General features: G+C 61.7%; 4 protein-coding genes across 14 annotated transcripts; 3 read left to right on the forward strand and 1 right to left on the reverse strand.

The window, feature by feature from the left end:
* Positions 1 to 7,430: 7,430 nt before the first annotated feature.
* On the forward strand, positions 7,431 to 59,665 carry PKN1 (protein kinase N1). Of its 3 annotated transcripts, none has more exons than XM_075902233.1 (22): positions 7,431 to 8,071; positions 34,373 to 34,670; positions 39,468 to 39,613; positions 42,459 to 42,588; positions 45,260 to 45,405; positions 46,096 to 46,309; positions 47,126 to 47,326; positions 47,988 to 48,097; positions 48,738 to 48,881; positions 49,168 to 49,243; positions 49,532 to 49,691; positions 50,034 to 50,136; positions 50,366 to 50,439; positions 51,777 to 51,843; positions 52,087 to 52,178; positions 52,461 to 52,637; positions 53,209 to 53,271; positions 53,525 to 53,601; positions 55,216 to 55,358; positions 55,648 to 55,755; positions 56,141 to 56,221; positions 57,427 to 59,665. In XM_075902233.1, the coding sequence occupies exons 1-22, from the start codon at positions 8,051 to 8,053 to the stop codon at positions 57,628 to 57,630; spliced, it is 2,835 nt and encodes a 944-aa protein (XP_075758348.1). In that variant the 5' UTR covers positions 7,431 to 8,050; the 3' UTR covers positions 57,631 to 59,665. The 3 variants fall into 3 exon arrangements, with proteins under 3 accessions (XP_075758348.1, XP_075758347.1, XP_075758346.1); XM_075902232.1 differs by lacking the exon at positions 7,431 to 8,071 and adding an exon at positions 23,349 to 23,527; XM_075902231.1 differs by lacking the exon at positions 7,431 to 8,071 and adding an exon at positions 32,710 to 32,865.
* A 136-nt stretch (positions 59,666 to 59,801) lies between these two features.
* On the forward strand, positions 59,802 to 67,417 carry C19H19orf67 (chromosome 19 C19orf67 homolog). Of its 7 annotated transcripts, none has more exons than XM_075902239.1 (7): positions 59,802 to 61,754; positions 63,371 to 63,676; positions 64,416 to 64,560; positions 65,052 to 65,152; positions 65,500 to 65,694; positions 66,080 to 66,202; positions 66,599 to 67,417. In XM_075902239.1, exons 2-7 carry the CDS (start codon positions 63,393 to 63,395, stop codon positions 66,783 to 66,785), a joined length of 1,035 nt encoding a protein of 344 aa, XP_075758354.1. In that variant the 5' UTR covers positions 59,802 to 61,754; positions 63,371 to 63,392; the 3' UTR covers positions 66,786 to 67,417. The 7 variants fall into 7 exon arrangements, with proteins under 7 accessions (XP_075758354.1, XP_075758355.1, XP_075758352.1 ...); XM_075902240.1 differs by lacking the exon at positions 59,802 to 61,754 and adding an exon at positions 62,131 to 62,248; XM_075902237.1 differs by lacking the exon at positions 59,802 to 61,754 and adding an exon at positions 62,317 to 62,590.
* Positions 67,418 to 74,094: 6,677 nt separating this feature from the next.
* LOC102462213 (transitional endoplasmic reticulum ATPase-like) lies at positions 74,095 to 93,007 on the forward strand. Its single transcript, XM_075902242.1, has 18 exons — positions 74,095 to 74,142; positions 75,090 to 75,201; positions 76,270 to 76,442; positions 81,834 to 81,976; positions 82,179 to 82,309; positions 83,835 to 83,966; positions 84,379 to 84,481; positions 84,967 to 85,100; positions 85,492 to 85,627; positions 85,969 to 86,081; positions 86,402 to 86,566; positions 86,640 to 86,762; positions 87,490 to 87,702; positions 88,270 to 88,448; positions 89,108 to 89,237; positions 91,202 to 91,360; positions 91,613 to 91,764; positions 92,131 to 93,007. Exons 1-18 carry the CDS (start codon positions 74,123 to 74,125, stop codon positions 92,249 to 92,251), a joined length of 2,439 nt encoding a protein of 812 aa, XP_075758357.1. The 5' UTR covers positions 74,095 to 74,122; the 3' UTR covers positions 92,252 to 93,007.
* A 422-nt stretch (positions 93,008 to 93,429) lies between these two features.
* On the reverse strand, positions 93,430 to 119,113 carry PTGER1 (prostaglandin E receptor 1). 3 transcript variants are annotated; one of them, XM_075902245.1, is made up of 3 exons: positions 118,984 to 119,113; positions 97,154 to 98,054; positions 93,430 to 94,901 (listed from the first exon to the last, which is right to left on the reverse strand). In XM_075902245.1, the coding sequence occupies exons 2-3, from the start codon at positions 98,015 to 98,017 to the stop codon at positions 94,650 to 94,652; spliced, it is 1,116 nt and encodes a 371-aa protein (XP_075758360.1). In that variant the 5' UTR covers positions 98,018 to 98,054; positions 118,984 to 119,113; the 3' UTR covers positions 93,430 to 94,649. The 3 variants fall into 3 exon arrangements, with proteins under 3 accessions (XP_075758360.1, XP_075758359.1, XP_075758358.1); XM_075902244.1 differs by lacking the exon at positions 118,984 to 119,113 and adding an exon at positions 99,389 to 99,512; XM_075902243.1 differs by lacking the exon at positions 118,984 to 119,113 and adding an exon at positions 98,620 to 99,357.
* Between the last annotated feature and the right edge of the window lie 12,301 nt (positions 119,114 to 131,414).

Genomic DNA, 131,414 nt, shown 5'->3' on the forward strand with positions numbered 1-131,414 from the left:
CCCTGCTCCCATGCAGCCCCCTCTTTGAATAATCACCGGCATGGAGCCAACACAGGCCCCATGGATTTTCCCTCTCCCTTTGTTACATGAGCAGTGTAGATCTCATGTGGCCTGCGTTGGTTTGATGGTTCTTTGCTGCAGCCTCATGGGTGGGAGCCCATCTGGCGACTCTCTGTGCCAGAATCCCATATGCTCCCCCCTACGCAGGAATGTTGGGCATATGGTACAATGATGGGCAACGTGTAAACAGGGGGGATCCTTATCAAACGAAGCAGACAATGTGGATGTGGGTTGGGGAGGGAACTAACTCTATCATCAGGCTTTAAATATGTCTGCAGAGAAGGGATGTTGGTAGGGGGCTCTGTGCTGCAGGGAGCAGGATGGAGAACAGCAGGGGGCGCTAAGGGGCAGAGAGCAGGGCAGAGGCTCAGCAGGGGCCACTGTGCAACAGGGAGCCAGGTGGGAGACCCAGCAGGGGGTGCTGTGCTGCAGGAGGCAAGGCGGGGCTCAGCAGGGGGCGCTATCCCTGGAACCCAATGGCCCAGTTCAGTGCCTGTGGGCTCTGTGCTGCAGAGTGCGGGGGTCTCTCCCCTGGCTGTCAGTGCTGCCCCAGTACCCCACATGGTGGTGTGGGCAGCTGGGCGCTGTGACCTCACCCTCCCCAACTCTCTAATCTCCTGGGGCCAATGCAGCTACATCCCCCTGCACCCAACAATCTATACCCACCAAAATGGCACAGGTCCACCCATAGGTGGGCCACTTCTGGGAGGTGTTTCTGCCCAGTGTCACGGCAGGGGGCATCATATATTGCCCTGAAACTACCAAATAAACCAGGAAACCGGGTGGGTTAAAGAAAAAGACATAAATGGTGGGGCCCGCAGTAGAGGGGACTGGCCAGCAGAGGGTGCGGCTGCGCTAGAAAAGACTACAGCTGGGCAATGGGCGGGAATGCTCTGAACAAGGAAACTTGTATTTTGATGCTAGGGCATAGAGACCAGGAGAGGGAGAGGGGGGTGGGGGGGGGTGCGGGGGTGGAGGAGATAGATAGATAGATAGATAGATAGATAGATTTAAAACAAACAAAAGGAAGTATTTCTGCACACAATGCACAGTCAACCTGTGGAACTCCTTGCCACAGGGTGTTGTGAAGGCCAGGACTTGAACAAGGTTCAAACAGAGATACATTCATTGAGGTTAGGTCCATCAATGGCTATTAGCTAGGATGGCTAGGAATGGTGTCCCTAGCTTCTGTTTGTCAGAAGCTGGGAATTGGTGACTGAGGATGAATCACTTGATTATCTGTTCTGTTCATTCCTGGAAGTGGCTGGCATGTCCATGCGGCCCCTGAGAGAGGCAGAGCAGGGGGTCTCCACATGCTGTCCTTGGGGCACCTGGCATTGGCTACTGTCAGAAGACAGGATACGGGGCTAGATGGACCTTTGTTTTGACCCAGTATGGCAGTTCATATGTTTAGATCTATAGATTGATTGATAGGCTGTATAGGGATGCCTGGATAGATAGATAGATAGATAGATAGATAGATAGATAGATAGATAGATAGATAGATAGATAGATAGATAGATAGATAGATAGATAGATAGATAGATAGGCAGGCAGGCAGGCAGGCAGGCAGGCAGGCAGGTGGGGTGCATGGGGATGGGTAACAGATGAGGATCACAGATGGATCAGAGGAGAGAGGTGCAGGGGGATGAACAGATAGATACTATGGGGAGGGAGGGAGCGAGCACACATGGGGTGGTAGGTGGTGGGTGATCCCTGAATGCTCTAAGTCAATGGTCACCAACCAGTAGATTGGGATCTACCAGTAGATCTTGGAGACTCTGACAGGTGATCCTGACTGGTTTGGCCAGGAAGCTGTCAAGGGCTGGTTCTTCATTTGCCCCTCCCCCTCCCCCTCCCCCTCCCCCACTGTCATGCTGCTCCTGCCCTCTGCCTTGGAACTGCCCCCCCCCCCCCCCCGGAGCCTCCTGTTTGCTGTACAGAGTGTGGGAGGGAGTAGAGAGGGGGCACTGATGTCAGGGTGTCCCCGCCACCCCTACTTCTGTACCCTGTCTTCGCACAGAGTGACGGGGAAGGAGGGAGTTTGGCAATGCAAATCTCTCTCACTCACTGTGTGTATCTGTCATTCTCACAAACACACACGTTGTCCCCTCTCATCTCCAGACCCAACACGCACGTGGGGGATTGTTGTTACTTCTCGTTCTGCATGCAAAGTGGGTTAGTTTGGGTTTTGACTGCTCTGTGCATTTCAGAACTTTCATTTCTCTCTTACGCTGAAATGTAATTCTTTGAGTAGTGAGCTCTAACATGGCAAACCTGTCATGGCTGGAGTAGTTATCCCTGTGGTAGTTGCTGCTCCTGGAAGTGGCTGGCATGTCGGTGTGGCCCCTAAGAAAGGCAGAGCAGGGGGGCTCCACATGCCGTCCTTGCCTGCAGACACCACTCCTGCCGCTCCCATTGATCAGTAACGGGGAGCCGTGGCCAGTAGACGCTGTGGGCTCAGTGCCTGTAGATGAGGGGCAGCGCCTGGCGCCATGGAGCCATCGCTGTACGTGCCGGCTGCTTTCAGGAGTGGCGCAGGGCCAGGGCCAGGCAGGAGTGAGCTGCCTTAACCCCACTGCTCCATTACCCAGAAGCCATCTCAGTTAAATGGTGTCCAGCCAGAGCCTGCTTCCTGGACTCCTGTCCCAGCTCTGAACCTCCTCCTGCACCCAACCTCCTGCCCGAGACGTGAGTCTCCCTGCACCCAACCTCCTTCCCACAGCTTGCGCCCTGAACCCCCTCCTGGATCCCAATCCCCCACCCTGGGCTAAGCCCAGAGCCCCTCTCACACTCCAAACCCCTTGGCCCAAGAGCAGAGCCTGCACCCCAAACCCCTCCCCCAGCCTGGTGTAAGTGAGTGAGAATGGGGGCGGGAGGAGGATGGAGTGAGCAGAGTGAGGCCTCAGAGAAGGGGTGGAGCAGGGGCGGGGCCTCAAAGAAGGGGCGGGAAGGAAGTGGAGCAAAGGTATTTGCGTTTGGGGTGGATCTTACATTGCACTTCAATCGAAGCAGTGACCTGGTGGTTAAAAGGCTTGCGGAGCGCTGCTCTAAGTCCATCACTGGCCGCAGTCACACAAACACGTCACAGAGGGAGGAAAGGCTCAGAGGTGAGGAGGAAGCAAAGGGGAGAGCCGGAGAGGAGTGAGGTGCCGGGCTCGGGGCTGGGCAGGGCGATAACACACCCTAGGCTGTCGCTGTAACACCTGTGCATGGAGGCGCTAAGCCCCTCCCCTTGGCATAGTGCCCTGTGATGGCTCCAACAGCTCTGAAACCTGGGAGGGGGTAGCGGGACCCTTTGAAGAGAAATCCCCGCGGGTGGGCTCCACCACTGTCCTTCCCTGAGCAGGGTTGGGCGGGATCGGCGGGTCTGTGTACTGACCCCTGCTGGGCTGCTCCCTGCTGGGGTGCTCCCTGGGCCCAGCATGCGCATAGGAAACATAACCAGACAATAAAACTGCGTCAGATGGTTTATAACATGTCACTGGAAGTGCCGCTGCCCCCGGTGCTGGGTGCTGCACAGACCCCAGCTGTGGCCCACGGTTCTGGCCTTGCCCGGGGAAGCTACGGGTTTAACTCCCTGCTTTGCTTCAGTGTCAGCCTGCCCCGCATGGCCCAGCTCTTGCCACAACCTGCAGGACTGCAAAGCCAGGCGGCCTGGCTCCTTCGCCGTACACAGGTGCCCCTTTGCTTTGATCTCACACATGGCAGGGCAAGGAGTGGGGGCTCAGACCCCCCCCCCCCAGCTCTCCTCACATCACAATCACGGAGCTATTGTGATGTGAGGAGAGCTGGGGTGGGAAAGACTTCAGCACCACTTCCCTGCAAAGGGCACCTGGAGGGTGGGAAGCTCAGGGCTAAGGCAGTCCTGGATGGGGTGGGGGGTGCCCCTAGCCAGCCCCTTTCACTTGCGTGATGATTCTGTCTCTTTTCTGAATGGTTTTAGGAGAGGCAATCCCATTCCAGGCACATCCCATTGTCCTGGAACAACCAAACTTTAAGTTATGAGAAGAGCAGGCTGTATGATGAATGTGGTGGTCCTAGCTCTTACCGTGTAGGAAGAGTTCTTGAACAGACAGACAGACACACAGACAGACAGACTCTCTCAAATATAGTAGATTAGGCAGTTGGAGCCATGGGTGATGGATTCATCCTAAAAAGGGGGAGATGTGAAGTCTCACCCCTCTGTAGCCCCACTCCTGCCTCTCTTCTTCCCTTGAGGCTGCCTCCTCCAGTCAGTCAGCAGGCTGGAGATGGGAAGGGGTCCCTGCCCCCCCCCCACTTGCTGGGGTGGTACTGGGGCTGTGAACAGCCCCCAGCTTGTGTCTCTGTCCCCTGGAAAGCCCATCCAGGGGGTGGAGAGACATTGCTTCCAACAGACGCCTGGGCCACTTTTCACCAACCTGGGCTCCTCCAACTTGTGGTCTTGCCAGAGAGCAGGGCCTTGGGGGGGAAGAGGAGAGGCAGGGAGCCAGACCATGGCTGGTCTTGTTTCCGGGGGCATCCCACTGGCTAGTAGATGATGCACTGGACTGGGATTCCAAAGAGCTGGATGCTGGGGCTCTGCTACCAGGTCACCATGGCCAAGTCCCATCACCCAATGTTCCCTCTTAGTTTTTCCATTCCTTGTGCAGAATAAATTTTGTAATGTGCACAAGGCATGTGCAGATGTGCACCACCAATAAAAACATGCTGCCCGTGGTGGGTGCTCTGCTAATCACCTGGGCAGTATTTGAATCTCTCCTGGGTGGCCACCCAAGTGCTCAGCTTACATGGAACACTGCTGTCATCCCTCTGTGCCTCAGTTTCCCCATGCGTAAAACAGGGATGATGATACTGACCTGGTAAAGTGCCTCCTGATATACTGATATTATTCTGACATGGGTAAGGACACTCATGCTGCCAGGATCAGGCCCACGGCCCATTTGTTCTGTTCTCTCTCATCCATTTCACTCACTGAATCATAGAAATGTTGGGCTGGAAGGCACTTTGTGGGGTCGCTCGTTCATCCCCCTGCTGAGACAGGACCCAGTAACCGCAGCCCAGCCCTGACCGGGGTACGTCCAACCTGTGTGCTAGGTCACTTGGCTCTGTGCTGACCCCTCCTGACAGTGGGGATGTTTTTCCTGTATCTAACCTATATTTCCTCTGCTGCAGACAAAGCCTGTTTGCGCCTTGTCCTAATTCAGCTCCCACAGCGCACAGCTGGTCATCGCCTCTTTGTAACAACTTTGGACACATTTGTAGATTGTCATCAGCCCCTCCCCACCCCCTTTCTGCTCCTGCTTAAACACACCAAGGTCTTTCAACCCCTCCTCACAGGCCAGGTTTTCTAAACCTTTGATCACGTTTGTTGCTTTTCTCTGGACAAAGTGGCAAGACCAGATCTTTCCCACAATGTGATGCCCAGAACTGGATTCAGCATCCCAGCTGAGGACTCCCCAGTGCCAAGGAGAGCAGAACACCACATCCATTTGCCGTGCCCCCACAGCTGGGATACAGTCTGCCCTGCAGTTCTAGGGACTCTCTCCACAAAGATCTGGCAGAATAGGGGAAGATATTCAAACTAATAAAAGAAAGTTCTTCTTCACACAGCGTGTAGTCAACCTGTGGAACTCCTTGCCAGAGGAGGCTGTGAAGGCTAGGACTATAACAGAGTTTAAAGAGAAGCTAGATAATTTCCTGGAGGTTAGGTCCATAAAAGGCTATTAGCCAGGGGATAGAATTGGTGTCCCTGGCCTCTGTTTGTCAGAGGCTGGAGAGGGATGGCAGGAGACAAATCGCTTGATCATTGTCTTCGGTCCACCCTCTCTGGGGCACCTGGTGCTGGCCACTGGCGGCAGACAGGATACTGGGCTAGATGGACCTTTGGTCTGACCTAGTACGGCCGTTCTTATGTTCTTATGATACAGAGACAGGCCACAAAACAGGGGGTGGGACACAGCTTCCCTACAAGGAGAGAGTCCAACCACTAGGACTGCTCAGCTGGGAGAAGAGAGGCTGGAGGGGGCGTATGAGAAAATCCTGGCTGGGGTGGAGAAAGTGACTAGGGCGGTGTTACTGATCCCTTCACACAACACAGGAACCAGGGTCACCCAGTGAAATTAATGAACAGCTGATTTAAAACAAACCCCAGGGCGCTTTGCGACACACACCACAGCCGCCAGCCTGGGGAGCTCCTTGCCAGGGGACATTGCCAGAGGGAGAAGTGGGTTCAAAGACTGGGCTAGTCCCTGGAGCACAGGTCCAGCAGTGGCTGTCAGCCAAGACGGTCAGGGACACAGCCCCATGCTCTGGGCATCCCCTAAACCTCCTCCCGCTGCCAGAAGCTGGGAGTAGAGCACTAGAGATTATGCTGTTCTATCAAGGTACATAGCCTACAGTGTGGTATTGACACGCACCCCCCCAGGCAGGGTTCTCCAGGCCCCAGTCTGAACAATGTTTAATCCACCCCCCATCAATTAACTGTGAGACTTGGCTCTGACTGCAGTGTAGACAAGAAGACACTGGTCTGACCCGGTGTGCCTGTTCTTATGTAACACCCCCCCCCCCTTTCCATGTTAATCCGCCCTCTCTGCTGTCGTGAAGTGGAGTGGGTCAGTTTCACTTTCTCTTTCTCGTCAATTTCCTTTTTCTTCCCCCTGCCTCTGCCCAGCCCAATGGGGCGCACACAAAGCTCCTTTCATTCAGACGCAGCCCTGGATTCCCACTGCTGTTTCCACTGGGTTAAATCCTCCTCCCTGTTTTTTTTTGACCTAAATTTCAAGGACTCGCATTCACTTGGCAGCAGCGCTTGCTCTGGAATAGACCCAGCCGCTGGATTGGAGTGTGAACACTTGCTGAGTTGTTAGCCTGGCTTCTCCTGTGGGAATTGCAAACTTTTGTCCTTGATTTCAAGTGCAACTAACCAGCTCAGGGGCTCTCAGCTTTCACGAGCTTGGACAGCCTGTGGGGGGGGGGGGCGGGGGGGAGTCGAGAGTACATAAAGGGGAAGGGGGGGTCCTGGTTAGATCCTGGCTAGCCTGGAGGCGGTTCGAGGGTGGCAGTTCGCGTATGGAAAGAAGCGGGGAGAACCGGAGGCCACTGGGTCAAGGGTCAGGGATGCCCTCTATGGGGTGGAATCGGATCTGCGCACCATGTGTCAGGCCGGTCACGCAGGGCTCTGAGGAGGGGGCTGGGCAGAGCAAAGGAAGCCGATCGGGCCAGTGCAGCATCACGCTCTGGCAGGAGCAGCTGCGGTGGGGGAGGGCCGATGCACTACCCCGACCCCTGACACCGAGAGCCCCTCCCCCATCTCATAAAGACATGCAACTACAACATCCCCCAGTGCAACCCCTTGGCGCGCGGCGGACAGACTCCTGCAGCAGCCCGGGCGATGCCGCCACAGCGGGGGGTGGCTCAGCTCTCCCCGCCCTGGGCCGCTAATCCCTTAATCTGGAGTGAAAGGGAAGGGACCCCGGGCGGCAGCTGCAGCCCCCGCAGTCTCCGGCCTTGGGATCCCGCCCACATTAGCCGCCTGCTGCAGCCCAGCGGCAGCCTCCTCCCAGTTCCCCCTCCCTGCACTCCGGTCACGTGACCAGCCCGGCAAGTTAGGGACCAAGGAGGAGGGACAGAGTGGGGCGCTGGGGGCGCGGCGGCAGCGCGAGCCGCTCCGGATAGAACGTTCCCCGGGAGCTGCAGCGGCGCGAGCCGCCGGGGATAGAACGTTCCCCGGGAGCTGCAGCGGCGCGAGCCCGCCCCAGCAGCAACAGCAGCAGCTCCGCTCCTCGCTCTTCCTTGGTCCCTGCCTGTCCCGCCGGCAGGGGCTGGAGGCTTGCAGCTAGGGCTCCGCGCTCGGTGCACGCCCCGCAGCCCGGAGGGCGAGGAAGATGGAGGGTCGGTTGTGAAGAGGGGCCCCTTGGAGAGCTGCAGCAGCCTTCCCTCGAGGAGGGGAGTGGAAGAGGAGCGGGAGGAAGCAGCAGCGGCGGCCTGTGCGAGGCGAGGGGCAGAGATGGCCAACGACTCGGTTCAGGTGAGAGCGGCGGGGCGGGCAGTTGGTCCCCGGCCGCCAGGGGGCAGCCCCGAGCGCAGCTGGGACATCCCGGGGGCGGGGACTGAACCACTGCAGAATGGGGTGGGAGTGGCTGGACCCTCTTCCTGCCCCCATTTGGGGGGAGGTGGAACATGACCAGGGGGTCGGGCAGGGCACCCCGACCACACTAATTGTTCCAAGCCTACCGCAGAGAGTCAGGAGCCACTGCACATCTGGAGCCTGTGGGGGAGGGGTTGAACCTCCTATCTCTCTGGCACATCTGGAACATGCAAGAGGGTGGGGCCTGTTCCTGTGGGGCCCTCCCAGCACATCTGGGATATGCAACCCCTGCACCCATTGAGGAAGCAGGCAGCCCCTTCCTCCTGCACCACTGCCCCCTCCTGATGGAGTGAGGGGAGTGTGGGGCAACCCCTGGCACAGGTGGGACATGGAGGCCCCCAGCTGGGCTGGGCCAAGTTCTGCTCTTGCCAGCTGTGTAAAGCTGTTGTTGGCCTCTGGCCCGGGGGGGGGCGGGAGAGATGGGGGGTGGGAGGCAGCTACAGGCTTTTCCTGGCCAGCTGGGCTTTGTCTCTCGCACACACACTCTGCTTACAAGTTCAGCTTCATCAGCCTGGGTATCTCTGTGCAGTCCTTGTGCCTGCCTTGCCCATCCACACACAGGAACCTCTGCCTCTCTTCCCATCCCTCGCCCCAATTCTGGCCTGCCTCACTTTGGAGGATCCAGACCCACAAGCTGACTGGATGACCCCTCCCCCCAGCAGATTTAGCCACCCTGGCTCTTGCACCCCACCCATCCCACAGACAGGTGCACAAGTTACAGTGGGGAGGTCTAGGTTGGACATTAGGAAAAACTATTTCCCTAGGAGGGTGGGGAAGCGCTGGGCTGGGTTCCCTAGGGAGGGGGTGGAATCTCCATCCCTAGAGGTGTTTAAGTCTCGGCTTGACAGGGCCCTGGCTGGGTTGATTTAGTTGGGATTGGTCCTGGCTTGGGCAGGGGGCTGGACTTGATGACCTCCTGAGGTCTCTTCCAGCTCTAGGATTCTATGATTCTAGGTGACGCAGCTGAACCGTGGGTGCTAGGAGACCTGACCCTAGAGAGCATTGGGTGCTAGGATCTTCCCCGGAACTAGATGGGAGCCACTTTTATCCCTCCTCCCCAGAATTTCCAGCTGCCTCCTCTCCCTGTCGCCAAACCCACTTGCCACAGTTCAAGAGCTCACTTTCCCTAAGGGCACCAACCTGCAGCTGTAAATCTAGTCGGGTGGGCCCTGGCTCAGACCCTGCGGTGGGGCCCCAGCCAGCCCCGCTGCAAGTGAGAGCAGAATCCTGTCCTCCACACTGCTTGTAGGTGTCTACGTGAGGGATGGAAGCCGGGGAGAAATCCCCGCGGGCGGCCTGGATCCTGCACTAGCTGTGGAGGATGTGGAGGTCAGATGCACCTTCCCCATGGGGAGCCTGCTGGGGGAATGGGTTAGTTACGCAGTGCCCTATAGGTTCCTCTGATCCCATACTAGCTGATGGAGGGGGCATGTGCTCCCTTCCCTGGTTCTGTGCTAGCTGGGTGGCGAACAGGTCAGATGCTGCATCGCCCTGCAGGGTTACCCTCCCTCATAAGAGCACTGCACTGGTCCTGCCCGGATGGAGGAATGGGGCTGACGCTCTTACCGTCACTTCCCCAGCGGTTGCTCTGTGGCGTGATAAGCGCTGGCCGTGTCCCCTGGGAGCATCCCAGGTTGTTGTGGTTTTGTTGTTTTCCCGTTTGAGCCCGCAGGGCCCAGCTGAGGGAGAACGCGACCGTTCTGGGGGATGCCGCAGCGAGATTTTCCAGTAGCAGGAAGCGTTTGCGGCCCTAGCTAGGAACCGGCTTTGGGGAGGAGGCGAGGGCCCAGCCCATAGCTGTGTTTGCATGTACCTTTGTAAACCCCACTGGCAATGGGGTGTGTTACAGGGGACACTTGTCTGCCCCAGCCCCTAGCCAGGGCACCCTGGCTTTCTAGCACAGGCTGTTGCTTTGAGCTTGGGAAGCTCTGGTTGCTCCTCGAACCCCTGGTGTCTTGGCCATGCTGCCTCTGGCCCTTGCCTGGCCATGGTCATGTTGGCTGCTTGTTTAAAGGATCGCTGTCAGGTTAAAAATCGATAAGCTAAAAAAACCTTCCTTCTCTGTTAGCAACCCGTCAATTATTAAAGCCGCCGTATTGATCCAGAACTGGCAGTCCCTTCCCTTGCCCAGCTGCCAGGATGGCAAGAATTGCTCTGGCCCGGTTTTGCTCTTGTTTGCATTTTGCTAAATGACTGAATAAGAAATCCATTACCTAGCTCTTATCTAGACTGTGTTTTCCCCCGGCTTTACTGGTGGGGAAACTGAGGCACAGTGCTCCGTGTTCCCTCTAATTATTTCCAGACATGGGCAGAATACATTTCGTTCTGTGCACTGAGGCATGTGCAGATGTGCACCACCTGTAGAAACACATCACACTGTGACCATCTGTGGGTGCTCTGCTAATCAGCTTGGCGGCACCTGAATCTTTCCTGGGTGGCCACCCAAGCACTCAGCTTGCAGGCAACCCTGATGGTGACTGTTCCCAGAGCTGGGAAGAGAACCCAGGAATCCTTCCTCCCAGTGGAATCTCCTGCCCATTCACCTCCATGACTTCGGCTAGTTAGTTTCACTTTTGAATCCATAATACCTGGCTCTCCCACTGTTGTGTTTGGGAAGCAAAAGCCTGGATCTGGATGATGGGATCTTGAGCTGAAAAGTAATCCAGATAGAAAGTGTTTCTCTGAGCAGCTTCTGCAATGTTTACCCTGAACTTCTCCTTAAAGGGAAGCTAGCTGTTCCAGCCTGGCCCCAAACCACATTCATGCAGACAAACTCCTGGGCCTTCAGAGAGCCCCAAGGGAATAAATCCTCATGGGGCTCTCGGCTTGCAGCTCTGCAGCAGGCAGGGTGTCAGGTTTTGTAACAAAACCCAGGGGCAGTGGAGAGTTCTCCCTCCTCACATAAAGTCCGGTTGCGCTGTTTGCCCCTAGGGAGAACCTGCAAATGAAATTGACCATGAGCAGAACGGAAAGGGACCTCATTGATTTTTTGTTTTTTAACAGTCCGGGCAGAGAGAAGCAGGAAGCAAAGAACCAGCCTCTAGAGCAGCGAGAAAATATCCCTGGGAGAGCTTTGTAAAATATCCCCGGGCTTCTAATGTGCCAGGTTTGTTAATGGCACCGTTGGCTGTGCTGCGTGAGTAACTTGACCCAGGACGCTATTGTCTCATTGTTTCCTAGTGCTCACCCGTCTGCTCGTATCTGCTGTCTCTTGTCCTTGTTGTCAGAGCTGAGCTTTGTTGTGGGACGACTAAGGGCCCCGTTGTGCTAGGTGCTGTACGTTACTATTGAGCGAAGTTACGGTTCCGCCTTGGAGCGTTGGCAAGATCTGGGGCCTTCTCCAGAAGCTGCAGATCGACGAGGAACCGTGGTCTGGGGGTTGATGTGCAGGGCAATTCAGACTAGGAAATGAGATGCTACATCTCCGCAGGCCACGCCGTGACGGTCCTGGCACCAGGGTCCCCCAGTCTGACCTACTGTGGGGCCCAGGCTGTTAAATTCCCCTGTGACCCCTGGACTAGCGATGTAATAGTCAATTAACTGATTAACCAATAAGCAAAAGCTTATCGGTTAATGCTATAGACTACGCGTATTTCCCACTCCCCCAATCGGTACATTTTTTAGCAGGCTGGCCAGCAGCCTGGCTCAGTCCTGGCTTGCACCGGGTGCAGGATCTACCCCTGCTGTGGTTCTGCATTGAAAGTGTATTAGGAGCCGGGCGAGCAGGCAGCCCGGCTCAGTTTTGGCTTACGCCCCCACCCCAGACAAGGGCTGGTGCCACCCCACGCTGCTCCTCTGTATCAGCCGGTCTGCGAGGGGAGCTGGATTTTAATCCGGTTCCCCTCGCGGACCAGCTCCCACCTGGCACCCAGTGCTGCTGCCCCTGATAGAGAGGCAGCCGTGCGGAGTGGCAGGGGGCTCTTTGGGAGTGAGGCTGGAGCGCAGGGACTATAGAATATTCCAGTAGCCAATAAGAATTCATGAAGCTAATCGACTATTCTGTTAACCGAGATTTAACATCCCTGCCCTGGACTGAGGCAAGTGACTTTCCAGCCGCTGGGTTCTAATTGCCCCAGCCCCATGCTGCGGGGGAAGGTGACTCTCGCCCCACCCTCCCCCAGGGGCCCAGCCCGAGTGAGCTGGGAGAGCTGAGCTGTCAGGCCAGGCTGGGTAGGATTCTCCACCATTCGGCTGAGGCAGGACGTCGCCCCAAGAGGTCCACGTGGTGTTTGGCCCTGAGTGGCTGGGCCCAGCGCCGAGGCTGAGGGAGAACAGCTCTGCAGATAGGGCTGGGGAAAGTCAGTGGCCTGTGTGCTGTATTCTGGAACGAGCTGCAGGGCCCCTGCCCATCTCGGGGTGGTGCGGGGCGTAGGGCAGGCCCGGCACAGGCCGGCCTCACAGAGCTCCGGGTCTAAACTAGGGATGTAAAACAGCATTTCAATATTAAGTGGTTAAACTATGTGTTTAACTGGTTACCGGCCACCGCGGGTGGGGCCTGCTTTGGCCCGGCCAGGCTGGCATTGCCCTGCCCACGGCACGGTGGGCCCGTCTGGGCAGGCACTAGTTAACCATTTACACCCCTTGTCTAAACAGAAACCAGCAGAATTTGTCTTGGCGAGGGGCAGCCTGGGCTAGCAAGTGGCTCAGCCGGCCGCAGATTGTCACAGCCAAGTGCGTCTCCTGGGCCAGGGCAGTTTTGCTCACTAGGATGTGTGGGCGGGGCTGACTGAACGGTAGCAGCGCTTTGATTGGACGCAGCGGGAGCACCCGGCTCTCACAGCCAGCCCACCGCCCTGGCTTTCCGTGCGTGTCACTTTAGCAACGTTGGTTGTTAAAAACCGACACGGATGGAAACCAGCGTGTGGGCAACAGTAAACAAATGAGTAGAACCCCGAGGGGCCGCGTGCGACTCGCGGGCCGTAGGCTGCCCACCCGATTTATCTCGTCCCCATTTTACAGCATGAGGGAAACTGAGTCACACAGTGATTGAGTGAGTCACATGGGGAGTCCGTGTCAGGAATTGAATGCAGATCTCCTGGTCCTCTCCCACCCCCATCTCTGTGCTGTGCAGGGGAGGGTCTCAGACCTCACTTCTGGCCTTGAAACCAACAAACTCTTTCTTGGTCCAGGTCTGATGATTGTTTTGAAGCTGCCCCCCTTCCCCTCCGCCTCGTGCTGCGTTTGTTCCCAGCTGTGCCAGGCAGCCACGGCGCTGGGCACGGCGCGAGGCCCTGCCGAGAGCGGTGGGTGTCTGTGTGCGGTGGCCCTGGCTGGCTGGCCCCTGCTTGGGGAGGCCCTGGGTGATGGGTTTCCCTGGGGCGGCGATCGCGAGGCTGGCTCTGCGAGGGGGGGCTCCTGTTTGGCGCTGGGGCGCAGCCGGTGCAAGCGGCGGCTGCCTCTGGTTAATGCAGGCGGGCGGGCGGGAATCGCGGTGTCTTTGTCTGCCCATGAATAATTGACAGGCTGAGTTAATGCAGCCCATCCAAGGCTCCTGTCTGCGGCTCGGCTGGGGGAGGGGGCTGGCGGTTACATTCCCCCTGACTTCACTTGGCGCAGAGTCCCTGAACCCCACCCCAGGGTGCCAGGGATCCCCCCTCCTGAGATCTCACTCCCTGCCCCTTCTTCTCTGGCGTGTGGTGGGGAGAGGGGCTGTGCTGGCCATGGGATGCACAGCTGCTCTTGGGATCTCCCCCTCCTCCCCCAACACCCACCTCTTGGAGCTGGCACACGCTGGGTTGTGGGATTCCCTCCCCTGGCCTCCGGGGCTCTCTGCAGCTGGCCAGCCCGGCCACGGGCACTGCATTGTCCCTGCTTCGCCTGCCAAGGGGGCCTCGTCTGCCCTTGTGGGTGCTGTCCCTTTAACCCCCCCCCCCGCATCTTCTAGCCCCAGCCAGGCCGAGCTGCAGCAGGTGCAAAGCTGCACTCCCCAGGGTATAGCACCCGGTCACCTGGGGGCCCCTCAGGGCTCCTGGGCCCAGATGGCTCTGGCAGCAGGAATGCCACAAGGCCACGCCCTGCCCATGGCGCAGAGCTGGGCACGGTGACCGGGGAGGCCATGGTGACAGCAGCTGATGCCCGATGTAGCTGCCATTGTTATCGCTTGCGGAGCTGGCTCCATGCGTATGGGCAGGGCCAGTTTCAGGCTGCAGGCCTGATATCGGATCCCCTCCCTCCCGGGGGCCGGTCACAGCCTGCTCCACTCCACCAGTTCCAGAGGGGTGGGACGAGCGTAGGAGCCTGTGGAACTGCCCGCCACTATGGGAGAGGCGTACCGAGGCAATGGCACCCCTGGCTACTCACAGGCTGGGGACTTCCTGCCTCGGTCACCAAGGGTTCCTGCAAACCCACAGCTCCACGATCAGACTTCCCTCCTCCTGGAGATGAGCAAAATCGAAACCCCCTTGTTCACGCCTCCAGCTCGTTCTCTGACCGGCTGTGAAATGGGATTGGGGGGGCATGTTTTTACTTATAAATACACTAGACGATTTACTTGGTGTTGCTCGGGTCCAAGGCAGGGAGCTTTGGGAGGGGGGGTGCAGGGGTCGGGGCAGGGCTTGGGGTGCAGTTGTCAGGGCAGGGGGTTGGGAGGTACAGAGGAGTTGGGGCATGGGGTGAGGGGTGAGGGGCAGAGGGTGGGAGCAGCAACTAGGTTCTCCCCACAGCTGGTCCAGGAAGGCAGGGGCTGCACTGCCCAGCCACTAGCTGCTCCGCAACTCTCTGGGGCGAGCAGGCTCTGCAGGGGGGTGCTTGCTTGCTGTCCCCTGTGGCCATTCTGGAGTATAACAGCCTCCCCTTTCTGTCTGATGAGAAACAATCCCATTCCAGGCACATCCCATTGTCCTGGCACAACCAAACCCTGCCCTTGCCTACAGAATTCGGTGGTCCTAGCTCTTCCTGTTTAGGAGGAGGTCTTGAAGAAAGGGACTTGCAAATGGATGGAGGGACATATGGATAGAAATGGAGGCAGGAGAGGGATCACGTGAGGATTACCTATTCTGTTCCCTCCCGCTGGGGCATCTGGTATTGGCCACATCGGCAGACAGGATACTGGGCTAGATCTGACCCAGTATGGCCCTTCTTATGTTCTTATAAAATCTCTCAAATATATAGCAGATTGGAGGTCATCCTAGAATCCCTCAGTAATGGGGCGGGGGTATTTACTTGGAGAGATGTTGCTAACTGGTGGGGTTATGTGCACACTTAGATCCAGAGCAGCATGGGGAAGATATTCTGGTCTCAACAGAGCAAGGGCAGGAGAGGAAACAGAGGCATGCAGGATGAAGTGACTTGTCCAAGGTTACTCAGCAGGGCAGTGGCAGAGCCAGGAATGGAACCCAGGCATCTTGCATCACAGCCCATTGGAGTGTGAAAAAACCTGACTGTCCTGTTCTGACTCAGGAGTGTGTGTGTGTGTGTGTGTGGTGGTGCGGGGGGGGGGGCGGGGAGTTAACATTCTAACCCAGGGGGGTTGTGCTAAAGGGGGCACTAGCTGGGCTGGGAGAGGAGGGGGCCAAGATGGCTCTTGCCACGGGGATGCAGTGCAGGGGGTGCTAAAGATGGGGTTGCTTCCCCAAACGAGGGGCAATGTCTCTGCCAGTCCCTCCAATGGCCCCCTGCAGACCCTCAGCTTCATCCACCTTGCTGAGCCTCCTCCCCTGCCTCTTCGGGCTGCCAGGGTAGGGCCTGGCATGATTGTGTTTCACACCAAAATGTAACTGGCCCCATGAGCCTCCAGGAAATTGGGCCAGGAGCTCACCACCAGGATCTGGTCATGTCAGTCTTTGCCTCTTTCTCCTCTGGACACTTTTTCTCCTTGGTCTGCTCGTGGGGGAAACTGAGGTAGGGCTGGGGCAGCCGGACACCGGGAGCACCTGGAGACCAATGTCCCCTCTAATCTTTTCCATCCGTGTGGGGAATACATTTTGTTCTGTGCACCGAGGCACGTGCGAAGGGGCATCATCCGTGGAAACACGAAACTTATCTGTGGGTGCTCTGCTGATCAGCTGGGCAATTGAATCTCTCCTGAGCAGCCGGACAAGTGTCACCCACCCACCTTCTGGGAGGGCTGCACTGCCCCATCTAGTGGCACTGACACTACGTACAGGAAGAGGAAACGAGTCTGCTCTCGGGATGTTACATTTCGAGTAATTGACTAGTCGAATAGTCGATGCAAAGGCGAAAGCGCTGTGGGGAGCATGGGGCCAGAGGGGCAGATCCCCGCTGGCCCTGTGCTCCCCACGGCGTTTCAAGGTGTCAGTGCTGCATGGAGCCCGGGGTCAGCTGGGGACTACACACGGTGCTGCCGCCTTGAAACGCCGCATGGAGCCAGGGGACACACCGGCTGAGTGCGGTGTTTCAAAGCGGCAGTACCGCATGGAGCCCAGGGTCTGGCCCCAGGCTCCACACAGCGCTGCCACTTTGAAGTACCCCCTCCACTTCCCCCCCTTGCTGCCTCTTTCTGATAGAGGCACAGGGGCGGGGGGAGCAACTAGTCGACTAGTCGTTCGCATCCCTAGTCTGCTCTGGGGCCTTAGCTCATGGTCTCAGGTTCGATTCTGCCCATCAGCGCTGCCCAAGCGCATGGCTTGCAGGGAGCACAGGTGGAGATGCTTAGCAGCTCCAAAGTGAAGCCAGGCCCAGACCCCAGCACGGGTGGGGCTGGGGCATCCCTATCAGATCCCCCCAGTTGGCGTCTCTACTTTCCTGGCACTGGGTTGAGTCTCACCAGAGCCTGCTCGGCAGTTCTGGGCCCCTCCAAGGGGGAGTCCTTGTCACTTCCTGCATCTCTAGCTTGGAGCTCCTGGGTCAATCCTCAGAAGCCCCCCCCCCCCCCACTACCCCACATCCCTCGCCGACCAGGGCAGCCACTTCCTCTACCCCCACCCCCGCTTATGAGCGCTTCATGCCTTATGGGGATGGGGCTGTCAAGGCAGGGTGCAGGCTAGTTCCATAGCCTCCTCCCAACACCTCACCCCAGACCGGGGTGCCCCAGTCTCTTGCATAACGGGGGGGGAGGGTACAGTCTGTCGAGGCCCAACTCTGGTATGTGTGTGGGAGGGGGGCCATGTTACATGGTTGTATTGGGCCCAAAAAACTTATGCTTGGGCCCTGCCCTCCTCCCCTTGGTGCTGGGACAGTTTGTGTAATGGAGGTGCTGGGGGCAGGAGATATGGATTTGGGTTAGTACCGCTTTAAGCCAGGGGTGCAGCAGGACCCCGACTTCTGTGGTGCCAAGTACAGCTCTAGCCTAATGAGTGTGGCCACTCACTTCCAGGCCACAATCTGTTGAGTCACAGCGGTTCCCAGACGCCGGTCTGCAGACCGGCAGCGGGCCGCGAACCCCTGCCTGCCGGGCTGTGGCACATTGCCTGGCCACGCCCCCAGCTTTTGATTAGCCCCACCCACTAGGGTTCCCTATAAGGGAATTCCCTTCCACCCACTTCACCGTGCAGCAGCAGGGCAAGTGGGGCGGCGGGCAGGGCTGGAGCCGGGGCCGCAGTGAAGTTGTCCCAGTTCCAGCTCTGACAGCTGCTGCACAGCCCAGCTGGCGGGGCCACGTGGAGCGTCTATCGAGGCCCAGAGGCCCAACTGTGGTATGTGTGTGGGAGGGGGGCCATGCGGTGCTGGGGAGGGGTGAGAGGCCATGGCCGCATGATGAGCGTCCGGGACCTGTTCAGGCGGCTGGGGGTGGGGCCCGAGCTGCAGCTGTGTGGTGGGTGACGGGGTTCAGCTCCCGTGGGGGGGGGCTGGGGCCTGCCGCAGCTGTGTGGGAGGGGAGGCCGAGGCCTGCGGGCGGTGAGGAGGGGGCCAGGACCTGCTGCAGGGCAGGGGGCTGGGATCTGCTCCATCCGGTGGGCGGCTGCTCTAGCCATCGGGGCTAAATAAAATAATATGGGGGGGGCACAGGAGTCAGGGTTGGAGCGTATGGGGCCGGCAGGGATACATCATTTGGCAAATAGGAAATACTATATATTTGCATATTTGTTATTTGCATAATGAATATGCAAATGTGCAAATATTACCAGACTGACGCACGTTTGCGAACGGGTTTGCCAGTGCCCGGTCTGTAAAAGGCTGGGACCCACGGCACTAGGGCCGTCAGCGGGGGCAGAGCCCCTCCCGTGCGGTCCCAGCGGGTGCCCCACAGCCCTGGTTACTCCCCCATTGCTGTCCCGCCACCCTCGCTCCCAAGGCCTTGTCCTTTAACAGACTTTGCTCCAGCCCCCCGAATAGACCTGCCTGGGAGCCCCTCCCCCAGCCCGGGCCCCCGGCTCTCAGGGTTTGGACCTTGGCTAGGGGAGCCGAGCAGGCTGCTGGCAGGAGGCCTGGGTGTTCCCATCTCTCCTGGCTGCAGCCAGCCCCCACCCCAGCTTTGCTGGGGCCCTTCAACCCTGAGTCACAGCCCTGGCCTGTGTGGCCTGGTCTGCCCCCTTCCACTCCAGCTGGGGCGCAGTGGGGGCAGTTTGCTCTGCTGGGGGTAGGCCCAGGCATTGCCCCACAGCAGCCATCCCTGAGGCTGGGCCGTGGGGCCGTGCCATCTGGGAGGAGCCAGGCTCGCTGCCTTGTGCAGACTCGTGAGGTCCCCTCAGCACCTCCCAGCACATCCAAGAGGCGCCAGCTCTGCCCTATGCGCCTGCTGCTCTGGGTGTGCCGGGGGAGCCCCATGACTGGCTGCCCAGAGCCATGGCAGCATCTTGCCTGCCCCGAGCGGTCAGCCTGCAAGTCACCCCCAGGCAGCTCCTGTTGCCCCCCCCTCCTGTGACACTGGGCACACAGGCCCATGGAGGGGATCCCCAGGGGTTGCTCTCTGCCTCTCGTGCCTCATGGGGCGTGGCCCAGGGGGAGCAGGGCCTGGAGCCAGAATCCCAACGGGGAGGAGGCTCAAACAGCCCCCACCACACACACTTTGGACTAGGGGAGCTGCTGGCCCCCCCTCAGTTCCCAACTCTGGCCTGCTCCTAGGAGGGCCCAGCCGGGTGCTATTTGGGGTGGGGCAGGCCAAGTGCCCCCAGCCTGCTCCCCAACCCCCAGGGCAGCAGCCCATTGAGTGGCTGGCAGAGGCCACGGGGCTGTCTGTGGTCAGCTGGACCCGGCACTCACTATGTGCCATGGGGCACCAAGCCCATCTCCCCCAAGAGACCAGGGCTCTCCCCCTTCGTCGGGCTGCCCCGTGCTTCCTGGGTCTGGCTGAATGGGGCCTGGAAGCTGCTGCCTTTCCATGGGGTGGGGGGTTTCTCCAGACTTCTCCCTCTCTGGGATCAAAGTCGACTAGCCGGGGGGACCCCGCTGGGATGTCCCCACCCCACCCCGTCTGGGCCTGGGGGATTATGGGATTATGGCTCCAGATTTGCCTGTTTTCCAAGCGTTTTTTCAACTCTGGGTTTACCAAGTCTCCCTGCCTGTGGCTTTAACCGTTTAGCCCCCCCCCTTCCACCTGCAGCTTTGACCCCGTGTTCCCCCAAATCCGCCCCCTCCCGCCTGTGGCTTTAATCCCTCGTCCCCCAGGGCAGCGCTGGCCAGGAGCAAAGAATCACACCTTTGGAGGCAGATCAGCCAGGCAACCTCTGCCCCCGCCTGTAGGAGCCCAGTCCTCCATAGGGGCAGCGCCTCGCTGGTGCCCGCCAGGGGCTGGGCACTGAAGAAACTGAGGCACGGAGAGGGGAAGTGGCGGAGGTGAGAATAGGAGCTGGAATTCTTCCCACCCAGAGTCCTGGGTCCCATCCCTCGCTCCAGCCACTCTGCAGGGCCTGGCCTGGATACAAAGTGCTGTCCCTCTCTGGGCTGCCGGCTCCTAGAGCTGCTGCCTCCTTTCCTGCCAGGAACTTTCTGCTGCTGCTGCTTTATCCAGGCAGCAAAGGGTTAAGGGAGCCGTTCCTGGGATTTCCCAGTCAGCTGGAACCTGCTGGGGAGGAGGGGGCGGTGGCTTGGCAGGAGCGTGGGGGTCAGGCGCCTCGGGCCCAGCATCAAAGCTAGGGGCACAGCCCTAGTCCTGAGCGGTGCCACACTGCCTGCCCTGCCCCCCGCCCGGAGCTGTGTGCGTGGGGCCTGCAGCCAGCCCTGGAGCACGGGGGCAGGAGAGCTGGCAGGCAGGGCCACTCCAGCTGGCTGCCTTCTGGACCGTGGCTGTGGGGGGGTTACCAGGGCTGTCCTGCCCTGCCTGCCTTCCAGGATCATTCCTTTCACCCCGCCCCCACCCCATTCCTTTTCCTGCTCCTGGCCTGCAGCTGCCCCACCCCAGAAGTGGCTGCGTTCCAGGAGCAGGTGCAACCCCAGTGCCTGGGGGGAGGCTCTTCCTGCCTGGGGCAGGAGGGAGCAGGGTGGCCAAAGCCTGTGGGGCTGGGGGCCCTCAGCAGTGCAGAGCTCCCCTCCGCTGGGATATTTGTGGCCGTGGGGGTGCCCCTCCCCGCCAACAAGCCCTTTCCTCGCTGCGGAAGGCAACAGCGGTGAGCAGTTCTCCAGAGACAGGGCACTAAGGGGGCCCAGAGGCTGGGGGCGGGTCTGAGTTGGGAGGTGCAGCTTCATCTCCAGCAGGCATTGCCAGAGATGCTGAGAGGCAGAGACCATGTGCACTTGTGTGGGGGGGTCCCCCTACCTGCAAGCTTCCATGGAGCAAAGGGAGTCCCACTCCAGCAGGGGGAGGCCGCAAGCCCCAGAGCTGGGGTAACTGCCCCCCACCCCCGCACAGTTTCTGGGGAGCTGGGTGGGGCTCCCTATCTCAAAAAGGTATTCGGGCCTGTCTCAGACACTGCCTGATTCCCAGCATTTGGGGGCTTTCCTGACTGCGATGTGTTTGTCTTCACCCCCACCATGAGGGGCGAAGTGCTGATGGGGGAAACTGAGGCACAGAGCAGCTGGCTCACTCAAGGAGTTGTGGCAGAGCAGGGACTCGAACTCGGCCATTTTTGCGCCAAAACTTGCTGCCTGTCCACGCTGGCCGTGAGTTCTTGCACAAGAACAGTGACGTTCTAATGTGTGAACTCAGGGCTTCTTGTGCCAGAACTCTGATACTCCCGCTCAGGAACTGCTCTTGCGCAAGAGGCCAGTGTAGACAGGCAACATGAATTACTTGCGCAAGAAAGCCCGATGGTTACAATGGCCGTCAGAGCTTTCTTGCGCAAGAGAGTGTCTACACTGGCACGGATGCTCTTGTGCAAAGGCACATGCCAGTGTAGACACGATCTTCCGCAAACGAGTTCTTGCGCAAAATCACGCCAGTGTCGACGTAGCCCTCCAGGCTAGTCCTGAATCATTAGAGATGTGGCCCGTTGGAGGGCAGCTTGGCCCTGATCCGTCCTAAACCAAATTGTTCCCCCCACCCCATGGCAATGGGCTGAGCCTGGTTACCCCTTGCGTCGAGGGCATCTCACTGTGGTGATGGGGAGGAGTTTGGTCTGTGCAGCACCCGGTGCAATGGAGCCAATCTCAGTTGTGGGGGGGGGGGGGTATCTGCGGCGACTGGTCTCTGTGTGGGGGAGCAAGGGTCTGTCAAGGGAAGGGGTTTGTGTAGCACCCAGCACAAGGGGGCCCCGGTCTCTCTCAGGGTCTCCATGTGCTGCCGTAATACACCTAATAGCACTAGGCTGCTAGGGGGAAATTCTTTAAGTCGGAGCACCTGTTCAGTGGCACTGAAGAGGTCTGGTGGAGAGCATTGGCCTGGGACCTAAGGTCTGCCTGGGTCTCCCTGGAGCTGCCCCTGCCTTAGAACTCTGCCCCCCACCCAGAACCGCTCCCCACTCTAACCACTAGACCCCATTGCTTGCCTGTGCTTGAGCAGAGGCCTGTTCACACCAGCCTACATTCCCTATGCTCCCCCCATGCAGGGCCCATACGATGCTCTATAGCCCAGGGATCCCAGAACTCTGGAGCTGCTGGACAGCTGGGAGGGAGGAGTAGGGCCATGTGATCCCCCCCTCCCCCCTCGTCCCCAAGGTGCTGGGTCAGAGGGGTGAGCAGGCAGGGAGTTCCCACAGCCTGGCAGGGAGGTTGCCCTGCTCCTCTGAATGACCAACGTGGGAATCGACCTTGGGGCCTGGCCAGCGCCTGCTGGGGCCTGGCACTTGGGCGGAGCTGCAGTGCTGAGCCAGCAGCCCTGCTGGAGCCACTTAACCCCTTCCCCTCCGCTCCATGCGGCCCTGGCTCTCTGTGTGGGGAGGTGGGGGTGAGTCTCTGCCTGTGTGAGATGGGGAAACTGAGTCACGGAACGGCAGGGACAGGGCCTGCCTAGGATGGGATAGGAACTGGGAGCCTTGTGCCCATCTCTGGGCCACGGCCCGTGCCCTGGGATACAGCCAGGCCTGCATGGACTGAGCCCTGCCATGGAGTCAGGGTCATGGCAGCAGACTCTGTCTTTCTGCATCTCCCCCTCACACCTGCTCTGGGAGGGGCAGAGGTGGCTGGGCCCGCTCCTCTTCCCTCTTTTTCACCCTCCCTCTCTGCTCCGGGCCTCTTCCCCGCCCCGTGTAAGATGAGGTGGCTGGGTCTCAGCCCAGTGGTTCCCGGAGGGCTAGGCCCGTTACCATGGCAATAGGTGCTAGCCTGCCCAGGGCTGAATGGGTCACAGGGAGTGAGGGGTCCCTGCAAGGCTGAGCCGTGCTGGCAGCATGTGGGGCTCTCTCTGCTTCGGCTGCCACTGCTCAGCGGGCTGGGAGCCAGGCCCCCTGGGTTCTCTTCCTGGCTCTGGCACAATTGGCAGGTGACTCCTGTTTCTGTGCCTCAGTCTCCCCATCTGTGGAAGGGGGGTTGGGAAGCCTGGCCCCTGGGCGTGCTCTTCGCAGTGCACTTTGCCCCCTCGTGCCATGCACGTGCCCAGGGCCGGCACTTGGCTGCCCCGTGGGTGGGGCAGTGGGTGCCCTGGCCTCATTAGCAATTGGGGAGGCCACTTGGGTCCTTGCAATGTGACAGGGCTCCTCGAATCCGCAGCCCGGGCTGCAGTCTGCTCCCTGATGCTCTGTTGGGCCTCTGACTCGCTCTGGGCTTTTTGCAGGACCTACATAAACCAGAGGCTGGTGCCGTGGGCCTGTGGGGCATTGCCTTTGGGTGGGAGCTGGGGAGGCTGAGCTTTGGGCCTAGGTGAGGTGCTCTCTGCTAAACCCCCCCTCTCTCCCCGCAGAAGGGTGCTCCCTAGAGCCGTCTGGGGGCGCTGGGGCCCACCCTGACAAAGGGGAGCTTGTCCCCAACTGAGCTCGGCTCCCTGCTGCACAGCGCCCCCTAGGGCCGCACTGAGTGCTGTCCTGGTCCCTGTCTCTCCAGTGTGATCCTGCCCGTAGGCTCTCGTGCTGATTCGATTCCTATCTTGGCAGCAGCCCCTTAATGAAAAGGGCCTTGAGAAACGATCAGGTTAGTCCAGGCTGCCGTTGGGGGGGGGGAGGGGGAGGTGCCAGGGCTGCAGCTCTCAGGACTGGCTCATGCTGGGTCTCTGGCTGGGGAGAGGGCTCTGGGGAGAGGGCACTGGAGCCAGGCACCGGCTGGCTGAGCATCACTGGAGCAGCGGGGAGCGGGAGTGTGGTGGGTTCTAGGCTGGGGAGAGGGTCTCTCAGCCCTGCAAGCTCCAGTACCTTGTGGATCTTGGGGGGGGAGGTACAACCCCCCCCAGCCCCCCGCTCTCTCTGCCTGTCGGATGAGAGAGAACTCCCTCTCCTTTCCCCATTCATGCTGCCGCTTTGGCCTTTATGCTGCCACCAAGATGCTACAGAGATCGCCCCGCCCTGGGCGCTGCAGGGCCCCTGCCTCAAAGAGCTTCCAGCCCTGGTAGACAAAGGCTGGCTTGTCTGCTCCTGTTCTTGCGTCTCTTGTCCCCGGCACAGTGAGGCTGGGAGAGCCAGGGACTGAACCCTGATCCCCAGACTTGACCCACCAGCCCTTCCTTCCTCGAGTGGCGCCAGCCTGCTCCCAGTCACCTTGTGTTCTGAACAGCTGTTGCCTTGTCACATGATGGCTCCAGCGCCTCACTCTGCAAGGAGCAAACCCCCCCCCCCCCCAGCCTTTGGCTCCAGAATCCAGCCCGGCAGCTCCAGCTCTGGCTGGATCCCCCTTAGCTGGGCCTGGGGGTCGAGCACCCACAGCCACCCTGGCCTTCAAATGGAGCTGGGGCTGGCAAAGGAGCCAGGGCCCTGGGCTTGCAGCTGTCATCCAGCTGCCCCCTGCTGACTGCTCATGCTCCAGATCCCCCCCCCCCCCACAACTCCTGACCAGCCCCAGACCCCTGCAGGGGGGTTTCCATGGTGCCCCAGGAGGGAGCGTCACAGGAACAGGCTTGTGCATTGCACTAGCAGATCACCAGCTCGGTCCTGCCGTGAGTGCACGGGGCTGGACTTGATGCCCTCTCGAGGTCCTTTCCATACTGTGATCAGTCTCTCTCTCTCTCTCTCTCTCTCTCTCTCTCTGCTGCCTGCAGGCGGTGCATTTGCACCAGTGCACGGTGGCAATAATAATACAAAGACTCGCGAGCTCTTCTCGCCCATGGAGCTCAGAGCACTTGCCAAAGGATCATTTTTCAGATGGGGAAACCGAGGTAGGGGGGCAACTTGCCCAAGGTCATCCAGTAGCCAGGCTGGGGCAGCGATCTAACCACTAGGCCACTCAGTGTCTTGTGAATTCCCGTTGCACTGCTGCAAACTCTCTGTGTTTTGTCGAGGGGCCTTCTGCACACGCCCCAACACCATGAGACTCTGCACCCCCTTGCGCAACGGGCCCCTTAAATCATGTACTGACTTAAAAACCTCAACTCCTGCAGCCCCCCCCCCCATCTGTCCCCTTTCCCAGTGCCTGGGAAGGAAGCTCTGTGCGGGGGCAGCCAGTGTGCAGAGAAGGGTGGTGGGTGCCCTGCGGGGAGCTGATCAGAGGGGAGGACAGAGCCGGCAGAGACACCCGGGACGGGACAAGCCAAGGACAGATCTGGGCTGGAGATGGGGAGGCTCCTGCCTGCAAAGGAAGAAGGGTCCGGAGCTGCCTGTGGAGCAGCGGGGCAGGGGAGTGAAGCCGGAGCTGCTGGGGTTTCTGCCAGGTGGCCTGGGGCGCAGGGCTGAGCGCCAGGTTCCAGGAGGCCCCTGGAAGGGGGGAACTGCAGGGATGTCTCCCAAGGCTTGGCTAGGTGCCTGAAAGGGTTAAGTCCCAGTGCGCAGGCGGCCGGGGGCTGCTGGATGCAGGCAGACCCTGGAACTTCCTTGGGCCCTCCAGCCTCCCGACCCCAGCCCAACCCTTGTGGGCTCTGCAGAGCCACGGTCGCACCAGGCTAGCCCCTGCCCAGGGCATCCCTGCTCTGGTCTGCAGTGGTGGCAGGCGGTGCAATGAGGCGCAACCCAGTCGAATGGGGCTGCAGCTGCCATTGGTAGGATCCGTTTCCTGCCCCCCAGAGGCACCTAGAGGGGAGCCGGGGAGGGGGGAGGATGCTGGAACCTCGTCATGTGAGGCCGTGATGGGGCCCGGATCCCTTGCAAAGCCCTGAGCGGGGGCATGTTGCAGACCCCCCAGGTCAGGCCAGGATACCGCTGAGCTCGGGCAGGGCCCCATGGGCGGTGCAGCTGGGAGTCATTCGGGCCTTGCTGCCCCTGTGGAGCAGGAAGTGGGGCAGCTCAGAGCCTGTGGATGGGGGGAGGTTGCACCTGTCAGTCTTAAGCGAGAGCAAGCCAGGTCTGCTGGGCGCTGTGCAGAGCCTGGCAGGGATCAGGGCCCCTGGTTTGGGGCAGGTTCCCTGCAGTGCTCAGGGCGACGGGGCCCGGACCAGGCTGTGGGTGGGGGATGGGTCCGTGCAGAGCTCAGGGAGACGGGGCCTGGATCAATCTAGGGGGTTCCGTGCAGCGCTCCACATGCCAGGTCTGCGCAGCGCCCAGAGCGACTCTAGTTGCGATGAATTTCCCCTCCAAGCTTTGCCAAGTGCTCTCAGCTCCAGGAGCTGCCTTGTGCCCCCCCCCACACACACACACACTCTGCCAGGGCAGCACCCCCCCCCCCCCCCCATGCACCCGCGCCATCGGGGCTCTGGCACTGAGCCCCGCGGTGCTGGCCGCCAGGGAGGGTGAATGGCTGCTTTGTGCTGCCTGAGGCCCAGCTGTCCGGAGAGGCAGGCGGGTGACTGGACACGGCCTGACGGGAGCACCAGGAGATTGGCCCAGCGGCAGCCAGGGCCAGCGATTCGCTGGCAGCAAGAGCAAATCTGGAGGGACTGTAAACCCGGGAGGGGGCAACGACACTTCCACCATTGCGTGCACCACTCAGGGTGCTGCCAGAGCAGCAGGCACTGGGGTGAATGAATGAGAGGCAGGGTGGCCCAGTGGTTAGATCACAAGTGGAATGGGAGACCTGGGTTGAAGTCCTGCCTCTGCCACAGACTGAGGGAGTGATCTTCAGTAAGTCCCTCAGCCACTCTGGACCTCAGTTTCCCCATCTGTACAATGGGTGTAACAGCCTGCCCTGGCCCAGAGAGAGGATAACTACAATGAAGATTATGAGGAGCCCAGATCCTCTTGTGAAGGTTGGGGCGGGGGGGTCTGTAATGCTCTTAGCTCCCTCTCTGCTCTCACGGGACACCAGCTCCAATTACAAGCTGTGCTGGGGTTTAGTGGTGGATACGAAGGGGGAGCCAGAACACCTTGGTTCCACTCCCAGCTCTGGGAGAGGAGTGGGGGCTCGTGGTTAGAACTGAGGGGGCCTGGGGGTCAGGACTCCCGAGATCAATTCCCTGCTGTGCTCCTGGCTTCCCATACGACCTCAGGCCAATTTATCTGGCCTTGGTTTCCTCCCCCTGTGAGTGTGGGGATCGTAGGCCCAGCCCGTGGGGGGTTGTGGGGCTCAGTCATCGAGCTGCTTCCCTCTGTGTGATTGGGGGCAGGGGACACAAGTGTCCGTCACTGGCCCCTGGTGGCACTGGTGCCCCTGGCACAGGCTGTGGGGGACACTGAGGCAACGCTGGAGCGGCAGACAGGGCTCTGGGGCAGGAGCCAGACCTGCTTGGGAAATGCCAGGCTTGGCACACGGCCAGTTGGCTGCTCTCTGCTCCGCTCAGCCGGCTGAGTCGGAGGCCGAATTGTCACGGGTGTTACCGAGGGGCCCCAGCTGAAACCGGGGCCCGTTGTGCCAGGGGCTGTCCAGACCCAGTGAGAGGCAGTCCCTGCCCTGGAGAACTGAGTGAATAGCCAGAGAGGAGAGGAAACTGAGGCACAGAGCAGCGTGGGCATTTGCGGTGGATAGAACCCAGGGTTCTGGCTCCTAACAGTTCCCCCCCCCCCCCCGTTGCTAATGCACGAGACCCCACTCCTCTCTCCGTGCCAGGGGTAGGACTCAGGAGTCCTGGCTCCTAACCCGCCCCCAAGCTAACACTACAGACCCCACGCCTCTCCCCGCACTGGGGGGAGGACCCAGGAGTCCTGCGGCGCCCTCACTCCAGCACCTCTGCTCTGGCCTTGCACCATGTTCCCCATTCCCCGCCTCCGCCCTCCTGGCCTGTAAGACAGCAACAGCTGCAGCCCTGGGGTGGGTGCTCCCTTGGCCGTGCAGGGGGACCCCAGCACTGCTGAGTTGGGACTCCTGGCAGCACCATGCAGGCAGGGGACAGCTGTTCCCACCCTTCCCCCCCCAGGAGATCCAGGCCTCCAACCCGGATCCCAGCGCTGCAGCTGCCAAGGGGAGGTTGACTGGCAGGGCACAGTGGGGTCTACATCTTGGTGCAGTTTCTGGGCTGGATTCTCAGCTGGTGAATCAGCAGCGAGAGACCCAATGATGGGGCAGCAGCGCAGCCAGTGCTGTGCCCTTTCTACCCACGGGGGATCTGGCCCAGCTCTGGGTCTGGGATGCTGCTTTGCATACAACTGCCCGGCCTGCCCCTCCCCGCGAGCCAGTGCTGGTTAATATTCCCTTTTCATTTCTCCTGCAGCACAAGGAGAGAGCCTCTGCCCCACCCCCGGCCCAGGCTTCTGCTGCTATTTAAAGAACCAGGGCAGCTAATCCAGCCTGGATCCAACATCCTCCCTCTGTCCCACCCAAGGGAACAACTTGCCCACTCCTGCCCCTCCCTTTCCCCGGGCTACGTGCCCCTCCTTGCCCTGCTCCGTTGTCACAGTGCACCGCGGATCCGGGTCCTGTAGCGTTGATGTGCGGGCCGTGCTGGAGCCAGGCCTCGTGCTAGGCGCTGTACGGCCCGATGGGCTCGGCTCCGGCAGCTCTGCTCCCAGTCGGGTGAACAGGGCACTGGGAGCCTGCGGGCTTTGGAGAAGCTGGTTCTGCCGGGAGCTGGACAAGGCAGGGGGCTGGCTGTGAGGCTAGATTAGCTGCACTGTTGCTTTAAATAACATCAAAGGAGCCATCCGGGCTGCTAGTGGGGTCAAGATGAGACATTCCAGGGGTGGCCCCCACCCCGGGCCAGGGCAGGATCTGCGCTCATCAGCGAGGTTTGCACGTGCAGCGTTCTTGTGGCTGCATCACCCGGGGCTGCTGCTGCGCTTCACATATGAGCAAGTGTTCAGCTTCCAGGTCTGAGCAGGGGAACGGCTGCAAGTGACGGGAGTTTACCCCCAGCCTGTGTCTCCACGAGAGTCCGTGCTTGGGGCACGGTTGTTCCTGGACACCAGGTGTCAGGACAGAGCTGAGCTCCGGGGTTCCCTGCCTGCGGCAGCTCCAATTAGCTAGTTACACTGAGGGTCTCCCAAGCGCTTCCTTAAGAGGAAGTCTCCCCATGGGGTCCAGCCCACTTCTGCCACTCAGCAGAGGGGGTGACAACACTTATCCCTTCTTCATTAGCCCTGCCCAGATACAAACCAGGTACCAACCCTGCTGGCAGGAAGCCAGGCTCTCACCATTGTGCTGATGGGGAAACTGAGGCACGGAGGGGCAGTGACTTGCCCCAGGTCATCCAGCGAGTCAGCGGCAGAGCCAGTCCTGGAACCCTGGGCCCTCGAGGAGCAACTGGCTCCTTTTGAATCTGAGCCAGCGGGGCTCTCGGCCTCACGTTAGCTGCTGCTGTAGGATTCCCCTGACTGTTTGCTGCCACGTCCCTGCCCCTCGGCCCTGCATCTCTCTGGGCAGCGCCCCAGCACTGAGACGAGCAGAGCAGCCCAGCGAGGCGGCTTGGGCAGAAGGTGCATTGGGCAGCGACGGTCCTTGAAGAGCGAGGTGTCTGCAAAAGAGAACTGGGCTGGGGGGCCCGCCAAGGGCAGGGAAAGTGCCTCCGAACCCGTCGCTTCTCTTTTCACTCCCTTGGAAGAGCTGCCTCTCCCCAGCCACTGGGGCTGAGCCGGCCTCCGTCCTGCCCCGGAGCCCGGGCGCCTCTGCCAAAGCCTGAACTCCCCGAGCGAGGTCCCCCCGCCTTGGCCGACCTGGGGAGGAGCTTATTGCAACAGCCAGGCGGGACCCTGGGGGATGGAGGATTCCCCACTGCAAGCCCAGCAAGGTGGGTCCCTCCCCCCCCCCCCCGGCTCTGCACTGGGGCCAGCACTGACCATGAGGGGACAGCACCCTGCTGAGCTCCTGCCCCACAGCGCCCCCTGCTGAGCCCCTGCCCTACTCCCTGCCCCACAGCGCCCCCTGCTGAGCCCCTGCCCTACTCCCTGCCCCACAGCGCCCCCTGCTGAGCCTCTGCCCTGCTCCCTGCAGCACAGCGCCCCCTGCTGAGCCCCGCCTTGCTCCCTGCGCACTGTGCCCCCTGCTGAGCTCCTGCCCAGCTCTCTGCCCCATAGCGTCCCCTGCTGAGCCCCGCCCTGCTCCCTGCCCACTGTGCCCCCTGCTGAGCTCCTGCCCAGCTCTCTGCCCCATAGCGCCCTCTGCTGAGCCCCTACCCCACTGAGCCCCCTGCTAAGCCCCTGCCCTACTCTCTGCCCCATAGCGCCCCCTGCTGAGCCCCTGCCCTGCTCTCTGCCCCATAGCGCCCCCTGCTGAGCCCCTGCCCCACTGCACCCCCTGCTAAGCCCCTGCCTTACTCTCTGCCCCATAGCGCCCCTGCTGAGCCCCTGCCCTGCTCCCTGCAGCACAGCGCCCCCTACAGAGCCCCTGCCCTACTCCCTGCCCCACAGCACCCTGAGCTGATCCCCCGCCCTGCTCTCTGCAGCACAGAGCCCCCTGCTGAGCCCCATCCCTGTCCTACAGTGCTCCCTTCTGAGCCCCCACTCTGCTCTCTGCTGGGCTCCCCACATGGCTTCCTGCAGCATAGCACCCCCTGCTTAGTCCCTGCCCTGCCCTGTGCCCCACAGCACCCCCTGCTGAACTCCCACCCTGCCCCCTACCCCACAGCACCCCCTGCTGAACCCCTGCCCTGCTGAGCCCCCGCCCTGCTCCCTGCACAAAGGACCCCCCAGTGCCTCACCGGGCCAGCACTGCCTGTCGGGAAGCCCTGAGTCAGCCGCTCTCGCTTCCTGCAGCCGGAGATCTCCTGACCAGGGGTTGACCCTGTGATCTGGGCACATGCCAACGCTGGGTGGAGCTGTCCAGCCAGCTCCCTTGGATGCTGCGGGTGCCGTTCCCTGGGAGCTCCATCCCTTCGCCCTGTGTAGTGCTGGAGCAGCGCACGGGGTCGCCTCCTGCTCCTGCGTGTCCCTGACAGCCAGGGGCTGGGCCCGGTCCAGGCTGCTGGCCCTAGGCCTGTTGGCCTTCCCAGGAGCCGCCAGATTTGGGAGAGACTCCGGCTTCTTCCGGTGACTCACTTCAGCCTAGTCTGCACTGGGATCCGCCTCACATGGAGACAGCCCCATGCAGACCCCGGGCACAGGGGGCAGAGCTGGCTCCTTGCCCTAGGGCAGAGCCTGGCTTTGCCAGCTAGTGTATGTGGCATCCACACCCAGTGGTGCTGGAACAGTGTTTGGGGGGAAGGAGCTGATCTGTGCCCCCACCTTACCCCAACTGAGCATCTCACTGCCCCAGGCTGGGGCCACAGCTGGAGGTGGCTGCAGAGCCTTGGGTGGGGCTGATGGTTGGGGCCACGGGGCCTACAGCGGAGCCCCCAGGCCCTGGTAGCAGAGCTAGAACCCCCTGGAGTTGGTGGCTGGGACCCCAGAGGTCAGGGGGACCCCTGGACATGGGCTGATAGCTGGGCTGTAGGCATAGGGTGCAAAACTGGAGGGACACCAGGAGCTGCAACTGAGGCCAGTCCCTGGGGCAGAATGGCCCCTGCCCCCTTTACTGGTTCTGAGTCTCTGCGGTTCTGGTTCTCTTGCAGTTGTTTGGTCGTGTGCTGGGACCTGGCCTAGCCTGGGCAAAGCAGCTTTGCCTGGGTCCGGGCTGGGTGGGAGACCTTGAGTCAGTGTTGGCCCCCCTGTACCACTAGGGGGGCGCTGCGGGTGGGAGTTCGGCCAGGGCTGCTTTCTTGCCTTCCAGTCTGTGCTGGCCCCAATGCCCCCACATGACTCCAGGGGGCGCTGTGCTGCAGGGGTGGGGTGGGCAGCTCAAGAGGGGTTCCCCAGAGGGACACCAGGGGGCGCTGTGCTGCAGGGGTGGGGTGGGCAGCTCAAGAGGGGTTCCCCAGAGGGACACCAGGGGGCGCTGTGCTGCAGGGGTGGGGTGGGCAGCTCAAGAGGGGTTCCCCAGAGGGACACCAGGGGGTGCTGTGCTGCAGGGGGGGTTGGGCAGCTCAAGGGGGGTTCCCAGAGGGACCCCAGGGGGCGCTGTGCTGCAGGGGTGTGTTGGGCAGCTCAAGGGGGGTTCCCCAGAGGGACACCAGGGGGCGCTGTGCTGCAGGGGTGTGTTGGGCAGCTCAAGGGGGGTTCCCCAGAGGGACACCAGGGGGCGCTGTGCTGCTGGGAGTGGTGGGAGGGGCTCAGGTCACCCAGCGGCTCTGGGAATGGAACCCGGGTGTCCTGCCTTCCAGCTCAGTGCCCATTGCTGAGCCCGCCCCTTGTTTACTGGGGCCTGTCAGAAGCTCCGGGGTGGGGACTGGGCAGCACGTTACCCAATCTGACCCCTCCCCACACTCAGCACCCCCCAGAACTCTGGTAGCAGGAGGGAGCAGGGTGGTCGCACAGGGGAGGATGCTGCCCCTCCCACACCGTGCGGGCGCCGGCCCTGCTCCGGGTCAATGGCAGGAGAAAGCTGCCTGCCCCGGGGCAGCTCAGGGCTGGTGAGTCTCGAGTACTGAGTTGATCAGGGTGAAGAGAGAGTGCCCCCCACCAGCCTCTGGGGATCCCTCACCTGGTGCTGAGATGCAGCCACCTCTGGGGTGGGGCGCAGGGGCTGTTCAGCAGACATCCATGTATGAACGTCCCAGTTTTGGGGCCTGGAGGCTCTGCCCTGGGGTGTTTTTAGGGGGAGCTTGGCCCCTGTCAGGGGGCCCAGTGTGCAGCATTTGGGGGCAGCAGCGCCAGGGCGTGTGGTTTGGGATGACTCAAGAGATGGTCTGGGAAGCTTCTGGGGGGTGGGGGTGTATGGTCCCTGGAGATTGGAGCACAGGGGGTCTCCCTGGGGGCATGTGCGAGTCAGTCCCAAGCTCAGCCTGGCTCTGGGGGGCTCTCACTCCCGTTAACCCCTTGGGCCCAGGCCGGGCGGGGGCGGGTCCAGCAGCGCTCGGGTGGCGGGAGGCAGTGCTGTGAGGTGCAGGAAGGGGAAGTGGTTTTGTGATATGGTGGGGGGGGCTAGACTCCGAACAACAGGAGGGGGGTGTCGCCCAGCTCAGACCCAAGGACGGACGGGGCCTGGCCTGGCCTGGATCCCCCCGGGCCAGGATGTCGGAGTCAGACTCCTGCTCTGAGCAAGATCTGGAGGTACCTGGCTGGGTGGGGGCCCCACGGGGATGTGAATTGCCCCAGCCCGCTGCTCTGGCACAGTGGAGACAGGGACGGTGGCCCAGCCATGGCAAAGGGCCGGTGGGGTTGGGGGGGGACTCACAGGGAGGGCTGGTGCTGCCTGCAGAGACTGGGGGGCGCAGGGGAATCAGCTGGTCCTAGAGCTCTGCATGGCAGGGCGCTGGGCGGGCCTGAGAACCGGGGTGGGGCTGGTGCACCATGCAGGGGGCAGAGTACGTTTCCTTCCCCGCCATGGCTGCTGCTGCGCCAGCTGCCTGCAAGCTGCCGAGGGGGAGGGGCAGAGAGGAAGGGACGGTTCAACTCCCATCTAGGCCCCCCTGACATCTTCTAGCCAGCCCCCCTCCCCCGAGCCAGGGCGGCTCCCCGGGGTGACGTTAACCAAGGCGCCTCGTCCCGGGGGTGCGGGCGGTGGAAATCTGCCAGGCCTGCAAGGGGAGCCGGGAGCTCATGGGGCTCCCTGGGAACATCCTGGAGGCAGATTTCCAGCCCCCGGACTCCTCCCCAGAGATCCTGGCCCAGCCCGGAGTGTGGGGATGCTGGTGCTGTCCTCATTCAGTAGGGCCCCCGTTGGGATCACCCCGCCCCAGTGCCCCGTCATGGTGCCAGAGGCTGCTCCGAGCCCGACAGGCATCGCCCTGCTCCCATTGGGCCAGGCACTGCCAACCCGACTGGGATTCCCCCTCCTCCTCCCTGGGGAAGAGACCCGGGTTGGTCTCCCAGTTCCCGGATGGGGGAGCCGAGGCCCAGGGCTGCTGTGGCTGGATCTCGTGCCCGCTGGGCTCTAGGATGAGTGGCCAAGCATGCCCCAGCTGGGGCACTTCGGGGCTGAGCGCTGGGAGTGCAGCCTGTCTGTAGAGGAGCCAGTCAGCCCCAAGCTCCCTGCCCTCCGTGAGCTCGGCAGCCCATGAGGGTCTGACCAGGGACAGATGCACCCAGATCAGCCCCGAACTACCAGCCCTGCCTGCTGGGCACAGAGGGCCAGCCCCTTGCGCCCTTCCGGTGTGCCAGCTGCATTCCCTTGATGTGGTGGCTGCATCACGTTCGCTCCTCCGGCTGAGCCCTGTCCGGGAACCCCTAGCCCCTTTCCCAGCCAGGGCAGGGGGCTAGGATGGGGGAGTCCATCCGCATGGGGGGAAGTGAGGGGTCAGTGCGCCAGCAGAGGCATGGTTCAGGAGAGGCAGGTGGGGGGCCAGGGAAGGAGCTGTAGGGGCAGTTGTAAAGGTGGCTGTCAAGGGGCTGTTGGGGGGCAGCTATAGAGGGGGGTGGCAGAGAGGGACTATTGGGGAGCACCAAGGGGGCTGGCAGGAGGCCTCTGAGGATGTGGGTGGCAGGGAGGAGGCCAGCAGGGGGTAGCCGAGGAGGAGGGCACGAGGGGGCAGCTGAGGAGGAGGCCGGAGGGGGGCAGCGGAGGAGGCGGGCAGGGCTGGGCGCTGCAGGGCCCCCTCACCTGCTCTCTCCCCTGCAGGGCGAGCAGGTCTGGTCGGTGCTGGAGCAGCTGGCCTTGGAGCCCAGCCCCGACCTGGCGGCCAGCAGCGTGCAGCAGCGGCTGGACGAGGAGAAGGAGCGGATCCGGCGCGAGATCCGCAAGGAGCTGAAGATTAAGGAGGGGGCGGAGAACCTGCGCCGGGCCACCACCGACCGTCGCAACCTGGCCAGCGTGGAGAGCCTGCTGCGCGGCTCCGACCGCAAACTGCACCAGCTGCACTGCCAGCTGCAGCACCTGGACGCCCACATCATGGTCAAGGAGCCGGAGGAGAGTGGAGGTCAGGGGGCGGGAGACGGGGGGCGGTGCTGGGCGGGCAGGGAGCAGGGTTCACTGCTGGCGGACCCCAGCGGGGTCACACGGGGCAAGGAGGGGGGTCCATGCCAGTGGACCCAGCCCGGCGGCTCAGGGCTCCGTGCGCTAGGGGGTCTTGAGATGCTGCTAGCTCAGGGCTGTCCGTCCTGGAGGACAGAGGTGCCTGGGGCTGGGACAGACAGACTCCCAGAGGGGTGCCTGGGGCGGGGCACTGCTCTTCCTCCTGTGCTGCAATGCAAGAAGCAGAAAGGGAGCCACAAGGCAGCAGGTGCTAAATAGCACCCAGACGAGTCTCCATCAGCCCTGGCAGCAGTAACCAGCGGAACTCCTCGCCACTAGGTCTTGGTGAGGCCAAGAGTTAGGCAGAATTCAAACAGGCGGCGGGTGGGGGAAGGGGGGTTGTCTGGGGTCTGGGGTGGGAAAGGAGGCTCTGAACACCCACAGAGTGGGCAAGGAGCCCCCACTCTGGGTTCTGGGGTCAGAGTGTCAGTGCTCGTGCCAAGAGGCAGCTCTTCATCCAACTCGCCAGCTGTCGGGGCAGGAGGGCCCAGCCCTGGGAGTGGATTCCTCCATCTTTGGTGGTAGCAGGCAGCCTCCACCCTCAGAGACTGGATACCGGGAGAGGTGGGCCCATAGAACTGCTCTGCCATGGGGATCCGGGCTGCACGGCAGAGCTGGCCCCATGGAGGGCTGGGGGCAGTGCAGGCCCTGGGGCTCACAGACCCAGCTCCCTCCTCCCCACGCAGCCGGGGTGTCCTCTCGGTGCCAGGCCTGCGCCTGGGCTGTACCACAGGCTGGGATTTCACAACAGGAAGCCGCCATGCGGCACCTGCTCCAGCAGCGAATTGCAGCGCGAGCTGGGGAGTCCGAGGCAGGAAACTACTCGGCTGCTTCCTCTAGCGAGATAGAAAAACAAAAGCTCCAGCGCTGCCCGGCCTGGCCCAGCCCAGCAGCCCCCCACCCGCGAAAGGCCCCTGCTACATTGGGGCTGCATCGGCCTCCAGCCGCGTGGGGGGGTGCGGCTCGTGGCTGGGGCACAGGGTTGGGGGGCAGCCTGGGGAGGAAGGCCAGGCGGGGCCAGGAAGGGGGCTGCATTACACAAGGATACACGCGCGTGCTCTGAGGGCCAGCAGGGGGCAGCAGCCAGAGCAGTGGCGGGTACAGAGAAAGGGGGAGGGGCGCTGTCCTTGTGGGGGTCCCCTCTAGAGCACCCAGCCAGGGGAGGCATTTCCAGAGCGAGTAACAGAAAGAGCCAGACCCCTGCCCCTGCGTGAACGGGGCCTTGACCCCCGCTCAGAGCCAGGCCCTGCACTTTGGGGGCCCCGCGGTGACTGTCCCAACCATCCTATGGACAGGATGCCCCCCCATAGTGATGTTAGCCCGTGGGGCCCTGGACAGCCTGGGGGATTACCCGGGAGCCGAGTGTGGGGCAGCAGCAAGGGTCAATCTGCTTCACCGGGGCGGCTGGAATTGGAGTGACTCCGGCTCGGGGGACAGAGCAGAGCAGGCTGGGGCTGAGTCACTTCACTTTCCACCACTGTAGGGCCGGGTGGAGTTGCTTGGGGAAGGGGTGCAGTGGGGGCAAGAGGGGGCAGAGCAAGGGCAAGAAGAGGTGTAGCAGGGGTGGGGCATGGTGGAAGGGGAGTTGGGGGCAAGGTGGGGCAGAGCAGGGGCAGGAAAAGGCAGGGGCAGGGCCTGCAGTGGGGGGGGGGGTCCCTGGACCCCGCACCCCTCCAGGGACGGCCCTGTGGACCAGTCACATGGTAAAGCACAGAATTTCCAGTCAGCTGTTGGAATGTGCCAGGCCCAGCTGTTTGTTCCACAAAGTGGAGGAAGTAACCGTGGGTGTGTGGGGCGGGGGGGGGGGGGGACGGACAGTGCGGGATTTGGACCCGCAGGCAGGAATCTGAAGGCCAGTTGGGCGAAAGCGGCCAGGAAATGACAGATTTGGTGACTCTAAGGAAAGGGAGGAACAAGAGCCGCGGAATAAGAACAATCGGGAGAAACTCTCCGGATGGAGAAGAGCTGGCGGGGTGTCAGAGACACTATTAAAGGCACAATCGCCAACAATCCTGAGGCAAAGGACAGGGAGAGGCCAAGATGGCTCCATCGCAGGCACTCTCTACTGATTTGAGAAGCAAAAAAAAAACCTACAAAAAGAGAAACCTAGGCAGATTGCTTGGGAGGAGAACAAAAGTGCAGCACAAGCACCCAGGAGAGCCCTCAGACAGGCTCAGGTACAGAATGAATTACACCGAACAAGGGACATAAAAGACAGCCAGAAGAGATCCTTTAAATCCATTAAAGGCAGGAGAAAGATGAAGGAAAGTGCATGTCTGCTATTCAGCGGGGAAGAGGAGCTGACAAGGGACGGCGTCAAGCAAGCTGGGGATTTAATGCCTCTTTTGCTTCAGTCTTCACTAAAAAGATTAATGGGGATCAGATACTCAGCACGTCTGAGCGACAAGGGGGGACGGACAGGAGGCAAACTAGGGAGCGATCAGGTTAGAGAATAGCTAGGTGAGTTAGATGGAGTCAAGGCAGCAGGGCCCAATGAAGTGTGTCCTACTTAGGGAACGAGCGGCACCAATCTCACAGCCATTAGCAATTATCTGTGAGCGCTGCTGGAGGGCGGGCGAGGTCTCAGAGGACCAGAGAAGGGCAAACGTCTGTCCTGTCCATAGGGGAGCACAGAGGACTGAGAAGTGCTAGACTGATTTGACTGGTGAGAGAGGCCCTGAAACAAAGTATTAACCATCGGTTTGTGAGTGCCCAGGGCACAGCAGGGTTAAGGGGGATTTGTCACCAAGAAGTCGTGCCAGGCCAACCTAACTTCCCTCTCTGTTGGGTCGCTGGTTGTGGGATGGGGGAAGCGGTAGCTGTGGTAGGGTTTGATTTTCGTTGGGCTTCTGGGGCAGGAGTTCCACATGAGATTCTCACAGGCAAACAGGGAAGTGCGGGTCCGCAGCGTGGGCACCCAAGTGGGTAGAGTTCCACCCTCAGAGAGCAGCTCTCGCTGGTTTGCTGCCCGACGGGAGGGCGTGTCCAGGGGTCCCTCGGGGATCAGCCCCGGGCCCAGTTCTAGTCCGTACTCTCAGCGGTGACTTGGATAACGGAGCGGAGAGGGCGCTGCAAAGCTTGAGCCTGAGGCCGGGCGGGGAGGGGCTGCTAGCGCTCTGGGATTCAAAACAACCTTGACAGACTGGAGCACCGGCCTGCAATGCACAAGCTGGAATTCAGAACAGTTCAGGGCAAAGCCCTTCACTCAGGCCGGGAAATCAAACGCGCCGTCAGAGAATGGCAGCGGCTGGCCAGGCAGTCGTGGTGCCGGGGAGGGTCTGGGGCAGCCGCCGATCACAGACGGATTATGAGTCACCAGCGCCAGGCAGCATGGAAGAGGCTGACCTCAGTCCGGGTGGATTAACGGGCATCGTGTAGACGCCCCGGGAGGGGAGGGTCCCGCTCTGCTCGGGCTGGCGAGGCCCCAGCTGGAGTCCCGTGTCCAGTGGCGGGCGCCGCGCTTAGGGAAGACGTGGACACGTTGGAGAGAGGCACAAAAATGATCCAAGGTGTCACAAACGGGGCCTAGATCTGGGCAGGGCCGGTCTGAGGATGGACGCCCGAGGGGAGCTGAGAACGGTCGCCCAGCACGTGCTGGGCTCTTACCAAGAGGATGGGGCTCAGCTGGCCTCCACGTCCACAGGGGTAGGACAAGACACAACAGGGCTCATCTGCAGCAAGGGAGATTCCGGCTGGATATTAGGCAAAGCTTTTTAACTCCAGGGGGAGCTGGGCTCTGGGACGGGCCAAGCACAGGCAGTGGGTATAACAGGCCAGAGAGGCCTTTTATCAAGGAGGGTTTGGGGGCTCGGTGTGCAGGGGCAGGGGCAGGGCTTTGGGTGGAGGGGGGGGGTCACACGCCACCCATGTGATTGCAGGCAGTTGTGGAATCACCCCTGTAAAGACAGGTTGGGCCAACCCTGTCGGGGCTGGGCCAGGCAGGTTTCTTGGGGTCCCTTCTAGCCCGACATTTCTGTGATTCTGTGACTCCCTGCCTGGTGCCAAAGTGCAGCCACCTCTGGGGTGGCAGGTGCAGGGGTCAGCCCAGGCACAGGCGGGATTTGACTCGCTCTGCCCAAGGAGATGTGTTAGGTGCATTGACCCAAGTGAAGGGGAGAAACCTCCTATCAGTTCCCACAACTTCTCCCCCACGAGGCAGATCCTGGGGCTTCCCTCCCCCACACCTGCGGGGTAAAGGCGTCGGTAAGCCCTGGGTTCAAATCCAGCCCTAGCCAGTGCTCCAGCTCCCCCAAATAGCATAGGGTTGGGGACCCCAGAGCTGGGATGGGGGGAGCTGCAGCTAGGGACTGAGGAGCACTGGCAGCGCTGGGCTGGGCTAGCAGGGCCACGAAGGGTCAGGAGTGAGGGGTGGAGGTGGGAGGGAGCTGTCACCTGGGTGCAGACCCTGTTTGGGCTGGACCAGGCAGCTGCCCTTGTTACCCGGCTGCTGTCTCTGAAATGACCCAGCGAGGCCGGGATGGAGCCCAGCCCCAGCGGGGACAGTGGAGGGCAGGTTGGTGTGAGTGCCCCTCCCCTCCTCAGCCAGGGGGCATGACCCTCCAGCAGGGATTAGACCCCTCAGCTCTGCTGATGCCCCTCAATCCCGACCTGCAGCCCCCTGCTAGCCCTGCCCTGAGCCCCTCTGAGTGCTGGGGGGGGCACCCCCTGCCAGGCACCACTGACCCCCGCTCGCCGTTCACAGACACCCCCCAGTCACCCAACAGCCTGAGCCGCTCGGCTGCCAACAAGCACCGCCTGGCCGGGCTGGAGAAGCAGCTGAACATCGAGCTGAAGGTGAAGCAGGGAGCAGAGAACATGATCCAGATGTACGCCAACGGCTCCACCAAGGTGAGGGGGCCCCTCTCCCCTGCCTGGCCACTGGCTCCCCACCTCTCCCTCATCTCTAGACTTCTCCCCTCCCCTGCCCCTGCCTTTCTGCACCTGGCCCCTCAAGCCGCTTCCTCCTCCTGCCTCTCCAGCCCCCCAAGGTCCTCCTTCCTCCTGGCCTCCTTTTGCCCTCTGCCCCCCAACTCCCACCTCCCCGCTCACGCCTCTGCATCTTCCCCTCCCCCCACATCCTCCTCCCCCGTTGTTGGTTCAATTCACCCCCTTCCCCTTCCTCCACCCTGGCCGTGGGACCAAATTCCCAAATTCCCCACCCCGCAAGCAGGGAAAGAAACAGGCAGGGCAGGAGGGGAGAAGACGGCTAGTGCCCCCCCCCCCAGCTTCTGCTCAGCCCATCTGCTGGTGGTCGGAGTGGGGGGGGATAGTTGCAGGGCCATGAGTTCGTTATAGCAGCAGGTGTAGAGTTAACCATCCTGCCCCTCCCCTGCAACCACCCCAGGTCACGACCCCCAGCCACATGCAGTTCCTGGGGGACCATGGCTCATTGGGGGTGGGGCACCTGGGAACAGCCCCCCCACAAGCCCCAGAGCCCCTCCCCTGCACTCCTTAGTGCCCCCCAGGTCTGCCTCCGAGCCCCTCCCTCACCTCTGTCCCTTCCCTTTTCTAGGCCCCTCTCCCCACCCTGCCCTGGGTCTGCCCCCCAGCTCCTCCCCCACTTTCCTGGCTCTCTACCAGCCCTTCCCCCTCCTTCTGTGTATCTCTCACAGCAGTTATCAGCCACCCTATCGCTCGCATTCTCCAGGGCAGGGGTGGGGAACCTACGGCCTGGCTTACTGTGATCTGGCCCACAGCCCCACCCCTGCAGCGGGGCAAGCTGGCTCTGCCTGCCCCCCCCCCCTCCGCCCAGGGCTGGAGCACACATGGAACCCCAGCACCCCACGCTGAGTGTAAGCGAGGTGAATGTGTCTTTTTTTCTCACTTGTGCGTGACCCCCCTACTGATATTTCTGTGGGTCATTGGCGCCCCACCCTATAAAGGTTCCCTATCCCTGATCTAGGGGCACCCGCCTGTCCCCATTTCTAGGGCCACCGACCCACCCTTGCCCTTCTGTGGGCTCAGGGGTAGCCTCCCGCTCGGAGGGGTCTATCAGCGAAAGAGCCTTGTGCAGGAATATCCGTAACCTCTGTAAACCATCAGCAGGCCCATGCTGAGCATACACGGCTCACCACGCCCAGTGAGACAGCTGGACTTTGCTTGCTGGCCCCTCAGGGTCAGGTCCACGGGGGGGCTCCAGTTTCTGCCCAGTGTCATTGGCACAGGGCAGAGGTCTGGCAGCTCTGGTCTGGGGGCTGTGTCTGGAGTTGGTTCCCAAAGAACTTCCTCTTGGACCCCAGTTCATAGTAGGGATGTTATGGACTAGTCGACAGGAGAGTCCACTAGTTGCTCCCCCCTCCCTTGCTGCCTCGATCAGATAGAGGCAGCAAGCAGGGGGCAAGGGAGGGGTACTTCAAAGCAGCAGCACCACGAGGCGCCTGGGGTCAGCTAGGCTCCCCAGCTGACTCTGGGCTCCGTGCAGTGCTAGGCCTGGGATCAGCTGTGTGGAGCTGCCCCTTTGAAATGCCGTGGCGGCATTTCAAAGGGGCAGAGCTGCCCTATCCACTAATGGAATAGTCAATGCAAAAATGCATCGACTATTCGATTAGTGAAATACCCTTAGCAGCCTTAGTGCATAGAGGGAAACTCCAGTCCTCCTTCGCTCTGCTTTAACCAGATCTTTGACTAGAATTTTACTCCCCACCTTATGGTATTGTGAGGTGGGTCTCTAACAGCCCCCACCCCCCTTTACACCCAGGGAGGTGGATTCTGCAGCAGGCAGAAGCCCTTAAGGAACCCTGCAGAGCTCCCTCAGTCGCGGCACAGGGAAGTGGAGACCATGAGGGTGGAACAAGGAAGGAGAGAGGCTTTCACAAGCCCATCCAGAGGCGGTTCCTTGTCAGACACAGTGCGGCCCCACCAAGCTCTCCTCCCCCATCCTAAGCTCTGCTGCTTTCTCTGCTGATTCTAGTGCCACTGCAGCAGGGTCCCCTCTTGGCCACCTGGGATCACGCTCTTTGAATGAATGCGAGTTGCTGCTGCTCAGCTAATGGCTGCTGCTCCTTCCATCTGGCTGCAGACCAAGGCCGAAGGCTTTAGGCCAGGGGTGGGGAACCTCAGGCCCGGGGGCCGGATGCCGCCCCTGGCTTGCCTGGATCCAACCCCCCAAGGATCAGGGCCCCTGCTGTAGGTCTGGAGCACACGAAATCTACGAGGCTGGGCCCCCCTTGGCACTAGTGGTTTTTGCTTCTCACTTGTGAACAGCCCCCGACTGATTTCTCTGTGGGTCAGCAACCCCTGACCCAGAAGAGGTTCCCCAGCCCTGCATTAGGGTTTATAATATGGCTACAGAAAAAGGCTTTATCCTTACAGCCCCCGGCCCAGCCCCAGCTGCGTCCCCATTGCAGGGGCCACACCCACACTCCGCTGCTCTGGCACAGAACCCAGCGAGGGACGCTCAAGGACTGACAAACTATTTAAAGGGACGCTGCCCTGTTCCCACCCCGGGCTTCAGTTTCCCCCGAACCTTGTGGCTCTGGCAGGAAGAGAGAAAGTGCAGCTGATGCCTCCACTCCCAGTGGGGTGAGGGGACCCCACTCCCTGGCCCACCCAGCCGTTGGGGGACGAGAGGTGTTTGCCCCACAAGGACTGGGCTGGGACAGGGAGTTGCTCCTGATCTGAGGGATCGGACCCCCCAACCTGCTCTGGGCTCAGCAGCCCCCCCGCCAACTGCTCTGCCTGTCCCCCTCCCCAGGACCGGAAGCTGCTGCAGACGGCCCAGCAGATGCTACAAGACAGCAAGACCAAAATCAACATCATCCGCATGCAGATCCGCAGAGCTGCGCAGGCCGACGCGGTGCCGCCCGACGGGGAGGACGGACAAGGTGGGAGGGGATCCAGGATGGGGAGCCATGGGGCACTGGGCAATGGGGGTGACAAGAAGGGGCAGCGGGGTGGGGGCTGCAGTGATGTCCATAAGCTCCTGCTGTAGATACTTATGCTGCCCAAACTCCCACAATCCTCTGGTCCCCATGGCACTGCTCGCTACACCCAGCCCCCACCACACTGCCCTCCCCCCACTACCCAGGGAGCGGGGACATGCCCCAGTGCATCACAGTCCCATCCACAGCCCTGGTACAAGGAGCTCATCTGTGTGACCCTGTAAACAAGCACACACCCATCCTTATGCACGCCTGTACACAGACATACACCTGCCCCTGTGCACGCCTGTACACAGACAGACACCTACCCCTGTGCACGCCTGTACACAGACAGACACCTACCCCTGTGCACGCCTGTACACAGACATACACCAGCCCCTGTGCACGCCTGTACATAGACATACACCTGCCCCTGTGCACGCCTGTACGCAGACATACACCTGCCCTTGTGCACGCCTGTACACAGACATACACCTGCCCCTGTGCACGCCTGTACGCAGACATACACCAGCCCCTGTGCACGCCTTTACGCAGACATACACCTGCCCCTGTGCACGCCTGTACACAGACATACACCTGCCCCTGTGCACGCCTGTACACAGACATACACCTACCCTTGTGCACGCCTGTACATAGACATACACCTGCCCCTGTGCATGCCTGTACACAGACAGACACCTACCCCTGTGCACGCCTGTACACAGACATACACCTACCCTTGTGCACGCCTGTACACAGACATACACCAGCCCCTGTGCACGCCTGTACGCAGACATACACCAGCCCCTGTGCACGCCTGTACATAGACATACACCTGCCCCTGTGCACGCCTGTACGCAGACATACACCAGCCCCTGTGCATGCCTGTACGCAGACATACACCTGCCCCTGTGCACGCCTGTACGCAGACATACACCTGCCCCTGTGCACGCCTGTACGCAGACATACACCAGCCCCTGTGCACGCCTGTACGCAGACATACACCTGCCCCTGTGCACGCCTGTACGCAGACATACACCAGCCCCTGTGCACGCCTGTAAGCAGACATACACCTGCCCCTGTGCACGCCTGTACGCAGACATACACCTACCCTTGTGCACGCCTGTACACAGACAGACACCTACCCCTGTGCACGCCTGTACACAGACATACACCTACCCTTGTGCACGCCTGTACATAGACATACACCAGCCCCTGTGCACGCCTGTACGCAGACATACACCAGCCCCTGTGCATGCCTGTACGCAGACATACACCTGCCCCTGTGCACGCCTGTACGCAGACATACACCTGCCCCTGTGCACGCCTGTACGCAGACATACACCAGCCCCTGTGCACGCCTGTACACAGACATACACCTGCCCCTGTGCACGCCTGTACGCAGACATACACCTGCCCCTGTGCACGCCTGTACGCAGACATACACCGGCCCCTGTGCACGCCTGTACGCAGATATACACCTGCCCCTGTGCACGCCTGTACGCAGACATACACCGGCCCCTGTGCACGCCTGTACGCAGATATACACCTGCCCCTGTGCACGCCTGTACGCAGACATACACCAGCCCCTGTGCACGCCTGTACGCAGACATACACCTGCCCCTGTGCATGCCTGTACACAGACATACACCTGCCCCTGTGCACGCCTGTACTCAGGCACACACCCATCCTTATGCACACCTGTACACACCCATACACAGGCACACGCCCATCCTTACACACGCCTGTACACAGACACACACACATCCCTGGCCACACCCGTACATGGGTATACAATCACCCCTGCACAAACCCATACACAGGCACACACCTGCCCCTTTGCACACCTGTACACAGACACGCCAACCCCTGTGCACATGCATGTGTCCTTGCACACTGTCTCGCCCACACCCCACCATTTTGCATGCATGCACATGGACACAGAAACAGCCCTACACACACCTTCCCTCCACGCCCTGTGTGACTCAGGTCATGGGGGTGGCTGGCAGGAACAGCTCAGGTTACCTATAGGCATCAGGTTCTGCCAGTGATACCGCACCCCTACCCCAGCCTCAGTGTGTGTGTGTGTGTGTGTGATTTGACCTTGCTTGCAGGGCACACGCATGCACACGTGAGCCCACAGAGATACAGTTGCTCCTGCAGGCTGGTGGAGTCGCACATGTTTTGTGACTCCTGACCCCTGGGAAGCGAGGGGCTCTTTGTGTGCACATGTGTGTCTGTGTGAGTGTGCACGGGATGTGTGCCTGTGTGTGTATAGGTGTGCATGTGGCTTTATATGTGGGGGCAGTTATCTGTGTGTAGTACATAGACCTATGTGTGCGTGTACAGGCTCAGTACATGTGTGTGCACCTACACATGTGTGTGTTTGCCCCCACACTGGCATGTCCTGCCCCCCACACTGCGGGGGGCTGCTCTCTGAGGGGCTGGGGGATGGGACCCTGGAGCCACATCCGCTCAGGGGTTTTTTTTGTCCAGCGAAGCTGCCCTTGGCTCCCCTCAGCCCAGCCACAGGGTGGGGGGGCAGGGATGCCCCTGGTGCTGCTGCCGTGCTCCCCTGCGCCTAGCAGAGGGCTCCCCGGCCAGGGCGGGGGTCTGACCCAGCACTGCCCCCCAGGGAATGCAGACCTGAGCTGCACAGAGCTGCGCATCGAGGAGCTGCGCCATCACTTCCGCGTGGAGCACGCCGTGTCCGAGGGGGCCAAGAACGTGCTGCGCCTGCTGAGCTCCGCCAAGACGCCGGACCGCAAGGCCATCGCCGAGGTACTGCCCCTCCCCCCCCCCGCAGGGCCATCGCTGAGGTACTGCCCCTCCCCCCCTGCAGGGCCATCGCCGAGGTACTGCCCCTCCCCCCCCGCAGGGCCATCGCCGAGGTACTGCCCCTCCCCCCCCGCAGGGCCATCGCCGAGGTACTGCCCCTCCCCCCCCCGCAGGGCCATCGCCGAGGTACTGCCCCTCCCCCCCCCCGCAGGGCCATCGCCGAGGTACTGCCCCTCCCCCCCCCTGCAGGGCCATCGCCGAGGTACTGCCCCTCCCCCCCTGCAGGGCCATCGCCAAGGTACTGCCGCTCCCCCCCGCAGGGCCATCGCGGAGGTACTGCCCCTCCCCCCCGCAGGGCCATCGTCGAGGTACTGCCCCTCCCCCCCGCAGGGCCATCGCCGAGGTACTGCCCCTCCCCCCCGCAGGGCCATCGCGGAGGTACTGCCCCTCCCCCCCGCAGGGCCATCGTCGAGGTACTGCCCCTCCCCCCCGCAGGGCCATCACTAAGGTTCTGCCCCTCCCCCGGCAGGGTCACAAGGACGGGGTGCCAGGGCTGCAAGCAGCGGGGTATCCGCCGAGCAGGGGGCATTGGGAGGGGGTGTCGGCAGGGCCGGGGTACCTGGGGGGCCACGGGGCAGTGCGAGTGCACGTGGGCCCGGGGTCTCGGGGCTGTACCATGCTGGGTGCTTGCAGGCCCAGGCGAAGCTGACCGAGTCGAACCAGAAGCTGGACCTGCTGCGCCTGGCGCTGGAGCGGCGCGTGGGGGAGCTGCCCGAGGAGCACCCCAAGGGCTGCATCATCAAGGAGGAGCTGATCATGGCCACCTCCTCCACCTTCAGCACCCGCCACAGCTCCCCCTACCAGCACAACCAGTACAGCACGCTCTGCAAGCCCTCGCCCCTCACAGGTACCCCGCCTGGGCACCCCCAGGCCGCTGCGGCAACCCCCCCGTATCCACCGCCTGGGTAGCACCCCCGGGCCGCTGCGGCAACCCCCCCGTACCCACCGCCTGGGCACCCCCAGACCACTGCAGCAACCCCCCCGTACCCACCGCCTGGGCACCCCCAGGCCGCTGTGGCAACCCCCCCGTACCCACCGCCTGGGCAGCACCCCCGGGCCGCTGCGGCAACCCCCCCATACCCACCACCTGGGCACCCCCGGGCCGCTGCGGCAACCCCCCCGTACCCTCCACCTGGGCACCCCCAAGCCGCTGCGGCAACCCCCCCGTACCCTCCACCTGGGCATCCCCAGGCCACTGCGGCAACCCCCCCGTACCCACCGCCTGGGCACCCCCAGGCCGCTGCGGCAACCCCCCCGTACCCACCGCCTGGGCATCCCCAGGCCGCTGCGGCAACCCCCCCGTACCCTCCACCTGGGCACCCCCAGGCCGCTGCGGCAACCCCCCCGTACCCTCCACCTGGGCAGTGCCCCCTAATGCCCCACAGGTACCAGTCCCTGGAAACCCCCCAGGGAACAGCAAGTTGGTGAGAAAACTGGAATAGAACCCAGGAGTCCTGACTTTCAGCCCCCTCCCCACCCTCCCATGCTCTAACCACTAGCTCCCTCTCCCCTCCTGGGCTGCAGGAGCACCCTGGATCCAAGCTTCCAACCTCCCTCCCCCAGCTCTAAGCACTAGCCCCCACTCCCATCCCTGAGCTGGGGATAGAGCCCAGCGCTCCAGGCTCCCTAGCCCCCAGCTCTAACCCCCACCCCCCTGCCCCAGGGATGCTGGAGGTGCAGCTGTTGGGCTGCAGCGGCCTGCTGGAGTCAGTGCCTGGCCGGACCCGTGGCGCTACCATCTCGCTGCCCTGTAACAGCCCTGGCGAGGCGCGTCCCTCCTTCATGAGCCGCAGCGGGCGGGGTCTCTACAGCCGCAGTGGCAGTGTGAGCGGCCGGACCCCCCTCAAGTCTGAGGACGTCAGCAGTGAGTGAGCTGGGCACCTCCAGGGAGGGCGGGGGCGTTGTGCTGCAGGGGAGGGGAGGGGATCCTGTAGGATTGCTGCAGAGAGGGAGGGGATCCGGGGGGGGGGAGTTGTGTTGCTGAGAGGATCAGGGGGACTGGATGTGGGGTGTTGTAGGGACGGGGAGGCAATCCGGGGGTGCTGTCTGTGTGGGGTTCGGGGGAGAGGATGGTTCAGACATTGTCTCTGCCTAGGCACAAGCGTGGCCAGAGCTGGAGGGTGGCTGTTGACGGGTGAGACCTGGTTGTAAGGAGCTGTCGGGGGCATTGGCACTCTTAGCCGGGCTGGTTCGGCAGCAGAGCCGCGCTACAGCCAGCACTTGTCACCCCTCTGCCAGGGCCCAGGGGAGAGAAATCATGATGTGGGGCTTGGAGAGTCTCTCAATGGAATTAATTTATTGAGGCTGCCTCAGTCCTGGGGCAGAGGTGGGCACAACAGCATGCAGGGCGTTCCGCTTGCAGCCGCTCCCCTGGTCAACAGCACCCCCTGGTGGCTACTGGTGTAACCACCGTCACAGTGGTGGCCACTGCGTGCTGGGGCTGCCCCGAATGCTCAGCAGCTGACAGGGCCGGTTGCGGGCGGGAGATGGGTTGGCAGCCCGGTGATGCGCCCTTCTCCTGGCAGACGAGGTGAGCGCCGTGCTGAAGCTGGATAACGCAGTGGTGGGGCAGACGGCTTGGAAGCCTGTGGGCCAGCAAGCCTGGAACCAGACCTTCGCCCTGGAGCTGGAGAGGGTGAGTGTGGGGAGGCATGAGGGCTGGGTCAAAGGAGCTTCTCTGAGGCAGGTGGAGCTCGGACTAGAACCGGGGAGTCCTGGCCCACAGCATCTCCCCCGCTCGGCCCAGCTCCCTTCTGAACCAGGGAGAGAACCCAGGATCCTGGCTCCCAGCCCCTGCCTAGTTGTTGCGGGGCCCCTACTGCCAGTCCAGCCCCAGTGACAGAGCCGAGCTGAGCTTCCTGTGCTCAGCTGCCTCATCCCCCTGGATCCTGCGGGTACAACTGCGTCGGGGACCCAGACCCAGTTCTACTTCCAGGATTGTCACACTCTGCAGTGTGGACGGGCCCTCGCCCAGCCCAGAGTTGGGTGGGGCACAGCCAGCTCCTGTCCAGCCGTAACCGGGGTGTAATCGCCTCTGCCCCCCACGACACTCCGGCAACAGAAACAGCTACAGGAAAGGGTTCCAAAGGCCCCGTGTCGGCAGGAGGAGTGTTTATACTGGAACCTAATGACGATCCCAGTGTTTTGCCGCTGGGCATTTTAGCCCAAATATCCAGCAGGGATGGGGGGCTCCAGTACTGCCTTGTGCCCCCTGCTGTCCCATAGCCCTGCCTGGGACCCCGGGGGCTTCTCTCACCCCTGGCTCTGCCCCCCAGGCGCGGGAGCTGGAGATCTCGGTGTACTGGCGGGATTACCGCAGCCTCTGTGCCTTGAAGCACCTCAAGCTGGAGGATTTCCTTGACAACCAGCGCCACGAGATCCACCTGGACCTGGAGCCCCAAGGAACCCTGCTGGCTGAGGTGACGCCCGGGGAGGCGGGATCAGGATCATGAAGGGGGAGCTGGCCCCAGGGGATGGATGGGGGAGGGAGGCCCTGGCCCTGGGAGGAGTGGGAATGAAGAGCAGGTTGGCGGGGAGAGGGGACGTAAGCAGATCCAAGGGGAAAGGGGAGAGCAGCCCAGGGGGGGGAGAAGGGAACAAGGGGATAGTGGGGGGAAGGGGAGCAGACCTGAGGAGGGTGCCTTGACCTCACCCTACCCTGGCCCCCCCAGGACACCCCCTCAGCTCGGTCTCCTGCCCCCCCAGGTGACCTTCTTCGACCCCGTGATCGAGCGCATCCCCAAGCTCCAGAGGCAGAAGAAAATTTTCTCCAAGCAGCAAGGTGCCCACGCCCGGGAGGGACGCGCCCCATATGCAGGGCCCAGGGTCAGCGCCCCCGGGGCCTCCTGCCTGAACCCGCAGTCCAGCGATATGGCCAGGCACCAGTGCCAGCCTGTGCTCCCCTCCTCACTTGGGGACTGATGCTGGGCTGCCCTATCTCCCCGCCCCCAGCCAGGGGGCAGGCTCTGGGCACTGCAGTCTCCAGGCATCCCCAGCCCTACAGCAGACCTGGGGGTCGCTGAGGGTATAGGGGGAGGGACCAGTTCCACCATGACCTTTGACCCCCCAGGTAAGGCCTTCCTGCGCGCCCGTCAGATGAACATCGACATTGCCACGTGGGTGCGGCTGCTGCGGCGCGTCCTGCCTGCTGCCAGCTCCACCGGCGCCTACAGCCCCTCAGCCCACGTGCCCGCCGGGCCCAGCTCCGAGGCCCGCCACAGCCTGACCGGGTGAGTGCCCGGGGGGGCTGGAGCTCACCACGCCTGGCCTGGGGATGGGGGGTGGGGCAGGGTCCCCAGGGGCAAGCCCCACACCCTGGCGGGATGGCCATGCCATCCCCTTGATGGGCATGGGGTGGTGGGGCAGGGGCCCAGATGCCCCCAGAGACGAGGGGCTTCCTCACCCTGCCCAGCTGTGGAGGGGGGCAGGGAGCGGATCACGAGGAGCAGCCGCCCCCTCTCGTCCGATCCCCCCAGCTTCCCAGGCTCCTGCTGCTTTGGGATTTGGGGGGGGAGGTTATGGGCGATTCCCATGGGCCTCCCTCTCTGAGCTCCCCTGTCCCTGCCATTCAGAGACATCTCCATCGAGAAGCTGAGCCCGGACGCAGACAAGCCCCAGCTGGAGCAACCAGGCCGGCCAGCCAACGGTGCAGAGCAACCAGGGAGGGGCGCGCTGGTAAGACTCCCCCGCCACCCCAGAGGGCAGCTGAGCCTGGGACTGGCCTGGGACTGAGCCTGGGAGCCTGAGCCTGGGCGAGGCCTTGCTGAGCCTGGGACTGGCCCCTCGATCCCTGGCGCTCCCCAGGGATGGTGGAGCCCTCTCAGCTGCCCCACCATGCCTGCTGCAGCCTGTGTGAGGGGCCAGGCGAGCCCCTCTCTGCTTGACCCCCCCACTCTGCCCCCAGAGCCCGCAAGCAGGAGATGAAGAGCTCACGCCGGGAGGAGACACCAGAAGGCCGGGGAATAGCGCCCTGCCCAGGTGAGGGGCCCCTGTCCCCATGGTTCCCCCTCCGTCCCCATTGCCCCCCCAGACCGTTCAGAGACTGCAGGGTCCTTCTCTTCTGGTCCGGACCCCCAGCTGCTGCCGCCCATGCACCTTGCTGGAGGGGGGTGGGGAACCTCGTCCCCCAGCCCTGCTCCAGCCTCCCAGCCACACAAGTGACAGGCTGGCACCTGCCACATCTCCTGCCCCTCTGTCATGGGCCCCTCCCCCACTCGCTGGCCCTGCCCCTCTGTCACGGGCCCCTCCCCCACCCGCTGGCCCTGCCCCTCTGTCACGGGCCCCTCCCCCACCCGCCGGCCCTGCCCCTCTGTCACGGGCCCCTCCCCCACCTGCTGGCCCTGCCCCTGCCCCTCTGTCACGGGCCCCTCCCCCACTCACTGGCCCTGCCCCTCTGTCACGGGCTCCTCCCCCACCTGCCGGCCCTGCCCCTCTGTCACGGGCCCCTCCCCCACTCACTGGCCCTGCCCCTCTGTCACGGGCCCCTCCCCCACTCACTGGCCCTGCCCCTCTGTCATGGGCCCCGCCCCTACCCGCCGGCCCTGCCCCTCTGTCATGGGCCCCGCCCCCACCTGTCAGCCCTGCCCCTCTGTCACAAGCTCCACTCCTACCTGTTAATCTTGGGGGGGGGGGTGCCCAGTAGCCCTATCAAGGGTCACATGGGTGCTCAGGGCCATAGAGGGGAGAGGCACCTCTGCCTCCCCCCCCCCCCATCGAGGATCTGCTGCAGAGACGTAGGGCTTGGAGGAGATCTGACTCCCCACTGCAGCCCCGGGGCAGCCTGTACCCCTAATCCCACATCCCTGGCACCACCCCACACACCCGAACCCTCTGCCCAGCCCGGAGCCGCTGTTCCTGCTCATTTCCCCGTGAATGTGCAGGGAAGTGCCTCCAAGGCGCGCCAGGCAGGTCATTGCGCACACAGCACGAGGGGAAATGGGCGGGAACAGCGGTGCTGCCCCACTTCCTGCCCCAGCCCCCCCCTCTTTCTCCCCCACGCTTCTCCTGCCACCTGCTGGTCCCCTTCCTCCCCACAGGCCCTGCCCTTGGCCCAGAGCCTCACCCCACCCCAAGAGGCCCCCCTGCCTCCCTCAACCCCCACCAGGGACTCTCCCTGCCCAGAGCCGGCTGGCATAGGGGGTCCGTTGGGGGGCAGGGGTGAAGCAGGAAGCCCCCCTCCCTCCCAGGGCTCTCCTCTCCAGAGGGGTGTGGATGGGGAGCCCCCCAGCGGGGCTGGGGAGGTGTTAGGGGACTCCCTGCCCCACGCCAGGTGCCAGCTGCTGCAGCGCCCACTGCTCACCCCGCTCTGCCCCCAGGGCGACGCCGCTGACGCTGGATGACTTCAAGTTCGTGGCCGTGCTGGGACGTGGGCACTTTGGCAAAGTGAGTGTCAGCCCCAGCCCCGCGCGCACCGCCGCCCCGCCCTCCCCCACAGCCCAGCAGCCGCTCGCAGCTCTCCTGGCCACCCTGGGGGCTCCCCACTGCTCTGCCCCCTTCCCAGGGAGACGACACGGAAAAGTGATTTGAGCTAGTCCGGACACCCAGCGCCTGCTCTCACCACTAGACCCCACTCCCCGCCCAGGGGCCTGGCCGCTGGGTGCCCTAACACTGGCCGTGTGGCTGCAGGTGCTGCTCTCCGAGTACAGCCGCACGGGGGAGCTCTACGCTATCAAAGCCTTGAAGAAGGGTGACATCGTGGCGCGGGACGAGGTGGAGAGGTGAGTGCCCTGCGCCTCCCCCCAGCGCCACGGAGATCCGGGCTGCCCCGTCCCAAGACTTTGCTGGGGCAGCCATCTCCCTGCCCGGCACGGCACCAAGGCCACCCCTCTGCTGCTGAGCCCCCACGGGGAGCATGGCAGCTCGGCTGGGCTCCCATCCGGTTTGTCTGGGCCTCTGTGCACATGGGGTGTGCCCGGGGTCTGCAGGGGTCCAGCGGGGTTATGGCTCGGGGCATGCAGGGGCGACTGGCCACTGACCCCTCCCTCGGCCCCTCCCCGCAGCCTGATGTGCGAGAAGCGGATCTTTGAGACGGTGAACAGCTCCCGGCACCCGTTCCTGGTGAACCTCTTCGCCTGCTTCCAGACGCCCGAGCACGTCTGCTTCGTCATGGAGTACACGGCCGGCGGAGACCTCATGATGCACATCCACACCGACGTCTTCACCGAGCCCCGGGCCACGTGAGTGCAGGGCGGCCAGGCGCCAGCCCACGGGGCCTCCCCGGGAACCTCAGTCTGGCAGGGAGCACAGCCCCATGCCCTGACCACTAGACACCGCTCCCCTCCCAGAGCCGGGCCTGGAACTCAGCCCACCGCTCTGACCACTAGACACCGCTCCCTTACCAGAGCCAGGCCTAGAACCCAGCCCCCTGCCCTGACCACTAGACACCGCTCCCTTACCAGAGCCAGGCCTAGAACCCAGCCCCCTGCTCTGACCACTAGACACCGCTCCCTTACCAGAGCCAGGCCTAGAACCCAGCCCCCTGCTCTGACCACTAGACACCGCTCCCCTCCCAGAACCAGGCCTAGAGCCCAGCCCCCTGCTCTGACCACTGGACACCGCTCCCCTCCCAGAGCCAGGCCTAGAGCCCAGCCCCCCTGCTCTGACCACTGGACACCGCTCCCCTACCAGAGCTCCCCCTAGAACCCAGGCATCCTGGTTCCCAGCCCCATCTAGCTCCTCAGGGGGCTTGTTTGCTGTGTATGGTGGAGCCTGCAGGGAGCACTGACCCCACCCCATCGTCCTCTGCAGGTTCTATGCTGCCTGTGTCGTCCTCGGATTGCAGTTTCTGCATGATCACAAAATAGTGTACAGGTAAGAGACTGTCAAGTGGCATGGGGGACATTCCCTTGCCCAGGATGGGGCTCCTCACTCTGCACCCCGTTGAATAGGTAGGGAAACTGAGGCGCAGAGCCAGGCAGGGACTTTGTGGATAAGACATATGGCTGGGGATGGAAACCAGGGGTCCTGCCTCCCTGCTCCAGTCCAGTCAACCCCACATCCCGGGGTTAGAACCCAGGAGTCCGGGCTCCCGGCACAGACTGACCCTCTCACCCTCTTCCTGCAGAGACCTAAAGCTGGACAATTTGTTACTGGACACGGAGGGCTTTGTGAAGATTGCAGACTTCGGCCTGTGCAAGGAAGGTGGGTGCTGGGCATTGGCCGGGGCTGGAGAACCAGCAACAGTTCTGTGTGACGGCTGCCGGGGCCCAGGCCTGTGAGCCCCGCTCTGCCTAGCACTGCAATGCAGCCACCTCTGGGGCGGAACGCTGTAGCTGTGGGTATGAAGGTGGCTCTCCCAGGCACTGCTGTGGGGGGATGGGACCGCTTCCCAGGCAGCACTTTGGGGCAGGAAGTGAAGGAGAGGCGCATGGAATTGCCTGTCTGGGGTGCCAACACACACCTTTCGGGGTGGGAGGAGCTCAGGGGGTTGTTAATCGCTACTCCATGAGTGACATTCCACCCAGAAGATGACAAACCCTGCAGCACGGCGCCCCCTGCTGGGCCCCTGCCCCCCCCCCGGAGCACAGCACCCCCTGCTGAGCCCCCTGCAGCACGGCGCCCCCTGCTGGGCCCCTGCCCCCCCGGAGCACAGCACCCCCTGCTGAGCCCCCTGCAGCACGGCGCCCCCTGCTGGGCCCCTGCCCCCCCGGAGCACAGCACCCCCTGCTGAGCCCCCTGCAGCACGGCGTCCCCTGCTGGGCCCCTGCCCCCCCCCCCCCCGGAGCACAGCACCCCCTGCTGAGCCCCCTGCAGCACGGCGCCCCCTGCTGGGCCCCTGCCCCCCCGGAGCACAGCACCCCCTGCTGAGCCCCCTGCAGCACGGCGCCCCCTGCTGGGCCCCTGCCCCCCCCCCCGGAGCACAGCACCCCCTGCTGAGTCCCCTGCAGCACGGCGCCCCCTGCTGAGTCCCTGCCCCCTCTGGAGAACAGCGCCCCCTGCTGAGCCCCCTGCAGCACGGCGCCCCCTGCTGAGTCCCTGCCCCCTCTGGAGAACAGCGCCCCCTGCTGAGCCCCTGCCCCCTCTGGAGAACAGCGCCCCCTGCTGAGCCCCCTGCAGCACGGCACCCCCTGCTGAGCCCCTGCCCCCCCGGAGCACAGCACCCCCTGCTGAGCCCCCTGCAGCACGGCGCCCCCTGCTGAGTCCCTGCCCCCCCCGGAGCACAGCGCCCCCTGCTGAGCCCCCTGCAGCACGGCGCCCCCTGCTGAGCCCCTGCCCCCCCCGGAGCACAGCGCCCCCTGCTGAGCCCCCTGCAGCACGGCGCCCCCTGCTGAGCCCCTGCCCCCCCCGGAGCACAGCACCCCCTGCTGAGCCCCCTGCAGCACGGCGCCCCCTGCTGAGCCCCCTGCAGCACGGCGCCCCCTGCTGAGCCCCTGCCCCCCCGGAGCACAGCACCCCCTGCTGAGTCCCTGCCCCCCCGGAGCACAGCGCCCCCTGCTGAGCCCCTGCCCCCCCCCGGAGCACAGCACCCCCTGCTGAGCCCCTGCCCCCTCTGGAGAACAGCGCCCCCTGCAGAGCCCCCACCCCACTCCCTGGGAGCATTCTCCTTCATGCACTGACCCTGCTTAGCTGGGGGTAGTTGAAGGGAGCAGGGCAGCTAGTGCAGGAGCCCATGGGGGGCATTGGTCTGTGAGGCACAGTGGGAGCAGGAGGCTTGGTGGCCCTGGCATAGCCCCAACCCTGCAGGGGAAGAGGAGGGGCCGTTTGCTCACAGCCTGGGGCAGAGCCCAGCTTTAACCCTTTCCTCTCCTGGCTCAGGGATGGGCTACGGCGACCGCACCAGCACGTTCTGTGGGACCCCGGAGTTCTTGGCGCCCGAGGTGCTGACTGACACGTCCTACACCCGGGCCGTCGACTGGTGGGGGCTGGGCGTCCTGATCTATGAGATGCTGGTGGGGGAGGTGAGTTGCAGGGAAGTGTCTCCTCCCGCCCCTTCCCATGGGCACGCGGCCGGGGGGGGAGGGGTTCAGAGTGGGGGCTAGTTCGGAGCAGAGCTCCCGACAGGGTGGGGGAAGGGTGTGAGTGGGCAGGGGTGGCTTGGGCGGGGGCCGGGCACAGGGTAGGGAATGTCGGGTGGGAGGGAGCTGAGGGGTGCTTGGCTCAGGGTGCGGGCTGGGCCAAGGCTGAGGTGTGTGGGGTTGGCCCCAGGGATGGGGGGGGCAGAGTTGTGCTGACCTCCCCTCTCCCCAGTCCCCGTTCCCGGGCGACGACGAGGAGGAGGTCTTTGACAGCATCGTGAACGACGAGGTGCGGTACCCGCGCTTCCTGTCCACCGAGGCCATCGGCGTCATGCGCCGGGTGAGTGAGCAGAGCCCAAAGTGCAGCGCCCCAAGGGCTGGTGGCCCCACAGTTGGGGGGGACCAGATGTCAGGAAATGGGCACCAAGAAGCGGGGACTGGATGGTGGGGGGACGGGCACTGCGGGGCGTGGGGGGACCAGACACCAGGGGGACAGGCACCGGGGAGAGTGGGGAGGCCTGCCCCCAGCTCAGAGCATTTCCTGTCCCTCCAGCATCGGGTTCATCCAGCCAAGCTACCCCCAGGGCTCGGCTGTGGGTGGGGAGCAGGAAGGGCGGCTCAGTGAAGCGTCTGTGTCCCCTGCCAGGGGTGGGGGGCAGGGAGGGGCCCAGGGGGTGCAGAGTGGGCGGGGCAGAGTGCTGGAGAGTGACCATGTCTCTGGCCAGCTCCTGCGCAGGAACCCGGAGCGGCGCCTGGGCTCCGGCGAGCGGGACGCTGAGGACGTCAAGAAGCAGCCGTTCTTCAGGGTCAGTGTCTCCTCCCCCGTTAGCCCCCCCTTCTTCCCCCGGCACCCTGCCCTGTGGCCACCCCCCACCAGGGCCCTCCCCCTGCTTGGCTCCAGCGCGGAATGACTCTGGTTGTTGCCCCAGCTGGAGGTGACTCCTCCCAGACCAAAAGTCGTTCCGGGGGTTGGGGTTCAGGAGGGGGCTCAGGGCTGAGGGGGGTCAGAGTGTGGGGTGAGGGCTCTGGGGCGGGGCTGGGGATGAGGGCTTCAGGGTGCAGGCTGTACTGGGAGGTGAAGACCCCTCAGCCCTCTCTCCCTGCAGCAGCTCGGGGCCAGGGGAGCGGCTGGTGCACAGCCGGGGAGGGACACCTGTCTCCCAGTCGGGGCAGGTCTGGGCTAGGCTGGGCGGGGGCCAGGGAAGGGGCATTGGTCCCCCGGCTGCCGCAGCTCTGGGGCTTGGGAGTCTGCGTGAGGCTTAGTAGGCAGCTGTGCAGTTTAGAGGGAACCTAGCCCCCCATCTCCCTCCAGAACACCCCCCTCCCCGGCCTCCGTTACAGCCTGGCTCCTGCTGACACACCCTTGCCCCTCAGCCCGCAGGGGGCAATTACCCCCCCCTTTTCCAGGGAGAAGTGCAGCCCCCTTGGTCTAAGTCAGGGCTACTCCACTTTAGAAGCCCTGGGGACCACGATGATACTGCAGCTCAGGTGTGGTTGCATATACATGCAAATATATATGCAAATATATGCAAATAGCTTCTTCCACACAATGCCCTGGCGCTCCCGGTATCTCCTCCATGGGAGCTGGAAACGCCGCTACCCTGTTCCAGCCAGCCCGTCCGCTGGCGTCGTTCAGTGCTCACCCGGCCTGTGCAGCGTGTTCCCAGTGGAGGCCGTGTTCAAAGGATCCCACCCGCGGGCCTCGCGTCGAGCCCCGCGTAAACCCGAACTGCGCCAAGTAGCCCTGGGCTAAGTAGACCATGTTGGCCAACAGCGCCCCCTGGTGCTACATGGGGGCATTGCAGCCAGCCCTGCCTGCCAAGTGCGGTAGGTGGGCGTTGCGGTCAGCCCTGCCTACCAAGGGAGCACACCCCTGCTAAGCCTCCCACCCTGCAGCTGCCTTCTGCTGCCCGAGCCCGGCGTAGCCTGGTTGGGGCTTCCCAAGGGCAGGGATACCTCCCCGACTGGCTGTAGCCACTTCCCTTCGCTCACGGCTGCCCTCCCCCTGCAGAACATTGACTGGGTGGCCCTGATGGACCGGCGGCTCCCTCCCCCGTTCGTCCCCGTCATCAAGGGGCGCGAGGACATCAGCAACTTTGATGAGGAGTTCACGGCTGAGGCGCCCGCGCTGACACCGCCCCGCGAGCCGCGATCCCTCACCGCCATCGAGCAAGAGGCCTTCCGCCACTTCGACTACCTCGCGGACACCTGCTAGCCCTGGGGGCGCTCTCCACGCCCCCCCCCGGGAGAGCTGGGCCGTGGGAATGGATGGAGGGCTTCCCACCGGCACCTCCCGGGGCTCTGAAAGACTCTGCAGGCGGGAGCCGGCTGCGACCTCTGTGACGGGCTCATCCGGGGGGAGCCGGCCCCCGTCCATGCCAGGGACTGGCTGAGGGGGCCAGTTTGGTCCCAGGGCAGCAGAAGCAAGGCAGAGAAATGGGACACTTGGAATCCTGCCAGGGACTGCGGCCCCCCATTGCCCCATCTGCCTGTGGCTTTCTCTTGGACCGCTGTAGTTCTGCCAGCAAGCAGAGGGGGTGAGCTCAGCGCTGGTCCTGCACAGGGTTCTGCTCCCGCCGGCCCTGCTCCCAGAGGCAGGGGTGTAGACAAGGGCGGGGTCCATGTTCCCCACCCCAGCTGGCCTCTCACCGGGCTATAGTCAGCTCGAGGGGCAGGGGGAGCTGCAGGATCCTCTGGGGGCAAGTAGGGGCCCCCATGAAGGAAGAGGCCGGCACTCAATGCTGGGTCCTGGGGGTGCTCCATGGCCAGGTTCCGCGCTGCAGGACTCTCCCCACACACAAACACGGGCAGCGGGCCACTCCTGGCCCCTCACTGCAGCCACCCGGGGCCTGGCGAGGGGCAGCCCAGCCCTTTGCCTGAGGACTCTGCCTTATGGACAGGCCATTTGCAGGAACTGGAGCCTGGTGACGCAGGAGGGGGTGGGCAGCTGCCGCTGAGGCAGGGCCTGGAGGCTGTTTATACAGGGACCCCTTGCCTGGCCCTGGAATGTCTCTGGCTCTGGGGTGGGCTCCATCAGTTGCTCAATGGCCACCAGCAACAGGACGTAACCATGTTAGGCCTGGCTGGGGTTGGGAAGGGATGGTTGTATAGGGACTCTGGGCAGGCTGCAGGGGGACTCCAGCCTGGCCATGGGCTGGGCCATGTTTCTAAGCACACGGTGGCCAAAGGCCTGCGGGAGATGGTCTGGGTCCCACGGCCCTGCTCTCATGCTGCTCCTACACCAGGTGCCCCATACGTTGCCTTGAAAGGGTGAGCGTGCCCCACTCCCTGTCCCACAGCGCCCCCTACGGCCACGCTGGGGCAGTCGGCTCTGCACTGTGAAGGGAGAGTGCCCCCTGCTGGGCTCCCTGCTTGCTCCCAGGAGCACAGCTCCCCTAATGCTGTACCGGGGCCCTGCCCCCTACTAAGCCCTGGCCCTCTGCCTTGTCTCTCTGACTGCACTCAGCATGTACGGTCCTAGCTCTCCCCCAGACATGAGGGTTTCAGAGGCTGGAGCCACATCACCCCTGATCAAAGGGAGCGGGGGGCTCCCTGGCGGGATGGGTCAGAGGTGGGAGCTGCTGGGCTAAGGGGAAGAGGATGGAGCCCTGGATGCTCTCACCCCCAGGCATCCACTGTCTCTTCCCACTCGCTCGGTGCTGCCAGCTGATGCTGCCTGTCCTGCAGCATCTCCCCATGGGGGCCTCAAGCATCTGCCTGCTGCCCCTCACCGCGGCGCCAGGGCTGCTGAGAAGCGCTGCCACAACAGGCTGTTCTCACCCTTGTTAGCAGGAGTCGAGCCCTTGTGAATGGGGAGGGAGGTGTCTAGGGATGGGGACGGGAAGAAGCACTCCTGGGTTCTCCCCTGGCCCTCCCCGGGGAATGGTCGCCAGTGGTTAGAGCAGGAAGGGCCAGGAGTCAGAGCCCTGGGGTTCTGTCCCTGGCTTTGCCACTGACTGGCTGTGCACACCTAAGTCACTTTTCTATGTGCCTCAGTTTCCCCCTCTCTGTAACATTCCCCTCCCCTGCTTGTCAGCCTTGGGGGTGGGGTACTCTGGCTCCAGACAAAGGCTCAAGGTTACAGTTCCCCTGCCAGAGCCCCCTACCTTTTAACTACCTCTGTCCCAGCTCTCCGGGAGTAGGGGGCGCAGGGAGACCCCCGAGCTGTGTTCTGTGGGGCAAGAGGAACCCAATCAGCCGCCTTTGTGGTATGAGATGTGAGTTGTAAATTATAGATGCAAATGTCGCGGCCCAGCTGTCAAAGGTGTTTCATTGCGGGAGACTAGAAGAGCCAGCGCGGCGCCCTGGAAATCCTGCCAGAGCAGCACCTACCCTGGGGCACACAGGACTCGGGTTCCATGCCCAGCTCTGCGAGGAGAGTGGCAACTAGTGGTTAGAGCAGGGGGGAGCCACAAGGAGCCAGGATTCCTGGGTTCAGTTCCCTCCATTGTCCCTGACCTTGAAGAACAAGCCTCCGCCTGCCTCGGTTTCCCCACTTTGTGAGACTGATGCTTCTCATGGTAGTGCTGAGATGCTGCCAGAGGGGACAGGCTGGAGGGACTGGGACTGCGGGGTGGCACTCCACCGGCCACAGCCGGCCTAGGAGCCAAACAGGTCCCTGGCCCCTGAGTTAAGTGGACAAGAGAATCCTATGGCAAGGGCGGGTAACTCTAGTGCCTCCTGTGGAACGGGTGTGCAGAAGTGGGACAGGGGTTTCTTCAGCACTCCAGGGCCCTGGGCATGGCAGTTTGGGACAGGAAGTGGGGGAGATGCCCAAGTCCTGCTGCTCCTACATGGGGACCGGGGCGGGGGAGGGGATTCTGCCAGGGAGAACTGTCTGGGAAGGAGCCTGGGATCTTTATTCAGCCTGGCCAGGGCTAGAGTCTGTTCTGAGCCTCGGATCTGGCTGCACAGCTCCCCCTAATGTTGCACTGAAACATTGGGGCAGCACTGCCAGGGGAGAGCGCCCCCTGCTGAGCCCCCACCCTGCTTCCTGGCGCTTCAATGGGGGTGGCGGGCTCATGCAGACTTAGAGGAGCCCTGCCTGTCCTGAGCCACCTGACCAGTTCCCTGCTGACACGCGCCAGCAAATGCGTCGGCAGCCTCCTGCGTGGCCTCTTGGCCCTGGCCGATCCCAGCCAGGACCCTACACCCAGCACCTGGGACATCGGTGCAACTCCACTGCACTTAAACATCTGATCCCAGAAGAGCAATTCTCCCCTGGCTAGGGCTAACCCCAGGGACTTCTTTTATTCTGCTCTCTGGTTCAGAGCCTGTTGGGATCCCGTTTGATTATTTAATTATTTGCTAGGTGTATTACGGTAATGCCTAGGCACCCCAGTTAGGGGGCCCTAACCAGGACCCCATTGTGCGCGGTGCTGTTCATTCTTTATTAGGGTATTACGGTAGTGCCTGGCCCAGGAGCATGTTGTGCTAGGCACTGTACAGTCAGGCTAGGAGGACAGGCCCTGCCCAAGGAGCGGAGACAGGCGAGGAGCCATGCACACAGACAGGTGGGGAAGTACAAGGCGCCAAAGGGAGGATAACGGGCAGCACCCGCTGTTTCCAGCCAGCCACCAGGGCTATCAAGAGCCCTTTCAGTTTTTTTCATGATTCTCAAGGCTGGGCTACCAGCACCATCTGCCTGGCAGGGTAACTTACGAAGGCTTCTGTAGTTAGTCCTGTGTGGCTGGGCTCATTTCTGCCTTAAGGGCTGCTCCCTGCATCGGCCCACCCTCCCCAAATGCTGGATGCACCTAGAGTTAAACCTCGGAGAACCAGGAACTAAGGAGTGAAGCTGCCTAGCCAATGGCAGAGGATTTTCCAAAGCATATAATATAACTAGTCCAGCTTTGAGCCATTTTTCACGGGCCCAGCAAAAGGCAACTCCCTGGCCCTAGAACCTCTCTGCCCCCTGCACAGAAGTCCCGGTGTCGCCCTATGTCACCCAAATGCTTGGAAGATTGTTTCCCACCAGGGCTAAATGATGCTTCTCCCCAGACGTGTCATTTTAGCCTAAACTCTTCCACTTTAGCCAAGTTTTAAGCAGTTGAAAATGGGGAAACATTGGGCACAAATGCTGCTACCGGCTGCCCTTCCAGAGCTGTTCCAAACCGTGGAGCAGCTGAGTCCACGCAGGGCTCCAATTCCCCAGAAAAATCAACAGCAAAACTCTCCCTGGTGTCAGCAGGATCAAACCGATGGAGCAAGAGAGCAAGAGAGGCTGAGGCTGGGGTGGCCTTTTAAGGAAGGTGGGTTTAGTCCACCCACCCCCACCTGTAGCTAATTAGCCCCCCCCCCCAGGTGCTGGGTTTGAGAGTTGGGCATCACAAAGCTAAGGTAAGAGGCCACCAGACCAGCTGCCCAGTGAGTCCCAGCAGACCCGCAGGGGGCAGGTAGGGCCAATGGATCCTGGGGCAGGGGCAAGGTGTTTTGATGTGTCCTGCCCTGAGGCTGAAGAAAGGGGCACAAATCTGCTACTGCTGGGCTGGGTTTACAGGAGCCCCAGGCCTGCCAGGAGGCCCCTCTCAGCGCTGGGTCGGCCCGGTTCTGCTTCGCTCTCCGGCCTCAGCCAGGCGGGGGGGGGGGGTGTTATGGGCTGCAGCAGGAGGCCGGCACGGACCCTGCTGGCGCCCGCCCCGTGAAACACGCTGCGCCTGCGGGGAAAGTCTTTCCTGCGGGTGCAAATCGCGGGGCTCCCGCAGCTGGGGATTGAAGGGGCAGGCGCTGGGGCGGGGGGACTCGGGGCTGAAACGCGCTGAAGTTTCTACCAGGCGGAGGGGCCGCGGCTGATTTTGAGCCGCGCTGCAGAGTCGGACCCAGAGCAACAACCGGTTCGGCTCCTGCGCCCCCCGCGTCTGGTCCCTGGGGGGGTCCCGGACCCGCGGGGGGGGGCACTGGGGTTGTGCCCCCCCCCAGCAGCCGTTCGCTTCCATGCACAGGGGGTGCAATCCAGGCCCCTCGGTGCGTGGGGGGGGCCGCGTGGGGAGGGGGGGCCTGGCCCCCTAGCAGTGAGTTCCGCTGCTGCAGACCGCACCCCGCTTGATTGGCTCCTCTCGGCCCCGCCCTCTGAGCGCCAAGGCTCCGCCCTCTTGCTCGGGGCGCCCGGGCCCCGCCCCTCCCGAGAAGGCGGCGGTTGGAAGGGGCCGGCGCGCGAGGGGCAGTCGGGGGAGGAGGTGAAAGGGAGGGGAACAAACCGTCATCGCTCCGCCCCCTCCCCGTGGGGTCGTAGCCCCGCCCCCGTGCCCTTCCCCCACGCCGGTAGCCCCGCCCACCCATCTCCTCATTATACCAATGGGGAAACTGAGGCACGGAGGGTAACACTGTCACAAGCAGCCACAAGCCTGGGGGCCTTGGCGGGAGATGCCCCCTCTCCCTGCCCCTGTCCCTTGTCACTGGGGCTGCCCCACACTGCCCCCTGCAGGCAGTGGGCTAGATGGGCCCTCAGGGCATCCTCCCACGGCCCCTCCAGCCGGGGGCTTGTGCTGAGCCAGGCCCCTTGCGAGTGGTGAACTGGCGCGGGGGGGATTGGGGTGATCCAGAGACTGCCAAAGTGGGGGCAGGCGAGGGCCTGTCCCCCGTTCCCCACCCAAGGCAGGGCCGGATCCCTCTTCCTCGGGGATTCTCTGCAGCCTCGGGGGAATCCGGACTGAGGGCACCTCTATTTGGAGTGGGAGTGTTGGGATGGGGGACTAATCCGGTTTGAATTTGCCCTGTTAGCTAATTCAGATTAGTTTTCCCCGTGTGGCCGCTGCCGCCTCCTCCCCTCATCTCCACCCTCCAGAGCCGGATGCTGTCCCCTACCCCTGGGAGATGCACAGGGGGCTGGCAATGGCAGGCTGGGGGGCAGTGACCCACTCTTCCAGCTGATCCCTGGTAACACCTCCGTCAGGCAATGGCTGCTCCCCTGTGTGAGAGACCCCATGGCCCAGACACAGCACTCCCTCTCCTTGCAGAGCCACCGAGACGGGGCCCAGGATGGCAGGCCAGCAGGGACATGGTGCCACTTTCTGCCCAGAGGGCTCTGCCAAGGCCCAGTGCTTCAGTCCTGGCAGTGCCGTGAGCCTGGGTCCCTGCAGCCCGGAGCGTGGCCTGTTCTCTTCGCCCGTGCCCGAAGCCCGCTGGCTGAGCTGCCCAGCGCCGCAGGCCGAGTCCCCGACCCACGAGAACCTCACGCTCGAGGAGCTGCTCACGCCCGTCACGGAGAAGCTCAAGTACCTGCTCAAGAAGGCAGAGGATTTCCAGACGTACCTGCTCTACAGGTGGGAGGGGAAGCCTGGCACAGGGGGCAGTGGTGGGAGGCAGGAGGAAGAGAAGAGGCTGGCATGGCGAGGGGATGTGGGGGGCGCCTGGCAGCATGGTGGAGGGCAGCGGGCCCATTCACTCCAACCAGCTCCCGAGCACCTCTGTGCTTGAGCGGGATGGAGCCACTGTCACTGGGAATGCAGGGGAGCAAGAACCCAGGCTGGGTCTGAGCCTGACATTGCTGGGCAGGAATAACACCCCCGGTAAAGTGGACACCCCCGCGCTGGGCAGTGCCATGCTGGGATGCCAGCCTGGGGCCAGGGGCTCATCTGGGCTTTATCCCCCATGGAGCCCCACCTGGTGTCTGCCCTCCAGGGACAAGGGGGCAAGTGCTCGCTTCTGATCTGACCCAGCTGGGTGTGGAGGTTCCAGCTGCTACTTTTGCCCTCTGGAAGAGGCCAGTGTGGACCAGCCAGGAGCTGTCGGTTCCCCAACTCCTGGTAGGGGGATTGCAGGCGCCCTGAGCCCCAGTGCAGAGGGAGGGTGGTGTCGGGGCTATCGGGTAGGTGTGGTACCCCTGGAGACGCGGGTCCCTGCAGGGAGCAGGTTGTGGCTCGGGAGGGGGTATTCTCCTCCCTGCTGACTCCGGTGCCCAGCCTGGCCCTGCTGGGGCCCCAGGCTGCTAGCTGGGTGCGCTCCTCTTGCAGCCGGGGCAATGTGCCACCTCTCGTGACTGGGTGGCTGCCGCCTTTCCAGCAGAGACAGAATGCAGAAGGAGCAGTTTGCTAAGGCCGTGCCCACCTTCCTGCAGATGTGCCAGCCCTACTTCGAATACCTGGAGTCCACTGCCCGCAGCTACAACTCTGGCCTGGGTGCCCTGCAGGCGTCCGTGCGCAAGAGGGTGAGCGGGCAGGGGGAGTCACAGACTCCTGCATGGGAGCTGGGGGCAGTGGGGTGCATCTGTCCCACATGAGGGGCAAAAGGCCCCCTACCCTCTCTACTCCCCTGTTAAAGGTGTGGGATGGAGTAGAGGGGGTTGGGAGATGGCCAGGATTCCTGGGATCTATTCTAGCTCTGGGAGGGGAAGGGAGTCTAGTAGTTAGAGCAGGGGGGTCAGGTGTCAGCCAAGATAGCTCTGAGCTGGGATCCAGGACAACTGACACTACCTTGCATGTGACAGGCTACAGGAGCAGAATGGAAAGCTGAGGATGATATGCTGGGCTAGGGACCGTGGGGTGGGGTGGGGTGGGTTGGGCCTAAGGGCATGCCTGGGGAGGGATGGGCAGGGCTCAGCTGGGCTATCATCTGCATCACTGTGGGGCCCCCCCAGGTCCTGCCTTCAGCGTAGTGCCGTGCCCAGCCCCGGGGGCTCCTGGTCTCTCTCCCCTGCAGCTGCTGGAGATCTCGGAACAGCTGGCGTTGCGGCTGGAGCAGCTGGTGCTGATGTACGCCTCCTTCAGCTTCGTCTCCCTGGAGGACACCGACCCCTTCAAGTACGGGAGGGTGGGGGCTTGGCAGGGAGAGCCTCCCTCTGCAGTCAGCACAGGCTCCTGGACAGCACTAGGGGGGCGCTGTGCTGCAGGGAGCAGGGCAGGGGACATGTCGGGCGCTCTTTCCTGATCCCCATACTCCTGTGTGGTGCTAGGGGGTGCTGTGCTGCAGGGAGTGGAGTGGGTGCTCAATAGGGGGCGCTCTGCCTTTGCAGTCAGACCCAATGCCCCTGTGCAGCACTAGGGGGCGCTAGGCTGCAGGGTAGCAGAGGAGGCCGGCCCATCCATGGCTCCCCCTGGTGGCGATGGGGCTTTTACCCCATCTGTTTGGGTTTTCTCCTCTCCCCCAGCGTCTCGTGTTTCTTCTGCGGCCGTTTCTGGCTGAGCGAGTGGCGCCAGCTCTCCGTCTTCCGCTTCTGCATCTCCGCGCCCTACACGGCCGCCCGCCTGCCCCGCAACCTCTACAAGAAGATGCGCTGGAACCTGGACGTCCTGGAGGAGGGGGCGAGCGCTGGGGGACGGCGCCGGGCGCACCGCACTGAGTAGTGAGCTGCTGGGCACTGGGGGGGGGAGGGCGGCCGGACCTGGGACCAAGGGAGATTTGATGTTGAACTGCAGCTACTCAGCCGAGCCCCAGGTTGGGGGTAGCCCCACTCACGTCCTTCCTGGCCTGGTTGGCAGGGACCTAGGGGTGTCTGTGGTGGAAGGGAGCAGGGAGCTCAGATACAGATGGGGGAAGGGTTCCCTTTTCGGTACCTGTCGAACTCCCCCCTGGACTGGCCCCCTTCCCTCTACCGGGCACCTCCTCCTCCCAACTCCAATTTAGCCCCCCTCCCTGCAGGCTCCTCCCCTGCCCCAGATCGTCTCCCAGAGCCTTTGTCCCCCTCAGATCTCCCCTGAGCCTTGCCCCCCCCCCCCATTTCATTGCAGCTACTTCCTGTGCTTCCGAGACACGGGCAGGGAAAACACCCTCAAGATGCAGAAGCTGTGGTCCATCGGGCGCTGGGTGCCCCTGGACCCCGACGCAGAGCGCTCCTCCGACGTCCTGCAGTGGTGGGTGCCAAGGGGTTGTGGGGCAGGCAGGGCTCCCGGCTGCAGCAGTGGGGGGCGGGGCTGGCGTGAGTCCCAGTGACAGAGTCCGGCCCAGCTGACCCCGTGACCCTGTTTCCACCTGAAACCCTCCCTGCGGACGCAGTGCCCAGGCCCATCCTGCGGCAGGCCCCCCAGCGTGAGCCCTGAGAGAGCAGTGCCCCCCCCTGCCAGGGCTGGGGTCAGGGTGGGGTGTGGCAGGCAGAGCAGTGGCTGGGTGGATCAGAGCAAGGACAAGCTGGGTGCCCTGACTGGGCTTGGCGCCCCCAGTGGTGGGTGGGGCCCTGGCAAGGCCTGGCTGGCTCTGGGCACGGATGAGGGCTGGGTGGAGGCTGTAACACGCCCTTGTTTTCCCTGCAGGGTGCTGTGCCCACAGCCCACCGGTGACTTCCAGCCGCTGCTGACCATCGGCTTCGAGGAGCCCTCTCATACCTTGGCCACTGACTTGCTGGTGCAGATCCTGAGCGCCCCGGCCTGCGCACCCCTCCCCTGCCCTGATCCCAGCAAGGAGCCCTTAAACTGGGACAACCCAGAGGGGCAGGGGTAGTAACAGCCCCCGCATGGCTTCCTGGGGTGCAGGTGCTGGCTACCTGCCTCCCAATGGGCCCCTCACCCTGGAGTCAGGGCTGTCCTGCCACCCAAACAGGTATTTTAACTGGCCCCTGATTGTTTTAAACCCCTCCTCTGCCTGCAGCCCAGGAGGTTCCTTAGCCTGGGTGAGGGGAGATGGCTTGGCCCTGATCTCTCCCCCTTCCCCCCCCCCCCCCCCATGGCAGAGCTCACCCTGCTGCCTTGAGTGCTGATGCACTGGGGGCAGCTCGGCCCTAGTAGGGGGGAGGGAAAAGAGAAGAGGCTGGATCCAGCGTGGACCCCGGCTGGGAACGTGGAAGTGGGGTCCCCCAGGCTCCTCCACTATGTCGGCAGCTCCATGGGCCTGTGGTGGGTTTAATCTGCCCGGGGGTCTTCTCCTGCCCCCTCGGGTTCCTCAAACTTGCTGGTCACTGAGCTCGCCCTCCCCATCTCCACAGAGCACCCCTCCCCCAGCGAACGGGAACAGGGGGGCTCCTTTCCCCTCCCCCAATCGCTGCAGAGCCCTGTGCAGGGTCCCCCTCCCCCGGTCCCCTTCTTATTTATAACCGTGTATTTTTACAATAAAAGTTTGGTTCTTGCCCCCAGGAAGGCTGCTGGGTTGATTGGCCCATAGCTGGGGCCCAGCCTAGCCCGTGCCAGGGCAGACCAGGCCTAAGCCCCCAGGGCCTAGCTTGATCCTTAACCCGGTTACTCCGGAGTGAATCCAGGGCAGCTGCTCCAGAGTCACCCCAAGAGCCTGCTCCTCACATCCAGCCTTCAGCCCCCCGTCCGGCAGCAGGGCAGCCCCCGCTGGAGGCATGTGACACGTTTCAGGCTTTTATTTGCCAGCCAACAAACGCAGAGTTGGTGACACGGATTGTGCCGGATTGTCTGTTGCCGGGGCGGGGGGAGGGCCATGAAGTCAAACTGCTTCCTTGGGGTTTTCTCAGTACAGCAATTTTACTTCTTACCAAGCCTGGCGGAGGGTGAGCGCTGCCCGGCGGGGGTGCCCAGTGGTCCAGCTGGCCCAGTGTCCTGGCGTGGGCAGTGGCCGATAGCAGCGCTTAAGGGGGGTTCACGACACTGATTGTGGGGTGATCCTCCCCAGCTGGGGGCTCAGGTGCACCCCGACCATCCTGGCCACCCGCCATTGCTGGACGCCCGTGGGTTCCGGCCCGTGGGGCAGCCCCTGGCACCTCGTTCCCCAGGCTGTCTGAGCACGGGCGATGAACGGCTGCCTCTGCGGTGGTGGGGGGACCTGCCGCCTATGTGTGGCAGCGGGTTCAGTACTGGGTGAAGGGGTGACCGCTGATGGTGAGGAAGGACATGGGGGGCGGGGAGGGGGCACAGACCATGTGACTGTCCCCTTCCTTCTAGCCTGGGGGAGAGCTGGCCCAACCCACCTCTCCCTGCTCTAGCTCTGCCCCTGTCCTGCCTTTTCCTGCAGTGACGCCCCTCTGGGGACTAGTGGGGCCTGACACCAGCAGCAGCGCTGGGGGCCAGGGAAGCGGGAAGTCCTGCCCTTTCCCCGGGCAACATGGCCAAGAGCCAGAGATGGGAAGAGGCAGGGTGAGGGCTTGAGGGAAGGGATGGAATGGGGGCCGGGGTGGGGTGGGGCAGGAAGAGGCACAGTGAAGGCTTGGTGGGGGGGGTGGATTGGGGGAAGGTGGGGCGGGGCTGAGGGAGGGGGCTGTCCTGTACCCCACTAGGGCTGGCCCTGCCTGGGTGAATGCCAGGTGGTCCCAGTGAGGTACCAATTGGCTCTCAAATCTCCTTGTGCTGCACCCCTGCCTGGGGTTTGTGGCGCTGAGCTGGGGCGGCAAAGAATCCACGTGGCCTCCCTGCGCTGGCTGGGCCCGAAGTGACTTGGTGAGGAGATGCCGGAGCACTGAACAGCTGGTGAGTCGCTGGCAATTGGGGGCGGGGGCAGGAGGCTGGGGGCCGGGATGGAGGAGGCAGGTCGCAGGATGTTCTGTCCTCGGTGCCTGGATTTCCCACCCTGGTACCAAGCTCCAGGCAGCCCCCAGGAGGGGTGTAGGAGGAGGCGAGCCCAGGAGCACAAGGCGGGGGGATTAAGGAGCCCAGGCTGTGTCTGAGATTTAATTCTTCCCGCACGCAGTTAATAAGCCCTTCTGCAGTGGTTGAGGGGGCACCTCCAGCACCCGGGGGCAGGGGGGCAGCTGGGCTGGGCTGGGGCAAAGGTAGCACTGCCCACAGCTGTCTGGGTGCATCCTCGTTCCACTCAGGAAACGCCTCCACTGCCTGCTGGGAGGCAGGGCCCTCCAGGGAGCCCGGCCCGGAGCACGTCTCATGTGACTGGCCCAGCAAACAGACGCCTCCAGGAGCGGATCCCTCCGCCCAGCACGGGCGGAGTCCCTGCTGCAGGGCAGGATCACCCTGACTCTGCTGCAAGACGACCTGGGACGCCTGGATCCCAACCCCCCCTCCCGCTCTAACCACTAGTCCCCACTCCCCTCTCCAAGTCTGGAACAGAACCCAGGAGTCCCAACACCCAGGCCCTTGCTCTAAGGAAAGGAAACTGCTCCCCTGGTGAGTGAGAGTCACAACATCCCAGAATTAGGGGGCTGCCCTTGCCAATGCAAAGACGCGTGGAAGGGCGGCCGCGTTGCCTGGATTCTCATGGTGCCAGGAGAGCCAGGGCTGCCATGTCCCATCCAGCAGCAGGCACGGGTGGAATCATCGATTTGTAGGACAGGCAGGGGCCTGGAGAGACGTTTAGCCCAGTTCCCTGCACTCCAGGCAGGACTATGTATTATCTAGCCCAGGGCTACTCAACACATGACCCATGGGCTGCATGTGGCCCGTGGCCCATTTGTTTGTAGCCTGCGGCGCGGCTTGGGTTTACGTGGGGCTCAACACGCAGTCCCATGGGGGGGAGTCAAAACAAAAACCCGAATTGATAAAATGCACATCAGCAGAAGACTGTTATAGTGGTTAAATTCCTGGACTGTGATCGCTCATTAAAGGTGCTGTTATATGGGTGGAAATGGGGTAAATATTGCATTTTATTAATATCAGCAGAACTCACCTAAATGGGGCCTGTGTGTTGTGTAGTCTTGTCTTAATCTTTGTATTCGTGCCTGTCAGTGTGAAAGAAGCTATTTGCATAGCTTTGCATGTATATGCAACCACACGTAAGTTGTAGCCCTCGGCATGGGGCTATTATAAGGTGGATGCATAACTGGCTGGATAACCGTACTCAGAGAGTAGTTATTAATGGTTCACAATCCTGCTGGAAAGGTATAACAAGTGGGGTTCCGCAGGGGTCTGTTTTGGGACAGGCTCTGTTCAATATCTTCATCAACGATTTAGATCTTGGCGTAGAAAGTACGCTTATTAAGTTTGCAGATGATACCAAGCTGGGAGGGGTTGCGACTAATCTGGAGGACAGGATCATCATTCAAAATGATCTGGACAAATTGGAGAAATGGTCTGAGGTAAACAGGATGATGTTTAATAAAGACACATGCAAAGTGCTCCGCTTAGGAAGGAACAATCAGTTTCACACCTACAGAATGGGAAGCGACTGTCTAGGAAGGAGTACAGTAGAAAGGGATCTAGGGGTTACAGTGGACCACAAGGTGAATGAGTCAGCAGTGTGATGCTGTTGCAAAAAAAGCAAACATGATTCTGGGATGCATTAACAGGTGTGTTGTGAGCAAGGCACAAGAAGTCATTCTTCCGCTCTACTTTGTGCTAGTTATAGGCCTCAGTTGGAGTATTGTGTCCAGTTCTGGGCACCACATTTCAAGAAGGATGTGGAGAAATTGGAGACGGTCCAGAGAAGAGCCGTAAGAATGAATAAAGGTCTAGAGAACATGACCTATGAAGGAAGGCTGAAAGAATTGGGTTTGTTTAGTTTGGAAAAGAGAAGATTGAGGGGGTTTTCAGGTATCTAAAAGGGTGTCATAAGGAGGAGGGAGAAAACTTCTTCATCTTGGCCTCTGAGGATAGAACAAGAAGCAATGGGCTTAAACTGCAGCAAGGGAGGTTTAGGTTGGACATGAGGAAAAAGTTCCTGACTGTCAGAGTAGTCAAACACTGGAATAAATTGCCCAGGGAGGTTGTGGAATCTCCATCTCTGGAGATATTTAAGAGGAGGTTAGATAAATACCTAGCAGGGATGGTCTAGGTGGTACTGGGTCCTGCCACAGGGGTAGGGGACTGGACTCGATGACTCTCGAGGTCCCTTCCAGCTCTAGTATTCTACGTGCTGTGGGTATCATTGTGGCCCCCGAGGCTTTCAGAATTGAATAGCCCTGATCTAGCCCTTCCCTGACAGGTGTCCGTCCAACCTGCTCCTCACGATCTCAACGACAGAGATTCTACAACCTCCCAAGGCAATTTATTCCAGGGCTTAACTAACACTGACAGGCAGGCCAACCCAACCTGCCCTTGCTGCGATGTAAGCTCATTGCTTCTTATCCTGTCTTCAGAGGTTCAAGAGAACACTTTCTCCCTCCACCTCTGTATAAATCCATGACACATCCACATGTTGAGTCCAGTGAGCAGAGCAGGTTGTCCCATATCAGATTGGGAAAAGTACAGAAATGGGCAACAAAAATGATTGGGGGAAGGAACAGCTGCCATATTTAGGACAGAGTAATAAAACTGGGACTTTTCAGCTTAGAAAAGAGGAGACAAGGGAGATATGCCAGAGGTCTATACATTCATAACTGGTGTGGAGAAAGTGAGGAAGGAAGTATTATTTACTCCTTCCCATTACATAAAAGCTAGAGGTCGCCCAATGAAATTAATATGTAGCAAGTTTAAAACAAACAAAAGGAAACATTTTGTCACACAACACAACCTGTGGAACTCTTTGCTGTAGGATGCTGTGAAGGCTAAGACTATCACAGGGTTAAAAAAAGAATTGGATAAGTTCATGAAGGACAGGTCCATCAATGGCTATTAGCCAGGATGGGCAGGGATGATGTCCATAAGAATGGCTGTACTGGGTCAGACCAAAGGTCCATCCAGGCCAGCAGCCTGTCTGCTGACAGTGGCCAGCACCAAGTGTCCCGGAGCAGGTGGACTGAAGCGATTTGTCTCCTGTCATCCATCTCCAGCCTCTGATGAACAGAGGCCAAGGACACCATTTCTATCCCCTGGCTAATAGCCTTTTATGGACCTAACCTCCATGAATGTATCTAGCTTCTCTTTAAACTCTGTTTAAAGTCCCTAATCTCTTTGTTTGAGGATTGTCTCTGGGGCACCTGGTATTGGTCACTGTTGGGAGACAGGACACTGCATTAGATGGACATTTGGTCTGACCCCGTATGGCCATTCTTATGTTCTAACAACCTTCTATGGACTTGAAAACTGCCCCATCCTCTCTCAGACTTTTCTTCTCCAGACTAAACAAACCCATTTGTTTCCCTTCTCTCCTCACCAGCCATGTTTTCTAGACTTTGAATTATTTTTGTTGCTCTCCTCTGGACTGTCTCCAATTTGTCCACATCTTTTCTGAAACGTGGTGCCAGAACTGGACCCGCGACTCCAGTAAGAGCCTGACGTCTGGTGAGTGCTCAACGCGCAAGGAAAAGGGGCAGAGGCGCAAACAATGGTTTTATATTTGTAACCGAGGCCGCAAGCCTCCAGGCGCCCTGGCTGCAGCACTGACAAGCAGAGAGGTTCCAGGGACACGCCTGCTAATGACCCCAGAATGCTGTTCGCTGGTTTTGCAAGTGTCTCTGTTGACTTTGCATTTGTCCTTATTGAACTTCATCCTATTTACCTCTGACCGTTTCCCCAGTTTGCCCAGATCGCTCTGAATTTTAACCTTCTCTTCCAGAGCATTGGGAGACCCTGCATGTCCCATAGCCACACACGAATGCGCCCTCACCCACGCATCTACCCAAGCAATCCCACATTCACAGCCACCCAGCTGCACCCTGGGCCCCGCCCGGAGGGGTGTGACCCACACGTTCACCCGACTGCTCCCTGCACAGCTGTGGCCAGGCTGGGACCCGCTGGCTGCCCGTAACTCATCTCTGCCCAGCTCTCCTCCTAGTCACCCAGCAGGAGCCCCTGACCCTGGGTGACTCAGGTGGGCTCACCCTGCCAGAGCTCCCCCTGAAATGCAGCCCCCGTCTTGCCCCATGGCTGGCACCCAGGGCGATCAATGCCTGTGTAATGCCCACCCTGAGTGGGTCAATCTCCCCAGGGACAGGGCAGAGGGGACACGGCTTTTGCTACAAAGGGATTCAGCCATGTGGGAGCTGGGAATTGCAAGTGTCCCACATCTCCCCTCCCCATCCCCCACAGTGGGTAAGTTGCACTTGTTTTGCACAAACCCCAGCTCCTAGCCATGGGGCCCTAGGCTGCTACCCTGCACCTGTGGGCCTGATGCCTTCCCCTGGAGTGGAGAGCCCCTGAGGTCCAAATCTGGCCTCAAACAGTGTCCTGCACATCCTGCCACCCCCTCAGCCATGGCGCCTGCTCCTCACCCGCTCCGGTGCTGTCTGCTGCCCCCGGTCAATGGCTGGCAGCGCCCCCGGCACCTGGGCCTGCTCCTGGATCTCCCCAGTCTCCAACAGATGGAACTGGGGGAGAGCAGAAGGAAGCCACCCCAGAGCCTTTAAACTAGGGCCTGCCCCCAGCTCAGCTGCTCTGGCATGGAACCAGGCACCACAGGGCATGTCTACACGGGGGAGTCGTTTTGAAATACCAAGGCGGGCGTCCACACCACCAAGCCTCTTGTTTCAAAACCTCCTGGGAGTGTAGCTGTAGCCAAAGCCAGCAAAATAACACCCTTCCCCCACCCCGCCCCACCCATCCGCCTTCCCCTCCCCCACCACACCTCCTCCTGCCCCCAAACGCATCTCTCCCAACCCCCCATCTCCTCCCCACCCTCCCTTCCTCCCCTCCTGAGCATCCCCCCACAACACAGCCTCTTTCCCAAACCCACCTCCCCACTCCCCATCAACCCCCTTTCCCAAACCCCCCATCCCCTGCACCCCCCCACCAGCCGCCAACTCACCACTGCCCCCTAAACGCCCCCCAACTCTGGGATTCCCCAGGCCCAACCCCACCCCCCAACAAATCCCCTCCGACCCCCCAGCCCCACCCTCCTCCAAACCCCCCAACTCCACTTGGCCCCCCAGTGTCTTCGGTCACCCCCCCGTCTGCCCCTCCCCGCGTGTCCGCCCACGGCTGCTCCGGGCGGGGGGGGGGGGGGGGGCGCTGGGCGGGGCCGGGCTCAGCCGGGGCGGTGGCGGGTCGGGCCGGGCACAGGCAGCAGCGGCCAGGCGGACGCTACGGGCCGGGCCAGGCGGGGGCAGCGCAGCCGAGATGCCGGGCCCGGGCGGGGAGTAAGTGGGGGCGCTCGGGGGGCGGGGGCGCCACCCTCCTGGTGGGGGGGGGAGCGGCGGGGGGGGCCTCCTGCAAACCCCTCCCCCCCGCTCCAGCTGGGCAGGAGGCTCCGCCGGGGGAAGGGGCAGGAAAAGTTTGGTCCAACTTGCAGGGTGGGGGGCTGCCCCGGGAGGGGGGGGCTGCCCCGGGTGTGTTGTTGTGGGGGGGGGGGGCCGGTGCCTATAACAGGCGATGAGCCCAGGCCGCGGGATATTTATAGGGGAAGCGCTTGGCACCGGCCGGGGTGAAACACGATCCGCTCCGTCCCTCCCCCACGCAGCCACCCAGCCGGGGCTGGCACAGGGCAGCCCCTCCCCGTGACTCCGGCGGTGCGGAGGGTGTTTACAAGCGCCTTGGCGCCTCCCCCCCCAGCAGTGGGGGACACGGAGAGCTGCCGGACCTGGGTCCCGAACCCCCGGGCCAGAGCCGGCGGTGGGAGGGAGCAGGTCTCTTACTCTGCACATGCCCAGTCAGGCTCCCCCCCCCCCCCCCCCGCAGGTATCTGCCCGGACTCCCAAATCCTAGCGCCCCTCCCCAGTGTCCCCCCATAACCCCCCAGGGGCCTGGCTGAGAACAATTTTGCCTGGCTGCAGGCCCCCCCCCCACTGCCCCACCCTTTAGTGTCTGTGACCCACCTCAGGTCCAGCTACAATTGCCTTGCGGCTCCCCCTTCACAATGCAAAGTGCTCTAGGTTGCGTTGTGCCCCCCTCAAGTCAGGGCCCCGGACCCCCCCCTCAGCTCTGGGATTCCCCAGCTCAGGCAGAGCTGGGGTCTGAAGGCCCCTCTGCGGTTCTCTGCCCCACCCCCAAGGAGCCCCGGGCTGCTCTGGTGTGAAGGGCCTCGGGGGGGAGGGGGGCTGGCTCCATTCCTTTTGGGGAGACCCCCTGACCCTTCTCCCCTCCACAGCCCCAAGGGGGAGGATTACTCCACGGCCATCCTGCGGCAGAAGCATCGGCCCAACCGGCTGGTGGTGGATGAAGCAGTGAATGAGGACAACAGCATTGTCACCCTGTCGCAGGTACAGCCCCCCGGGGGGTCCCACCGCCCAGCCAGCCGCCTGGCTGAGCCCCTTCCCCTGCAGGGAGGCGAGGCAAGAGGCTCCGGTTGCCCCTGGGAGCTCCCTGCTGCACCTCGGGACGCTCACGGCAAATTCCCGCTCCCTGCTCCTAATGCACCTCCTCTCTCAACTCTTGGGCTGTGTCTAGACTGGCCAGTTTTTCCGGAAAATCAGCCACTTTTCTGGAAAAACTTGCCAGCTGTCTCCACTGGCCGCTTGAATTTCCGCAGAAGCACTGACGATCTCATGTAAGATTGTCAGTGTTTTTGTGGAAATACTATGCTGCTCCTGCTTGGGCAAAAGTCCTTTTGCGCAAAAGGGCCAGTGTAGACAGCCCAGATTTGTTTTCCGCAAAAAAGCCCCAATTGCGAAAATGGCGATCGGGGCTTTTTTGCGGAAATTGCGTCTAGATTGGCACGGACACTTTTCCGCAAAAAGTACTTTTGCGGAAAAGCGTCCGTGCCAATCTAGACGCTCTGTTCCGAAAATGCTTTAAACGGAAAACTTTTCCATTAAAAGCATTTCCGGAAAATCATGCCAGTCTAGACGTAGCCTTAGAGAATCGCCTGTTAGTAGCAGTACAGAGGCTAAGACTCATAGCTGGGCAGGCTGGGTTCCACATGTGTCCACACCCCTACACATGTTGTCTATACATGCCATCTACATACACGCACACCCACCCACTATCTACACTCACCTCCATGTGCATCAGGTACCCCCAATATACACACACATTTACCATGTGCACATGTTCATTATTCACACATTGCACGTGCATAAACCATGCACACACGCACAGCCCACACAGATACACACTCCCTGTGTACCAGCCCCATGCACCATGCCCATGCGTACTATCCCCATGCACCCACGCGCACATGCAACATGCACATGCCCGCTACAAGCACACACTCCCATAGGCACCATGCACATGTACCCTGCATGTACCCCCCGACCAGGCTTGCCTACGCACACACTGTACACAGACCCCCATGCCCTGTGGGCTATCACTGCCTGTCTCCGTCGCAGACCAAGATGGAGGAGCTGCACTTGTTCCGGGGGGACACGGTGCTGCTGAAGGGCAAGAAGCGCCGGGAGACGGTCTGCATCGTCCTCACCGATGACTCCTGCCAGAGCGAGAAGATCCGCATGAACCGAGTCACCCGCAACAACCTCCGCGTGCGCTTGGGTGACGTGGTGAGGTGAGTGCCAGGTGTACCCCTCCCCTGCAGTGCTGCAGCTAAGCAGGGGCTGGCCTGCTCAGGTGCAGATGGGAGACTGCACTAGGGAACCCCTGGGGTCCTCAGGGCTGGGTGTCACTTTCCTACCACCTGCCTTTTGTGCTGGGGTGGGCAGTACATTTTAATGGGGGGCCACGCCAAGATTTTGTCGGGGGCCACACGTCTATGGAGGAGGTACCAGGTCTGGGGCGGCAGTTGAGTGCAGAAGGGAGCTTGGGGTAGCGGACTGGGGTGCAGGAGAGGGTGTGGGGTCTGAGAGGGAGTTTAGGTGAAAGAGCGGGTTGTGATCTGGGGTGCAGGGTCTGAGAGAGGTGTAGGAGAGGATTATGCCCTGGGGGAGGGGTGTAGGAGGGGGTGCAGGGTCTGGGAGGTTGTGACCTGGAGGAGGTGGGGAGAGGGAGGACAGAGAGTTTGGGTGGTGGCCCGGGGAAGGTAGTTGGAAGGAGAGAGCGGGTGGGGTGCTAGAGGAAGGCTCTGGCCCAGAGAGCTTACCTAGGCGGCTCCCAGCTAGCAGCCCTGCAGGAATCTGCCTGTCTGCTGCAGTCCCAGCTGGGGGAAACCTTGGGCTGCTCCATGTGGCTCTGCTCCAGCAAAATGTCTTAGCTCTTATTGGCCAGAAACTGGCCAATGGGAGCTGACAGATTTGGCGGAGGGAGAGGGGGGGCAGTGAGCACAGCCTCCCCCTCCCTCCCCAATGTCCAGAGCACAGAGCAGCCAGCTGTTTAAAGCAGCATGAGTTGCTCTGTGACGAAGGCTTCCTGCAAGGTGGCTGGGGGCTGCATGCAGTGGCTTGGCGGACCAGATGTAGCCCATGGGCCGCATATTGCCCACCCCTGGCTTAGCGAGAGGAAACCATGGCTGTGTCTGCCGGGGGTCAGTCCCCCAGTCCCGGGAAACACTGTCCCCCCGTTTCACCCTATGCAGCCCCTGCTGTCCCTCTGCAGGTGAGTGAGAGGCACACGGCAGCCTCCGGGCATCCCTTAGAGACCTAGCCGGGCTCGCTGAACAGCCGCAGCACACCCAGCTCGGGCTCAGGTCACCGCGCTTCGTCTGCCGGGACAACCAGCCAAAGCCCCTTTAACAAAGGGAAGAGAGACTCGTAGAAACATTGGGAACAAATGGTTCGGTATGTAGCCTGGGAAGGAATGACAGTGACATCTGGGTGGGCAGGGCTTGCCAGACACAATAGCAGTCGCATTCTAGAGGCTGGACTAGTTCAGCTCGATCCTTTGGTGTCCTAGAAAGAGCAAACCTCAGCTCAGAGGCCGTCCGGCCCTTCTCAGCCAGGCCTCGCTGGGAGCTGGTTTTCAGGAGACACGGCGCTGCAGCCGCTCTGCTGGGTAAAGGTGCCTGGTCTCTGCTACTCCCAAAGACATTTGAAAACAGACCCGAGCTGGCGGGTGGCCTTCTGCCACGTGTCCGGCCTGCAGAGTTGGCTGCCTCTTGTCAATTGCACAGTCCTGAGTAGCAGGCGGCTTCTTATCCAAGTAGACTGACGTTGGGCGGGACTTGATACGTAGCCCAGCGGCACCCAACGCCTCCCTATTAGTCCAGGCCCACCGCTGGAACACGGCCTGCAGCTTTGATCACCCCCGCTCAAATACACAAATAGTAGAAACGAGAGAGGCACAGATGTGGGCCACAAAAAGGATTAGAGGGATGCTTGGACACCCGGCGTGGCAGGCAGGGGAAGGCTCTGCCTTCCCAAACTGCCAGGCGTAGCCCTGCCCACATTCCACCCCCAGGACGCCTGCGGGGCGGAGTGTTGCTGACCCCAGCGCCCGCCCTCCCTGTGCTCCTGGGCTGGAGAGGCAGGGCTGAGCCAGGCCATGTGGCTGGGCCATGCTGTGTGCTCTCTGCCCTTCCCAAGGCTGGAGAGGCTGGGGCGAGTGTGTGCCCACCTGCTCTCTTCCTCTCCCCCTGGTTGGAGGGGGAATGCACACAGGGCGCATTGCCCTGCCTTCCCATAGGGGTGGGGCCTCAGAAGAAGGGACGGGGTTGAAGGTGGGGGCTGGGGGTCTGCCTCCCCCAGCTGTGCCTTCACCAACCGCCCATGCGAGAATGGAACAGGTTCCATAATAGAGGAGATTAAACAGACCAGGACTTTTCATCTTAGAAAAGAGACAAGTGAGGGGGATGTGACGGGGTGTATCGAATCAGGAGTAGAGAAAGGGAACTGGAAATAGTTATTTACCCCTTCACATAACACAAGAACTAGGGATCACCCCAGCAGGGTTAAAGCAGGGGCTGTCAACCTTTCCAAACTACTGTTCCCTTTTCAAGAGTCTGATTTTTCTTGTATAGCCATGAGTTCACTTAAAAGCTACTTGCTTGCAAAATGAGGCATAAGTGGCCCAAATCACTAGTACTGATACATCACTGACTTCCTCCTTCTGACCATATCGTTCTGAAATCAATCGACTGGCTCTAAATATTGTACTTGCATTCAGTGTGCAGCAGAGAGAGCACTATAAGCAAGTTGTGCTTTGCACTGCCTTCTGTAGTGCCTTTTCTGTAGCTCGCACACCTCGACAGCTCTCTAGATGAGTCGAGAAGATGCCTGCACCCCCAACTGAGAATCACTGGTTTAAAACAAAGATAAGGAAGAACTTCTTCACACAACACAACTGGTGTAACTCCTTGTCAGGGAATGCAGGGCCGGTCAAAAGTCTAACTGGGTTCCAGAAAGAATGAGACACATTCCTGGAGTCCAGTAATAGTCCAGGGATGGTCCAGTGGAGTCCAGTGTTGGTCCAGGAATGGCTGCCAGCCAAGATGGCCAGGGACACAACCCTGCGTCCTGGGTGTCCCTAAGCCGCTGGCTGGAAAAAGCCGCAACGGGACGAGGGATGGATCCAGTCCGTAGCTGCCCTGTTCTGTTGGTTCCTTTGGAAGCCCCTGGCACTGGCCACAGTCCGAGGACAGGACGCTGGGCTAGCTGGGTCATTGGGCTCACCCAGGGTGGCTCTTGCTATGTTGTTAATACACAATGAGCAGCTCTTTGCTGGAGGCCCATCGCCTCCTCGGGGCCTGCCTTAAGAACAGGCTTCCGGGGGAAGATGCATCAGTTTGTCTGGCTTAGTATCCACAGATATTGCAACCTCACCTGCCACCCTCCAATGTATGGGAGGTGGAGGCTCAGTGGTGGGTGCTCTCCCCAGCAGTCAGCACTAGGGGGCGCTGTTCTGCCAGGAGAGGGGGCTCAGCAGGAAGTGCTCCCTGGCAGTTGGCATGAGGGGGTTGGGCTCTGTGCTGCAGGAAATGGAGGGCTCAGCAGAGGGCACTCTCCATGGAAGTGGGCACTGGAGGTGCCGTGCTGCATGGGGTGGGGGGCTCAGTAGGGGGTGCCGTGCTGCAGGAGGCACTGTAGGGGGCGCTCTTCCTGGTGGTTGGTACTGAGGGCATGGTGCTGTAGGGGGTGCTGTAGGGGGCGCTTTCCCTGGTGGTTGGCAGTGGGGGTGTCGTGCTGCAGGGGGTGGGGGCTCAATAGGGGGTGTTGTGCTGCAGGGAGTGTTATAGGGGGCGCTCTCCCTGGTGGTTGGCACTGAGGGTTGGCAGTGGGGACGCCGTGCTGCAGGGGGCGCTATAGGGGCGCTCTCCCTGGCGGTTGGCACTGAGGGTGCCGTGCTGCAGGGGGCGCTATAGGGGCGCTCTCCCTGGCGGTTGGCACTGAGGGTGCCGTGCTGCAGGGGGCGCTATAGGGGCGCTCTCCCTCGCGGTTGGCACTGAGGGTGCCGTGCTGCAGGAGGCGCTATAGGGGCGCTCTCCCTGGCGGTTGGCACTGAGGGTGCCGTGCTGCAGGGGGCGCTATAGGGGACGCTCTCCCTGGCGGTTGGCACTGAGGGTGCCGTGCTGCAGGAGGCTCTATAGGGGGCGCTCTCCCTGGCAGTTGGCACTGAGGGTGGCGTGCTGCAGGGGGCGCTATAGGGGGCGCTCTCCCTGGCGGTTGGCACTGAGGGTGCCGTGCTGCATGGGGTTCTATAGGGGCGCTCTCCCTGGCGGTTGGCACTGAGGGTGCCGTGCTGCAGGGGGTTCTATAGGGGCGCTCTCCCTGGCGGTTGGCACTGAGGGTGCCGTGCTGCAGGGGGCGCTATAGGGGCGCTCTCCCTGGCGGTTGGCACTCAGGGTGCCGTGCTGCAGGAGGCGCTATAGGGGTGCTCTCCCTGGCGGTTGGCACTGAGGGTGCCGTGCTGCAGGAGGCGCTATAGGGGCGCTCTCCCTGGCGGTTGGCACTCAGGGTGCCGTGCTGCAGGAGGCGCTATAGGGGCGCTCTCCCTGGCGGTTGGCACTGGGGGTGCCGTGCTGCAGGAGGCGCTATAGGGGCGCTCTCCCTGGCGGTTGGCACTGGGGGCGCCGTGCTGCAGGAGGCGCTATAGGGGCGCTCTCCCTGGCGGTTGGCACTGAGGGTGCCGTGCTGCAGGAGGCGCTATAGGGGCGCTCTCCCTGGCGGTTGGCACTGAGGGTGCCGTGCTGCAGGGGGTGCTATAGGGGCGCTCTCCCTGGCGGTTGACACTCAGGGTGCCGTGCTGCAGGAGGCGCTATAGGGGGCGCTCTCCCTGGCAGTTGGCACTGGGGGCGCTGTGCTGCAGGAGGCGCTATAGGGGCGCTCTCCCTGGCGATTGGCACTGAGGGTGCTGTGCTGCAGGGGGCGCTATAGGGGGCGCTCTCCCTGGCGGTTGGCACTGAGGGTGCCGTGCTGCAGGAGGCGCTATAGGGGTGCTCTCCCTGGCGGTTGGCACTGAGGGTGCCGTGCTGCAGGGGGCGCTATAGGGGGCGCTCTCCCTGGCGGTTGGCACTGGGGGTGCTGTGCTGCAGGAGGCGCTATAGGGGCGCGCTCCCTGGCGGTTGGCACTCAGGGTGCCGTGCTGCAGGAGGCGCTATAGGGGCGCTCTCCCTGGCGGTTGGCACTCAGGGTGCCGTGCTGCAGGGGGCGCTATAGGGGGCGCTCTCCCTGGCGGTTGGCACTGGGGGTGCCGTGCTGCAGGAGGCGCTATAGGGGCGCTCTCCCTGGCGGTTGGCACTCAGGGTGCCGTGCTGCAGGAGGCGCTATAGGGGCGCTCTCCCTGGCGGTTGGCACTGAGGGTGCCCTGCTGCAGGAGGCGCTATAGGGACGCTCTCCCTGGCAGTTGGCACTGAGGGTGCCGTGCTGCAGGGGGCGCTATAGGGGCGCTCTCCCTGGCGGTTGGCACTGGGGGTGCCGTGCTGCAGGGGGCGCTATAGGGGCCCTCTCCCTGGCGGTTGGCACTGGGGGTGCCGTGCTGCAGGGGGCGCTATAGGGGGCGCTCTCCCTGGCGGTTGGCACTGGGGGCGCCGTGCGGCAACTGCCAGGCTGAGCTTGGGTCTGCCCTGCAGCATCCAGGCCTGCCCAGACGTGAAGTACGGGAAGCGGATCCATGTGCTGCCCATTGATGACACCATCGTGGGCCTGACCGGGAACCTGTTTGACGTGTACCTGAAGCCCTACTTCCTGGAGGCCTATCGGCCTGTGCACAAAGGTGAGCTGGGGAGGGGGGGCTGAGACTGACCCCCCCCTTCCTGGGCCACGGTGCAGGTTGGCACCCGGGGGGGCAGCACAGGGCTGGCTGCCTTGGGGGAGGAGGGAGTTGCCTGGAGCCCCTGCCCAGCAGAGGGGGGCTCCCCCCAGGTGTGGGCCCATCTCCCCCGTCCTGCCGGCTCTGTAATGATGCCCCCCCCCAGGCGACATCTTCCTGGTGCGCGGCGGGATGCGGGCCGTGGAGTTCAAGGTCGTGGAGGTGGATCCGAACCCCCACTGCATCGTGGCTCCCGACACCGTCATCCACTGCGAGGGCGAGCCCATCAAGAGGGAGGTGGGTGCAGTCCCCCCGTACCCGTCTGTGGGCGCCCAAGAGACTATTGGATCCTGGGATGGGGCAGGGCCCATGGTGCTGGATCCGGGAGTGGGGAGCAGAGGCCCAAGGTGCTGGATCCAGGAGGGCGGGGCAGGGCCCAAGGTGCTGGATCCGGGAGTGGGGAGCAGAGGCCAAGGTGCTGGATCCAGGAGGGCGGGGCAGGGCCTATGGTGCTGGATCCGGGAGGGGGGAGCAGGGCCCATGGTGCTGGATCCAGGAGGGGGGGGCAGGGCAGGGCCCAAGGTGCTGGATCCGGGAGGGGGGAGCAGGGCCCATGGTGCTGGATCCAGGAGGGGGGGGCAGGGCAGGGCCCATGGTGCTGGATCCGGGAGGGGGGACAGGGCCCATGGTGCTGGATCCGGGAGGGGGGAGCAGGGCCCATGGTGCTGGATCCGGGAGGGGGGAGCAGGGCCCATGGTGCTGGATCCGGGAGGGGGGAGCAGGGCCCATGGTGCTGGATCCGGGGGGGGGGGGGCAGGGGGCAGGGCCCATGGTGCTGGATCGGGGGGGGGGGCAGGGCCCATGGTGCTGGATCCGGGAGGGGGGGGCAGGGCAGGGCCCATGGTGCTGGATCCGGGAGGGGGGGGCAGGGCAGGGCCCATGGTGCTGGATCCGGGAGGGGGGGGCAGGGCAGGGCCCATGGTGCTGGATCCGGGGGGGGGGGGGGCAGGGCAGGGCCCATGGTGCTGGTTCCGGGAGGGGGGAGCAGGGCCTATGGTGCTGGATCCGGGGGGGGGGAGGGGCAGGGCCTAAGGTGCTGGATCCGGGAGGGGGGAGCAGGGCCCATGGTGCTGGATCCAGGAGGGGGGGGCAGGGCAGGGCCCAAGGTGCTGGATCCGGGAGGGGGGAGCAGGGCCCATGGTGCTGGATCCAGGAGGGGGGGGCAGGGCAGGGCCCAAGGTGCTGGATCCGGGAGGGGGGAGCAGGGCCCATGGTGCTGGATCCGGGAGGGGGGACAGGGCCCATGGTGCTGGATCCGGGAGGGGGGAGCAGGGCCCATGGTGCTGGATCCGGGGGGGGGGGGGGCAGGGGGCAGGGCCCATGGTGCTGGATTGGGGGGGGGGGCAGGGCCCATGGTGCTGGATCCGGGAGGGGGGGGCAGGGCAGGGCCCATGGTGCTGGATTCGGGAGGGGGGGGCGGGGCAGGGCCCATGGTGCTGGATCCGGGGGGGGGGGGGCAGGGCCCATGGTACTGGATCCGGGAGGGGGGGGCAGGGCCCATGGTGCTGGGCCTAGATGAGGGGCAGGGCCCAAGGTGGTGGATGGGGGGAGGGGAGCAGGACCCATGATTCTGGGCCTAGGTTGGGGGCAGAGCCCACAGTGCTGGATTGGGAGGGTGCAGGCCCCACGGTGGTGCTGGGTCTCAGGGGGTAATATGGGGATCGGGTCTGGTCCCTGAGGGGAGGGGGTGGGTGCAGGTCTCAGTGCGGCTGTCGGGGATGGGGGGCCAGCTTGGCCGCCCCGTGACCCCCGTGGCCCTCAGGACGAGGAGGAGAGCCTGAATGACGTGGGCTATGACGACATCGGGGGCTGCCGGAAGCAGCTGGCTCAGATCAAGGAGATGGTGGAGCTGCCCCTGCGCCACCCGGCTCTCTTCAAAGCCATCGGCGTCAAGGTACCGCGAGCCCGGCCCGAGCGGATCTCGCCACTAGGGCATCCCGGCCTAAACCGCCCCAGCGCCCCCCTCCGAGCTGGGGCCCGGCCTAGTCTGCCACGTTTTCTACATTTTCCCCCCACCACGAGGGCTGCCACGTTCTTCTTCGGGACGCTGCCGTCTCTGCAGGACCCACGTGCTGGGGCCCAGGCCTCAGTCTGGCCAGGGGTGTCTCCAAAGCTGTCTGGAGGGACCCCTCCCTGCACCCCCTAGGACAGGGCCCTTTCAGCCCTAACACCCCAAGGCGGTCGCCCCCCACCCCGCCAGGGGACCTGCTTGCATCTGCCCCCCCCCCCCATTGCACCGAGGGAGGCTGCGTTGGGCCCTTTTCCTCTTGGCCTCCTCTCGCCAGCTGGGTCTTTTCCGTCCTCAGCCGCCCCGCGGCATCCTGCTGTACGGGCCCCCTGGCACCGGGAAAACTCTGGTGGCCCGAGCCGTGGCCAATGAAACTGGAGCCTTCTTCTTCCTCATTAACGGTGAGAGACGTGGGGCGAGGGGCGGGGAGTCCGCCTGTCGGTCCAGCTGTGCGTCTGTCCCCACGCGTGCCTGTCTGTCCCCACAGACACCCCCCTCTCATCTCTGGCACTTCTCATGCGCCCCTCACTGTGGCCTCTGGCTGCCCTCCCGCTGGGCTGCCTGGCCCACAGCTCCGTCAGGGCGCTGGGGCAGGGGAGGGCTGGGCGCCCTCGGTTTTTCCCTTTGCCCCGGCGCTCTCCAACGCCGGGATGGTGAAAATGCCACGTGCGGAGCTGGGCCGCTGGCGCAGAGGCCCCATTGTGCCCTGTGGTTTTCGTGGCTTCCTGACCCCTTGCTGTGGATCCCGTTCTGCCCTGAAACATGCGGGTGGCTGGCCCCCGCCGTGGGCCTGGGGACCAGCATCGCTCCCTGCATGCACAGCCCTGTGCGCTGCATCTCAGCGCTTTGCAAGGGATCCCTCGAGTAAGAGCCCGTCTCCTCCCAGGCCCGGAGATCATGAGCAAGCTGGCGGGCGAGTCAGAGAGCAACCTGCGCAAAGCCTTTGAGGAGGCCGAGAAGAACGCACCGGCCATCATCTTCATCGATGAGCTGGATGCTATTGCTCCCAAGAGAGAGAAGGTGAGACGGGGCCAGGGATCCCAGCTTAAACAGCCCCCCCATGTTCCACCCCAGAGCCAGCTGCATCTCAGCCTCAAGAAGGGATCCCTCTGTAAGTGGAAAGTGGGTGCAGGAGCAAGCTGGGGGTGGGGATCTGGGTAGGGGAGGTCTGGGGTGAGAGGACTGGGTGGGAGGGAGGGTACAGGAGCAGGGTGGGGGCGTGGGGGCTGGGCGGGAAAGTGGGTGCAGGAGCTGGCTGAAGGTGGGGGTCTAGGCAGGAGGGGTATGGGAGCTGCTTCCTCCCCCCACCAGGCACAGCCCGTTTTTTGGATCCAGACCCCGAGTCCTGGGGGGCGCAGTCACTGGCGCCGCGCGTCTCCCCATTCTCAGCCCGCGCCCCACCCCCCTGCAGACGCATGGCGAGGTGGAGCGCAGGATCGTGTCCCAGCTGCTGACGCTGATGGACGGCCTGAAGCAGCGCTCCCACGTCATCGTCATGGCCGCCACCAACCGGCCCAACAGCGTCGACCCCGCCCTGCGCAGGTTCGGTAGGTGCCCGGCTGTGGGGCTGCAGGGGGGCATGGGGACCCGCCCACGGCCCTCATTCGGGGAGGCAAGTAAATCCTGGGCTTCCCACCTGCCCCACGCCGCTGCAGTAGCTGGCGATGGACCCCGATGTCCTGGCTCCCAGCCCCCTGCTCTAACCACTAGACTCCCCTCCCTTCCAGAGCTGGGAATGGAACCCAGGCGTCCTAGCAGCCAGCCCCACCCCCGCTGCTCTGACCCAATAGACCCCGCTCCCCTGCTCCGGTTGCTGCCCCCAGGCCCTGCTCCTGGGGCATGAAGGTTCCACACCCTAGGTTGGGACCCACCTCCTCACCTTCCCCAGGGCGCTTTGACCGGGAGATCGACATCGGCATCCCGGACTCAGTGGGGCGGCTGGAGATCCTGCAGATCCACACCAAGAACATGAAGCTGGCCGAGGACGTGGATCTGGAGCGGGTGAGGGGGCGGGGCTGGATGGGGCCGGGGGGGAGAGCTGGGGGGAGGGCCAGGGGTCTGCATAGATGGGGCAGGGGAAGGATCATGTGTGCTTAGGTAGAGGGTGTGGCAGGGGAGCTGTGCCCTCCCCCCCACACCCGTCCGTGCGCCCATGGCTGGCTGGCTCCTCCCTTTAGCTTCATCCCCAGCTAAGCCCTCCCCTGGATGGTCCCATCCACTGGCCGGCCCCTCCCCACGGCTGTCCCGTGGCTGCTGCTCCCTGTGGCCCCCATTCCCAGCCTGCCCCCGGCGGCCCAGTGTCAGGCGCCCTGTGGCTGCAGGTGGCCAGCGAGACGCACGGGCACGTGGGCGCGGACCTGGCGGCGCTGTGCTCCGAGGCGGCGCTCCAGGCCATCCGCAAGAAGATGAGCGTCATCGACCTGGAGGACGACACCATCGACGCCGACATCCTCAACGCCATGGCCGTCACCATGGACGACTTCCAGGTAACCGGGCAACAACCCCCCCAGCCCCCATCCCGAGGCCAGGCCCCTAATGCTCCCTTCCCCACCCCCGCAGTGGGCTCTCAACCAGAGCAACCCGTCGGCGCTGCGGGAGACGGTGGTGGAGGTGCCCCACGTCTGCTGGGAGGACATTGGGGGGCTGCAGGAGGTGAAGCGAGAGCTGCAGGAGCTGGTTCAGGTGAGCGGGCTCAGCAGGGGGCGCTGTGGGACAGGGAGCAGGGTGGGGCTCAGCAGGGGGAGCTGTGGGGCAGGGAGGAGGGCGGGGCTCAGCAGGGGCTGCGGTGGGGCAGTGAGGAGGGCAGGGCTCAGCAGGGGGTGCTGTGGGGCAGGGAGGAGGGCAGGGCTCAGCAGGGGGCGCTGTGGGACTGGGAGCAGGGCGGGGCTCAGCAGGGGGCGCTGTGGGGCAGGGAGGAGGGCGAGGCTCAGCAGGGGGCGCTGTGGGGCAGGGAGGAGGGCAGGGCTCAGCAGGGGGCGCTGTGGGACAGGGAGGAGGGCGAGGCTCAGCAGGGGCTGCGGTGGGGCAGTGAGGAGGGCAGGGCTCAGCAGGGGGTGCTGTGGGGCAGGGAGGAGGGCAGGGCTCAGCAGGGGGTGCTGTGGGACAGGGAGCAGGGCGGGAGCTCAGCAGGGGGTGCTGTGGGACAGGGAGCAGGGCGGGGCTAAGCAGGGGGCGCTGTGGGGCAGGGAGGAGGGCGAGGCTCAGCAGGGGGCGCTGTGGGGCAGGGAGGAGGGCGAGGCTCAGCAGGGGGCGCTGTGGAGCAGGGTGGAGGGCGGGGCTCAGCTGAGGGCGCTGGGCTGCAGGGGGTGGGTGGGGGCTTCGCAGGGGACACTTCCACGGTTCAGTGGAGGGAGGAGGCGGTGCCGGCTTTCGGGGGCCCCCCGCCCCTGACTCCAGGCTGGGCCCCCAGTTCCCGGTGGAGTACCCGGACAAGTTCCTGAAGTTTGGCATGACGCCGTCGCGGGGCGTGCTGTTCTACGGGCCGCCCGGCTGTGGCAAGACCCTGCTGGCCAAGGCCATCGCCAACGAGTGCCAGGCCAACTTCGTCTCCATCAAGGGCCCCGAGCTGCTCACCATGTGGTTTGGGGAGTCCGAGGCCAACGTGCGCGACGTCTTCGACAAGGTGCGTGGGGCCTGGAGCTGGTCTGGCTGGGCCTGGGGATTCCCCTCCCCCTGCCCCCCTGGCTGGGCCTTGGGCCCCCCCCACCCACCCAACCAGGCTTTGGGGTGTTGGTGCATGGGGCTCAGCCCTGGCTGTAGGGGGGGTGCCCCCCCCACCTGCCGTGCTCCCCAGTGGTGGAGGTGATGCAGGCGCAGGTTTGGGGGGATTCCTGCTATTTGGGGGAGGGGAGCTGCAAGGGGCCCCAGTCTGACTCAGCTGCAGGGGGCCCCTGTTCCAGCAAGTGCGCTCAGCCCTGCCCTGGGGTCCCCCCTCCCATTCTGACCCCCTCAGGTGTCCCCTGGAGGCCCATCCCCTGCCTCTTTCTCTCCCATGGACCAGGGGAGGGAACCCGCCTGCAGCTGTGCCCTCTATTACCATCCCCCACCCCGTTCTCTTACCCCGTGGGGGCCCCTTCGCCCCCTGTTCCCTTCCATCTCGCGGGTCCCCTCAGGGTTCCCTTCCCCTGTGGGGGTCCCTCCGCCCCCTGTGCCCTCCCCCCACACCCCACTCTCTCCCCCTGCGCCCCAGGCTCGCCAGGCCGCCCCCTGCATCCTGTTCTTTGACGAGCTGGACTCCATCGCCAAGGCGCGGGGCGGCAGCGCGGGAGACGGCGGGGGGGCTGCCGACCGCGTCATCAACCAGATCCTCACAGAGATGGACGGCATGACCAACAAGAAAACCGTCTTCATCATCGGGGCCACCAACAGGTGAGACCCCGCCCGTCCTCGCAACACACTGCTCCCCAGGCCTGGCCCGTGCGGGGTGGAGCTGCTGGGACCAGGACAGGCCCCTCTGCGTGCTCCTGTCCTGGAGGAGACGAGGCCAGGGGCGGGGAGGGGGCTGAGGAGTCCCCCTCATCTATGTGAGATTAGCAGGAGTTTGGGGGGTGACTTCCTGCGAGCAGGGGTGGGACAAAGGCCCTGAGAGCTGGAAGGTGGGGCAGGTCCCTGGGGGAATGGGGCAAGATCCCTTTCGGTCCAGGCAGGGTCCATGGGGTGGGGAGGCCCCTGAGGGCAGGAGGTAAACAAGCTCCATGGTGCTGAGGGCGGGTCTTGGGAGCGAGGGGGTAGGGGGGGCTCTGTGGGGGAAGGGTGCATTGGCGGGCTCTGTGGGGACGGGGTTCCCTGGGAGCGAGGGGGCAGGGCAGGCTCGGGGGGGGAGGGGGCCGGGGCAGGTCCCTTGCATTGGACGGGGTTCCTGGGGTCCCCCTGGAACAGCTTTGTGCAGCCCTAGTGCCAAGGGAGGCCAGCAATGGGGCTGGGGGTTGGAGCTGCCCCCTCTCTGGGGATGCCCCAGGGCAGGATGCCCCCCGGGGTAGGTGCCGGGCAGGGCCTGAGGGTCTCCGTCACCTCCCCCATGTCCCCAGGCCAGACATCATCGACCCAGCCATCCTGCGCCCTGGTCGTCTGGACCAGCTCATCTATATCCCACTGCCCGATGACGCCTCCCGCGTGGCCATCCTGAGCGCCAACCTGCGCAAGTCGCCTGTGGCCCAGGTGAGGCGCCTGCCCGCCCCCGCCCCCTGCTATGCCCCCCCCAGCCTCACCGCACCTCTTCCCCCACCCCCGCCGCGCTCTGCTCTTGTGCAGCTGCAGCTTTGGCAGCTCGGCTCCTTAGACTTACGATTGTTCCCGAAGTCCCCAGCTCCCACCCTCGCAGGAAACGGGAATCGGGTTTCGTGTTTGCCCAGAAACGAGTTTGCACTCTGGGGGCTGCAGAGAGGAGCTGGAAATGTGAGCCCAGAGGCCGAGGACGAGAACGCAGCTTGCATTGCTCAGCTGTTCAATCCCGCGATTCTTAGGTTGGGCTCATGGATTTTCTCCCCAGGCCTGATGCCTGGGGTTCCAGTGGGGTTGACAACAGTGGGGCAGCTTCCTAAACCCACCCTGCGGGGAAACTGGCACTCCGTGTGCAAGCCTGCGCCCGTGCCCCTGGGCAGAATGAATGTGCGTGTGTGTATTCACCCCGAAGCAGTCCCGTGTTTGTGTAGCCACCCCAAGACAGGTTGTGTGTGTGCGCACACGCATGTGTGTGTGTATCCACCCCAAGAGAGATTGTGTGTGTGTATCCACCCCAAGACAGATTGTGTGTGCGCACGCGCGTGTGTGTGTATATCCACCCCAAGACAGATTGTGTGTGTGCGCACGCGCATGTGTGTGTGTGTATCCACCCCAAGACAGATTGTGTGTGTGCGCACGCGCATGTGTGTGTGTATATCCATCCCAAGACAGATTGTGTGTGTGCGCACGCGCATGTGTGTGTGTGTATCCACCCCAAGACAGATTGTGTGTGTGCGCACGTGCATGTGTGTGTGTATATCCACCCCAAGACAGATTGTGTGTGTGCGCACGCGCATGTGTGTGTGTATATCCACCCCAAGACAGATTGTGTGTGTGCGCACGTGCATGTGTGTGTGTGTATATCCACCCCAAGACAGATTGTGTGTGTGCGCACGCGCATGTGTGTGTGTGTATATCCACCCCAAGAGAGATTGTGCATGGTTGTGTATCCACTCCCAGTTAGCTCCAGTGTGTGTGTCTGGCCCATGATAGTGACCGTGTGTGTCCATGGGCACCCACACACACGTCCCCCACATACGTATGGGTGAGATCCTGTTCACTGTTAGGTTGGGGTCAGTCCGGTCTAAATGGTGAGGCAGCTCCAGATTCCCATGGCATTGGGTGCAGAGACTGGGCCTCCCAGTCCTAGCCTGGGGCGTCGTTTGCTCGGGGGCAAGCCCCCCATCCTCCTGGACAATTTCTAGCAAAATGAAAAAAACCTTTCACTGGCCTCTGAATTGCTCCACAGAATTTACCTTGTGCCAGCAGCAAAAACCAAACTGTTTTGCTACTAAGTTTGCCGCAGTGCCTGATGAGAGCTGTAGCTCCCTCTCTAGGCTGGGCTCCCTGGTCCCATGCTGCACCGTGGTCTCCCCTCTGGGCAAGAGGAAGGGGGGCATCATGGAGATGTTGTCTGGCCAGGAAGTTTGGTTTATAAAGTAGAACAGGGACATGATATTACTGAACTACACCCCCCACGATGCTCCATGGTTTCCGCTCTTGGAGAGAGAGGGTAGTGCATCATGGGAGGCTGTGGGCATGGTGCATCATGGGAGATGTAGTCTGCCCAGGAGGCCTGGTCCATAGAGGAGAATGGGGATGTGATGCAACTCAACTAGGAGCCCCATGCGACATGGAGGTGACATTTCAGAATCAAAACATTTGTTTTTTGATGAACCCAAATTTTCCGAGGGAAATGGACGCTCTTGATGGCGAAAAACGGTTTTGTCCAAATCAGACTGTCAGAAAAGCGTTTAGATGGAAGGTTCCTATAAGCCTCATGCCAGGCATGGCTGCCTTGTCTCTCTTTCCCTGCCCCACCCCCAGCCCAGCTGTCTCTCTCCCTGGTCCTCTGGGCTTTCCCCCACCCCTCACTGGCTGCGTCTCTCTCCACCCCACAGGATGTGGACCTGAACTACCTGGCCAAGATCACCCATGGGTTCTCGGGTGCCGACCTCACTGAGATCTGCCAGCGCGCCTGCAAGCTTGCCATCCGCGAGGCCATCGAGATGGAGATCAAGATGGAGCGGGAACGCCAGCGCCACCCGGAAGCCGTCATGGTATGGGGGGGCGGATCCCACGGGGCAAACCCCTCCCTGCTGCAAGGCTTTGGGGGGACTTGACCCCCCAGATTCCTGATAGCAGGGCAGCAGCACAGTCTGAACTCTTGGCTCACTAGGGGGGTCTCCTTAGCCTGGGCGTCTGCCCCCACCAGGTGAGGGAGTGGGGAGCATGGCTCTTGTTCGCCATGGGGAGCTTCAGCTGATCTGGGCCGGGCCAGGCGTGACCATGTCGTCCCATCCCCCGGGCAGGAGGACGACTACGACCCGGTGCCCGAGATCCGGCGGGATCACTTCGAGGAGGCCATGCGCTTCGCCCGGCGCTCCGTCAGCGACAACGACATCCGCAAGTACGAGATGTTTGCCCAGACGCTGCAGCAGAGCCGCGGCTTCGGCAACTTCAGGTAGGGGGCGGATCCCCGTTGTCCCTTTCGGCCTCGGGACCCCCCTCCCCCGGTCCTCTGGGATCTCCCACCTGCCCCCACCCCTCGCCCATCCCCAGCCCTCCCCTCCCCTCCCCATCTCATCCCCCTGGGATCCCCCTGGACCTGCATTCATCTCTGGAAGCTGCCCAGCCCCCAGCCTCTCTTCCACCCTCCCCAGGACCACCCCAGGCTCTGTCTTAGCCTCCTGGCCTTGCTGTCACCCTTAGGCTCTGGACCCTGTCCCTGCACCAGTGGCCCAGCACAAGGACTGGCCTTCACCTGCCCGTGCCAAGGCCGGGGTTCCCTTCCCCCACCCCACTGACCAGGCCTACTCTCTCCCGACAGGTTCCCAGCTGGGAAGCAGAGCGGGGACGGGGGGGCCGACAGCGCAGGTGGCTCCCGGGGGGGCGACAGCAGCCGGGGCAGCCTCTTCCAGGAGGAAGGAGACGACGACCTCTACAACTGACCCAAAGCATCAGCCCCACCCCTTGAGCCAGAGAGCCCTGCCCCCTGCAGCGGGGTGTACTGGAGCACCGACTCTGCCCCTTGCGATGGAAAGCTCCGCCCCCAGCATGAGAGAGCTCCGCCTTCACAACCAGGAAGCCCCACCCCTCCCTCCAGCGAGCTCTGCCCCAGCAGGCAGCCCCGCTCCCGGGCCAGCTGCAATTCCCTGCATGCACCAGTTGCTTTTCATTGTGTTCTTGTGTGTGGTGACGAAGCCAGGTGTCTCTCCCCAGATCACGGGACCTCGGCATCCCGCAGACTTTGGAGACAGACCCCCACCTCTATGTCTCCACAGCAGCCCCCCACCGGGGATCACAGCCCCCCCCAGCCATCTGGCTCCTCCCAGCCGCCATGGGCAGCCGCCCCATGCTGGACGGATCCTCCTGCTGACCCTGGCCCCAGCCTGCTGTGTGCTGGTGTGCCTTTCGGATCCGTGGCCCGGCTGGGCGGGCAGCCTGACACACCCCGAGCCCCACACGTGGGGGCTGGCTCTGACACCGGGGGAAAGGTGGGGAGCTGGAAAGACTGGCAGCCAGGCCCCACCCAGCGCCCCTGCCCCCACAGTACCAGAGTTAGTGGGGCGAAGGGCCCAGTTTTGGGGAGGGGGGGTCTGGAAGTCTTAGGCGAGAATCCAGCTTGCGGGAGCCAGCCTCGTGCATGTGCCTCGGAGCCAGGAGGGGGCTGACGTGGCTGCACCCTAGTAAAGATCTGGATTCTGGAGGCTGTGTCGGCCGTGCACTCTGCCTTTGCGCCGTGACAGAGGAGTGTGTGACTGGCCTGGGTCCCCCATGCAGGGCCTGGGACGCGGGCCTGTCCCCTCTGGGGGATGCCAGCTCCTAGTTGGCCACAGGGCAGGGACTGGCTGCCTCAGGGGGGCCGGAAATGGGACACTGGCCTGTCCCCTCTAGGAGGCGCTGACTGATCCAGCCTCAGGGCAGGGGACGGGCTGGGTGGGGGCAGCTGCTGTGGTGGAGGCCAAGTATTGGAGCCATTCGCTGCAGCCTGGGCTGGGTTTGCTGGGCTCAGCCTGCTCCCCCTAGCTCTGCCGGGCAGGGGCGGAGTGGGGCTCCCCTCTCCCGGGGCCAATGGGGGTTCAGGCTGCCATTTGTGAAGGGGGAGACAGGGACGCACAGGCACCGGCGCGGTCACTAAACGCGCTTTATTGTACAGAGCCCCCAGCACTGCGCCCTGGCACGCTGGGAAATGAGAGCCTGGTGTGAGGCCGGCATCCCCCTTGCTCCAGGGTTCCCTGTGGCCAGTGGGGCTCACTCCTGACCCCTGGGGCTCCCCCCACCTCCTGGACTTCTACAAGTGGCTGGGGAGGGGGGAGTGGGCAGAGGCCCTTCCAGGCACCTTTACATCAATCTCCAGGTCCACACAGGGCTTATTTCCACCTCCCCCCCCCCACACACTTGCCACAGCCTGGGGACGAAGGGCTCAGCTGGGGGCTACCTGGTGCAAGGGGGAAGCTGTGGCCTGGATCCCGGACAGGCTATGAGCACTTGATGGGCTTGTACATAACCCTGTGGAGATGCAGCCACCCCGGGGGGCACAGGGGCTGTTTACACAGGGATCCCTTGCCCGGCCCTGGGATGTGGCTGCCTCTGGGGTGGAGCTTGGCAGCTTTCTCACAGCCACATCCCAACACTGCCCAGGCCAGGCCAGGAAGTGAAGACAAACCCCCTCCCTGGGGATGAGGGAAGCAGAATGAATTCAGCCAAGGCAGCAAGATCCCCCCCACACCCCACCCTGCAGGTGAGCCCTGGTAGACTGGTGCCATCACCTCCTTTCACTGTGCCTCAGTTTCCCCAAATGTTAACCAGGTCTGGCTCAATAACCTGCCTTCCTGGGCCCTGAGCTCCCCCAAAGTCTGTTTGCTCAGGGGGCCTGTGGCAGAACCCGGTGTCCTGATGCCCAAGTGGATGGTGGAACCACTAGTCCCTACTACCTCTCAGGCCAGGCCAGTCTCCCTGCTCTTCCGCTCTCACTCCTGCGTGTCACCACAGCATTGTGCCCTGCCCATGCCCCATTTCCAAGGCACTTCGAGCCAGAGGCAGGGTGGGCTCTGGCAGCAGCATCCTTGCAGATGGAGACGCAGGGTTAAGACACCCATGGCCCTCCGCAGAGTTCAGTTTCCATCTGGCTCAGCTCCTGCCACAGCTGGATGGGGGGCACCCACTGGGGGGGTGCAGCTCCATCATCCGACCTGGTCACATCCACCTGGCTCAGCTCCTGCCACATGGCTCCATCGTCCGACCAGGTCACGTCCGACAAACTCTCTGCGCACGCCTGGAAGGCCCTGCAGGTGCCGAGAGCAGGTGGGGCTGGGCGCCGCCAGCCCTTCTGGTCCGTCCGGGCCCCTAGAAGCGGGCGACCATGCTGCGCTCGGAGCTCTGGAAGGAGCTGATCTCCCAGCGCTCGAAGCGGCTGCCCTTGCCCGGGGGCTGGCGGCGCAACGCCACACAGAGCTTGCGCAGCACCGCGCGGCGCAGCAGGATGTAGACCCAGGGGTCCAGGATCTGGTTCCAGGAGGCCAGGCGCACGCCCAGGAACAAGAGGCGCTGGTAGTGCAGCGAGCCGGCCTTGTCGCCCACTGCCAGCAGCACGAAGATCTGCAGGGGGGAGGGATGTGGCCGTAAGGGGGGGGCCCAATTGCCAGGGGACTTGGGGGGCTGGGACCGCAGCCCCTCACCCCTTCGCTGGCTCTAAATCCCTGAGACTGACCCACTATTTACCCAGCCCCCTCCCCCTGCCAGCCTGAGCCCCCCGACAGCCCCTGTCCCTCCCAATCTGGTCCACCTGAGCTCCCCACCCCCAACCAGCCATGACTGTGCAGTTACCAGTCTGCAGCCACACGAGGGCGCTGCTGCACCAGCCTCGCCCCCGCCCCCAGCAGCCGTCCAGCTGCACGTGCCCAGCCCCTGCCTCCAACCTGCACCGGGGTCGGGGCTGGGGTGCAAGGGGCGATCCCTGGCCGGGGTGGGGCGAGGGATGGGCTGCAGGAGGAAATCCGCCCCCCGGGGGGGGGGATATCAGGGCGGTGTGAATGGAGGCTCCTGGATCATGTGGGTACCCACCACCATCCAGCCCCACCGCCCGTGCCAGCCCCCATGGGGGAGGGGCTGCACCCTGTCCTAGCTGGAACCCCATCCCTCTAAGGACCCCCCAAACCCTGCACCCCACTGTATGGGGAACACCACTTCACCCTGTCCTTTCAGAGAACCCTCCCCCCTGAACACCCAGGGACCCCCCCAACTTCTGAACCCACAGTGGAGAACCTGTCCCCAAGCCCATCCACAGTCCCCCAGCAACTCCCCTCACCCTGTCCCCCCAGGGGATCTCCCTAAACTCTGCACCCATGGGGAACCCCCCCTGCACTTTGTCCCTCCAGGAATCCGCCATCCTGACCCCTCAAGAACCCACCCAAACTGTGCACCCAAGGGGAGCACACCCCACACTTCACCCTAGCTCTGCAGATAAACCCCCACACTCTACTACCCCCCAACACCCAAACTGCACCCATAGGGAACCCCCCCACACACACACACTGCACCCATAGGGAACCCCCCCCACACACACACACTGCACCCATAGGGAACCCCCCCACACACACACACACACACTGCACCCTGTACCTGCAGGTAAATCATAGAGCAGGGGTGGGCAATAATTTTTGCAGGGGGCCACGTCACGAATTTTGGAAGTGGTCGTGGGCTGACCCTGAAGGGGAGGTTCCCTCTAGGTGTGGTTTGCCCCTGGGGGGGGAGACTTTGTGCACTCCCCACCCCACCTCACCTCCAGGTCCTGATTGGCTTGGGGGCGGGGGAATGCACAAAGTCTTCCCCCCACCCCCACCCTGCCAGGGGTGCACGGTGCCTAGAGAGAACCGCCAGCCCTCTGGTGCTGAGCGCCCTTGGTGGGGGGAGAAGACTTTGCGCACTCCCCAGCTCTGGGGTCTTGATTGGCCTGGGGGCAGGGAGCAGCTGGGCGGCCAGGAGCCAGATCCAATGGCTTAACGGGATACATCTGGCCTGTGGACCACCCCAACCAACCCCAACTAAACCAGACCAGCCAGGGCTTTGTCAAGCGGAGACTAGGGACGGCGATTCCACCCCCTCCCTAGGGAACCCATTCTGGTGCTTCCCCACCCTCCTAGGCTATGTCTAGACTGGCATGATTTTCCAGAAATGCTTTTAACGGAAAAGTTTACCGCTGAAAGCATTTTCGGAACAGAGCGTCTAGATTGGCACGGACGCTTTTCTGCAAAAGCACTTTTTGTGGAAAAGCGTCCATGGCCAATCTAGACGCGCTTTTGCGCAAAAAAGCCCCGACCGTCATTTTCGCCATCGGGGCTTTTTTGCACAAAACAAATCTGAGCTGTCTACACTGGCCCTTTTGCACAAAAGTTTTGCGCAAAAGGGACTTTTGCCCGAATGGGAGCAGCATAGTATTTCCACAAGAAGCACTGAATTCTCACAGTAGGAAGTCAGTGCTTTTGCGGAAATTCAAGCGGCCAGTGTAGACAGCTGGCAAGTTTTTCCAGAAAAGCAGCTGATTTTCCGGAAAAACTGGCCAGTCTAGACACAGCCCTAGGGAAAGTTTTCCCTAACATCCAACTCCCAACACCCTGCCCTCCAGGGGGCATGCAAACTGCACCCATGGGGAACCCCCCACTGCACCCTGTCCCCACAGAGACCCCCCCTGCCCCTCCCTCCTTGGGGAACCTTGACCCCCAGGGAAAGCCCTCCCACTCTGCACCTGTCGGGACTCCCCCACACACCTTGATCCTCCCACCCTCACACCCTTGGGACGACTCTCCCGCTGCATCTTGTGGCCCTGGGGAGGCCCCCACCCCCTTGCTCACCAGGATGGGGCTCCAGCAGATGCAGGAGACGACCATGATGCCCACCAGCTGCACCACCATCTCGATGTCGTGGGGCTTGGCGCGCCGCTGCCCGCACTTGCGCTGGGCCCGCAGCCGCGCCCGCACCAGGCAGAGCCCACTCAGGGTGTTGCAGACCAAGGCGGCCAGCAGGGAGGCCAGGCCCAGCAGAGAGAAGAGCAGGGCGAAGGTCACCTCGGGCCAGCCCTCCGCCGGCTGCACCTTGATGAAGCACCAGGTGCCGGGGTGCTGGATGGTGTAGCTCCCGAAGCTGAAGATGGGCAGCAGGGCGATGGCCAGGGCGGAGGCCCAGAGCCCCAGCAGGGTGAGTTTGGTCCGGACGGAGGTGACCAGCGAGGCGTGGAGCAAGGGGCGTGTCACCCCCACGCAGCGCTCCACGGCCATGACGCAGCCCAGGAAGAGCGGGCACAGGCCGAAGAACACCATGCAGGCTCCGAAGAACTGGCAGATGGCGCCGGTGCCGTCCATGGCGTCCCAGTTCAGCTGGGTGGCGTAGAGCCGCAGCACGAAGGCGCCCGGGATGACGTGCCCGGCGAAGTCCGTGATGACCAGGCTGCTGGCGAAGAGCAGGAAGGTGGCCTTGGAGCGGCGCCGGAAGCGGGCGTAGGACTGCGCCAGGATGGCCAGGGCCACCACGTTGGAGACGGCGCCCAGCGTCATGGAGAAGATGGGCACGGCCGGCGAGGGCGTGCGCGGCTCCAGTGGCTCCGCCTGCCCCCTCGAGGAGTTGCCCAGGAGCAAGCTGCCGACGGGCACCGGGAGGGGCGCCCCAGGGCTGGCGGGCCCCCCCAGCAGGGAGGAGTTGGGCGGGTGGCAGGTGAACATCTCAGCAGTGTCTGCAGCTGGCACCAGCCACGGGCATCTGCGGGGGGGGGGGAGAGGTTGGTATCAGGGGGGAGCCACTGACACTGCCCTGGCATTGCCCCCGGGGAGTGGGGGGTGAGCAACACAGCGTCCCAGCGCCCCCACCATCGAGGCGCCCTCTGCTGCCCCCCCCCTCCCGGTCTGCTGGGGGATATGGCAATCAGGGCTCGTTTGCAGTGGGGGGGGGGGGGGTGACTCGATAATCAGCACATTTAAACCCAGGGCTGGTGAGGGAGTCAGGGCGACAGTCCCCCTCCCCGCTGCCACCCTCCCTCCCCCCCTCCCCTGCGCCCAGGCACGACCCCCCGGGCTGGACCGGGGGTGACTCCTGGCGGAGCAGAGAGGCGAACCCAGGAGTCCTGACGCAGAAGCCCCCTCCCCGCTGCCCGTCCTAGCTGGGGAACGGACCCAGAGTCCCGGCACCCGCCCGCGCCAAGAGCAGATTGCAGCGCAGCATCGATTCCCGGTCGGGACCGGGGGCGTCTCACGCACCCTCCCCCCACACTCCGGGGCCAGCAGCCCGCACCCCCAGGGCACTCCCGGCCGCCCCCGCACCCCCTTACCGTGCTCAGGGGCTCCCCCGCGACCCAACCCCAAGCGCCGGGATCGCTCCCGGCGCCCCGTCCCAGCGGCGAACGGGGCAGAGCTGGAGCCAGCGCGGCCGCAGGACCGAAGCCCCGTCGGGGGCCGCTGGACTCGGGACCCGCTCAGAGACCCCCAGCCCCGAGCCTCGGCAGCCGCTTTTCCTGCTGGGGCGAGACCCAGCTCCGAGGTCCAGCCGCTCCTCGCTGCGCTGCGCCCTGGCTCCGCGGCCGGCCGTGCGCAGGGAAAGCAGCGATGCGCTCCGGAGCGCCCCTTGCGCCCGGCCCCCTCCCGCTGCGCGGGGCTCCCGCCGGGCCGCCGCCAGGGGGCGCCCCAGTGCCCAGCAGGGACGCGGCGACCCCTGCTGGACGGGTGCCCGCAGAGTGTCCTCGGGGTGCCTGGAGTCAGCTGGGATGCCCGAACCCACTGTTAATGGGGGGTGTCCCCTGCTCCTGCCTATGGGATGTGTCCCCAGTGCCACCCTGCCCAGGGCATGTCCCCAGTGCCACCCTGCCCCATGCCACTCTGCATGCTACCCCTGCGGCCTGCAGACTCCAGCATGGGGAGGAGCCCATTGGGCTCCCTGGCCATAGACTCAGTCCTGCCCGGCGTGGTGGGTGCACCGAATGCAGAGCTGGGAAAGAACTCCCACAGGGTCACAGGCAGAAGCCAGGTGTCCTGAACCCCAGTGCTCTATCCCCTAGGCAACTCTGCCCTTCAATCTGGGCTGGCTGGAGCCTCTAGCCTCACCCATCTGCTGGGGGTCGGAGCTGCCTCCAGCGACCCAGGAAGAAGGCCTTACTCCCGGTAGGATGCTGCAGCCATTAGATTCCAAGGACAGTGCCTGGGGCCAGGAGGGTGTCCCTGCAGCCCCTGCTGGCCCACGCCCCGTGGGAAGCTGTGTCATCAGTATTACAAAACACTGCACGGAGGCCGTGCCCTTGGGAAAGTCACCCAACTGTTTGCCCCTCCCCTCCGCCGCTGAGCTAAGTCCTGAGTGCCAACCCCCTGCTCTAGCCACTATCTCCCACCCCAGGGTTGGGGATGGAACCCAACTCCCCCCAAAAAGCCCCAATTCTGAGCCCTTTCAGCTGAATGTCCCAGTCCCTGCTGGTCTGTTTACCCCCAGCCCAGTGAGATCTTCCCTGTTCCAGCCCTGATGGGTCCCTGGATGCTGATGAGCTGGGAGAACTGGGCCTGACACGGTCCCAAGCTGAACTGGGGCTGTCACCACAGCCCCATGGATCCTAGCACCCGCCAGGCGCTGGCCCTGTGTGTCCTGCACTGCCTGCCGTGCCACCGCACTGCCTGGGGAACATCTCCCCAACAGGGTGTCCGTGAATAGGCCTAGCCCAGCCCCACAGCTCCTACATCTCGGGCCCCAGAGGCAGCCCCACTGACTTCCCCCCATGTCTGGTCCTGGCCCAGCCCCACTGCTCTGGCACAGTCTGGGCCCAGGCACACGTCAGGAGTTCTGGCAGCTCTTGGGCAGGCATAAGAGAGAGAGACGGGGCCTTGGTGACAGACCAAGCAATAGCTGGGGAGAGGGTAATGGCTGGCGATGAGGGTAGATGGGGTTGGCTGGGGATGGGGATGGGGCTGGCTAGGAACAGGGATAGACCAGACTAGCTGGGGAAGAGGCTGGCTAGGGATGGGGCTGGCTGGGGATGAGGACAGGAGAGGCGGGATGAGGCTAGACAGGCCAGGTTGGGGGTGGGGCTAGATGGGGCTGGCTGGGGATGGGGGTAGACGGGGTTGGCGGGGGACAGAGACAAACGGGCTGTCCCCAGTTTACATTTGGTCCAGTAAGAAAATCTGGGCTGTTCTCCCATCATGCATCAGAAGGAAGCAGAGAAGCATTGGGAGCGGGGCGGTGCATTCTGGGATTGGCTTGGGAGTGGTTCTGTCTACACTAGCCAGTGTGCAGGCCCAGATATCCCCTGAAATGCGGTGCTGTGGGACCTAGGCCGAGCTCAGGGGATGCCTGGTAGTCAGATAGGGTGGCTCATTGCGGCTTATCAGCCTGACCCGGCTTCTGCTGACTGGCAACTTCCTGGGCCAAGTGGCCATGGCTTGGTGGAGCCAGGGAGCAGCACCCAGCTGCTGGAGAGCTGGGTACATAACAACTGAGGCCTGGGCCCATCTAGTCCAGTATCCAGCCTCCGACAGGGCCAGCTGTTGTGTGCAGAGCCAGCTGCCCCTCTTACAGGAGACGGAGAGGAGAGGGCTGATTTCATGTTTGCATTAGGAAATTATTTCAAAATAACTAATTTTGGAATAATGACTCCAGAAATAACTGGATGCTCGAATTTAGTCCGAGGCAGGCTCCGCCTTGGAGCCCCAGGAAACACTGGGGAGTCATTACTCTGAATGACGCCGGGGAGTAGCGATTTCGAAATAGCAGCTGTGGCGCGTCCACATGCCCGGGCTTTCGAAATAAGTGGTATTCCTTGTGGGAAGCAGGAGTTATTATTGGAAATAACCAGCCCCTTATTTCACAGTGACGGGCTCAGTTGTGTGGACGCGCTGCGTGTTATTTCGAAATAATGGGGGGTTATTGCGAAATAACTCCCCAGTGTAGAGCAGGGCGTTGTGAGCGCTCCTCACAAGCGGCACTTCTGCCCCACTCCCCACAGCGCCCCCTGCTGGGAGAGACTGGCCCCTGCACAGAGTGTGTGTCAGCCTGAGCCAACCTCGCAGGGGCGGGGGGACGGGGGGCTTGTCCTTGGTGTCAGATGATGGAAAGGAGGCAGGCACCAGGGACAGCTGGGGGAGGGAGATGGGGAAGGCGGTGTTACAGGGGAGCAAGCGAGGACGGGGACTACGGGGGACAGGTCGGGGTGGGGAGGGGGGTCCTGGCCAGCAGGGCAAGTCAGAGACACTGAGCAGGATGGGCCAGGTTCGGGAAAATGGGCAGGGCAGAGGGGAGTGGGTGGTTGGGGGGGATGAACTCGGGACCTAGGGGGAGGTCCTGGTGTCCCCACTTCCTCGCCTGGGCCCATAGCTGCACCCCAGCCCCATAGCCCCTTCCATGCTCGTGCCAACTCGGCCCTCTCCAGCAGGGGATGCTGTGGGGCAGGAGCCTCTTGGACCTGCCCAGCTGTTGCCACATGTGGGGTGAGGCTGGGCCCAGCTCCTCCCCACTGCCCCCCCGAGCTGCAGCTGCAGCATTTCCTGGCAGAGCTGCCACCCTCCCAGCACCCATTAGCGCTAATGGCTCAGTGGCTGCAGGCCACGGTAATGGAGCTGTGGCTGTTGGCTCCCTAGAGCCGCATCCTGGCAGCCGTGATCTCATGCCGGGCCGGGTGAGCATCTGTCCTGGGCTCCACCTGCTCCGGCACCCAGGTCCTTTCACACATGCCCCACTGCAATGAACAGGTCACACAGCCTGCCTCCCCTGGGGGTCACGCTGGGTGGGCACATGGGCTGAAGCTGGGGGGTGTGTGTGCATGGGACAGACGGGGAGGGCACAGGTGCATGGGCCAGGGCAGGATGGGGGAGCACATGGGCCAGGGCACAGTTGGGGAGGCAGGTGCCTGGCATGGGGGGGAGGGCACATGCGCCAGGGGGCAGCGGGGGGAAGGGGCACAGGGCTTACCTGGCCTGGCACCGGGATGCGCCGCTCACAACTCCAGGCTGTGATCTGGCGAGTGCTGAAGCAGATTTGCCTGGGGCTGGGGCTGCAGGGAGGGGCCCGCCAGGCATGTGGCTGTTCCAGGTGGGCCCTGGACTCTCCTGCTTCTCGGCAATGTTTAGGGAAGGCAGAGCGGACCGGCCGAGGACCTGTCCTGTCTGGGGCCCGGCGCCAGCTTCAGCCACCTTGAGTCAGGCTGGCTACAGCGGGGACGGGTCAGAGAGTACAAGAGACCAACTAGGAGTGAGGGGCACCGGCAGGCTGGGGGGCAGGGCTGGGCTCGCACGGAGCTGACCCTCGGCACTAAGGGGCACCGGCAGGCTGGGGGGCAGGGCTGGGCTCGCACGGAGCTGCCCCTCGGCACTAAGGGGCACCGGCAGGCTGGGGGGCAGGGCTGGGCTCGCACGGAGCTGCCCGTCGGCACTAAGGGGCACCGGCAGGCTGGGGGGCAGGGCTCTGTACATCGGCACTGAGGGGCACCAGCAGGCTGGGGGGAGGGGGCATTCTCTCTGGCCGTCCGGCCCATCCCTGCGCTGCGCTGGGGGCTGGAATGTGCGAATGATTCACCCTGTCAGCAAGACACAAGTTGCTTTTGATTTTGTGCCCAGGTTGGAGGGAGTGTGGGGAGGGTTGCAGAGGGGGCTTTGGGGGAGGTTGTAGGAGGCTGTGGAGAACAGGGTTGAAGGGGGCTGTGGGGGAGAAGGTTGAAGGGGGTTGGAGGGGGTTGTGCCCCTTGCAGGGGTCTGTGGGGGTTTCTGGGGAGCTGTTCGGGGGAAGTTACAGGAAGCTGTGGGGGAGAGTGAGTGGCTGGGGGGGAGGTGGGTTGTGGGGAGTTGTGGCTGGTGGCAAAGTGTGGGCACGTGCCATGGACTGAGGCCAGGGCCGGGTCTGTGGTTCAGACGTCTCCCAGGGGAAGGCCCTGGCCTCCTCACTCTGCTGAATAATCCCCAGACAGCAAGGCAGGCGTGGGACACGCCCCCAGCGATGCAGCCAGCTCTGGGCTGGGGCGGCTCCCCGGCAGCGCAGTAGAACAGGACAGGGAAGGAAAATCCCAGATCCAGCCGTGCTGCGGGGTCGGGCTGAGCAGGGATTCGGGAGGCCTGAAGAGAATTAACTGAGGTGACACCTGGTCCCAGGGCAACCTGCCTGACACACGCAGAGCTGACCCCTCCCGCACTGAGCCTCACCCCATTCCTTTCAGCACCTCCCCCACCCTCGTACCCTGCTGTAGTCCAGCTTTTCCCTGGTTGTCTCCATCCTCGCCCAGCCCCAAAGCCCAGTTGGAGGCTGCGTGGGACTCACGGGGCTCTGGGGCTATTTACATTATTAATAACGAAGTGGTTCTAGTACAAACAATGGAAACTGGGAGCAGGTTGCCAGCAAGGACAGCATGGGGCTGACCTCCTCCCCGCCCCCGCCCCGCACAGCCCAGCCTTCCTGATCCCCCTCCCCTCCCCTTGACCCTCCAGCCACTGCCAGTCACTTGCAGACTTCTCAGGGGTCCGTACCCTGGGAAGCAGGTGACAGGATCCTCCCCCTTCCTGCAGCACAGCGCCCCCTAGTGAGCCATCTGATCCCTGCAGCCCAGCCCCCCTGCTGGGCCCCCTCCCTGCTCCCTGCCAAACAGCGCCCCCTAGGGTTGTACTGATGCTCTGGGGCCCAGCACTGCCTGGGAGGGGCGAGCGCTCCCTGCTGAGCCCCTGCCCTGTTCCCTGCCCCACAGCGCCCCCTGTGGAGCCCCCTCCCTGCTCCCTGCCACACGGCGCCCCCTAGGGTTGTACTGATGCACTGGGGCCCAGCACTGCCTGGGAGGGGCGAGCGCCCCATGCTGAGCCCCTGCCCTGTTCCCTGCCCCACAGCGCCCCCTGTGGAGCCCCCTCCCTGCTCCCTGCCACACGGCGCCCCCTAGGGTTGTACTGATGCTTTGGGGCCCAGCACTGCCTGGGAGGGGCGAGCGCCCCCTGCTGAGCCCCTGCCCTGTTCCCTGCCCCACAGCGCCCCCTGCGGGGCCCCCTCCCTGCTCCCTGCCACACGGCGCCCCCTAGGGTTGTACTGATGCTCTGGGGCCCAGCACTGCCTGGGAGGGGCGAGTGCCCCCTGCTGAGCCCCTGCCCTGTTCCCTGCCCCACAGCGCCCCCTGTGGAGCCCCCTCCCTGCTCCCTGCCACACGGTGCCCCCTAGGGTTGTACTGATGCACTGGGGCCCAGCACTGCCTGGGAGGGGCGAGCGCCCCCTGCTGACCCCCTGCCCTGTTCCCTGCCCCACAGCGCCCCCTGTGGAGCCCCCTCCCTGCTCCCTGCCACACGGCGCCCCCTAGGGTTGTACTGATGCCCTGGGGCCAAGCACTGACTGCGAGGGGCGAGCGCCCCCTGCTGAGCCCCTGCCCTGCTGCTCTTGGAGGGTTGTTTGTGGCTCAGCGCCAACACTCAGCAAGGGGTGAGTCCCTCCCCCCCCTCGAATTGACTTGGCTCCTGGCATCAGACAGGAGGATCAAACACGGCTTGTGTGGCGGGTGGGGGAGGGAGCGGGGCGAAGGGGGGTCTTGGCTAGAGGCCCAGATGGAACATTTCAGAACACAAATCTCTCTGGGCGTAGGTGGGAGGGGGAAAGGTTTCCACAGGGAAAGGGGATCTGGGGGGCGTTGGGGGGCAGATGCTGGCAACATAGTTCTGAAGCACTAGACAATGCAACAGACGTTACATGAGGCTCACTCACACGCTGCTGGGATGCAGCCATCTCTGGGGCTGTTTATACTGAGAGCCTTTGCCCAGTGCCTGGGCATCAGGACACCTGGGTTGGTGATGCTGTGGGGCAGGTCCTGCTCCCTCTTGGTGCCTCAGTTTCCCACCCTCCGTAAGGGGGAGGAGGGTAATAGCTCTGCATCCCATGTGACATGAGGGCCCTGTAGGAGCCAGCACTGCCCCACACGTGTCCAGGGCAGGTCTGAGGGCAGCAGACTGAAGGGCAGGGGACCTGAAAGCCCTGATAAGGGGTGGCCTGGTTAGGGGAAGGGGTGGGAGGTGCTGGGGGACACCGTGGAAGGGGCAGGCTCTATTGACGATCTCCTCCCCACACCCTGCTCTGTGGGGATGCCAGTGGAGAGCGGGTAGCAGGCAGACGATTCCAGACCGACCTTTTACTCATCCACCTCCCCGCCCCATGAGGAGGGGGCTGGGCAGCCTTCCTGCTCCCCCCCCCCCGGAAATGTGGCCCCTGTGGAGCAATTTCCTTTGAGGCCTCCAGGCTCGATGCATTGCAAAAGGGTGCCGGGGCGGGGGAGGGGGGTTGTGTAAGGACCAGCTCTCCCCTTCCCCCACCCGGGCCCCAGGGAGAGATGCTGAGGAAATCCAAGTGCTGCAACCTGCTCCGAGATGGGGGAGCTGGGAGGAGCTGGGGGCAGAAAGCAGAGACCCCCCCCCCACCTAATCCCTGCTGGGCCAGAAAAGAACCAGCCAGCCCCTTAAGGGCTAGACCTCAGAGCTGACCCTCTTGGCCCCAGCAACCAGAACATCCTTGTGTGTGTGTGTGAGGGGGGGGGGTGATTAGCACCAACAGCCCCCTCCCCACAGCAGCGTTTCATGTCCAGAGCCTCACACTCGAGCTAAATGCACTTTCAGCAGCAGTCCCATGGGCGAATTGCCTGCGAGTGGCAGGGCAAACGTTAAAACGCACCAGCACAGAGGCTCCAGTTGACTGTGCCCCCCCCTGCAAACAGTGAGAGGGTTAAAACCCAGCCGCTCCCCCGCCAGGCTAAATATCAGCAGGAAAGCTGGGTTCGAGGCCACAGGCCTTCTTTACAAATCCCAAGTCAAATTCCACTGTGGGGCAAGTGTCTCCGTATAATTGGGGAGGGGGAGGGGGGCAGTTTGAAGAGCAATGAGCAAAGGCCGCAAACACAAACAGTAAAATGGTTTTGGGTGCATCAGAAGCAGGAAGCCAAACAACCGGGGGCCCCTGGATGGCTGCGGGGCTAAAGGGCCCCTCCAGGAAGACAAGGCGGTTGCAGAAAAGCTCCGTGAATTCTTTGCATTCAGGGTCACTGCAAAGGATGGGGAGGGGTGGGGGTGGGGGGGCGATTCCCACCTCTCAGCCATTGTTCTCGGGGACAAACCCGAGGAAGAGGTGTCACTAAAGAAGCCGTGGGAACAAACTGATCAGTGGAACAGCAGCGCGTCACCAGGGCCAGATGAGCGTCTCCCCGGGCCCAGAACGAGCTAGGCTATGACATTGCAGAACTAACAACGGTGGCTCGTACCCTGCCCATTAAATCAGCGTCGGGATCTGGTGACCGGAGGAGGCTGATTCTTAAAAACGGCTCCCAAGGTGATCCCAGCTGTTACAGGCCAGTACGTCTAACGCAGGGGTGGGCAAAAGGGCCTCCGTGGGCTGGATCTGGCCCACCAGGCGGGTGGATCTGGCCCGCGGAGGCCCTGCTGCTCCTCCATCCCCAAGCCAATTAGGGCCGGGGGGGGGGGGGGACGAGCACGTGAACCCTCCTCCGCTCTCCCCCCAGCCCTGCGAGCAGTGCGCGGTGCTTCAAAGTGCCGCATGCTCCTGGCAGGGTGGGAGGAGGCTTCACGTGTCCCCCTTCCCCCAGGCTCTAATTCGCCTAGGGGTAGGAGCGCGAGGGAAGTCTCCTCCCACGCCAGGGGCATGGGCACTTGGGAGAATGTGAAGTGGGGGCAAAGGCCCTCCCTCACCCCCAGACCAATCATTGCCTGGCAGTGGGGAACCTGAAAATATATTGGCCACGCCCCTCCCACTCAATGCCCCGCCCCTTCCTGTGCGGCCCATAGTCACTTAAAAAATTTCCAAAGTGGCCGCCGGCAAAAAATGATTGCCCACCCCCAGTTTAACTTCTGCACCAAGTAAATTGGTTGAGACAACAGAAAAGAACAGAATTAGCAGACGCAGAAACACAATACCGTGGGAAGAGTCGTCACGGCTTTTGTAACGGGAACTCACATTCCACCGATCTATTTCAATTTTAGTGGGGCTCAACAAGCTTGTGGCCAAGGGGGATCTGATGGGTGTCATGGACTTGGGTTTTCAGAACGCTTTTGACAAGGTTCCTCGCAAAAGGCACTTACTCAGAGGGAGCTGTCATGGGATGAGTAGGCAGGTCCTTTCATGGACCAGGAAAAGGTTAAAAGACCAGGAAACAAAGGGTAGGAATAAATGGTCAGTTTTCAGCCAGGAGAGAGACACCCAGCAGGGCCCCCCCGGGATCCATACCATTCCACATATTCATAACTGATCTGGAAAGGGGAAGGAATGGTGAGGTGGTGGCTGGCAGAGGACACACGATTACACAAGCGCGCTACAGCCAAGGCAGACTGCGAAGTGATACAAGGGGATCTTGCCCAACCGGGCGGCTGAGCAACACAATGGCGGAGGAAAGCCTGTGCTGGGAAGTGCAACGCAGCGCACGTTGGCGCACGACCTTTCCACCCTACGCACGAGACACGGGGGGTCTTGATTCACTGTTCCCGCCCGAGCACGCGCTCTTGGCGTCGCTGTGGGGAGCTCTCGGACAAGAGCCGCGCCGCGCGCAGCAGCAGTCAGAAAAGCAAAGAGAACACGAGGGGCCCTTAGGAAAGCGAGAGAGAATAAGGCCGGAGATAGCCGCATAATGCACCGGCCAGTCTGGATGGGCATTTCTCCAGCGCGCCGTCGCTTGTCCTCTGAGGCGTTTGAATCCCACCCGAGCAGGTGCCAGCCTGGGACATTTCCCCATCGCTCACTAAATTCAGGGTTTAATTATCTCCCTTGATGGCTGTCAAGCCCCCCTCCCTCCTGTGCCATAGCAGTGAGGTGGGGGTCCCAGAGAGCCTTAGCATGGCCAGGGCAGGCACCGGAGAGACAGTGAGAGAGGATGGGGGTGGAGGCACGCAGGGCTGGTAATGGGGGGGATGGAGGGATGTGTCTGGGGGTGAGGGGGTTGGAGGGGTGGGGGTGGGAGGTGGCTGGATGTGGGGGGGATGGAGGGATGGGGATGGATGGGGTGGGGGTGGGAGGACGGAGGTGGGTGTGTGAGGTGGATGGAGGGGTGTGGCTGGATGTAGGGGTGGATATAGGGGTGGGTGTGGGGTGGATGTAGGAATGTGGCTGGGTGTGGGAGGTGGATGGAGGGATGGGAGTGGATGTAGGAATGTGGCTGGGTGTGGGGGTGGATGGAGGGATGGGAGTGGATGTAGGAATGTGGCTGGGTGTGGGAGTGGATGGAGGGATGGGAGTGGATGGAGGGATGTGGCTGGGTGTGTGGGGGTGGATGGAGGGATGTGGCTGGGTGTGTGGGGGAGGAATAGAGGGATGTGGCTGGGTGTGGGGGGGATGGAGGGATGTGGCTGGATGTGTGGGGGAGGAATAGAGGGATGTGGCTGGGTGTGTGTGGGGATGGAGGGATGTGGCTGGATGTGTGGGGGAGGAATAGAGGGATGTGGCTGGGTATGTGGGGGGATGGAGGGATGTGGCTGGGTGTGTGGGGGAGGAATAGAGGGATGTGGCTGGGTGTGTGGGGGGATGGAGGGATGTGGCTGGGTGTGTGTGGGGGGATGGAGGGATGTGGCTGGGTGTGTGGGGGGATGGAGGGATGTGGCTGGGTGTGTAGGGGGATGGAGGGATGTGGCTGGGTGTGTGGGGGTGCACGTGGGGAACGGAGCGCTGTAGGGTGGGCTGGGTCTGTAACGGGCGTGGGCAGCCCACAGAGAAGTGTCCCTCCAAGCGGCCCCCCAACATGTCAGTGCTGACAAGCAGGTTGGCTGGTCCTTCGTGGTGCAGGACGACGGCGCTGGCCCGGGGTTCGACTCCACCCTAGACCCTTCTCCTGCCCCCAGCAGAAGGGCAGAGAACAGAGCGGGCCGGGCAGCCCCAGCCCCGATATTTGCCAGCAACAGCCATCCTTGAGGGGCCCCATAGCGCTGCCGTTGCCCCTGAGTCCCACCCCCCGCCCCTCGCTGCCCCAGCCTGGGCTCCGGCACCGCACCCGCCTGCAGCCAGGCCTCTCTCTCTGGCATGGGAGCCCTGTAGCTTCGCTCCCTGCGTTGTGTGTTCCAGATGCTGCCAGCACCCGCCCCACACAGCACCCGCCCCACACAGCACCCGCCCCACACAGCACCCGCCCCACACAGCAGGCCTGGGGCACCCGTCCGTGGCTCAGCTCTTTGGGACCCAGCTGTGCCCGTAGGGCCCTTCTGTGAACAGCGAAAGGCGCAGCAGGACCCAAAGCCCGTCCGTGGAAATGCAGCCACTTCAGGGGAGGAGCCTGATAGAACCGTGCAGAAGCCCCTGGCACTGGGACTCCATTGGAGGGGGGGAGGAGCCTCAGGCAGGGGTGACAGCCTGGCCTGATGGTGAGGGGGGCTTGTTAGACAGGGGAGCGGGGGGGGGGGAGCTGCGGCAGGACCGACCACCCGGCTCTGTTTACATAAGGGACTTAGCTGGGATTGGCAGCAGATGGGCGGGATTTGGCTGCTCCCTGCTGGCTACCATGACAAGAGACTTATTCCTAGCCCCACCCTCTGACCCTGTCCCCCGCTTCCCCCCCTCTCCCCCCATGGCCACAGCAGCCTCTGAATAGCCAGGACAGTTACTTTGTCCCAACCAGGAACCCATGTCCCCAGTATTCCGAGGACAGGCTTTGACTGCAGCGATGCCTAGTGGTTAGAGCACAGGGAGGTGGCTGGGCGCCAGGACTCCGGTGTTTTAGCCCCAGCCCTGGGAGGGGAGTGGAGTCTAGTGATTAGCGCAGGGTTTGTTTGGGTCAGGACTCTTGTAATGGACCCACTGTGTCGCCTTGAGCCATGTGTAGGCCTCACGCCCTTTCCCACAGAGATATGGAATCAGAGTAACTAACTGGCATCACTCCATTGGGGCCAGTAGGGCCGGATCCTTGGCTGGTGTAAACGGGTGTCACTCCATTGTAGCTGGATTTCCCCAGCTAACGGAAATGGGAGTCAATCTATTGGAGCCAGTGGGATCGGCTTCCTCTCTGGTGTAAACGGGCGGGGGGGGCATCCCTGGGCGGGGTGGGGGGGGGCATGTTCCTCCTACATTTCACCACCTGAGCGGGACAGGAAGTTCCCCCAGGCCCTTGGGAAACTCCTGCCAGGGCGGGACTTGTCGGGAAGGGGGGGGAGGGGCAAGAAGGGGGCTGGCACCTTCCACTGACACTTCCTGGGAGGCACATTCCTCTCCATGCCCCCCCACTGTCTTTGGCAACAAGCCCCTCGCCCTCCCCCACAGGAGTCCCTACCCCCTCGCCTGCCAGCCCCCTAGCTCCAGGCCCATGGGGCTGATGGGGGGGTGTCCATAGGGCCCATGGGGCTGACGGGGGCCGTGTCCATTGGGCCCATGGGGCTGACGGGGGGGGTGTCCATGGGGCTGACGGGGGCCGTGTCCATGGGGCTGATGGGGGGGTGTCCATGGGGCTGACGGGGGGGGTGTCCATGGGGCCCATGGGGCTGATGGGGGCTGTGTCCATGGGGCTGATGGGGGGGGAAGTCCATGGGGCTGACGGGGGGGGTGTCCATGGGGCTGACGGGGGGGGTGTCCATGGGGCCCATGGGGCTGATGGGGGGGTGTCCATGGGGCTGACGGGGGGGGGGGGTCCATGGGGCCCATGGGGCTGATGGGGGCCGTGTCCATGGGGCTGATGGGGGGGAAGTCCATGGGGCTGACGGGGGGGGTGTCCATGGGGCCCATGGGGCTGACGGGGGCCGTGTCCATGGGGCTGATGGGGGGGTGTCCATGGGGCTGACGGGGGGGGTGTCCATGGGGCCCATGGGACTGACGGGGGCCATGTCCCTGCTGCACCAGGGTGACCCAATGTCCTGAGCCAGGACCCTCGTGGGGTTCCCCTTGGTGAGGGTGCCAGGGCCCCAGCGGTGCTTGGCCGGGCTCCAGGCCCTGGCGTGAGGTTTCCCAGCCAGACCCGCCAGGGCCTCTGGATCGTATCAAGGGAGGGCAGCCGGTGACACACTCCAGGCCCCAGGCTTAGAGGCCCCCAGGTAGCACCTGGGCTGTGGGGAGGGGAAGGGGCCTTCCATGGGGGGAGGGGCAGTGCCCCTCTCCCTTCCGGGCAGCAGTTCCCTCGCGGGGTTTATTGCTGGCGGCGAGATGCCTGGACTGGCTGGCCCCCCGCCAGGGTCCATACCCAGCAGGACCCAGCCGCAGCTGCCAGACGGGAGGGGCTGGGAGCCAGGACTCCTGGGTTCTGTCCCAGCTCTGGAGGGGAGTGGGGTCAAGTGGTTAGAGCGGGTGAGGTGGCTGGGAGCCAGGCCTCTTGAGCTGTATTGCTACCTACTGACTGACACCCCCCCCTCCGCCCGCCCTTTCCCAGCCAGGCAAGGAGCCCAGGCGGCCTGCCTCCCGAAGGGGCGCTGTGCCCCGCAATGGGGAGACAGTGCAGGCTGGGGCGGGACACCGTCTCCCGAGCCGCGTGGCTGATTTCACACTGCTCCCCCCGGCCCGTGTTCAGGAATTCGTGCGGCCGGGGCCGTATCCGGCTGGGATTAGCCTGTCAGGCCAGGCTGTTCTGAGTAACAGGCCGCGTCACCAGCACGGCTCGTGCCTGGGGAGGGGGGTCACCTGCTGGGCCCAGCCCAGGATCTGCCAGGTGGTGCTGGGGGAGCAGGCTGGGCAGAAGTTCCAGGGCAGGGCAGCTGGGGGGTATCTGGGGAGCAGAGGGGGAGGTAGGTGACCAGCATGGGGCCAGTGGGGGTTGGAGGGGAGAGCAACCAGCCAGAGAGAAGGCAAGGCACGTGCAGAGCCTTAGAGGGGCTGTGTGGCCTAGTGACTGGAGGTTGGCCCAGCACCTGGATACTATGGTTCTCTTCCTGCCACTGACCTGCTGTGTGACCTCGGGCAAGTTCCTTTCCCTTTCACTGCATCAGTTTCCCCTCCCAGCCTTTGGCTAGTTAGCTTGTGCGCTCACTGGCTCTCACGCTGTCTGTGCAACACCTGGCACAACAGCCTCATCATCCCTAGAGACGCCCACTCCTGCTTTGCATCGGGCCACATTCTTGGCCTCAACAGTTTCCCACAGCAGGGAGTTCCACAGGTTAATCACACCCTGTGTGAAACAGCTTTTCCTTGGTGCAGCTTCGAATTTGCCACCTATCAGGGTCTCCTTCTGGTAGGTCAGTGACACTGTGGCATCTCAGTCCCCATCCTCCTCAGGACCTTTAAGGGACACAGAGGCATGGGCACATGCCCAGAGATAACCATACACACAAATGCACTCACACACAGGGACATGCATAGACCACCCCCCCCCCCACCCACCCAGACATGCACACAAAGCTGCACACACACAGGATCACAGAGAAGCATAACACACACGCAGCAGCCCCCCCCCCAAAATGGGCCTGTGCGCGCACACACACACACACATGAATGCACCCAAACGTGCACATGGGTGTACACCTATGGGTGAGCATAGATCTGCCCACACTGGCCCTCGCAAACATGCGTGCATGCCCAGAAACCTGCCCACGTAGACACACACATGCATGCAAGTGCGTGCAAGGTTGCAGGGATGTGCCCAAGTGTTACTGCATGTCCACATGTGCATGTTTGGACATGTGTGCAATGCATGCAAGCGTGCAATGCAAACAAGTATGCTTGGACATGCGCGAACACTTGGGCACTCCCCTGCAAACTTGCACGCACACAAGCTCTGCGTACACGTACACACATGCACAGGCTGTTTACGCTTGTGCACCCCCCTCCCAGAGCGAATCCCTGGCAGGACGGGCCCTGCGAGAAGGCTATTTTATGGCTTGTTTTCTCCTGGGCTGGCGCATGTTCTCTGGGGGCGTGTGTCAGCTGAGGCCTCCTCTGAGCAGCTGCCACGTCTCCGGGGAAAGGAGCTGCTGGGTCTCGACTCCACCGGCCCACCAGCTTCTTGGAGCGCTTTCTTGGTGTGCTAAGGAAAAACGCTCTCAGGCCAGGAGACTGACTGTGAGGCGATTTGTGGAGGGAGGGGAGATGCACGAGAGTGACAGAATCGGGGGATTGCATGGGGAGGGGAAGGGCAGGTGAAGGGGTTGGGGGCCAACCCTTGTGAGGGAGAGTCTGCGTTTCACCCCGTCACCTCCCTGGCTCGCCCAGCCCTGCTGACGGTGGGTCAGTGTCGTGCCCCTTCCCAGAGAAGGAAACTGAGGCACAGACCTGCGGGGCAGGAGGGGGAGGAATACTCCCCATGAGCGGGCAGTGGCAGACCAGGCCATGCCCCCAGTGCGGTGCCTGAGAGACTCGGGGTGATGCGACCTGGGCCCCCTCAGAAGCCTGGCCCGGGAGAGCGCCCGGTGGCTGGGAACGTGGCTGCAGCCCCGTGAGAATTCTGGACGCTCCGAGGTTTCTTTCTGCAGCCGGGATGACAACCCCAAACAGTGAAAATTTCCATGCACCAAAAATCCAGCCCGATTTCTGGCGCTTGGTCCTGCTTTCAGTCCGGCCGGGGGGAGGGGGAGGAGGCCAAGTTCCGTCTGGAAGGGAAAGGCCTCTTGAAGCCAGCCCGGTGGGAAAAGGTGGCACAGGCTGTAGGGGAAACTGGATGTTTGGGAAACTTGTTGACTCGGTCGGCGTTTTTCAGTCAAGGTTCCTGGCTGGCTCTCTGGGCTGCCCCGCGCTGGTTGACAGGTGCCGCTCTCGGCTGGGTGAGTCTGGACTAGCCACGTCTCCAGCTCCGTTGCTCGAGGCATTCGGGCTGTAGGCAGCTGACAGCCAGGAAGAGGGACTCCTGCCCCTCTGGATTTCATCAGCCCCAGGGATGTTGGCCAGCTTAACATTGCAGCTCACAGCTGGTCTCTGAACAGCCACACAGCCCCGGAGCCACTGAAGTCACAGCCTGCGCAGGCAAAGGGCAGCAGGGGAAACTGAGGCACAACACAGGACAATGACATGCCAGAAGTTACCCAATGGCAGAGCTGGGGCTAGACCCCCAGGTCAGTCTCCTAGCCACAAGGCCATGCTGAATCTGTCTATCCCCACACAATCAATCTAATCGAATCTATCTATCTGGACGCGTCTGTACAGGGCGACCGAGTGGGCCGGGGAGCAGGGGCGGAGACCCCCCTCTTGCAGCGCCAGTCGTCCCATCCCTGCCCAGGCGCAGCGGGAGTTGCCTGGGGAGCAGACGCTCCCTGCCCGCGCCAAGGAATGAAATGGACTAGAACGGCTCCGTGAGCCGGCCAGCTCCAGGCCGACAGACTCAGAGAACAGCCCCTCCCACCCCGGCCAGGGGGGCAAATGGTCAGTGCCCCAAACAGAGGAGGGGTGGGGGGGCACTGGCCCCTGGATTCCTTCCCCGCACTGACAAGGCCCTCGCTCGGGGCCAGGCCGGATGATCCCCTGCCTGACTCACTGGAGATGGGAGTGTGTGTCGGGGGGGGGGGGGGGGCTACAAGGCAGATGTTTGCAGCCCTGCCAGCAAATAACACAGAGTGGATTCTTCTGCTAGGAAAATATGCTCCACACCAGCCCCGCGAGCCTAATTTGGGTTGTTGTCAGGGAGGCCGCGCTGCTTGGCCAGACACAGCCCCTGTCCCCCTGGCCTCCCCCCTCTGCAGCGGGGCGCAGGCGGGGGCTCGGGCTCTCCTCAGGCCTGATCCTGCGCCGGGGCAAACCGGCACCTTGCATTGACACTTACCGGGGGGCAGAGTCAGGCCTGTGGCTGGCCGGTGAGCTTCAAGGGGGGGCTTGGGGGAGGGGAGGAGGGTGTCTTCAGGTTTGACAGTGGCTGTTCCCCACCGCTGGACAGTCTGTGCGCTACCGCGTCCTGGCTGCTGTGCCTGGCAGGGAATGGATTTCTTCCTGACCTTGCCCAGGTTGGGCTCAGCTCATGCCCTGAAGCATGGAGATGAAAGTCCCACGGTATCCCGCTGTGTCGACCCCCACTGCATGGATTATTATGGGCTGGATTCCAGTGCCAGTGAAGAAGGCAGACCCCACACCTAGGTGACTGGCTCTGGGGGGGGTCTCTGAGACCTGCCTTCCCCAAAATCTCTGGACCCAACCTGCAGCTGGCCTTGGAAGTGCAGACTGAGAGGGAGGCAGTGGGGCCTAGTGGATGCTGCTCTGGCCTGGGTGTCAACCATCTAGATTTTTATTTCCAGTTTGGCTGCTGGGTGAATTTTGCCCCTATCCGTGCCTCAGTTTCCCCACCTGTAAAAAGTAGCTATTGGCACTGCCCTCCTTTGGAAAGCACGTGGGAGCTGCTGTTGGAAAGCTCTGGCTAAGAACTAAGGGTTACTGGGGAATACAGCAGCTGAGCCGTGGGGACTGGTGCCATTTATTACTCTCTCTGGGCTGGATCGGAGGTGGCAGGTCAGAGGGAAATGGAGTGTGGAGACAGAAAGGGTCCGGCAGAGAAACCGTATCTATAGCCGGGCCTGGGGAGGGACCTGCTCAGCTGCTCCTAGCTGAGCTGCCAGTGAATTGGGCCAATACACGTCCTGTAGTGACTGGCCAGCAGGCTGGGAATGCCAGCGGCTCCAGAGAGCCTGGCACAGGGAACCCCAATGTGTCTATGATGGGGAAGTCGCCTATCAATCTAATCCACCCTATGTATTCAGTGCTCCAGCCTGGCACTAGGGGGCGCTGTGCTGCAGGGAACAGGGCTGGGGCTCAGCAGGGGGCGCTCTGCCTTGGCAGTCAGCGCTGGCCTGGGTGCCCCTGGAACCCTAGAGGGTGGAGTGCTCTGAGTTGGCCTGTCCTTTGGTGGCGATAATCACCCTGGTGTCTTCTGCAGCTGAACCCTCCCCCTCCTGTCCTGAACCGCAGTGCAATACTGCGTGGCTGTTAAAAACTGCCATGCTCCACCCCAGCAGTGGCTGCATTGCAGTAATGGGTAGAAGCAACCCTCACGCTGCTGGTGACTGGGAGCCAGTGGAGCCAGCCCCAGATGGAAGCGAGAGCCCCACGGGCTGCGAGCCTGGAGCCATGAGCTTGTTGGTTAACTGGTTAAACGTTAGGTTAGCCCAACTTTTAACAGGTTAACTGATTAACCGGGAGTTCATGTCCTCAGTTATATTAGGCGCTCCGGGATGGGGGTTCACTGAACGAATCCGGCTCTACCCCACTGTGAAAACTGCGCCCAGGGACCCAGGGATTTGGGTTTCCTGGGAGTGGCTGCACCGGGTGAGCTCCGTGGTCCATCTAGTCCTGCCCTGTGGCTGGTAATCTGGAGTGATCTGGCCCACTGGCTGCATCCAGCCAGAGGATTGGAGCAGCCAGGACATGGGGCCATGTCCTGGGCCGTCGTGGCTCACAGTCGCTGCTGGACCTGGCCTCCCAGAACTGACTCAGTCCTTTTCTGACCCCCGTTGTATTTTTGACCAGGCTGCTGGCAGCACGTCCCGCCGGCTGGCTGTGCGGAGGGGGGAGGACGCCCTTGGGTCGGCTTCTCACCAGCTGCCCATTCGTGTCGCTCCACACCCCCTGGGTCCTGTGTTCTGGGAAGGGGCAGTAACACCCCACTCCTCATGTTCACAGCCCTCTCGCAGGACCCCCCCCTCCCTGCTTAGTCGACTGTTTCCTCACCTGAACACTCCCCGGCTATTTCCTGTCGTCTTCTCCCTCTTCGCGAACGGCTCCCTCCCGACGCTGGGGTTGGTTTTCGGGGGGCTGCTGTGCAGAGCGGGTGTTTTCAGAGAGCTCCCTGCCAGGACACGGGGAGTAACCCGCTCTCGGGCGAGGGAACAGCCCGTCTCGCCCTGGGGCTTTGCATGTGCCCGGAGGATTAGGGGTGCCAATTAGGCATGTAGGCGACTAGTCAACTATCCGATAAGCAGAAGCACCTTATCGGCACCGGGGGCGGTGCATGGCTGGGGGCTGCCCCTATGACTCACCGTCTCTGCCAGCTCGTGGGGCCGGGTCCTCAAACCTCAGGCGTGCTCCGATGGTGAGCGGGGCAGATAATCGCACGTACCGTTTGAGCACACGCCAAAGGTGCCAGCCTGTTCTGCCCCGGGGAGCTCACCATTCGCCTAGACATGACGGCTGCGGGTGCGAGAGAGCGGGGAAGGGTGGCAGGGGGGAGGCGTGTGCCGGGGGGGGGGTATGCAGGAGCTGGGGGGAGAAGCAAAGGGGAGGGAGAAGTGGTGGGAGGGTAGGAAGCAGGGGAGAGGGCAGATGAGGGGGGAGAAGCATGGGGCCGGGCCAGAAGGATGGAGAAGGGTCCCTCTCCAGGGCCAGTTGTGTCTGTGCGGCACCAGGCCCTGGAGTGAGCTTTTCTGTTGACGTGAGCACGGGCTTGTTTGGCTTCAGTTCCTTGTGGGAACCTCATGTTCTGCTACCACCGTGGTACAGGACAGGGAAAGCAGCGTTTGCACAGGAGAATTTATGCTGCAAGGCATGTGGGCGGGAGGGGAGACGCTGGATCACACATGCCGTGTGCTGTAAGAACGGCGCTTCCCACTTCGTATCCCACAAGCAAACCCGGCTCGCACGGGCCCCGTGTCCGAGTCTCTCTGGGGCCCGCCACGTCCACAGCTCTGGAGCCCACCCTGCTCCTCCAGCAGCGCCGGCCTGCCCCGAGGACGCTTCAGACGGCTGCCTTGGGCCCTGTGTTGGCAGGGCAGTCGGGGAAGTGCCAGGGGCCTGGCGCGGCAGCAGGGGCCGGATCCGCCCCTGCACTCCCAGCAGTGGTGGGAACCATGGAAGCAAAGAGACTCAGCACAGGGGTGAGCTCTAGGGACCCGTGGTGCCCAGGCACTAGCAATGCTCCTGGCCCTGCTCCGAGCGCCAGCAAAGTTCAGGGCTGGGTGTCTGCCCTCCCCCCTCGGCACTGCCTGCCTTGTGCTGCGACCAATGGGAGATTGCAGGGGGGTGCCTGTGGGCAGTAGCACACAGAGACCCCTCCGGCCCCCCCTCCACTCTCCCTCCCCTCCTGACCCCCAACTCCCCCCACACCCTTCCAGCACCTGAAATCCCTCCCAGAGCCTGCACCCCACCCTCTGCCCCAGCCCAGAGCCTGCACCCCAGGCTCCTTCCTGCCCACAATCCCCCTGCACCTCCTCCTGCACCCAAACTCCCTCCCAGAGCATGACCCCTCCCCCACAAACTCCCTCCCAGAGCAAGACCCCTCCCCCACACAACCTCCCTCCCAGAGCATGATCCCTCCCCCACAAACTCCCTCCCAGAGCAAGACCCCTCCCCCACACAACCTCCCTCCCAGAGCCTCCACCCTCCTCTCCCCAAACTCCTTCCTAGAGCCTTAGGCTGGTGGGGGGCAAGAACGGCCTTTTTTTCAGGAAGAACGTCTCTCCCGCAAGAGGGTTTTTGCACAAAAGCCCCATGCCCAAAATGGCAGCTCATTAAGTATGCAAATGAGGCACGGCAACATTCCTCATTTGCATATTTTCTTGCACAAGAGAGGGCAGCGTAGACGGAGCCAAAATTGCCAGGAGCCAGAAGTAGCCTGTGGGCTGTAGATTGGCCCCCCCCCCCCCCCCCGTCTTACAGGGTCCCTGTGGGAATCTGCCCCGCCCAGACGCTCCGGGAGCCAGGGCTGGAATGTGCCGCTACCCGCGGCCCGAGCGCTGCTGCTTAAGCCGCCGATATCCCTGCGTGTAAACAGCGGGATCAACGCCTGCCTGGGGAGCTGGCACGGCCTGACACGGCAGCTGCGGCAGGCAGGCGGCTGAGACCTGGCGTGAGTCAGGGCCGGGGTGCCGGATCCCACCCCAACTCCATGGCCCAGGCCCACCTGGCTCCAATCCTGGCTCTGCCGTAGACGCCCTGTTGCCCGAGGGAAGATGACTTGTGAATTTCCCGTTTCCCGTTCCCGTGGCTAGGGCTGACTCGTCCTTTGTCCCAGGTCAGGCCCAGCACTCAGGTAGTGCGTGGCTGGGAACCCTGCGGGGCCCGGTTGCGACACTCACACTGCCGGAGCCCTTGTCTGTTTACAAATGCAGTTTGTTAATACATTTAGCAGAGCCACAAACCCCCCAGTTGCTAAGCCACAGACACCACACAGCCAGGGAAAGCCCATCTATATTCGCATGCCCTATACTCAGGGGCTGTGTCTACACTGGCCGCTTTTCCGGAATAACTTGCCAGCTGTCTACACTGGCCCCTTGAATTTCCGGAAAAGCGCTGACGATCTACTGTAAGAAATCAGCTGCTTTTCCGGAAATACTATGCTGCTCCCGTTCGGGCAAAAGTCCTTTTTCAGGAAAACTGTTCCGGAAAAGGGCTAGTGTAGACAGCACAGTAGTGTTTTCCGCAAAAAAGCCCCGATCGCGAAAATGACAATCGGGGCTTTTTTGCGGAAAAGCGCGTCTACATTGGCACGGACGCTTTTCCGGAAAAAGGGCTTTTCCGGAAAAGCATCCTGCCAATGTAGACGCGCTTTTTCCGGAAATACTTATAATGGAAAACTGTTCCGTTTTAAGCATTTCCGGAAAATCATGCCAGTGTAGACGTAGCCACACTGTTCCTTCCGGAACAACCTGAGGTGCTAGACACCATCCTCCTCCTCACCTTCACCTTCCCCACCATCCCCAGCGGCCTTCAGTCTGGCACCGCCCAAGGGCGGCCTCTCTTCCCACAGCCCCTCGCCTGGCTGCCTCACTGACCTTATGTTGGACACGTCTTCAGTCGGGGACGTTTCCTTTTCTCCTTATTTCTATTTCCTCTCATTGCTGATGGTGAAGCATCTTTTGCCGATAGGTCAGTATGGCACCGATCTCAACGTATTGTCCTAGATGTCAGTTCGTCACCATGGGACTTTGGTGTTTGTTATTTCTGTCCTACCCAACCGGCATACCCGTACTCCGGGTATGTCTACACTACAGAGTTTTTCTGAAAAAACGTCACTTACGTCCTCACTGCAATGGCATTCCTCCGAAAGAAAATGGAAAGGACAGAGGAGTTTTTCCGGCGTTGCTATTCCTCATTCTACGAGGAAGAAGCCTTTTTCTGAAAGAGCTCGTTCGGGAAAAGGCCTGTGTGGACGGGGAATTGGGGATCCTTTCGGAAGAAGAGGAAAGAGGAAAGAGCACAGGTGCCCTGGTGGCCACTCCGCCCACAGCAATCACAGCTCACAAGCGCCCGTTCTCTGTGGACGCTCTTTTGCAGTGTGGACGCTTTCTTCCAGAAGGTCTCCCTCCCGCATGCCTCTTATGGCACGTGAGCTGATTTTCAGTGGCACACGGGAGGAAGCTCAGCCCCGCCCCTCTTTCCCCACGCAGTCGCTGGAGAGCGCGCCCTCCTCCCTGAAGCAGGTTAGGCTGCAGGGGGAAGAGGTAGCGCTGGGACTGAGGCAACTCAGCGGTTCTGCCCCAGCCACGCGGTCCGGGGACAGCCTGGAATTGCATGGAAGCGGCAGAGGGGCCTCTGGGGCTGGCGCTGGACCACAGGGACTCTGGGAGTAGCCGCGGGGCCTCCCTTCAGGGCGGCCTGGGACAGCAGGGTCACGGCCGTTGCTGCAAGGGGGCGCAAAGCCATATAAGGTCCCTCCTCATGTCCAATCCCCTCACTCTCCTTCCCCTGCCAAGACCACAGACCCCCAGCTTGCTCTGACCCCCTCCCTTGCTCCTGCACCCTCCCTCCTGGTCCGACATCCCTCCCTGCTCCTGCGCTTTCCCCCCTGGTCTGGCCAGAGACCCCCACCCTGCTCCTGCATCCACCCTTGCTGCTGCACCCTCCTTCCTGGCCACACACTGCACCCTCCCTTGCTCCTGCTCCTTCCACCTGGCCAGACACCCTACTCCCAGCCTGCTCCTGCACCCTACCTCCCACCCAGACCTCACAACCTCTCCCCCTTCTGCACCCCACCTCCCTCCCAGATCCTGCACCCCATCCCCATCCCACACGCTGGCAACTCTGTCTCACACTGAACCCCTCCTTTTTGTCCCTACCCCAGAGTCTAAGGGCGTCCATAAAATCCACTAACTCTGAAACCACAGAAAAGTAAATCTGGTCTATGGGAAGCCCCGAACCTCAGCCCTCCCCTTCCTCCATGAGGCTGGCGCACCAGAGGAGTGAGGTGTGTCTGTTGGGGGCCACATCCACGAGGATTGGGGGGGGGGGGTTTGGAGGAGTGTTTTTGCTTCTCACTTGTGTGGTCCCCAACTGATTCTTCTGAGAGTCATTGGCCCCCGACCCAAAAAAGGTTCCCCGCCCCGCCATAAATAAAGAAAACATGGAAACCTTTTGTGTTGGACACCATATTTTATTTTATTTAAAATGAAGTTTGATAAACTAACATGAGAACGTTAAAACACTAAATTTAAATTAAACCGTTCTCCCTAGCTGCAGCTGGTTCACAAAATATGGCCACCGTACCCAGCCTGCCCTTGACTCCCCTTCCCCCTCTTTCTCCAGGTACACAGGTCCATGAATAAGTTAAAGCTTGGTACAACGCTTCTGAAAGCTTGCTGCCCCCTGCACTAAAAGGTGAGATCTGCATCTTTCTTTATTAATGAAGCTGCTGTCAGTATGACTATCATTGACTTTAAAAAGGATCAACCGCACTCGGACCTGTCCATAGAGGTGAATAAGTCAAATCTCAGCACTCCCCCTCTGAGAGGTTGCTGACTCCTGATATAATCAAAACCAGTGTTTTTTTTGTTAAAAAAAATGCGGCGTGGGGCCGGCATTGCCCTTTTAAGAGACGCGTCCCCTTTAAGACATGTGGCCCAGCTGACTGTCGAACATACAGACATGCCGGTATGCTCCGTTCTTTCCAGATAAGCTCTGACTGGAGATGCCAGTACTGTGTACCGGGCAGTACCATCACAAAAAAGCATGGATCAAAACCATAAGGAAATATTCAATCTATGTATCTATAGGCAAGCAAGCAGGTTAGCCCAATAGGCTACATGCCCCCCTTTGAGGGGGTGAAATGTACAATGAATCCCATCACTAAGTACGGATGGAAATGGTCACACCTTACTAGGGATGGTTTCAATGCTATCTCCCCCCTCTCAGTATAGGGGAGGAGTATCTTCAGGGTGATGTGCACTGTATATATTGTTGCTGTTTGATACCAGCATCGGCACCAGGAACTGATGAAGACTCATTCCCCTCCATCATTAACTGGGGAACAGCTTGTTTTGCTGTATCCATATCGTTAGTAATTCCTACGTCTCTGTGTGAGCTCGCAGTGACTCTGACTGTAACCCTGAAGGAAATTGCTTGGTTCCCCATAGAAGCAGGATGCTCTGGAGTAAAGCGGGAAGGTGGGTTTGTGACAGGACACTCCACAGTTCACATATTGGTACCCCTTGCTGTCCTTTTTGCGTCTTCCCCTTAGCCAGCCTCCCCAGGCAGGACGTCTGTATCCAACACAGCACAACTCCCAACGTACTTAACCTCTCTCTTCCCCAAAATTTGGTATTTTCCACTGGGCCGTTAGTCTGCATAAAGCGTATCCCTTTGCATATCAGAAGCTTCAAGACTTATACTTACTTGCTGAAGTGTATGTCTTACAGGATACGATTCTGCAGGTTACTTGCATGACGGCTGAATCTAATGCAAAGCAGAATATCGCGTAGCCATGGTTAGAATGAAGCAGGAATAGGGACACAGTCAATAGAACAAAGGCAAACTAGCCTTAACACTAGATAACACCCTTAACACACTAGATAACAGGAAAATGGGAATTGCCACAGGCTTAATTAGCATGTCTGCCTTCTGTGGGTTGGCAGATTTGACCCTGTGACCTTGCACTCCAATCAACTGCAAAAATAATGTATGTCATACAAACAATAGTTAGAATCCTGGCCATTATCTCCTTCACAAACAAGCCTCCTGCATAATTAATCTGGTGGGTTACCCATGAATGACAATGACAACTGACTCTGTCCGTACTTTCCCTCTGGCCACACCACGGTGTGTCCTTGTCAGACATGCACTGGTACCCCTCCTCAGAGCAATAGGCCACGGGTGGAATGTTGATTTGGGTGATGTTCTACCAGAGGAGACACCTTGCTGGGTTTATTGTAGATGTGCTCTACAAGGTGATCGAGCACAGGCAAAGAGGACACACAAGATTTTGCCCTAATAATCTTAGTTAAATAAGAGTCTTAATTAGGGGGCAGCAGTACAGACCCTTCACTTCTGTGGCACTTTTAAAAAAAGTGAATTAAACGAGCAACATTTCGGCTACGTCTACACTGGCACGATTTTCTGAAAATGCTTTTAACGGAAAAGTTTTCCGTTAAAAGCATTTTCGGAAAAGCACGTCTAGATTGGCAGGATGCTTTTCCGCAAAAGCACTTTTTTGCGGAAAAGCGTCCGTGGCCAATCTAGACGCGGTTTTCCGCAAAAAAGCCCCGATTGCCATTTTCGCAATCGGGGCTTTTTTGCGGAAAACACTACTGTGCTGTTTACACTGGCCCTTTTGCGCAAAAGCCTTTCGGAAAAAGGACTTTTGCCCAAACGGGAGCAGCATAGTATTTCTGGAAAATCATTGACAATCTTACATGAGATCGTCAGTGCTTTTCCGGAAATTCAAGCGGCCAGTGTAGACAGCTGGCAAGTTTTTCCGCAAAATCATCTGATTTTGCGGAGAAACTTGCCAGTCTAGACACAGCCTTCCTGTTTCCGGTTGTAAAACAATAATTACCAACACAATGTGGCAATGGCTCATTCGTGGTTAAATTGTAGAACCTTCCTCAGTCCTGCACTTGTGGGATGGTCACACCTGATTGATGCCAGGCTACACCCATTGCTACTCTTGATCTAGACGGATCCACTCGGAAGTCACTGACTTGAAGATAAATCCCCTTTCAGTTTACTAAAGGTGACAGGGTCACATTCGCTAGCTCATAGCTGAGAGTTGCACTTCCATCTGGTACGCCCCTTAACAATGGGTCCCTTCCAGATGCACCTTGTATTTGTACATATACAGATAAGACCAGGGTTGCCAACCCACTGACATTTCATTTACAGACAAAATGTGAAAAATGTATGGAGAAATTTTTTTACGGACATAATTTTTTTACTATATTAAGACGACATAAATGGCCAAAAGTGAAAAGTAATCGTCATCCATACATCACAAAAACAATATGCTATTTAACTCACTTTCATTTAGTTAGGTATGATCCTGGAAGTTTTCCATTTTGTGATCGCACATCCAAACACTGACAACTAAACAACAAAAATGTCCAATTTCTTCCGCTCCGCAGCAAAATGGCTGAAGCAGCACAGAAGAAATGTAATTGCTATAGAATTGCTATTTTTTGAAATTTTACTGTACTTTTACAAAATTTACGGACACCTACATTTTTTAAGGACTTTATAGGCATGTCCAATTTCGGCTAATTTTTTAAGGATTGTCCGTAAATTTACTGACGGTCGGCAACCCTGGATAAGACCAACAGTTCAGGCAATAAACTCAATATTGCCCTTAGCCTGTCCTCTCCAAGTGGTGCATATTGCCCACTTGGAATGAGATTAGGAATGATCCTCGTGCACAGGGTCACCTTGTCCCAGTGCACCAAAGGTGCACTCTGTACTGCTGGTGTCAGACCACGAGTATCGCAGAGCCCCAGTTCACTGTGTAGAGGTTTACACCAGAGCCTGATTCTCCACCACCTTCACGTGGTACAAACACCGGAGCTTGGGAATCTGCATTAGATCGGCCACGCGTTCTCCCAGATGAAATCTTAGGACCTCGCGGCTGCGGCAGAGGACGAGTCGTGTTGCCAGATACCTGCTGTTGTCAGTCGGTTTGGGGCTTGGGTCGCCGCTGAGGATTTTGTGTTGTTGCTGAGTCCCTGTGAAGACACGTCTCTTTCCTGAGCCAACATGGGCATTTGCTAACTTTGCCTTTAACTACAGGTTGGACCTCCCTGGTCCGGCACCCTCGGGACCTGAGCTGTCCTGAACCAGGGAATTTGCCAGACCAGGGTGGTCAGTTCCCCCCCTGTTGGTTGCTCCACTCCCGGGCACCTCTCCCCTGCCCTGCGATTGGCCCTGCTAATGTTGGCCTGGCACAGGTTCCCATCCTGCTGCCTGCACACTGCCCCGAGGTCTCCCAGAGTTCCCGGCTGGGACAGCCTGGCCACTGCCAGCCACACTGCCCCATGGTGTTCCCCAGGGTTCCCAGGCTGGGGCTACCCAGCCGCCGCCAGCCCCGCTGCCACCGGGGGTTCCATGGCTGGGATGCCCGGCCACACTGCACTGCTGCTAGGGCCAGCCCCATGGCCACTGGAACTCCCTGAGGTTCCCCAACCGGGGCTGCCCACCTCTGCAAGCCCCGCTTCAGCCACGGATTCCGCGGCTGGGCTGCCATTAGGGGTATCCTGGGGTTCCAAGCTGGGGCTGCCCGGCTGTCGCTGGCCCTGCTGCCACAGTGAGCGGGGGGAGTCCCGGCTAGGCTGTCTGCCGCTGGGAGCCCCGCTGCAGCTGGGGTTCCCCAGATGGGGCCATGATTCCCTGGCCGCCTGACGCCAGGGGTTCCTTTGCTGGGACAGGAGCTCCCCGGCTGCCACCAGGTTCAGCCACTGCTGGCCCAGCTGGGGCTCCCCAGCCTCCCATTCTCTTAGCTGGCTCCCGCTCCCACCCTGGGGCTCTTTGGTCCAGTAACATCCACATCCCGGATTTGGGAGGTTCACCCTGCATTTCTAAACAGACCTTTGACTGACTCGGGTTCTACCCATTCAAAACTTTGTCCCAATATAGAGAAACCGCCCCCCTCTTTGTTGGGTGTTAATCTTGATGAGTATCCCAGCACCGCGGGACCTCAGCTAGAGTCTGGTTTTCACTTTATTGAGTTAGATTATAAGGACCAAATGATGCTAGTAATAAATATCATAGAAACTTAGAATCCTAGAGCTGGAAGAGACCTCAGGAGTCATCAAGTCCAGCCCCCTGCCCAGGCCGGACCAATCCCAACTAAATCAACCCAGCCAGGGCTTTGTCAAGATGAGACTTAAAAACCTCTAGGGATGGAGATTCCACCCCCTCCCTAGGGAACCCATCCCAGTGCTTCCCCACCCTCCTAGGGAAATAGTTTTTCCTAATATCCAACCTAGACCTCCCCCGCTGCAACTTGAGCCCATTGCTCCTCGTTCTGCCATCGTCACTACTGAGAACAGACTTTCTCCAGCCTCTTTATAACCTCCCTTCAGGAAGCTGAAGGCTGCTATTAAATCCCCCCTCACTCTCCTCTTCTGCAGACTAAACAAACTCAAATCCCCCAGTCTCTTCTCATAGGTCATATAATATATACCTCTATATTATTACACTATATCAATTATATTATGTTTATATATGTGTGTGTGTATATTATATACATTAACTATGTGTTAGAAACATTGTAACTGTCATATAAATATTAAAGGGAGCATTCTACACAAATATTATGGTGGTTTGCCCAATGAACGCCTGGATTTTAACTTGCTTAGTAATAGACCACATTTCCTGACAAATTCCAGAGAAAAATGCTATAGCTACAGATCACAATACAATTGTTCATTGGCAAACCCATTTACATTTATGCTAGATGTTTACATGGATTGAATCACCCCTGATGTTTATAAGGACACCCCGAGCGGGGTTAAACCCTAACTCTGATTACACTGTAACTAGTGTGGGACAAACATATTTTATTTATATTATGCACACGTTTGTGTCTGCAAAAAAACCTGTTGTCGCAACAAAGCTCTCCAAAACGTAATTTAGTCACGTGACACAAAACATAGAACTCTCAGGCAAGTAATTTCAGCAAACCAACAAGCCCTATCGGCAGTGAACCGAATGTTGCCAGTCAGGAAACCTAAGGGCTGAAAAAGCATTGACCGTTGTGGATTTACAGGCTGAGTCGCCTGTAAAAGGGGTCTCGTAAATTAATTCGAAGCCAAATAGGTTTCCTTGAATCTTTAAACCCTGGTGAGTGGGTAACGCTTAGATCATCAAAAGCGGGTGAGTGGGTAACTCTTAGACCAGCAGAATGACACGGCTACCCCTCCGATCTTAGATCATTGGAATCTGTATCAGATTCAGATTAAAGCCAGACAGCTGAGAAGATCGACATAAACTATCCATCGGAGAGAGGGGACTTCTCCGACCGACACATTGAGGATAAAGCAAGTTTCAGTTTCCCTGGCTCTACCTTTTGAAGATGCCATGTTCATGGGTGGCGAGTTATATGGGCTCGTGGTGCCCATGCTCCAGCAATATTCAGAGCTGGGGGCCCTGCTCCAGCAATATTTGGAGCTGGGTCTCTCCCCCGGCCCTGCCTGGAGCAGGCCCCGGCCCCCTCCTGCTGGCCCTCCTGTGCATCTTCTCACTCCGGCCCCAGAGCGTCCCCCCGTCCCCGTCTCGTCCCTGCCATGCGCAGCTTTCAGTCCAGCTCCCCCTTGCCAGCGCACGCTGCTGGCTGCTGCTGCCATGCACGGCGTTTACAGGTGAACGGGGAGACGCCTGGGCGTGACATGATGTCATGGCCTGGGACTTTAAAACTGCTCGGAGAGGCGTTGCGCCGCACGGCATAGCTCCGGGTTTGGAGTCCGGGGACTTCTGGGGCCCGAGTGCAGACTCCGGCCCTGCAAAGTGGAAGGCAGAAGGTAAGGTAGGGTAAGGTAAGGGACGGGGGGAAAATAGGGGAAGGGGTGGGAAGGGAAGGGGCTTGTGCGGAGGGGGAGGGGGAAGTAGGGGAAGGGGTGGGAGAGGAAGGGGCTTGTGCGGAGGGGGAGGGGGAAGTAGGGAAAGGGGTGGGAGAGGAAGGGGCTTGTGCGGAGGGGGAGGGGGAAGTAGGGAAAGGGGTGGGAGAGGAAGGGGCTTGTGTGGAGGGAGAGGAGGAGGGGGAAAATAGGGGAAGGCACCAAGGGACAGGTTGGAGGAGAGGCAAATGCCAGGGGGCCAAGTGCAGACAATGAGGGAAAGGGCAGGAGGGGAGGTGTCAGTGGGAGCGGGGACAGGGTGATGCTGGGAGAGGAGAGGAGAGGGGAAGGGCACTGAGGGCTAGAGGAGAGAGGGGGAGGTGCTGGGAGAAGGCTTGAAAGGAGTGGGCATGAGAAAGGTGGGGCTGGAGCAAGTCATTTGTGAGGGCACAGGGGCATGAGGGGAACGGGGCAGAGAGTGGTGAGGGGGTGGGCATCAGGGAAAAAGAGGGCAAAGGGGGCAGGGGCAGTGAGGGAAGGAGCAGGCACCAGGAGGGTGCAGCGCTAAGGGAAGGTGCAGGTGCCAGGGGATTCTGGGGGTGAAGCAGAAGGGCAGACACCTGCAGGGGAGGGACCAGCACCAGAGGAGAGAGGCAGGGCAGGTGTGTACACCAAAAATTATACAAACCTGCCGCCCCTGCCCATGTTGAAGCCTCCTGTGCTGAAAGACCCTCATTCTCTGGGCACCTTGGAAAGGTGCCACTGTGGGCCAAAGGGTCTGTCCAAACACTGCCTGGGAAGCCATGAAGTCTGACCCTCGTGGCCCGTGCTGTCTGGATAAGAACGGTCAGTGTCCGTTCAGTAGCAGCGCTTTCTTGGCTGGTGCCGCTTGGGCCGCTGGGCAAATTAATCTCACAGGAGAAGGCAGAACATCGGCTTTGCTTTGTACGATACTTTCCTTCTTTTCTTCGGCAGTATAATTGTTTAAAATATTAAACAAATACGATTGTTTAGGCTACACAAGAGAGAAATGACAAGAGAGAAGTTGAATATTTCTCTCTCTCTCTCTCTCTCTCTCTCTCTCTCTCTCTCTCTCTCTAAATTTCCTGTGGGACAACAGAGTGATGTCATCACATCACAGCGTCCGCAGGCTGGGGGGGAAGGCGTGGGCGGGTAAAGTCCTGACCCTAGCCCCATATCCCTTCATCTCTGGAGCCAAACCTCACCCACTGCCAGCCCAGCCCTCTCTGGTGGGCCACGTGGAGAGCCAGGGCTGGGGTGCCATGGCCTCGGCCTTTCCCAGCCACTGGAGGCAGAGCCAGGCCTATAGCGGGCGGCAGGAGGGGGGGCTAAGGTGAGGCTGCGGCAGGGAAGGGCCGGAGTGGATTCTGGGTCCCAGCAATTCAAAAGGGCCTGCGGATTCCAGATGCTGCTGCCACTACTGCAGGAGCAGTGACAGCTGGGATCCCAGGTCCTTTAAATCACCGCCGGAGTGCCGCGTGGCATGCTCCAGGCAGCTTTCAGGGCTGGCTGCGGGGTGGGGCAGCCAGCAAGGTGCGCTCTGAGTGGCACTGAGGGCTGGCTGCCTCCAGCCACACCCCTTCTGCCTGAGGCCTCACCCCTTCCAGGAGCCCCCCCATCTTGCCCAGAGGCCCAACAAGTCCATCAGCCCTCCTAATTGGGCTAACCTAGTCTGGCCGTTCTTACTGTCCATAGAAGTTGTCTTTGAGAATTTCGGTCCTCGTACGGCCCTTCGTGAACGTCTGACAACCAAGTGTTACAGTCACATAAGCAATGAGGCGTGAAAAAGCACTAAGGGCATGATGGAGAGGCGGAAGAACCATTGAGAACGGCAATCCCCCGATTGGATTGGATGAAAATGGAGCCATTTTGACACCCGGCCAGGGAATCAGTCAGACAGGAAGTTCCAGGAGCCAGCAGAATAAACTTGTGCTAGAAAAAGAAACATTTTGAATGAAAGATTCCAAATGAAAGTGCACAGTAGAAACACAGGCAGCGCGCTACCAGGCACACAGATGGCATTGCCGAAACGACCAGCAACAATTTCCTCATCAATATTTCCCATGCGCATTTGCTATTCAGATAGAAATGAAATCGCACTGCAACATCCGTGTGCACCGTGTGAAGGGAGGCCAATGGTGGAGTGCGGCGACTAACAACAATCACACGCAACAAAACACACCACTGGAGGGAGCAAGGCTATCTTTAGAATGGATGCCAAGAAAGGCAACGCACTTCAGGGAATCACAGCCGCAGATAAGACACATTTGTGGCCTGCCAAGAGAAGTTCTACAGACAGGGGCGGATTACCATTTTGCAGGGCCCAGGGCAGCACTATTTCGCGGGGCCCCTCTTTGCCACGGAGCATGCACGGTGGCGCCACGGCGCATGCACGGGGCCCGGGGTGGCTGCCCCGCTCGCCCTGCCCTATATCCGCCCCTGTCTACAGACATAAGACGCTGATAAGAGAAACTGTAAATACTGGGAATGTGTGACACATGGTTTGAGGGAGCGTGTGTGAAATATTTCACTCATTCCAGTCTCCAGTAGCTCCTTGGCTCTGTGTATCAGAGTAGGAAGAGAGGCCGTGTCTAGTCACTGGGGTGGTCTCTGCTGTTACTATGGAAAATGGCTTTAATGCTGATAAATGGAAAGTAATACACATTGGAAAATTTAATCCCAGCTCTATGTACAAAATGATGGGGACTAACCACTCGAGAGAGAGATCTTGGAGTCATTGTGGATAGTTCTCTGAAAACATCCACTCAGTGTGCAGCGGCAGTCAAAAAAGCAAACAGAATATTAGGAATCATTAAAAAAAGGGATAGAGACTGAGGGTATGTCTACACTGCATGGCTATTTCGGGATACCAGAGGTATCCCAAATTACCTACCCCTCATCTATACGAGCCACCTGTTATTTCAAAATATATTTTGAAATAATGGACTATTTCAGCATCCCAGTAGCCCTCGTTCCACAAGAGTTAAGGGATGTCTTGAAATAGCACATTATTTTGAAATTTGGCGCTGTGTAGATGCGCCAAATTTCAAAATAAGCTATTTGGAAATAGATTTGAAATAAGATACAGATTTAGGGTGCTGTGTAGATGCACCCTAAGACAGAAAATTTGGTATGCTCACATTGTGAATGCTGCATATTGATGTGGTTACCTCATCTCAAAAAAAGATTTCTTACCACTGGAAAAAAGTTCAGAAAAGGGCAACAAAAAGGATTAGGGGTTTGGGACAGCTGCCATAAGAAGAGAGATTAAGAAGCCTGGGACTTTTCATCTTAGAAAAGAGGAGACAAAGGGAGGATACAATGGAGGTCTATAAAATCATGATTCTTGTGGAGAAAGTGAATAAGGAAAAGTTATTTACTTTTTTCTGTAACATAAGAACTAGGGGTCACCAAATTAAATTAACAGGTAGCAGGTTTTAAACAAACAAAAGGAAGTATCTTTTCACACAACCTGTGGAACTCCTTGCCAGAGGATGTTGTGAAGGCCAAGACTTTTAACAGGATTCAAAAAAGAGCTGGACAATTTCATGGAGGTTAG

The sequence above is a fragment of the Pelodiscus sinensis genome, chromosome 19 (assembly GCF_049634645.1).
Source record: "Pelodiscus sinensis isolate JC-2024 chromosome 19, ASM4963464v1, whole genome shotgun sequence".
Taxonomy (NCBI): Eukaryota; Metazoa; Chordata; order Testudines; family Trionychidae; genus Pelodiscus; species Pelodiscus sinensis.

Bases quoted from the DNA above. Each gene is read 5' to 3' on its own strand.
- PKN1 (XM_075902231.1), top strand. From the start codon at position 32,827: ATGTCGGAGTCAGACTCCTGCTCTGAGCAAGATCTGGAG. The intron at 32,866-34,372 runs GTACCTGGCTGG...TCTCCCCTGCAG, and splicing joins GCTCTGAGCAAGATCTGGAG to GGCGAGCAGGTCTGGTCGGT. The intron at 52,638-53,208 runs GTGAGTGCAGGG...CGTCCTCTGCAG, and splicing joins TTCACCGAGCCCCGGGCCAC to GTTCTATGCTGCCTGTGTCG.
- PTGER1 (XM_075902245.1), bottom strand. From the start codon at position 98,017: ATGTTCACCTGCCACCCGCCCAACTCCTCCCTGCTGGGGGGGCCCGCC. The intron at 94,902-97,153 runs GTGAGCAAGGGG...TCCCCCCTGCAG, and splicing joins TCTGCTGGAGCCCCATCCTG to ATCTTCGTGCTGCTGGCAGT.
- C19H19orf67 (XM_075902234.1), top strand. From the start codon at position 62,709: ATGGGGAAACTGAGGCACGGAGG. The intron at 64,561-65,051 runs GTGAGCGGGCAG...TCTCCCCTGCAG, and splicing joins AGGCGTCCGTGCGCAAGAGG to CTGCTGGAGATCTCGGAACA. The intron at 65,695-66,079 runs GTGAGCTGCTGG...ATTTCATTGCAG, and splicing joins CGGGCGCACCGCACTGAGTA to CTACTTCCTGTGCTTCCGAG.
- LOC102462213 (XM_075902242.1), top strand. From the start codon at position 74,123: ATGCCGGGCCCGGGCGGGGA. The intron at 74,143-75,089 runs GTAAGTGGGGGC...TCCCCTCCACAG, and splicing joins ATGCCGGGCCCGGGCGGGGA to CCCCAAGGGGGAGGATTACT. The intron at 87,703-88,269 runs GTGCGTGGGGCC...CCTGCGCCCCAG, and splicing joins TGCGCGACGTCTTCGACAAG to GCTCGCCAGGCCGCCCCCTG.